At 39.8% G+C, this 143834-nt stretch overlaps 10 protein-coding genes across 19 annotated transcripts in view; 5 read left to right on the forward strand and 5 right to left on the reverse strand.

Moving 5' to 3' along the window:
- The first annotated feature begins 14877 nt into the window (after positions 1 to 14877).
- fam183a (family with sequence similarity 183 member A) lies at positions 14878 to 16296 on the forward strand. Its single transcript, XM_034147803.1, has 4 exons — positions 14878 to 15087; positions 15363 to 15422; positions 15566 to 15669; positions 15907 to 16296. The coding sequence occupies exons 1-4, from the start codon at positions 14961 to 14963 to the stop codon at positions 16000 to 16002; spliced, it is 387 nt and encodes a 128-aa protein (XP_034003694.1). The 5' UTR covers positions 14878 to 14960; the 3' UTR covers positions 16003 to 16296.
- ebna1bp2 (EBNA1 binding protein 2) lies at positions 16032 to 19615 on the reverse strand. The gene is made up of 9 exons (XM_034147802.1): positions 19388 to 19615; positions 18684 to 18767; positions 18273 to 18445; positions 17978 to 18101; positions 17759 to 17848; positions 17455 to 17530; positions 17166 to 17262; positions 16903 to 17077; positions 16032 to 16790 (listed from the first exon to the last, which is right to left on the reverse strand). Exons 1-9 carry the CDS (start codon positions 19481 to 19483, stop codon positions 16743 to 16745), a joined length of 963 nt encoding a protein of 320 aa, XP_034003693.1. The 5' UTR covers positions 19484 to 19615; the 3' UTR covers positions 16032 to 16742.
- A 6427-nt stretch (positions 19616 to 26042) lies between these two features.
- On the reverse strand, positions 26043 to 28770 carry LOC117496246 (homeodomain-interacting protein kinase 3-like). The gene is made up of 7 exons (XM_034147992.1): positions 28582 to 28770; positions 28294 to 28485; positions 27860 to 28041; positions 27560 to 27683; positions 26772 to 26950; positions 26394 to 26671; positions 26043 to 26158 (listed from the first exon to the last, which is right to left on the reverse strand). Exons 1-7 carry the CDS (start codon positions 28768 to 28770, stop codon positions 26043 to 26045), a joined length of 1260 nt encoding a protein of 419 aa, XP_034003883.1.
- A 12592-nt stretch (positions 28771 to 41362) lies between these two features.
- LOC117495075 (transmembrane protein 125) lies at positions 41363 to 56069 on the forward strand. Of its 2 annotated transcripts, XM_034146134.1 has the most exons (3): positions 41363 to 41721; positions 47448 to 48365; positions 53145 to 56069. In XM_034146134.1, exon 3 carries the CDS (start codon positions 53581 to 53583, stop codon positions 54277 to 54279), a length of 699 nt encoding a protein of 232 aa, XP_034002025.1. In that variant the 5' UTR covers positions 41363 to 41721; positions 47448 to 48365; positions 53145 to 53580; the 3' UTR covers positions 54280 to 56069. The 2 variants fall into 2 exon arrangements, with proteins under 2 accessions (XP_034002025.1, XP_034002026.1); XM_034146135.1 differs by lacking the exon at positions 47448 to 48365.
- A 2874-nt stretch (positions 56070 to 58943) lies between these two features.
- On the reverse strand, positions 58944 to 85091 carry ap1m3 (adaptor related protein complex 1 subunit mu 3). The gene is made up of 12 exons (XM_034146991.1): positions 84882 to 85091; positions 79250 to 79406; positions 78639 to 78706; positions 77939 to 78069; positions 74215 to 74362; positions 72256 to 72382; positions 68314 to 68456; positions 67295 to 67366; positions 66881 to 67039; positions 65610 to 65735; positions 65193 to 65268; positions 58944 to 60582 (listed from the first exon to the last, which is right to left on the reverse strand). Exons 1-12 carry the CDS (start codon positions 84921 to 84923, stop codon positions 60560 to 60562), a joined length of 1272 nt encoding a protein of 423 aa, XP_034002882.1. The 5' UTR covers positions 84924 to 85091; the 3' UTR covers positions 58944 to 60559.
- Positions 85092 to 85967: 876 nt separating this feature from the next.
- Positions 85968 to 92830, reverse strand: cunh1orf210 (chromosome unknown C1orf210 homolog). Of its 3 annotated transcripts, XM_034147501.1 has the most exons (5): positions 92653 to 92830; positions 90514 to 90667; positions 88174 to 88730; positions 87780 to 87965; positions 85968 to 87207 (listed from the first exon to the last, which is right to left on the reverse strand). In XM_034147501.1, the coding sequence occupies exons 3-5, from the start codon at positions 88229 to 88231 to the stop codon at positions 86999 to 87001; spliced, it is 453 nt and encodes a 150-aa protein (XP_034003392.1). In that variant the 5' UTR covers positions 88232 to 88730; positions 90514 to 90667; positions 92653 to 92830; the 3' UTR covers positions 85968 to 86998. The 3 variants fall into 3 exon arrangements, with proteins under 3 accessions (XP_034003392.1, XP_034003393.1, XP_034003391.1); XM_034147502.1 differs by lacking the exon at positions 90514 to 90667 and having other exon boundaries at positions 92661 to 92830; XM_034147500.1 differs by lacking the exon at positions 90514 to 90667.
- Positions 92831 to 95925: 3095 nt separating this feature from the next.
- Positions 95926 to 98236, forward strand: LOC117495110. Of its 2 annotated transcripts, none has more exons than XM_034146188.1 (2): positions 95926 to 97913; positions 98114 to 98236. In XM_034146188.1, the coding sequence occupies exon 1, from the start codon at positions 96152 to 96154 to the stop codon at positions 97529 to 97531; it is 1380 nt and encodes a 459-aa protein (XP_034002079.1). In that variant the 5' UTR covers positions 95926 to 96151; the 3' UTR covers positions 97532 to 97913; positions 98114 to 98236. The 2 variants fall into 2 exon arrangements, with proteins under 2 accessions (XP_034002079.1, XP_034002080.1); XM_034146189.1 differs by having other exon boundaries at positions 95926 to 97704.
- An 11918-nt stretch (positions 98237 to 110154) lies between these two features.
- Positions 110155 to 127760, forward strand: tie1 (tyrosine kinase with immunoglobulin-like and EGF-like domains 1). Of its 6 annotated transcripts, none has more exons than XM_034147506.1 (24): positions 110155 to 110450; positions 111533 to 111829; positions 111976 to 112086; positions 112259 to 112414; positions 113306 to 113437; positions 113946 to 114086; positions 114196 to 114324; positions 115049 to 115194; positions 115894 to 116038; positions 116126 to 116284; positions 116706 to 116846; positions 118050 to 118352; positions 118688 to 118978; positions 119396 to 119589; positions 119710 to 119856; positions 119967 to 120030; positions 120272 to 120406; positions 123147 to 123337; positions 123523 to 123636; positions 124209 to 124279; positions 125190 to 125230; positions 125336 to 125432; positions 125516 to 125615; positions 126778 to 127760. In XM_034147506.1, the coding sequence occupies exons 1-24, from the start codon at positions 110348 to 110350 to the stop codon at positions 126847 to 126849; spliced, it is 3480 nt and encodes a 1159-aa protein (XP_034003397.1). In that variant the 5' UTR covers positions 110155 to 110347; the 3' UTR covers positions 126850 to 127760. The 6 variants fall into 6 exon arrangements, with proteins under 6 accessions (XP_034003397.1, XP_034003399.1, XP_034003398.1 ...); XM_034147508.1 differs by having other exon boundaries at positions 120296 to 120406; XM_034147507.1 differs by having other exon boundaries at positions 119731 to 119856.
- A 1149-nt stretch (positions 127761 to 128909) lies between these two features.
- Positions 128910 to 140789, forward strand: mpl (MPL proto-oncogene, thrombopoietin receptor). Its single transcript, XM_034146405.1, has 12 exons — positions 128910 to 129123; positions 129360 to 129480; positions 130372 to 130541; positions 130821 to 130975; positions 131831 to 131975; positions 132097 to 132211; positions 132433 to 132593; positions 134009 to 134151; positions 138890 to 139049; positions 139188 to 139269; positions 139430 to 139517; positions 139844 to 140789. Exons 1-12 carry the CDS (start codon positions 129021 to 129023, stop codon positions 140270 to 140272), a joined length of 1872 nt encoding a protein of 623 aa, XP_034002296.1. The 5' UTR covers positions 128910 to 129020; the 3' UTR covers positions 140273 to 140789.
- Positions 140790 to 141436: 647 nt separating this feature from the next.
- Positions 141437 to 143834, reverse strand: part of ddah1 (dimethylarginine dimethylaminohydrolase 1) — a 69716-nt gene continuing 67318 nt past the window's right edge. The window contains exon 6 of the mRNA XM_034147468.1: positions 141437 to 143834. This exon is cut by the window's right edge and continues 119 nt beyond it. The gene's annotated coding sequence lies outside the window, so the exon portion shown is untranslated.

A 143834-nucleotide genomic window follows, 5' to 3' on the forward strand; every position in this document is an offset into this window, starting at 1 on the left:
GACTAGCTTGTGTTACAGAGCAAATATTTAGAGGAAAATATCCATCAGTGGCATAAGCGCAGAGTGGCTGCATAAGGTAGAAGGATATTTTGATTTTCAGCTTAATGGCAATATGAAAAAAGCTGTAGTATGTGTGCATTTTGTGTGTGTTGGGTTAGTGAATTAGTTGTATGTGTGTCGAAGGAAATAGAGACATAGTCTTGTGTGTGATCATTCAGGGGGAAAGAGTAATATTGACATGGAGCTGGCTGGTTCAAAAGAGCCTCTGTTTCCACACTGTTCCCTTTCTATTATTGTCTTACAGAGAAACGTTCTGCGTGTGTGTGTGTGTGTGTGTGTGTGTGTGTGTGTGTGTGTGTGTGTGTGTGTGTGTGTGTGTGTGTGTGTGTGTGTGTGTGTGTGTGTGTGTGTGTGTGTGTGCGAGTGTGTGAGAGTGTGTGTCAAGTGGAGGTTGTTGGTGTCGGCTGCAACCAGATCTCTGTGTCTGGCTGGTGAAGAGTGACAGTCAGCAGGATGAATTGGCAGGATGGACTTCTACCGGTCCAATCACTGGAAATAAACCACGGAGGAAGGATAGTAAAAGGAGAGCAAATGTGTTTTTATTTGTATGTGTTTTTATCTGTATTCACGCCGAGTATTCTAAACTCATTAGGCGCTTTCACACCGGAGTACTTTTCCCAGGAATAGTTCTGATAGTTCCTGGGATTTTGCGTTCACACCAAAAAGATCTGGAACTAGAACTTTTTTTCGGGAACCTTTTCACGCCTTTTCAGTCCCTGCTAGAGAGCAGGGACTTTCCTGGGGAGAAAAAGGTTCCAATTTCTGATTGGCTGGGCGAATTGCAAACCACGCCCCGTAAAACTCTGAAAAGTTTTTATGAAGCCGCCATTTTATTTGCTCGCATTAGCATTATTAGCATTAGCATTAGCCCAGCGCACCAACGGAGAGAGACTAACTTATGGCAACATAAAATAAGACATGGGAGCGGTGGAGGGATGAGGAGGTGTCGGCGCTTCTGGCGATTTACTCGGAAGGCTTCAGTAGAAGCTGCTGGGACTCCCAGTCCCCAACTCCGGGGACTTCCGGCCAGGGACTTCGGGAGGCAGTATACGCCGTAAAGTTGTTTGCGGCCTGCCAGTAAACCCAAAGCAGAAGAAGAAGAAGTGACATCAGCGGCTTCATTTCATGGATGTATAATAAGAACTGGATACATCGTCGGCGGCGGGGTCTCGTTCTTTCCTATGAGAGCTGCTCATTGGCGCATGAGGACAAAATGGCCCAACTTTTGAGAGAGCGAAACGTCACAGATTACTATCTATCTATAATCTATAATCTAGATTCGGCTTTTAGTGCATTTTACAACTTTAAGGACCTAATGATTATAATAAGGGCTATAAAATAGTTCATACTGGGTAGTTTATTTAGTTTAAAAAAAATTATCCGCTGATTTACAGACGTCTCTTTCCCCATGTTAGTCAATGGGAAAAAGTATTTCTGGGCCCAGTGTCGTCACGGACTGATACGGAAATTGTAGTACCGCCGTTTGGACACAACGAATATTTTCATCAGAGTCCGGCGCACTTCCTGGGGGCTTGCTTCATTTGCGTAATCCTCCCTCAGGGACTTATTCCGGTGTGAACATGAACTACTACATAGTTCCGGAACTAAAGATTTCCGGGGAACTAAGTTCCGGGAACTATTCGTGGGAAAAGCACTTGGTATGAAAGCGCATATTGGCCTGAGCTATGTATCCATCACTTGTTTCCAGACACTTATGGTGCATGAAAACATGTGTTTATCCCACTCTAAACCTCAAAAATATAAAATATAAAAATATTATAACATAATTCTCAGGTTTGTAATTTTTGCTTCCACAAAATAGTTGTCTATTTATTTTCTTAGTGTTGACTTATTAATCAACTCATCTTATGATTACTGATCATTTCAGAACCATCAGAGCAAGTTGAAGGCCCTGAAATGTTCCCTTCTCTGTGATCAAAGCATCAATACACAAGTAGTGTATAAAGAAAAGTGATACTTCACTGGCACGACTGCTGTTGTGGGTACACATGTGATCAGTTCAACATGAGGCCCATTATAAGACATAATGTGGCTGGAATGAGGCCCTCTGCACATAAACAGCCTTCACTGTTGTGCTGCTGCTCACTCATTCTGCCAGCCAGCACTTTATTTTCTGAGACATTACCATATTAGAGACACACATTAGCACCTGCACACACAAAGACACACATACCCTCACACACACACTCTCTGGCACATTATAACAGGAGAGCTGTAAAAGGATGGACTGTCGAGTCACTGCCAGGTGAAAAGTGTGATGATGGGTTGTTGGCAGCGGCTGCTGGAAGCGGACCAGCAATCCATGTAAAGCCATATAAGCCCCCCAGGTGTGGGTATACTGTTAGATCGTGTGTGTGTGTGTGTGTGTGTGTGAGAGGCTATATATTGGACATGCTCTCCATCTCTTTGCTGGAAAGTGCCAGTCAGCAGTTTAGGCTCCCTGGAAGAGCACAGGGGAACGCTTAACCAACACAATAGTGCTCCACCGCTTTTTTCACCTAACACACTGAAACACAGACACACAAACACATAGATGTTGCCGCCACACATTACTCAACTACACAGCAAATGGTAGCTAAACTAGTTTGCTGCTTAAGTCTATGTTTAATGGATCTGGACGTAGATGAGACAGTTTGTCATCTCTTTGCAGTTGTGCCAGCATATTGAAAGCCAGGAGTCGTGAGGAAAGGGCTGCTGCATCAATCTGGAAGGGCGTGTGAAGACGATAGAAGTGGAGCAATGACCCACCTACATGTTGATTCATAGACCAGCAGAGCTTTCTATCAATCAAGCTGAACTCTCTCACGGATCTGGGGTGCAAACACACAGTGTTTCAGAAAATCACTTTAAAGAGAAAATGCCACATTTCAAGAGGAAAAAAGCTCAAGAAAATACAAAAAAACACAATCACAAAATGCTTATTTATCATATTTTGTATATCATTGACACACAACAGAGCTTGTGACTCACTCAAATGCCATGAGAGCCAAACTGTTTTTCATTTATTTGTGTTGAATGCTCCAAAGAGAACTCGAGCATCTCTCTCCCAGCAAGTATGGCATGTTTCATCATTATTGATATAGCATTACCTTGACAATGTAAAAACATTGGAAAAATACAACCATTAAAGTTTTCTTTAGGGACTGTCAGCTAAAAAACAATTGGAATCCTCTTCTTGACTGTGCTATGGTTCAGCATGATGGACAAGCTTGATTTCGATAGGCTGCTACACGACTGACCTGCATTGTGAAGGGCTCCAAACACAACAGTTTTAATGAGCTGTCTGTCTGGGAGTCCATTTGGATTTAATAAGCTCATTAATCTCTATCTGCTCCAGGCACGACCAAATCAAAAAGCAATGTGGTTCCCATCTTTCACCTTACAGCCAGACTCCTATTGAACAATAGTTTAATTGAAGTCCAGTGAAGAAACTGTTTACTGTCTATGTTCATCCCTCATTCAGCCTCAAGGTTTTTTGGTTGAAATGTGTTTGAGACAGGTAATGTCTGAATGGTGGAATATGAAAGATGGGATAATAGAGATTGAGGCGGATCCTGAGAGATGAAGAGGAGGAGAAAAGATGAGAGGAATTACATCAGAGTTATTGCCAGCTTTTCTGGCTGATGTAATGGCTGAAAACTGAAGGTGATGACACCTTACCTTAACGTCTTTCAGAAGTCGTCTGATGGGAAGCAGCCGGTAAGCAGCAAACCATGATTAGTAAAACTGTGTCTGACAGTATCCTGGAAAAAGTATCCTGCCCCAATATATCATTTAATATTCCAAACACTGAAGAGGTGAGGCAAGCCTGTGAAAAACATTTCTGTTATTAATTGACATATCTCTTAACTCTTTTGATTTCACATTTCATGCTGCATCTCTCAATCCACTTTCAACAAACTTTTAGCATCTATCGTGAATTCTAAAGTGGTGGTAAATAGATCTCAAATATTTATCTCCATGGCAGAGAGAACCAGAACTTTCTTTGTCACAGACTTACATTAAAAAGACAGGGTTTTATTCTTAATTCTCCCAGTGACATGGTCAATACTAAGCCAGAATATCCTCAATATGTTTACAGATTGACTTGAAAAAGGCTTTATGATGTACATTTATTTACAACACAACAACATAAATATTGTTTTGAATCGGTTGCTCCACTTTGCAGCTTTACTCAATCAATGTTAAGGACACTATGTGTAGGTACGGACAACAAGAAGTACTCAACAGGCAATGTTTTGTGAGTGAGTGGGACCCATTCTTGCTTATATCTTGAGCCTACCCACATGCATGTATGAGCATGTGGCCAACGCAGTACACATTCCTGCCGATATGTTCACATCATTCCAATGATTGACAGTTAAGTGGCGGAAACGTGTGAAAACACAAAGCTATGCACCGGAAGAATTCTAGTGCAAAAGTGATGTAAAGAGTAAAGGTTACAAAACATTGACAACAAATACCTATACTAATGTACTAATGAGGAAGGAAATGCATCCAACTAACATTATTAGGCCTTTAAACCTTTAAATTAATTTGTTTGTAATACATCTCCAAATGGTAGCTTTGAAAAGTAAAAGCTGACAGTGAAGAAGCACATTGGTAAGTGCATGCCACTTGACAAAGTCGTAGCGTGTTAAATGTGTGTTAACGTTCAATTAAAATGTAGTTGAGTCAAATATCTTTAACATCTGAATCCATGGTCTCAGGTGTCAAGCCTCTCCCGGTTCCTAGCAAACACTGAACCAAAGCAGCAACCCGACCCCTCTTTTGTCGCTTGGGGTAAAGTGGTCGCCGTTGACAGATTTGACAGTTAGCTGGACTGTCAACATGAGAGGGAAAAGGCTGGAGCAGCAAAATGGTTCTACATTTCTCAAACTTACAATGTTTTACAAGCACATGTGTGTTGTAATAATTGAAGTAGAGATAATATTTTCACATTTAACACACCCAAGCAGAGATTGTCTCGAGATTCTGGTTGCAGTGAAGGGATTTTCTCTCATAATAACGTATCTTTCGTGACATGTGTCATTGGCATCTCATGTTTCTGATACATTTGAAACTTCCTTTAGTTTAGTGAGGTTGCCAGGTAATGTCACATTAACTCTTGTATGAGTCACTTCTTGCAAAAAGGTAGCACAAGGGAACTTAATCTCCTCTGTGACCTTAGCCATCATCCCACCTTATTATATCCTTGCTCATACACACCCAGTGATGGCCAACTACACTTTGAACCTTAAACTCCCTGCCAAGTTATGTACTGCCAGTTTCAGGTTTCCTAATTGATGGCTTGACGTATTTATCATCGCTGCATGTCATGGCTGGTTTGGAGTCTTTCACTGAATCCATGGTTGGAGTGATTAAGTGGCCCTCTTCCCTTTCAGTGTCTCAGATCAATGCCACATGAAAATCTCACGTATCTTAACAGCCGGCTTTCCAAGACTTGTACGGAAGAGTTTCTTGATTGATGAATGACAGGAGAAAAACTGTAGTGGATTATGAATAGATATGCATGTGTCTAATGGGCAAATGAGCCCATTACACACAGAGAACAATGTAAAATTTCAACAGCAATGAAATAAAATATTATTGTGAACTACAAGCATTCTCACACTATAGCGACGCTTTCTTTTGAGATCTTATTTCCGCTGACCTGAGACCCTTTCACTTGAGGGGAATGAATGACTGCCAAGCCGTGACAAAGCCAGATCTTTTTCCCAAACAAAGTGGCCACTTTGGCAAGGAATTTGACATGAGTGATAACCTCATTGCTTCTCCCAACAATCTTCCTATTCATGAGATCTGAGCCGTGGACACTTGGGTTTGTGTTATTAGCCTCACAGCTACAAAGGGTTAATGATGCAAACCAGTGAGGCAGTGAGTATCACAGAGAGGGAGTGAGCACTGCTAATCTGAAGGTTATGGCGCGTTTCCACTACACGGCCTCGCTCGGCCCCGCTCGGTATGGCTAGGCCTCGTTAGGACTGGCTCACTTTATGGCGCATTTCCATTACAGTTTAGGAACTGGGGTAGTATCTATAGTAACGCAGTGTAGGCGGAGCCGTGACGTCATCTTCAATGAGAACCCCAGAAAAACAACACAGCCGTTAGCTGTTAGCACTCAGAGCTCACAGCTCCTCATATCTGTTCAGAAACTAGACAAAAGTTAAACAAGTACAAACCACAGACTGCCTGTGTCATGGTGAATACAGTCGCTGCTTTATTTATGTCTGGATAGGCCGTTGTTGTGAGTGTGGACGGTCGGAGCATATACTGCGTTAGCTTAGCCAATCTCCATTTAGAAAACACGCATTTTAAAAGGTTTTTTGCCTGCCGTCTGTCTGCAGACTTGACAAAGCATTAATTCATGGTTTTTACTAACCGGTATCAGTATGTTGTTACTTCGGCATCATTTTGAAACGTGTATTACAATTAAATCACGGTCAAATATGTCCATCTTGTTGTAGTTGTAGCCCCCTTGCCAGCGATGCTCTCTCTAGTTTCAACCCAGTCTCACGGCATTTCGTGTTATTAGTCACGAAATTAATTTAATCTATTGATTCGTGTTCACCAACACTTTTTTTCGTGTCACACAGAACGATTTTAAATGCAATGTATTTCTATTGGTAGTATGTTTCGTGCCTGCAACACGTCTTTTTGTCCGGTCGGGTCTTGGAAGACCAGAAGCTGTGTGGTTCATAAAAACATGTTCTTACTCAATATCTTACCCTAAGCCTAACCCTATCCCTTTTATTTTAAATTGTATAATGTCTGAGTTTTTTTGCCGTCAGTGAGGAAAAGAAATGGGGCTCAGAGCCTCAGAATACTGAAATCTGTATTTTATGTCATCTTTTTTTCCTTCTGATTTGTTATTATTTGGTGCAGGCATGAAACATACTACCAATATAAATACATTGCTTCTAAAATCGTTCTGTGTCAGAACACTGAAATCTGTATTTTTTTAAATGTCTTTTTCCTTCTAATTTGTTATTATTTACATTGCTTTTAAAATCGTTCTGTGTGACACGAAAAAAATGGCGAAATCGTGTTGGTGAACACGAATCAATAGATTAATTTCGTGACTATAACACGAAATGCCGTGAGACTGTGTTGCTAGTTTAGCATACTCAGCCCGACTCAGCCTCGTTGTCTCTGGCCCTAGACCCACGATTTTATGAGGCCAGAAAAACTGTGAATTAGGACCCGCCGGCCGGTACTAGGCCAAGTGGAAACGCAACCAAAGACGGACCGCTGACGTCACAGCCCTCTTAAACCGTGCTCCGCGCTGTAGTGGAAACGCGCCATTAGAGGATGGAAGTTTGAAACAACAGGGTAACATTTTACATCATAAAGATTTCACCTAATCTGGTTCAGGCTTGTTATTGTATTTAAGTTCTTATACATTCATACTTTCTATTATTGGAATGTGACCAGAATATAACACCAATTCTGCAAATTCAAAATCTTGTTTTTCAGCAAATGTCAAGTTATAACAACACAAATGTGGTTGCACCAGCTAGCAACTATAAACCACTAGCTAGCTGATTTTCTAAATTGGGTCACACCTTTAAATTCAAGAAAAGTACTTGCTGGTAGAGACTTCCAAGTTGTTTATGGTACTTATCTTTACAGCAAATATTTTGCAAATGCTGGTATAACTTAGTTTTATTTTCTTATCTGCAAAGTGCACACATTGTTTTTTTATTCATGAATTTTTAGGAAGTACTTTTTTACAATTTAGAGTCTTCTATATTTCTCCAAAGAGAACTCGAGCATCTCTCTCCCAGCAAGTATGGCATGTTTCATCATTATTGATATAGCATTACCTTGACAATGTAAAAACATTGGAAAAATACAACCATTAAAATGTAGAGTCTTCTATATTTTCTTCGAGTACACAGTGACAGAGAGTGTGTGTATACCTGCTGTAAGTGTATATTGAGTGTGTGTTTGAGAGCATGCTTGAATAAAGCAATCCCAACAAATAACACAATCCAGTAACAACACACACACACACACACACACACACACACACACACACACACACACACACACACACACACACACACACACACACACAACACACACACACACACACACACACACACACACACACACACACACACACACACACACACGCACACGCACACACACACACACACACACACACGAGGCCACATCTGGTCAGAAATCCAAACAGTGGAATTGTTTTGATTTTTTGTAATGCATGAGTGTGTACTCAATGTGCATGTATGCAACCCTGCATGTGTTATGAACTCTTGGTGGTGTTATCGTCACCAGAAGGGCCAAACTCACAAATTACTGGGGTGATAAGTGAGGCATCGGGTTGAAGAGCAAAAACACAATTTCTTCAGCAAATCGATGGGGTCTGCAAACAATCTCTCCCATTAAAAAAAAAATCATGTTTCATCTAGTCTAACCTTGCACACTGCCTCTCTCTCACACTCAAACCCAGAGCTCTCCTGTCTTTCCACCACTTACCAAGCTAACGATGAGCTAATCACTATCTCATGCTAGCAGGCAAGGCAGAGAAAACCCATCAACCTGACACACTCACTTCAGGCCATTGTTGCTAATGAAGACAAGCTGCTGCGGTCAGAAGGCAAATATGAGGAAAACATTTATAATGAGACCCTTGAAGGTGTTCCTGGACACGCCTGAGTTTTTAGGTCACAGTGCTTCCTGGATATGGGTTTATATATTCGCCCTGAGCAGACGGAGGAGCATTTGGGCATTTTAAGCGGCACAGTTTAAGTTCATTTTAACCAGATTCATAATTATTCCTTGGCTGTGTAGCAAGCAATTATAAAGTTGAAGTAGTAAAACTAGATATGTAAACACAACTTTATAAACAATGGTGGCAGGGATGTGACTTCTCATTATTTATTACAGTGGACTTTTGTTTTATAATCCTATTACCGATCAGATTGAAGATAATCAAATAATCTGATTGGTACATTGACGTTATAACACCCGTTAACAATTAACTAAAAAATCGAATTAATGTGCATACAAAAAATCATTATCTTTGCATAAAAAGTCCCATTGCACACACAAGAGAGAGGCACAAATAGAATTGAACCTGAGCGCATGCTGAAAAATTGCAAGACAAGAGGGTTATTATGATAAGCTTTATCCCTTCCACTATGAATTTGATGAAAACATTTATTTTTCATTTTCTATTGGGAATTTCAAAATATATTACTTTGCCTGAGAAGAAATAGTGAATATAAAGCCTCACAGCCATGAAACATTTCCGGAATTGATTGTTCATGGCTTAAAAGGTCAACATTGTTAATTCTTCTCATATCATTTTCATACATTCTGTTTGACTACACTGTGGTAAAGCCATTACCACATAAGGTCTATCTTTATCTATACTGCAGTAATCTCTACTGTGCTCTGCCCTACCTAAGAAAGTCTCCTTCAGTGAGACACAACAGGAGATTACAGACAAGAGCAATGGTGACACAGAGCTGCCATCTGATGGGAAGACAGCTTTCCCACGACCACGATGTCTCCAGGGAGCCCCAGACACCTACAACACTATCAAAACAAACTGGAAAGCACAATTGTGTATGTGTGTTTGTACATGGGGTGCTGCTATCACCTGTTCTTTCCAGTGTACGGTGAATAGATAGGAAAGTTACACAGTAGGAGTGTGTGTGTATGTTATTGTGTGTGTTTTCATGTGTGTGCCCTTTTACTGCACATATGAGTTGTTTAAAAGAGAGAAGGATAAAAGTCCATAATCAGATAAGTAAACACCCACAGTCCCTCTGCTGGGGTCGGAGAAAAAAAAGCTGATAAAAAGCTGAGATAAATTATTATCACAGTACGTGAGGAGACAAAGGGCTGGGGTGGGATTGTATCTGCTGTTAGATTAGTGTTCGGGTTGACTGGCAGCCACAGACAGAGCAGACAAGGGGGTCCAGAGCCAAACCACAAACCCACTTTCTCACGGTCTTCGAGATCACAGTGCAGCATAATGTGCTCTCAAACACATGCTTCAAATCTTTATTGTCCGCTGAGAAACTTTAGCTTTCAATTAAGACTTTAGTGTGTTCATGACAAGTGTTTTTTCAATAAATGAAGTTGGCAAACATTCACAAATTGTAGGAATGGGGTTGGTGGGCAAAAGAGACAGGTTTCTGATATTGGGGGTGGATGTTTGCATCCTGTATGTGTTTAGGCTGAGGCAATTAGGTTAAGGTTTTAATTTTGGTTTATAGTTTGGGGTGGATTTAATATAGCAAAACTGTCTCAAAGCAGTGCTATTTCCATTCTTAATAGCATTTTGAAAACAACAACACTTGTACAATTAATTACATTGGTTACTAATTCAATTAGATTTTAGATAACAAATAATCAAATGTCTTGAGTACATGTTTAGTCTGTTTGTATAACTTTAAATGTGCTCAAATAAACAAATATAAAATATTTGCTACTTGGCAATACATGCAGAACTGTTTAGTATATCATACATATGTGGTGCTTATCTTCATTTTGAAGGTTACCATACCCCCCATAATTGGCCTATCACTGGTTATACTGGTGCATTTGAAATGAAGCAGCTCTTTAAAATTCCATCCTTGACCACCTTTGTGCATCAGAAAATCAATTTACATTTGTATTAAGTGGTACTTGATTGAAAATGGTACAGCTTTCTTTGAATCTCAGTCACAGTCCCTCAAAGCAAAGGTCAGCAGCTTCCAGAAAATAAGGGAAAAAAACTACAGAGGGATATTCAGCATACATTTTCACATCTTTGAAAAATATCAGTGGCTTTCATTAGCGATCATACGCATGTTGGAGTGGATTAGATGGAGGGTGACGGGGGAACGTGTGCACCTCTTGTTTTATGTTATAGTAATGGTAGAGAAAATGGCTGAATAATACATGACATAGTGCTTTAATTAGCAGGCAAAAGAGGGCACTTGGTAATTAAAACACAAGCATGTTAGGAAAGGTCAGAGGCTGGTGCTGGTACATATCTTAAAGGAAAGCAAGGGATATGTGATGGGTACATGTATGTAAAGGCACTCATGCTCATACTGATTTGTCATTCTTTGTATATTTCTGAAGAGATCTTCCTCTTCGTTACGGAGTGTGAATGTGAGATATGCGGATAATGGCTTTGATAGTGGGATCAAATAATATTTCTATAACATTATCTCATTACAGTTGCCTTCGCTCTTTGGTAATATTTTTATCTTGAAGGTGAGAAAATATTCAAACCCCCTTCCCTCTCATTTCAAATAATGCCATTGTGTTTACATAAAATATATTAGCAAAATGACACCAGTGGTAATGGGGTAAATGTCTTGGTCATTATTTGAGTACTTTTATTAACAGCAAATAAATCAACCACATAGGCTTAAGTTGTGGAATACTACGAAGTAAGATCAACAGAGCCAGAGTTTGTTTGATTTAGCTGGCTCGACAAAACCAAAATATTCAATCGAACATCGGAGTTAAAAGGTACCACAAAGGTGTGAAAGATATAGACAAGGGTACATTTCGAAATGACTAGGCCCTTGACGCCAATGACACTGACGCAAAATCCCTGAATTGTCCTTAAAGGTAGGGTAGGTAAGTTTGAGAAACCGGCTCGAGATTGCTAGAATTTGAAAATACACAACCGGAGAAAATCTGCCACTTCCTTACAGAGCCCCTCCTCCAACACACACAAACGCGCACATGACCAATGAGGGCACGAGGTAAGTTTGTGCACAGATGGAAGGCTGACAGGCAGGTAGGCCATCTAGTTATTTTAGCCGGGCCGGCTAAAATGATTGGTCGTACTTTTTACAGTATTACGGCTTCCACAGATGAAATATTTTTATGGATTTTTTGTCAAAGCACTTAAGATATTCATTGCTATCGGGATGTTAAGAGCATTCCATGGAATATAACAAAAAGTGTATCTCGAGCCGGTTTCTCAAACTTACCTACCCCACCTTTAAGTGGATTTAAGAATAACTTGAATTACAACAAAGATTGTTATTTAATCCATAGCCAAGAGTGTTGAGAGCAGTTAGCGGCGTTTTACCAGCATAAATAGCATATGTGCATGCTCACTTTATACGTATGGCCATACTAATCTGGACAAGCCTGATCTTGTCCAATCTTTGAATCTCAGCAGGGTCCAGTACTTCGATGGAAGACCTCGGAGGCCTCGGAATCGAATCCGATATAGGGATAGTGTTGAAATTGTATGTTTTATACCACTGTTTGTTTTCCATATTTAGTGTGTGAGTGACAGGAGTGAACACAAATGATTCTGTGGTCAAACTAGCGACAACAAAACAAGTGGCATGTCACTTAATCAAATCCTCAAGACAGAATACAGGATAATGCTTTCACAACACTTCCCCTCACACAAGACAGTCATTATGATTTTCTCAGCCACATTATAAGCAAACAAAATTCTCCCACTCAGGGGATGATGGTGATGGAGACTAGTTCCCTGCTGCAAACAAACATTTCTTGCTGTACAAATGTCTCCTAATTTCTGTAAGTATGTGTCTGAAGGGGGGATTGATAAATAGTTAGTGGAAAGTTTGTCTCATTGGATCAACTCACACACCACGTACAGTACCTTTCCTGGCATGTGGTTGACACTGGATTTTGAACAAACTCACAAACTGGCCTTTGACTGCACCTACCCTTAGGAACTGTAAAGCTGCCTTGATGATAACTCGGTCCGACACTGTGACAGGAGCCGGGGAACAAAGCTCAACACCCCAAGCCCTCCCATCTTCCCGTAATACATATTGCTCACTCCTCCTAGTACAGAAACACCACAGGGGACTTGCCACCCACCCACACAGAAATTACACAATCTTCCTCTCAAGTCCCTCCAGCTTTACAGTTATTACTTGTTTCAATTATATCTTTCACATAGGGCAAATAAAGCTTGATTTAGGTTATGAGATGGAAACCGAAAGCTGAATGTCTCAACCTATATTAAAGTGTCTAACTGTTAGAAGAAGCAAATACACAAAACCACACAAAGATAAAAACAAATGAGCGAATTTACTCGGGAAGAAAGGCTGCAGGAGGAGAAGAAGCGGAAAACCAAATGAAAGGGAAATTAAATGTGGGGAGACAAGTGGTAAAAGGCAGGGTTGTAACTGTGGCCTTGAAAGTATATCAGCGCGACCAACAGCAACCACTCAACCATAAGTACTATTTACAAGATGGGAAAGTACTGTTATTCATGTGTGATCCGTGACACCGCTGAGAGCAGGGGAAGTCAAGTGTAGTCCAAGACAATGTGAAGAAATGCCACTCTACTTGTGTACACACACTGCACGGCCACAAGGTCACTGGTCATCTTGGGTAGCTTAATACTTTCTTGAAAGTTTGTTTCTTGTAAGTGTGAAACGCTCACAGCTGTTAGGCCAGCACACACACATGAATACACTTGAGCAGGCTTGTGCACATGCAGGGAAAATATATGCATTTTTTAAATATTCTGACAGCAGAAAGCAAAAAAAAAACTAAAACCAAACTGTACTCCGGCTACATTTTCTCGCAGAACATATTCATTCATTCAGCGCTCTTCCACTACATTTTTATGGGTTTGTTACATGGTTTGTTAGCTTCAGGCAACTATCAACATGGTACAAATCAGCAGTCGTTTGAAGGAAAATCTGCTTTTTTTTCAGATGAATACATTTTTCTGAAGTCAGTGGGAAGACTGCAAAGCTCTGAGAGACTAAATGCCGTGGTTCTGGTCACACATTTAGGAACATGTTGGTTTCGTTTATATACTGTAAACTCTTGATCCAACACTGATTATATTCTCTATTTATATACCAAGTACAGTTAAACAATTAAATTAAAACCTACTTAGATACACACATTAAAGGAACATTGTCTTTGTGAGCATTGTTTCCTGTTTTTTTTACTTACGTTAATGATGTCGATGTCAGTCTGAAGAAATAAATGTACAATCACTTTCATACATCATAAATGTGTATATTATAAGATTTTGTGTAAAAGGTTTGTCTCTACTGCTTTGTTAGTTTCCACTTTGTTATGTAGCCGATTCACAGTGGTGGAAGAAGTATTCAAATCATTTACTCATTAACAGAGAATAATTTAATTGAGGCTTTGTAATTGATAGTCCTACATCTGCCGGTGTTGTGCCAAATTATGCACCCCCGTCATGAAATGCCCCCCTTAAAAATATGCTGACAAAGACTATGTAACATTTGTAAACATATATTTTGATTATTATATGACAAATATGTAAAATTAAACAATACATTTTAAAGCACGTGTATACAGACAGGACGTAACACCACTACCATCAAATACGGAGCGAAAAGTTGAACCACAAGAATCAAGACTATATGAGCTACCACTAAACAATTCACAGTCTGAAAATTACCATTAATAAAAACCCTGAACGTTTACTTTTCGTTTTAAACATCGTTTTAAGGTGTAAACGTGTCATTTAGAAATGCGCGTTCCCGTGACAAGGGGGGCATTTCATGACGGGGGTGCATAATTTGGCACAACACCGGAATTCAAATAATGCATTAATATGTACTACTTTAAAGTTGCAGCTGGTAGGAATAACCTATTGTTAATCTTAATCTGTGAAGTAACTAATGCTATCGAAAGAATTTGTTGGAGGGTAATGATGCCGTAAAAAGAAATATAAAGTAAACAATGACCAAACCTGAACGTGCTGCTCCACCGCGTGGTGGCCTCAGTTTACTGCAGCGCCAGGCTCTGTTTACAGTTGCTAGGTAACGAAATCATGTCCAAACTCCTTAACGTCGTTGAAAAACTCGTTTTCCCAGCTCTCGGTATCAGTTGCATTTTGTTGTAAATTCAAAACAATGGCAGGAAAGGAGAAACCGGTGCTGGATATAGTCCATCAAAACTCAATTCACGTTGAGACGATCCGGAAAGAGCAAAGATACCAGAAACTCCACACGGAGTTCAGCATCAACCCACACAGGACATGTAAGTACAAAAAGTTAAGTATGTCAGTCAATAGTTTATTTCCGTCTACCAATCCTACTTCTGATCTGAATGTGAAATAAGAAGATTAGTTAAAAAAAGAGAAATTACAAAGTGTCGTTAAAATGGTTATAGGCCTACTATTACTCATTGAGAATAAACATATTGGGCACTAAATTGTTACCATTATGCTTGTTGTCAACGTATCTGTTGTTAATTATAACTGAAGCCTGTATATTGCAAGGGAGATTGACTCTGTCTCATGTTTTTACATTTAGTACACGTCCTGCCAGACAAACCCATGTCAAGGAAACCAAAAGAAGTGATTGCAGAGAACAGTAAGTCTACATGGATAACTAAAAGGAAACTAAAAGTGTTCTGGATAAACAATATCATGTTCTTCCAAACAGGATAAAGAAGATATGAACTCAATCACTATGTGTTCATCTGGATACTGATTATGTACATTTATTTTTCCCAGCGGACTTCATCGATGCCTTCCACAAAGCTCACCAAGAACCCACCAAGAAGTATGCAATGCCACTGACGGAAAGTCATGAGATAGGGTGGCTGTCAGATCCACTGGTGAGTGAAAACATTGCTTTGATTTAAAATAATTATTAACCAACCTGCAGGACATCAGGGTGGCCTTGTGAGCGGAAGGCCTGCCCTCTTGAATTTAGAATCGGGTCTTCGTATGATCAAACGATGAAAGAACCCACAGAAACATGGCCATCCGTTTCCTGGCCTTATGTAACTAATTTAAATCTTTATCTCCAGATCTTAATCAAATTCTCATTCTGTCCATTATTTTTTCCCCAGATACCATCAACCCGCAATGACAGGAGATTCCATTTCTCCAGAATCAGCACAGACATCACCATACACCAGGAAAAGGCCCTGCGTGCATCAAATTAGACGAAGACAGAAAGAATAAAAATCTCTTACAATAAGAAACCTATGTTCCGACTTTATTTGTTTATAAACATACAGGTACCAGAGGCTACATTGTGTATTTCCATTTTAGCAAGCAAAGGGAAATCATTTGCAGGGATAACATTTGCACAGGTCTATTTGAAGCACCCTTGCACATCACATACTAATCATTATAATGAACAGGAAAGGGCAAAACGAACAGGCGCTCAATATATAAAATGTCATGTCACATGAAAGAATCAATGAGTCAAGAAGCTGAGTTAAAAAAAAAAAAAACAGAACACAACAAACTCCGAAGAGAGCACACACACTGTAAGTCAGACAGCGTCAAGGCTGGTGTACACACTGAGGTGTAATCACAGAAAGAGGATTAAATCATGCCAAAAGACAATTGGCCTTTAACAACCCTTAAGAAGAAAAGACATGTTCTCTTATTTTTTTTAACTCTTATGTAGTCCACTCTTGGGTTTACCATTTTGACAGTCATGTCCTTCAATTAGCTGCCTTAGCAATATGGCAGGATCTCTCTGTGTGGCATGAAGGGTCCTCCATATCAATCCAGACATGTTACGGAGGTGTGTTGTACTAAAAGCTTAGAATTAAAGTCCATGTTCTCCTAAAGTCTCATGATGTACGTGGAGGAGAGACTGGTGAGCAGGTGAGGGAAATCCTGCCTAGAAACAAGGTCCAAGTCCAGCCAATTGACCCGCCGCAGTCAGTTTTTACGAGCGAGACTTAGTCTGCTTGCGCACAGATTTGCCAGGGCGTTTCTGAAATCAGATTGAACAACATGTGAGCATCTCTACAGTTTGTCTCATTCTTTCTTTTGACAATATCTCAGCATTTATTAGATCAGTCAGCAGTGTTTGATGTGTGACTCACATTTTGTTTTCCTCCTTTGGCACCTTTCTTGGCCCCCTTGGCACCCTTTGCATTAGCGACTTTGGCGCGGAAACCAGAAACATCGTTGTGGCTCTCCTTGGTGTTCCACTTCTTTCCCTTCTTCTTGCCTCCAAAGCCAAACCTCTGGTCCTTGTACTTCCTCTTGGCATTGGGGCTGTCAAAATAACAGTAAAACATTTAGCTTTTTGTGAAGAAGAGTTACAAAATATAATGTTAATGGCAGCTAAAATGTTACACCTTACCCCTTCTTGTTGTCTTTTGCCACTTTGTTTTGGGCCTGAGAAGGCTCTTTAGGCTTCTTCTGGTCTCCGTCCAGGAAATCCAGTTTGTCGGTCATTCCTAGTAATTGGATGAAGAGAAATCTTAAACTCAAAACATTCTCACTTTTGAAAATTATGAAAGGGTAATTTTAAGAATCATCAATATTTAACGTCAGTTCCTTTTAAATCCAGTGCCCACAAAATGACATTCATTTTAATTTTTGTTTGTACAGTGAAACTTATGCAGGAACAAAACACTAAATAAACGTACCTTTCTGGAATTTCTTCACAGCAGTCATCATATCTCTCTTCTCTTTATGCCTCTTCTGAATCACTTCTACTTGGACCTGGCAGACAATCAAGATGTATGTTAATTCTCCACACCAAAAGAAGAAATGTGGCCTCTATTAGCCCCTTATGAAGACATTATGCCAGGCTAGCATCTGTATTGCATACTTTTTGTCAAAATTACAAACTAGTGTAAAAGCCAACCTTTAGGATACAAAAAAAGGCACTCAAAATGTATTAAAAAAGACTCCTAAGTGAAATAATATAATTAAAAAACATTGACCAACCTTTTTGCCAAACTTCCTTTGCTCTCTCAGTTTCTTTGCCTTCTCCGACTTCTCCAGTATCAACTGCTTTGAGATAAGCTTTTTCCTGATCTGGACAAAGGAACATAAAAACAAAATGAAATTAATCATGAGCTATGAAGTGGTTTCTGTTGCTTTAACTACATTTGTCACAACATGTCACCTTTATCATTCAAGTGTAGAATCTAAGAACTAGCTCACCTTCTGCATTTGCTGATCAGACTTGGCCATCTCTGCAAAATAATCGTCAGGCCTCTTGGTGGGTATGCCATGTTTGCTCAGGAGAGGCAACGCATCTAGTACTGTAGCCTGAGCTTGACGGTAGCTATAAAGTAACAAACACATATTTTTCATGAACGGGTTAAAAATGTAACATCTGTGGCAGTCAACATCAGAACTAGAGTGAATACATGAACTAAATGTCTAAAGAGTCACTAAAATACATCAAACCATTTACGAGTCTCAAACTTTCAACATATATTGCAGGGTCACTTACAATAACATCTCTCTCTGGAAATCATCATCTGGATTGACATCTCCACTCTTTACAGCTGGTTTTTTCCCTTCTGCTTTGTAAATAACGTCTTCAGCCGGCAGGTTGGTCATATCCAACCTCTCCGCCCAGGGGAGGTCTTTACAGAAGCCAGCGAGGCATTGTTTCAAACCCTCCTGCATCACAACATACACACAGGACAGAGTATTGGCAAATGTACAAGTAGGCTATGTTAAGTAACACTGTTAAGGCATTTCATTATTCAAACCGGCCTTTTTTACATGTTCACTATAGCATCACTAAAATCTGTCAAATTATATGTTTCTGTAGTTAGTAACTAACGTTCCATAGAAATACGCAAAAGCTGGAAAAACAATGCAAACATTTTAGGTTTGTTGTAATGTTTTTACTTACCACATTGTTGACATGCTTTTTGGCTTGATCCACCAAAACGTTCATCCCTGGTTTCAACCACCCCTTTGCAAAGGCTTCTTGAAGCTAAAGAAAAAAAAAAAAAATGTTATCAATCAAAGTTTATTTATATAGCCCAATATCACAAATGTTACATTTGTCTCAGTGGACTTCAGTTTGTACAGAATATCAGTATGACAATACGACACCCTCTGTCCTTAGACCCTCACATCGTACAAGGAAAGACTTCCAGAGAAACCCCCACATGACATCACATTATTATGAATATATACGTTTTTGTTTTTTTAAATAAACTGTTGTGCAATCAAACGTATTATTCTACATTATTAACATAAATGCCAATGTAATGTAAGATTATTTTCACATACAATGAATTTGGGGGGGAAAAGGTACTGCAAAAGTTTACATCCGTGAAACAATCAAATACAAATATGAAATAAAATGTGCAAAATAAATGAGTTTTTGATGAAAGAGTTGGATAAAGTTGCTCAGAAATGTACACATTTTGGACCAGGGAATGTGCAAAGTTTACATTAAGGTGTACACAATATGAACAAATTGTGACCGTTATCGTCTCAACTGCACGTAAATGATACAATATTTTTTGTATCATTTACGTTTCACTACAGTAAGTTAGTTGTACGGTTGTTAGCTTTAGCCCATGTTAGCATGTCAACAGTTCTTACCTCGCTGTCTGATAATTCACTGTTCTCATCCTCGGACTCCTGCCCGAGCAGAGACTCCTCATCTTCAGACTCCATAGTGCTGCTATCGATAATCATTAGATGACTATGTATGATTTAGCGGCCTTTAAACGCGAACAAACCTGCAGTAAATGAATGTGGATAATTCTCCTCACATGTACTGAGCGTTTCACGTGGGGAGGAAGTGACGCAGGGCAACGGCGTTGAGTGTTGTACCAACACAGTCCGCCGGTGGAAACGTTTTGTTAGATGGAAGGTTCCTACATGTGAAAATACAAATAAATAAATATAATACACAAGAATATTGGGCGTCAATGCTGCGAGCCTGCGATAATATGTTAAGAACGTTTTCATAGAAACGTCGTCATCGCATTACCTTTATATTTATAAAACTTCTCCTTTTACTCTTCGATATAATTTATTGATTTTATCAAAGAGTAAAATTGACATATTTCAAGTGCAAAACAGAGTTTCACGAAATGTTAAACATAAATGAAAGAAAATGAAATTACTTTGATTATGCAGGCTAATGTTTAAACACTCCACCTGGAGGTGCTGTGGTGCTCTTTTGAAGAGACAGAGTGACAGATGTAATAGACAAGGTATTTAGGTTCATAGCATATCTATACAGTATACTTTATGCTATTTTAAATCACAGGGATACATATCCTCTATAGAATTAGTTATTTATTAAAAAATGTCAATTTAAATGTTTTATAAATTAATAATAATTAAAATATTTAAATAATTAAACTTAGGCAATCATTTACATCAACCCTGATGACAATACATTTTAAACATTAGATGGCTCCAATTAGGAATAGGAGCAACCAAAAATGTGTCCAGTTGGCCAAGGGGAATATGCAGATCAAAGTCTAGAAAGAATATACTTTAAATCTTTGTGTGTTTGAAGTTACTAATGAAGCCTCATGAGTTTTACTTGCCACCTCATCTAGAAAGAAACTATTGACATCAGTTTGTCAAAGCTCTCCCCGCGGTCGATTACTGTCACTTTGACACTGCACGATAGAGAGAAATGTCTGCAGTGTTGGCCCATTTCACTGTAGATACAAGACAAGAGAAGCCGATGAAGGGTTCTACTTTGACTAATAGTCATTCATGCATACATCTACCTTTATTCCTTTTATCACAGACCTTACTGACCTTGACTTATTTTCCTATATGCTCTTAATGAATGCCATTAACCACTGAGAGACTGAAGGGATTTCAGGTGGTGTTTGCTTATTTAATTCATTTTCCTAAGTTCCATCTTTAACCAGCAAATGTATTATCTCCTCATAATTTTTCCACTACGCTTCATACACATTTAAATGTTTTTCAGATATGCAAAGGCTGTCAGCCCTAAATGTCCTAACTTGAAGTAAGTATAGTCCAATGCAGGTATATTAGTTTACACTGTAGCATGAGAAAGGAATCACGTTTACTAACATGCTGCATAAAGGAGGTTTGTATTCATCTTTTGTAGTCACATAGCAGTGGTGTTCGGAGGGCCTGCAGTTAGAGCCAGTGTGTGCACTTGCTGAATGCTAATGCTGCTGGCCAGTGACCATGAAAGTAACTTCTTACTCAAAATGTCACTTGAAAGAGATCTTCTCAAGTGGTCATGCAAGGATCTCAATCCTAAGCGCTGTATTAAGAGCTATCAACCATGACAGTGTTCATCTATCTACCGGACATATTACATTACATTATTATTGATTGTGGGGATAAGGCTAGAACAGCATAACCAATATGTTCTGACATTTATCGTGACATATCCTGTGACACAAGACAAAAACATGCATAGCAATGAAAAAATCCCTGTCCAAGAGGTCATTGGGGTTATCTGTATTTGTTATCTGCGTAAAGCCAGAGAACAGATATAAAAAGACCCTGGAGTGCAAGGAATCTGCAGGGCTTGATTTCAACCATGCACTACAGCAACCAATCATCAATAATATAATACTTCTAACAAGAAATATTAGAAGTCTGCTGCAGTCAGTGTCATAAGAGTAATTTCCGAGTTTGCCTTGTTCTTGTCATCTCTATTTTACTTGTCAGCAGTTTAATGAGAGAGATTGATGTACATAAATACAGACCCTGTCATTATTATTTTTCAATACTTTTTTGCCTGCGGCTCTTATATTTGCATCATTGACAGTTTGATTCATCCTCTCTTTCCGTGTGTTTTGATGTTGTTTCTTCAGAATCGCAGAGCACCTTGATCTCTAAGAGTGTGCAGCCACCCTAATGACAAGTTAATGTCTTTCTATATCTTCATTGCAAAGATTTAAAAGTATGCTTTTGATAGCCCTAATATTTGCAGTGAACATTAAAATGAGTTGCTTTTAATGAAAACAAAAACATGTAGGGTTTATAACATGACTTAAATGAAAGCAGAAGATGAAGTGATTTCTTTTTTTCAGAATTAATGTATAGGATTTGTTTGATAAACTGCCAAACTGAATTTATTTTTCCAAATTATGACATTAAATTTGTTAATTTAAACATGAAAATGTAATTAATCTTAGTGCCCTATGGAAACGTGTCTCTACAGGGTAGACAGGAGACTGGGGACTTCTATGATGAGTAGCATTTGAGTTGTCACCACTCTCTTTCAGTAGCTTATCCTCCTAGTCCTCAAAGCAGAAACTGAATGATCCCCCCCGAGAGTGACTTTCTTTCTATTCTTATGGAAATCAATATTTATGTTTTTGTACCACCCTCAATTCCTCCATTCACTGCGCGGTCAGATCCCCACTCTGAGACGTCTTCAAAAGGAAAAATACCATAATTTCCATTTCTGTCATCATAATCGCTTGAGCTAGACAGTAATGCAGTCCATTCATTTCACATCTCTGTCACTCTTTACTTCAGAGAGACAGGCCACTTCCTCACAGCAGATTGAAAACTAGTTGGATTCAATCTCTTCATTCTCCTCTGTTGGTGTTATTCTTACTGCTCGAGCATCGGACAAAAAATAACACAGTCATAAATGTCTGGGCCTAAGTTGAATGAGTGGTTTGGCTCGGGCACTTAATCAGCCTGAGGAGATTTGGTGATGTGTGTATCAACAATGGTCTGGATAAATGACTGGGAACACTATTTAAGGTCATTTTGAACCGATCTGTCTTGTCTTGAGTGGATGTTTATTCCCTCACCTTCCATCAAAACATCCCTGACTTGACTGCTGAAGAGCTGGACTATACCCATGCATCACTCTGTCCCTCACCAGTCATGCTGAGAGACAGAGCCATCCAATGTCCGCCTTCTCTGTGCACTGGTATTAGTGGGAGTAAAACCAGGACTCTTACCAGTTGTTTGTGTAAGTTTATAAGTATCTTTGCAAAATTATATTCCAGAATCCTATGATTGGCGTATTTTGGCACCCTAACCAGCTCTTCCAATAAGATTATACTCGTCTTGGCTGTTCATTTTCTGTTTTCCAAACCAACAAAATATAAAAAAACAGTCTCCTTGTTCTAAGGTTAGAGGAAATATGGTCTTCATTTTTAATTGCACATTTAGACATTGGGAGATTTGCAAGATCTATAAGATGCTGACTTTAGCTGTACAATTGCCAGAAATAGTCAATAAGTGGTCGAAAGGGGTATATTTAGTAAAACCAGCATTCAGGAACTCTTTCTAGGTATATCTAGTGCTCCTGCCAGTAAGTGATCAATAATAATGATTTACAAAAGATAGAAGAGGGGAAGTTAATGTTCTTGTCATACTCTCCTTATCTCTCTGACATGAAAACAGCATTGCTCCATCAACAACAAATGCTTCTTTTCACTCCACTTTTGGGTGAAAGCTAACAAGTAAGGTTTAAATATGTTGCTGCTGTTGCAGTTTTGTTTGATTAGCATGATTTATACTCCTATATAGTTCTGCTTCTAACCTCCCCTCTGATAACTTCTGCAAACAGTCCATAAATAGAAATACTGTCAGTAGAGTCCTTGAAAGAAATTGCTGTGAAGACAATTTTTGCTAAATTCTGGACACGTCTCTAACTACAATTTTGAGCAGTTAACTAATATGATGATTTTTTTATTCTCCAGCCTCTCATAAAGCACGTGTACATGCAGTGTGAAGTAAGGGCATGAAAAGCGATAAAGGGGTCAGGGCGGAAAAATCCTAAGAAGTGTAGTTCGGCAAACCCTTCTCATCCCATGCTGTTTTAACCTAAAATAACAATGTTCAGGCCTAGTAACAGTGAGATAAGAGAGGGTAGCAGACATGTCAGTAGTCTGTACACCAACTTTAAATGATTTTGACCATTCAAAGAAGGTCATTTATGCGTTGCCTTTAGCCAAATATCTAGAGACAGCATTTTCATTTATCAGGGGTTCTCCAGATGGTCTCCTTTTTGCCATTTGACAGATTCCCTGGCTGAAAATCAGTTTGCACTTTATAGAAAATCTATTAAAAGGGTTAATTGAAATTGAGAAATCTATTTATTAGCAACCAGCCACCAAGATTTGTAAACAGGAAGTGGTTTGTGCCTCTCGCTGAGTAATGCAATCTATTCCTCTCCCCATCCTCCACTCCCGTCCCTTCTCTGCTTCTCTCCTCTTGAGATGGAATTGTATTAACCACCGGCACAAGTTTTTTATGTAACATCTGAGTTTAAAAAGAGTGGCAACTTGCAAGACAACTGAAAAAGCATAGTGTTGTAAGAGAGTTAAGACATGTCACCTACTCACTCCTACTTAATGTCTAAAAAGAATTGAAAGGGCACTTTAAAATAAATAAGCAGAGTGGTGAGGTCTGGTAAGAGGTGTCTGTGAGGTACTGGGTGTCTTCTCATTGCATGCACATGGTTATCTCCTCTTCTGAAGGCAGACGTGATAAGAGATCCTTTAAATCAATAATGGAAATTTAACAAAAAGACGATCATGGTGCAAGCTGACCACAGCCACAAACAACATGTCCATACAAAAAGATCCACATTCTCTTGATAAGAAAACCAATAGTCTCTGTGGTTTGTTCAGATAACAAATGTCAAGGATCAGTAGCAGCCCCTAAAGGCTGAAACGTTTATTACACACATACAAGCTAGCATGCTAACTACTTTGCTGTTGCTTGGGAGGCTTCACTTCGGTTCTCCCACCTTTAATAAACAGGAACATACTGCACAGAAGGAATAGGTTCAATCATATTGTTTTGTCTTTCTAACGTTTCGTAGCTCTGTATTATTTAAACAGCATATTATAAGCCTGCAGCGGAAATCTGTGAATTATTAGTAGCCTATTTTTTAATGAAGAATCATAGTAAACAAATAAGTAAAAGATTACTATAGGAATCATTACATTTAGAGTTATCATAACATCTTGGTGGGGTTTTAAGGTAATCATTGTTTTCTAATTAATGTTAAAGAGTTATTTTAATATTTTACTTTACTTATAAGTAGGCTACCAGTCCTGCTTTGAAAACATTACTAATGATTGTTAGGTCTTATTAACATAATGTACTATAAGTATTGTTAAAGTTAGCATGAGCAGATGTGCATGCAGCTAACGTTGATTTTCTCTTGGTGTGTGCATACTATTTGACATAACTATCTACAATATTTCATGCAAAAGTAACTTGTGACTAAAGTTGTTAATCTAATTTATTAAATTAAAAACCTCTATGACAAGCCTCTGAGCCACGTATATCTCTCAGCCGTGCATGCAGTAACACACTATTTATAACTGACAGGATAATAGAATACATGGTATGTTTTCTCATTTGAGCATCACATGACACATGAGTATGTATAGACATCATGTGATTACAGTAAATACATGAGATCACTGCCTTCTACTCTTCATTTTACATTATGTACCACCAGCCACATGAGCTGCAGAATTAGTTGTTTACTAAAATAAACAGTGTTTGTGAGACTGTACTCTGCATTGTTTGTGTTTTCTTTCTCTTAGCCATGTTTTAAAAAAAAACGTTACCTACTTTGAGTTTAAACTTTACCAGTGCTCTAAACCCATAGTGCTATCTGTCATAAGAGTCCTGCCTTTTGCATCAGTTTCAAATGACTGTTAGTTTTAACCTGTTAAGCCCCGAGCCTGTTTTTCAGGTTTCAGGCTCGAAAATGACATGCCCAAAACAAATGACTACAAGTTCACTTCTAAAAGGGTTATATGAATAATTTCTTTTATCAAAGCAAGGTTACATCTGTGAGTTGGATGTAGAAGTGTCAGAATCAATATAGATTTTTCTCAGTCAGAGTAAATTCAGATGGAACATACTGTAGTAAAAAAAAGGTAAATTCTTACCTCCGCCAGTATTAAGCTGACAATTGCTGCTTTGTTCTATTTATTGTATTTTTAATTTATGCTGCTTGGGCAGACATGGTAAAATCAAGGTGAAAACTATTTTCTGTCACTTAAAACCTGCTTTGGGAAATATTTTTAGTTAACTATAAATCACTAATTTACATCGGGCATGTCTTAGGGAGTGTGATATAGGAGTAAAAAGTCAAAGGATTTCTAATAACCTCATCACTGCCAATGCGAAACATAAACATAACTTCATAAAGAAATGTATTGTATAAAAAAATGCATCAATATGTTTGCTCAATGCTTTATTTATTTAATGCATTGATGGTTTTTGTCATTGCAGATTCGGACTGGAGCGCTTAAGGTGAGAAGAAGTTCACTCTTCTTTTGCATCCAGACCTCTCTTCTGGACAGGTCTCCTCATCGGCCCTCTTCCTCTTTTTAGAGGGGACCTCTACTGTTTTGTTCAGTAGTTCTAATTAAAAAAAAAAGAGGGTGGTTTAGATTTTCTTAAAACTTATACTACTATCACCATGTCGGATAGGCCAACTAAATAACCCAGAAATACATTAATTAATGTCAAACATCTCCAAAAATCCATGAGCTATTCTCTGAATGGGTTTATGACATTTTCTGTTGTAAGCCATCATTTTATCATACAGAAGAAAATACTTAATAAATCCACAGTGTATTGCCATAGGGATGCTTACTGTTGACGCTGTCCTCCAGGTTCTCATTGAGGTTCACAGCCTTCCTCTTTTTTGCTGAGGAAGAGCACGGCTTTGCTTGATCCCTCTTTCGTTTGCGCAGCGGAGTCTTCTTTGTGGTTTTTCCACCAACCCTTTTCCTCATCTTCTCTGCTGTGTGTCCAGCAAAAGGGGTATGTTCATCGCTGCTCAGTCCACCACTTTCAGTTTGGCCGGCTGGGATGGCAGTGCTGCTGGAGGCCACCTCAAGGTCGTCATCCTCCTCATCATCAGAACTCTGACTAAAGCATGATTTAACACTGGAAGAAAAAAGAGTCATGCAACTTCATCTTTATATATCAACAGTGCGGAGATAATACAAAAATATATCCGAGAACTTACTGGGAGCAGCTTTTTGAGTCGCCAGAAAGGTGACTCATGGTGATGAATGCATGCTCGAGGATTTGGCTAGGTGTGATCCTATCAGCCGCGTCCACCATCAGCATCTTTGTCAACAAATTGAAAAAACTCTCGTGTTCACAGTCACACACTTTGGGGTTGTCTGAGAGTTTATCAGACTTCTTTGGGAGGATCAGAATGAAACAAATCGGTAAGAATGGGAGCTCTTTTAAAAAAATATATATATATATATTTAGAAAGCTATTCAAGAAATGTCTTTTAAAAGAGATATCCTACCTTGATGAGATCTCTCAGGTTGCAAATTGTCCGCGGGACTAATTCGACATTTCTCCCTTCAAGTGGGGTCTATAGACATGAAGTAGAGAGAGTAAGCTAATGTGGTTTGACTAAAGTGACACACAGAAACAAACACTTAAATAATAACACAATGTTACTTTAAATCTCCACACTGGGGGTTCCTCTTCTCTCATTGTTGCACAGAAAAACTCATGTGTGAACATTCCAGCATTGAGTAGATGGCTTGGTGGCTCACCAATACCAAGTATGATGTGCCTCAGCTATGGGAACAACACAAGGTTGCATTACACTTAAACTATTCTAAAGGCTTGAGAATTTCTCCCAAGGTTCAGGTACATACAAGTTAGCATATTCATCTTTGGTGATCAGGAAACGTAATTGTCAATGCAGTGGCTAATCGCTGTTGGCACCAAATGTACCAAGACATTATGGCTTGTGTTGACACTGCTTTTGTGTTTGAGTGTAAAACTTACCATGTCATATTGGTCACTCCCAGGGAACAGCACATTGCCGGTCAACATTTCCGCAGCAATGCAGCCAAGCGACCACACGTCAATGGCTCCATTGAACTCATTTCCCAGCAGGATCTCTGGAGATCTTAGAAACACAAGAGAAACACAAACACATGATTAGGAAGTCATCTCCTGCACACTGTCGACACTTCACTGTGAGTTTCTCAAATATGCAAGACTAGATTCACTCAAAACTCGAGACATAAGTGTGAAGTATTTAATTCATTTCATATCGTTTGTGATATCCTGTCAGTTACATACCTGTAATATAGGGTCTGCATGGTCTCCCCCGTATGCTGAGCAGAGTTGTTTACGGCCAGGCCAAAGTCAATTAATTTGACCTTGAGTGGCTGCCGAACATGGTCCACCATCATTATGTTTTCTGGCTTTAGATCACCATGTACGATATCAACCACATCCAGGAAATCCAGAGCAATAGCCAACTGAAATCAGGATTATTGGTCAAAATACAATGTAATACATTGTTAACTTAAAAAACTTTTTTTTAGAAACATGTTGTTTTCAAGAGGTTGCTATTTCAAAATCTTCATCACCTCTTACAATTTAAAAAGTTAGGTGAATTCGTAACGGTAATTGCAACTTACATGCATGTAAGCAAAACATTTGACCATCCAGCCACTGTTTTAAACACACACATTTTGGCTTTAAGTTGTAACTGTTTTACAAAAACAAACCTGTTGCACAATGGGCCGGATCTCCTTCAACTTCAGAGACATAGAGCTTCTCTTCTGAAGGAATTCATGCAGGTTGATGTCTAGCTTCTCAAATTCGATACAGTAATGCTCCTTGTATTGGAAGGAGTTGTTCCATACCACGATGTTAAAGAAGTGGGAGTTTAACAATTTCATTTGTTTAAGGATATCCTCCTGTGTAGGATGTAACAAAACGCTTTGATGAAGTGACAATGTATTTTTTATTATTTTTAAAAGTGATAAGATAAAAACATAATATGTGTCCCGCACCTCACTCTTTGCATCCTCAATGCTATGCCTGCTTCTGATGACTTTTATAGCCACATTTTCGTTGGTGGCAAACTTCCTGCACTGGGCGACCTCTCCAAAGCTGCCTCTCCCCAGTAAATACTGCACTTCGTAGGCTGAGGATTTGGAGTAGAGCATCGCTCCTTCCTCAACCTGAAAGTTGTCAGGCATGGTGCGAGATGCACCCTGATGATGATTTCTTACAACTGAAAGGATTGAAGGAAATTGGAGAAATTTAGATACACAAAATCCTGTTTCGCCTCTCAATTTAAAAACCTACAAATAATGCTAACTGTACTACTACCTGTCCTTAATTAAATATAGATAATTAAAGTAAACATATCAGAATAAAATCTTAAAATAAATAACATTAGAAATGCTAACAACTCACAGAACATAACAATTGTTAACCCTTTACTCCCACAATTATATTTTTCTTGCTTTTTCTAGATTTTTCCCATAATTCAGTACACAAATAAGTATATAATCTATATCTTATCTTTATTGTATCTCGTAATATACAGCTACAGCAACTGTTAGAGTAATATAAAAGCTGAAAAAAGTACATTGTGAGAAACAGGATTCAACTGATTCAAAATATCTCCTTATTGTGCCTTTTTTCATAGTTTCTTGTGTGCCTATGTCAAGTAGAGTTAATGCAATGTGAATATTATGTTTGAATTGCAACCAGATGTTGATTTTTCTCTGTGTTAACAAGTTATATTTGGAAAATCAAATCAACTTACCAGAAGTCCAAAGTGCACTGGCAGTGTATAATAACTGGTGCTGGACGGATGGGATTTGAATCTCAGGGTACGGTAAACAGTTGGTAACAAATTTGTTTAAGGTTGTCTTGTGAACAAGCTGAAAAGCAGGTGAAGAAGCCGAAAACAAGGTTGAAATGACCAGAAAGTACGATTAAGGAACCTTGGAATCTCCTCTCTGTTACAGTGTTCCATCATTCTGTTCCAACATTCTGTTCCATTGTAAAGTTCCATAATTTGTGTCGATGGAATGCAACCTTATTCAGCAACGAACAACTCTAATCAATGAATAAACTATTAGGTTTTTTATTGTATTGTATTGTTTTGGATGACAATCACTGAGTTGGCTCCAATGGAAGAAGTACACTTCAGTGAAAGTTGCAACAATTCAGTGTAAAAATACTTATCAACATATATTGAGTAAAAGTACCAACATGCAGAAGGACCCAATTCAGAATAATGTTTATTATTATATTATAATCACTGATGCACTAATGCGTTCATCACTATTGAACTATGGCAGCTGGTAGAGGTGGAGCGAATGTCATAAACTCTAGCATAAAATAAATTATGTAGCTTGATTCTTTTAACATCATATAAACAGGGATTCTGGTTGATGTAATCTATTAGAGTGATATATTTCTGGAGGAACCACTCATCACTAATGCTTCACTGTAGGTTATATGAGCTGTAACATACCCGCACAGAGTTAGAAATAATAGGCTTCATAAAGCTGCATAGTTTGCTTTCATGGGAGTGTTTGTCTCTGCAGCCAGTCAGGGTGTTATTCCCCCATATGGCCAGGTGTGCTATTGCCCAACCGAGGCATTTAATGTATCAGCACTTCTATGGTATGGGACTTTCTTTATTTGCTCCCCTCCCATCATCTCCTTTCTCCTTGTCGGATTGCGATTACAGTAAATTGTATGCTGCATTCTCGTATAGAAGTCTGAAGGACAGTCCTAAGGTAACACAAAATATACACACACAAAAAAGGGAACTTTTTTTATTTTAGAACCTTCATCAGGACAATTTAGATACACACAGAACACACACACACACACACACACACACACACACACACACACACACACACACACACACACACACACACACACACACACACACACACACACACACACACACACACACACACACACACACACACACACACACACACACAAAGGAAAACAGCTTTAAGAGTTCATGAGGAGAAGTGTGCTATTCACTTTAAAAACTTTCCCTCCTGACTTATATAAAGGTCTTGAGCCTCACTGTTTGGGCTTCGGATATACATTTACGAAAAAAATACAAATCCACAATTCTTTTTTTGTACATTTTGGCCTAAGCTTATACTACATTAACTATGAGATACGAACCATTAAGAGAACATTGAATCAATTATCTAGTGACAAATACGAGAAGTTTATCACAGGGAACCCCAGTCTTAGTATAGCTATATTAGCTTTCCCTAACATGATATTCCATTTTCACAATTCTTTATTCTGCTGTTAAAACCTTAAAGGGCATTCTTAATTCAGATATTTTCCCTATTCAATAAACTTTTAATGCATTGTTATGACACATACAGTAAATACATGAAACAACCTAAATGAATTGCTATGTTAACATGTTGGCCAACACACAAATCCTGTAGATATCTATAAGATAAAAGTATTGCATATGGGTGGAAAGTAGAATTGATGGAGGTGATTGCTGAGCTGCAACAATGGAGGTCATCCTTGTTTAAATTCACCGGTGTGGTGATTTTGGAGTTTGATTTAAAGAGGTCTCCTGGTGGACTCTAATTAAACGTTTAGAATCGCTTTCCTTCCCCGATTCCTCGTGTGTTCCTCCCCCCCTCCCTTGTTCTTCCACCTCTGCGTCCTCTATCCTGACACTGATTAGAAGCGAAGAGACAAATGAATCGGGGGGGGCGCTGGGTTGCCAGATTTCTCTGACGGAGGACATCCACAGAATTTTTAAAGGAAATGCAACGTCAACTTCCATCAGTGCTAGAGGGCCAGTGTCTGTGTGTGTTTGTGTGTGTGTGAGTCCAAGTATGGGCAGCAGCAGCGCAGGGCCCATGCATAATCACCTTATTATATCCCTGTGAATGAAATAGTGAATTGATCTGATTAGAGGTTGGATGAAAAGAGAAGGAGAGGGAGAGGCCTGGCATGTAGATCAGCTCCCTCTGAAAAAGCAGGGAAGAGAAGTGGAGGGAGGGAGGGGAGGACGAAGAGGGGGACAAGGGAGGAGGAAGGAGAATAGGTGGCTAAGGGAAAGGAAGGAAGAACAAGTTGAGCATAAGTAATGGAGGGTGAGGAGAATGGAGGCTAAAAGAGGAGACCAAATATTTTATAACAAGAAGATTAAAGATGACTATGAAAAGTACTGTATGAGAAAAAAGGAGCACAAATGAGGATAGAGAGAATTTTAGTTGTACTCAATATCATGCACGTTTTATTTATATTACATACCTCTGTTTAGTAGCTTTTTTCCAAATGTTTCACCCAGACAGCAAGACTGTTATGGAACTGTTATTGTCCATTTAATGAGCAATTCCAGGACTTCTTTGGACGCTTAAAAGGTTACATCACAAATGTAAACGATGTGTGATGCAATGAGATACTCAACTTTTAATGGTTAAGAAATGTCAAATACTCGAAAAGGACATTTGAGCAAATAAAATGTATTGAGAACAAAAATCATGTGATTTGTCTTTTCTGAACGACCTTGTTGTAGGTGCTATTATAGACCTACGCTAATAGCAATGTCTTGATACAATGAAAACTGAATGGCAGAGCTGGGAATATTATCTCCTGTCTTAATTTGTGTCCCTGTAATTGTTCAGCTCTAGACAATTCTGCGCCAGCAAGCAGTAGCTTTTCTACAATGAGGAACACTTGCTGTAACCTGGAAATGACCTGTTATTTTTCACCTGCTTAACATCTTAAGCCTGCCCTGTTTTCCCTCTGAAAACTCTGGATTCTCCACAGACGAGTGTGTGCGCACACCTACGACACACATCACCCAGTCAGCAATTCCCTGGGAGGCACGGCAGTAGATCATAATTAGAGCCAATCAAAAAGAAGCGTACAGCCTGTTACTTCCTACCAGACAGACAGTTAGTCCATCTGGCCATACTAAAGGTGCTCGGCTAACTCTCTCACAACAGCTAATAGATCTCTTTCATTTGCGGGGAATAACTTGAATGCATGTTCTGGCAGCATATTGTACACACACATGAGTTCTTTACACCACACTCATCCCAGGGTGTGTGTGTGACTTAAGGAAGCAACCAATAACATTGTCCTCTCATATCTCCCTTCTCTAATTCTTTTCATCCATCTACCTTTTTTAAGTCTATTCAATATCTATTTGCCTCTCTCTTTCTTTCGTCCGCTACCTGCCCTTCTCCATCCCATCTCGCCTCCCTTCAGTGTGACTCATTGCCCACTCATTTATCTCCCGTCTCCTTGTTTCTGATTAACACTCTGCAAATCAGTTTTTTTCCACCCTTGTGTGCCCTCTTACAACTTCTTGCTCCCCATTTTTGCTGTTGTTTAAAAAATGATGTAGACAATACTTCAATATTTGTATTGTTAAGGAGGAGGACCTAGTCCTGATCTGAATGGCCACAGGGATTTCAAAGCTCTTGAAAGCTCAAGTGTATTGGAACATTAATCTACAATCATATTTGTAATATTATGCTCCATATAAATGGCAGGCAGCAGTGCCAGCTGTGATGCTAATAAAGATCTGTTACCATGGACACCATCAGTGATGCCTACATCAATGCACACCCAACATGGTGTTGCATTAGACAAATGACCCTTAATAATGAGGAAAAATGTATCCCTATTTCGTTCTGATAACATTTAGTGAATAGAATAATGGTACAAAATGATGTCATCTTCTGCCTACAAGTCTTGAGTGTGCGCTTTTCGAGAGCTACTAGTCTTATGTTGTCCTTTTGTCACACTTCAAGGTATTGTGCTGACATGAGCTCGGTCCATGATGCAGTTCAGCAGCCTGAAGAAGGGCACTTAGGATTGAAAAGGGGCAACTGACAAAACGAAGGCTGAAAATACCAGAAGGTCCCTGAAGAAGAATCTAGACTCTAAAGAAAAAGAACCCTGAGACAAACAAGACCTTTTTTTATTAGAAAGTGCACAAAAAAGTTTCTGAATCTTAACTGGACACCTATGAACCATACAACACTGATGTACAGTAAAGCCATCATTTGCTTATCTAATGCACAAAAGGTTGGTTGAGGTTTCGGTTTGACGTTGACTTGCTTTGGGTTTCCCTTTTTCACAACAAATAATAGAATTAAAAAATATGATAATCATGGTGGCATCTCCCATCTCTCGGTTGTCAGATGAAAGTGCTTTAGCCGCAAGTCATCAGTTTTTGTTAAAAAGGACTGAGAAGAACTATCTCATCTCATCCCATCTCATCGGATCATCTCATCATCAATCACATTTGAATAAGCCTTTCTGAATCCTCCATAAAGTGTCTCCCTTGTTTGTGCTCAATGAGCCACAGTCTCATACATCACAGGAGGCAAGGTGACTGAGCTGCAGTCTGTGTCATGAATGATCACACTGCACACAAGACATGCAAAGAGAAGAGGAAACTAATGCATGCACAACTTTCCCGATTTTCTTTGCACCTTCCTTTTGTAAAACTTCCTCTTTTTTTGTTAAGCTTTGCCATGACAAAAACTTAAAGGGTAAAAGTGTGAACAATGAGTGCAAAGGAAAAGGAGATCTGACTTGAGGGGGGAGAAATGAGAAAAAATAACCAAAAAAAACCCGGAAAGGTTCAAATCGATTCTGGCATCAAGAAGTCCATTTAATCAAACTCCTCAAGCAATGCACCCGTGTTGGGCAGACTCCTTGCTCGATACACCTCATTAATATTGTTCCAAACTTTACCCATTTATCACAAGAGTTGTAGAAGTCTGAACCTCAGTAACAAAGCTCTATTCTGTCTGTCTTAACACAATGTGTGACAGTCTGGCATTTGCCCCTTCTTGGAAAGAGCAAGTCTATACAGTATATCATTAGCACCAGCGTGCTACCATACAGCAGACGGACAGAAATGTACATTATGTCTGTGGTTGCTGTGTGTTTGTGGTGGGGGGTCACTGATACTTTTGTTTGTTTTTTGTCCCAGATGCTGACTAGCGGATGATTAGACCAACAGTGAGGCTTTGTGTCTGAAAACTTAATTGGATGAAAAAATGCATTTGAATTTCTGTTTTGAATGTAAAGAGGAAGCATTTCTGTGAGTGTTTTTGTGTGTAAGAGAGATTTTGTACATTCACCACCCATTCATGAATAAAGATTTGCTTGTGTGCAGCAGCTGCTGTTCACATGCTCTGTTGTCAGATTGGTTTCTCTCTAATTATAATCCATTTGAACACCACTGCTCACATTTCAACTGGGTTTCATCTGATCACATCGTTGGATTTGCTTGCCGGTAGCTGTGTTACTAAAATTGAAGTGGTATTCATTCTCTTTCATGGCATATCAAAGCATTAGCATCTCTGTAGAAGGACAGACATGAGAGCATACAGTGTGGCAGTGTAACCGAAGATTATCCATTATGTATCAAGTTTTTTCATCTTAACTTTATTTTAAAATAAAATAAAGTATAAAATAGAAATATTAAATACCACAGACCAGATGGTTATATAAAGCATATTTAGAATTGCACTTGAATGCAAGCAACCAATTTGAAGTTGAATTGAATTCCTTTATCTTCATTGTACAGGTACAACAAATTAAAATAAAAACAATCCTGTCAGTGCATATCTACATATTATCAAGCAAAAATACAAAAAATTAAAATATATACATATGTATATATGTATCTATAAACTTCAAAGAAATATATATACGTCCATACAGTACATACATACGTTAAGGAGCAAAAGCACTATTCGGTTTGGTTATGACAAATTTGAGCTATTTGTAAGAAAAGTCGTGGTCATTAAAGAGTCCAAGAGTCCATTGAGTTAGTTTTGGAATCTAATGGCGACTCCTGGACACCTCCATGACCAGGAGTCAGGTTTTTCGATCACATGCAACTGACAGGGGAACCATGGGGCATATGGATATTCTGGAGAGACTTGAGGATGTAACAGCAGCACTAGAAATACATTTACAAAAGGTAAACAAATGTAAGAGGCTTTAATACAACCCCTAACATATGAAATAATGTATAAGCAATTTGTGCAATAATACTGTTGTCCCATTTTGCAATTCACATCTATGTGACAGGTAGCTTAGCTTTGATCCAGATGTGTTTAGCTTGGTCATCATCTTTAAATATATGATAATTACGAAGCCACTGTTATCCATTCTAAAATGTAACAACAAATGTGATTCATTTAGGAAGATTTTGTTCTACCTCAGAAATAAGGCAATCATACAGTAGATTATTGGCAAACACTCTGTCCAAACATTAGATAAAACAAAAACAAACTATTATTGATCAAAAGAGCTAATTTTGCAGCTGCTTTTGGGCAGGAAAAGTTTCTGCTGCCCTCATCATTGCTGATTGTTTGTATCATCCTGCCAACTTGGTGTATCTTCAATTTAAATGGAAATGAGACACTGGTCCTTATAGATCGAGGATCAGGTGCTTCATCAGCCTCTCTTCTCACTCTGTATGTGTGTGAGTGAGGGTGTGTGAATGCTCATTGTGGTCATACCTTTCATCTTTCAAAGAGCTTTTTAATTTAAGACTTGTTTTTTAATCTTATTTTTGGCCAATATTTGATGGGTGCTATATGTGTGTGTATTTTAAGTTGCTAGTATGTTAATATTGCTTTAACTTTATCACCTGAGCAGCTGAGGGTAATCGTGGTCACTTTATGTACCTTATATCAGAATCAGAATCAGAATACCTTACAGCAGAAAAAAGAGAAGACAGCTTAATGTTACATATGTTACATATGTTACATGCATTAAAAAGTACTAAGTTATGATATGATAAAAAATATAAAAAATATAATAATAATAAAAAAAAAGAAAAAAAGAAGTTAAATAAATTTCAAAATACACATTCTGTAACAGTTATATAGGAAGCAACACAGTTTTTTGTGGTCATTCTTATGTTTTTCCGTTATTATATTTTATGACCTTGTTCCTTTTCTTTCATGCAGTGCACCCAGTCTTTGCTGACACTTTTTAATCTTCCTATAAATACATTTTCAAACCCATATCGCATGGGGGTCATCATTTATGGTACCACTGTGTGTTGTAAATGCATCCAAATGCCACTACATTTTGTTGAAAAACTCTTTTGCCTCCAAATTAATACTTTTCCACAGCTGTTTGCCAGTGGCTCCACATGTAAGATACGTAACACTGTGATTACACTAAGGTTTGTAGGTGACGTGGCAACAGCAATATTTTTGAACCAGTAACTTAAAGGTAGGGTAGGTAAGTTTGAGAAACCGGCTCGAGATACACTTTTTGTTATATTCCATGGAATGCTCTTAACATCCCGATAGCAAAGAATATCTTAAGTGCTTTGACAAAAAATCCATAAAAAAATGTCATCTGTGGAAGCCGTAGTACTGTAAAAAGTACGACCAATCATTTTAGCCGGCCCGGCTAAAATAACTGGATGGCCTACCTGCCTGTCAGCCTTCCATCTGTGCACAAACTTATCTCGTGCCCTCATTGGTCATGTGCACGTTCGTGTGTGTTGGAGGAGGGGCTCTGTAAGGAAGTGGCAGATTTTCTCCGGTTGTGTATTTTCAAATTCTAGCGATCTCGAGCCGGTTTCTCAAACTTACCTACCCTACCTTTAACAGAAAAACATAGCACTCTTTAAAGCTGGCTAGAACAACAGCTTATAACTAAGTCAAGGTTGAGTTAAAAAAAGGCAGATTTATACCCAAAGATGTAGGTCAAGGTTGTGGTTGAGGTTAGACATGGTTGTGTGGTTTACTACATACCGTTTTGAGTTGAAGGTCGAATGGCATGTAATCTATAGCACAAAAAGTAATGTTTCCACATATTATATATGTTGCAAAGAATAGAAAAATATATTCACACATTTCAGTTGATTCAGTGACTATCAGAGAGTGGAGGTACAGGGACAATCTGTACATGTATCAGAGATGGTGTTCAGAAGTTGATCCATTCGTTTTGGGGTTGTATAAACCACCCCTCAAGCCCCTCAATTCCCCAAAATGTCAATCATTCAAATTTTAGGGTTAACATGTGGTTTAAGGTTCAGGTTAGAGCTAAGACCTTTAGTGGTTAGATTGTCACCATGGGAATGAATGTAAATCGATGCAATGTCCTTTAAGTGATGGAAGCAGGGTGTGTGTGTGTGTGTGTGTGTGTGTGTGTGTGTGTGTGTGTGTGTGTGTGTGTGTGTGTGTGTGTGTGTGTGTGTGTGTGTGTGTGTGTGTGTGTGTGTGTGTGTGTGTGAATCTGGGCATCTGTGCATTCATGTGTGTGAAATGAAGAGTTATTGAAGTGACTGTATTTATTCCTGCTTGCATCACTAACCGCTTCCATATTTCAGAGGCAATGTCCCAGGTCATCTCCCATCTTCACTTCTCCTCTCCCCTCCCAGCTTATCACCTAAACAAAGTTAAGATAAACCAGATTTCCTTACAGCATAGGACATCCCTTCAACTCTCTTAAAGATTACCATCTACTGAAACGTGACTATTTTTCGGGATTCAAATTCTTTGTTTACCATTGCATTTCAGGGAAAACATGTATGATTTCTCACAGCAGTGTCACCACCATTAACAGACTGCAGTACATCTGTTCACAAGAATACTCCCCTTTTCTCCCAGGTGGAGCATGAGATATAATAAACACAGATGGAGTTTTTCTGCCACAGGGAGCACCCGGAGAGAAACATGGTGGCTGTGAAGAGGAACATGATGAAAAACAAGTTGAGACTCACAGAATGTCAACCTCTTGGCACTGTGTAGGCTGCAGTGGAAAGCTCTTCTTGATATGCGAATGAAACAGTTGCAATAAAATGCACAGTTTCAATGCATTCAATTATTTAACAATTCACTGCTGTACATGTTCTCGTTTCTCGACTTCTAAGGAGTATTAATCATAAAGGTTTTAAGATACTGACAAGATTTGAATGAAGGTCATTCAAGGTTTTTTTCAAACAAACCAACACACACGCACACACACACACACACACACACACACACACACACACACACACACACACACACACACACACACACACACACACACGCACACAAACACACACACCAAGGCAAAGCATTGGAAAGAAAAGCAGTAATCATTATAATGTACCAAACTGATGATGAGTGTGTAGTCTGCCATTAGTTGCTGTGTGAAGCTCTCTTAAGAAAACATAACATGGATTTAGCTAATTAATTTTACTTTGAATAAAATACACTGCTGTGAAGATACATTAGTAACATTTTTCTTCCTCCTGATGTCTCTGCTGATGGCGGCCACTTTCATGTATTCATTGTTGATATTTAGTTTAGTTCTGTTGGTGGGCACATAATTCAACAGAATAAATATACGCTAATGCAACCAAATGATAGGCCATCTTTGTTTTTGTCAGTCACCCCCCACTACAGCCCTCTTTACCTCCCTGAGAGAGTCTGTTGGCTGTATTGACAGAAACACTGTGTTGTCCCTCAGCGGAGCTATAAGGGATAAATGCATCAGTCAGTGCCAGTTGTTGTGTATGCAACATTTTAATTATGGAAAAAACATGTTTTGGAACAACACATTTAAGAAATAGTTTAAGTTTACCTTAGTTTGCCTGACACTCCACAAGTTAGCACGAACTCATGCTTTGCTGATAAACCGGGATTGCATATGAGACAAGTCTGAGAGACTAAAGACAGAGGTATACTAAAAAATAACTTGTTCAAACTACTTTTTCACCAACTACGTCAGAAGGCCAAAATGTGTTATAGCTTTTCCAAACGGCCACACTGGAAGGCAGGTTAAAGGGCTGTTGAGGAGGTAGTGAAAGGGGTTTGCATGTTCATCTGAAAAGCAGTTCCGTTGGAGTATACAGCACCAGGGGGAGATGTCTGTTTTCACAAATGTTATACCTCACTGACCAATCTGTGTGGCTTTTTGCCAAAGTCAAGATAAATATAAATAAATAATTGGCCTGAACAACTTATCTTTCAAATATTTAATTTCACAGATACATTTCTTATATTTTCAAACATTGTTCCCTCCATCAAACACAGAACAAAAATCAGATAACATTTGGGGTCAAGCTCAGGATGGTTTAAATAGTATACTTGTATCTCAGCAAGGTTACAGCCTTATTTCCTTTTTTGGATAAAAATATATTTGGTTATTTAGTCTACTGTAAAGGTTTAGACATTTGAGACATAACATTTTATTTTTTAATTAGCCCAGTTATTGTGCACCTCCAAGTTACAGTACAACCAAACAAAATATAATCAATAACAGCCATTGTGTCAGAGAAGCCAGGATAAATGTGTTACGCCACAGGGGAGCTATCTATTTAAAGAAAGAATTAACTGTGAAGGCATTTATTCTCTAAAAGTTGAAATGGTATACAGTATGTGTCTGCTAGACTAATTGCAGTCTATACATCTGAAATACAAATAGAATCATGCAGAATTCTTTCTTCCAGCAGCTACAGTCCCAGCTTCACAGTCTCATGCACAACACAAAACAACTCCTGATCACTTCTTATTAGCTTTGGTCTATAAATAAGACTTATCTGTCTGCACATGCCACTCTGTGGTAACACCGCAATGTGCAAGTGACTAACTGCAAATGAAGCACTTGATCTAATTTTGGATCGTAGCCCATGGTGAGGATGAAAATATCAAACCTGCAGAAGGGGTGAGGAGGAAGCCTGCTGAGAGGTGGAGGACAGTTCTGAAAGAATCAACAGATGAAAGGAGGCATTTCTATCGAGAGATAGCTGCTTTTCTTTGTAAACATAATACATTTGGGTTATGGAAAGTTGGTCAGGCATTGGAAGCTATTTTAATGGCATCATCTACGGTAGGGTGTAAGGAAATTGTGCCAGGCATTTTCCACAATTTCTATTTTCTATTCCACTATTAACTGATTATTTGCTAAAACAATCAGGCGATAAATTAATAACAACAAATTAATTGCTAATTGCAGTGTCAAATACAGTCCAATAAAGCAATATGGTAAAAGCTCTTCAAAATAAGAATGAAATGGTAATGTTGAAGATATTATTATGGCATGATTAAAGTTGTCTTTAGAAAATAGTTTATAATTGGTATTTTATTTTTTAACAGTTCTTGTTAGTTTTGTTTGAAAAACAAAGGTTAAACACAAACAAAAAAAAGAAAGACATGCATATCAAAATTGGAGCCCAGTTGACAATAATAGCTACTTAAGTGCTCAGTAAATTCAGATTCTACAGAGCTCTGCAATGAGATGATTTGCTAAGATAGTTTCCAAGGTCAAGAGGTAACTTTCATGTTAAAGTGAGAAAAGTATAAATGCCTGTAAAGTGAGGAATAGCACAAAAAAACACACCACATGTATATTTCTTAACAATTGTGACCTTATGAATACCATGTGAATCAATCAATAATGGGTATAGGTGTTTTCACTGGATACTGGATGCAGGGCCGTCCCTCCCTACAGGCCGATCATGCAGGCTGCATGGGGCACATTTACCATTTACCTCACTGTATAAAAAAGTAACTGTGTTGATAATAATAATAAACAGGAATTATATTTGCAAAGTACTTTGTTTCCAAAACATTTTCTTTTACTCCTGTCGGTTGGGGGGGGGGGGGGGGGCTCATCTCACAATGTCGCTTGGGGCCCCAAGTTGGCCAGGGACGGCCCTGACTGGATGGGTTAAACTACGTCTGCTGTGTAAAAAAAGAAAACCCTGCAGCTCATCGGCTGATTTCACAATCACAGTGAGGCTTTTCTTTATCAGAGCTGTCACTGTCATGTGCTGCGGTTACCCACGGGGACCCACGTCGGTGCGGAGGTCGATCCACCGACGCTCTGCCCCCTCCCACAGGCGTCCCCTCCGCCGTGCGCGGCCACACCTGCATTGAACGGGGAAAGTCCGTCCGGCAGCGAGGCAAAGCGACTGGAAGGCTTCAGAGGAGCGGAGGCAGGAAGCACCTTACTGCTCCCATCGCATTACTCTGTCTGGACACTTTGATCCGAAAAGGTTGAAGCCATGAATTCATAAAATGATTAGTGGTAGCGAGACTTTGTGCAGGACGCGGGGTGGGAAATAAGGATTAAAAGAAGAAATAGACCGGCCAGACTCGGAACAGAAGAGACCGAGTGTGAGCAGCTGAGCGCAGGTAAGACAGGCTTCTGATCAATTAAATACGGACAGACAGGAATTGCCCCATTACAACTTTTTCTCACTAACCACCTTTTATGTTTGTTTCTTTATTTGTGCTTAAATGTATGTGTGGGTAGATTTTTTAGATGTAAATTATCTCGCCTACCTTAATTCCCACTGTAACAATAGATCGTATCACATTATATCATGTACAGTTATAAGCCTTTTGAAAGAATGTACGCAGCCTACTGTATATTTGACAATCGACAATGAATCTACTAAACTTATTATCATGTGCTGGCTGCATTAAAAATGTTATCAAACGTTACTGTGACATACTATCTTTTAAAACAATTGTATTACCAAGTATGTGATGGTTCCATTCTGTTGTTTTATATTCTATAATTATAGTCAAACGGAAACACATATTTTTCTTATTTTATAACAGATTTTCATTTATTTTCATTTCCTTTTATCAGTTTTCTTGTTAAGTTTTATTTGTACCTATGTTATACTCCATCAACTTCAAAGTCCTTCAAAGTTTCGAGATGAAAAGCACACTATGCTGTTTGTTAGGACTTGCTAAGGCTCAGACAATAAATAGGCAATTGATAATATTCTCAAACACAAAAGCCCTGTTTTACTCAGTGATCATTCACTGTGTAATATTCTTCGCTGCAACTGAATATTACATCCTTATAAAGTACTACATAAGCAGACACGACTGTCGAATGAATGTCATAACATATATTTTCTCAATTAATTTAATTGTGACTTCTAAGAGAGTGTTGTGAATGATAGGAATCATGGTGAAACTTGAAAGTAGTGAAGTAGCAATGCATCTGTTGGGCTATGCCGAACAAATGAGGAAGTAAAACGTGTTGACATTGTATTAAACCCTAACCTTTGCACCAGTGGCATTGCCCACAGTTGTCAAGTTCACATAATAATGTGTAGCACTGTAGAGGATCAATTCATAGGGTTTCTGCCATGATCTCTGAGGTCAGTTTTGCTGAACACATTCATAGACCATGGAGAGAGGAAGTGTTGTAGATTTTGTATCCAAGTTATTGCCATTGAAATGGATCAATATATGCTGTCCATGCATGACCTCCTGTGCCACTTTGCTCATATTGATTTGTTGTAATTAATCTAAAGACCATAGATGAATCATGACCAGGGGTATGCACTCATTCTATAGCTGCATGAAATTATGTTTACAGATCGTAAACTAATAGCAATTACAAGTAAGCTTTCAATTTGTGTTGGTTTTGTGTTTGGTGGACCATAAGATTTTGATCTTGACATATTACCACTCTAAAAATGAGAGTCCAATTCAGGATTGGTTTTTAAATACTTTTAAATCCTGCAATACTCTCCAGTTGTTGAGTACATACCATGGTTAACTCTTGTTTTGGCACATGTTCATACCATTAAGGCTTGTATTTTGGTAAATTATGTATTTGTATATTTACTGATGCCGTAGTTGTATTCATAACCACAAAATATAACTCTTCCTGCTTTCTTTAACATACTGACTAACATAATACTTGCTGAATAAGCCAATATTTTGACAAATATTATAATATGCTTCAGTATTAAATTAGGACTGTTTCATAACTAGAAAAAAAACCTTGATTTAGCTTTAAAAATAAGTCAGGCCCAACATGTGATACATTCTAATTTGAAAAGGCCCTGGAGTCAATACTGGATGAAAGAACAGGAGAAGAAAAACAAAGTTAGTTGGTGTGTGTTTGTAGATGACAGGGCAAAGTGGAGATGTTGTTTGAGCGCTCGGTTTAGGTGAAGTGTGTGTGTGTGTGTGTGTGTGTGTGTGTGTGTGTGTGTGTGTGTGTGTGTGTGTGTGTGTGTGTGTGTGTGTGTGTGTGTGTGTGTGTGTGTGTGTGTGTGTGTGTGTGTGTGTGTGTGTGTGTGTGTGATATGGATGCCAGACAGAATTTTAAATATCCCTGCGAGGCGTTTTGTTTCACTGTCAGCAAATTAAGAGTCCGGCATGTGGAGTGTTGTCAGTAGCAGCTGAACTGCGTGTCCACCTCTGTCCGTGCGCATACAATGTTTCCCCCTATAAGCATAATCAATTCAAATGAACCAATTCAATATCCTTACAGTTGCTGAAGGATACATAGACATTTGTGTGCATCTCTCTAAAAGTACTTATCATAACTTCAAGCTGTTTTGATCCAAATCATTAATTCACTTTGTGTGGCTTCTCTTTGCTGCTAAGTATGCTAACAGGCATTTAGAATGCTATGCTAATGTAAAGCAGGTATAATGTTGATAGTGATCAATATTTTAGCTAAACTTGTGAGCATGCTAACATTTACTACCTAGCAGGAGAACCAAGTGGCCTACAACTGAGGCTGATGTGATGGGAAAGTCTTGGTTTTGTAGATTGGGAAGACTTTTCCTTAGCCAGGACTAGTTACTAAGCTAAAATGTGAATTACTAAGGGGAGCCTGGTAGGCAGATTTTGTCCCCTTTGGACCCAGGCAAGCTAACTGTTTCCCCTGTTTCCAGTGTTTATGATAAGCTAAGCTTATTGGCCTGTCTCGACAAGAAAGTCCACAAAAAGTATTAAAATGTTTCCTCTAGGGAACCGGAACAGGGGATTAGCAAAGTCAGTAGGCATCATTCAGAACATGAATGACTATACAACATTTTAAGAAAAAATATCAAATCAGCAGTTTCTTAATCTAAGTCAAAGTCAAAGTCAACTTTATTGTCATTCTTCCAGTTAGTGTGTAGGCTACAGACAGAGAGATCGAAATACTGTTTCCCACAATCCCGAATATAAAAACAAATGTTTATAAAATATAAAAATATGTGTGCAAATATATATATATATATATATATATATATATATATATATATATATATATACACAGTCAAAGACACATTTTTTACATGTGCGCACATTAAGACCTAAAACACAACAATCAATACAAAATAACAGTCACTTCAATATTTTGAGAATGTACATAGTGCAGATTGTCCATAAGTCGGCTTCTTCTGCAGTGAAGAGACGTCACTTAGTCAACGAATAAGATAGACAGCCAGACATTGAGCCAGCCATCTCATTTATTACAATCATTATCGCTGCACAGCCAATATCAAATTAGAATATGCTGAATATCACCTCTGAACCCACAAGAGGAAGGAAGGTGGGTTAAAAAAACAAAGACTGAAGAAAAAGAGAAGAGAAGGCAGCCTCTTTCCCATCGTCAGCAGGAGTGAAGCAGAGGGGGACCAGCATGTTAATTGGTGATTTGATTAGGGTTTTAATATTGCAGCTGTGCACGTCAGAAGAGAGCAACTGGCTGCCCAGAGGTTCTTTTTAAATAATCAACTGTCAGTCCTTCGATGCAGGGACAGACACAGCTTAGTCGAAATGCAAAACATTCAGTTAATTTCCTCCAATTTTGCAAGCAATTTGAAGCCATTTTGATTTGGGCCCAGCACTTAAGAGCCCCATTTGCTCTTCCTCTATAAGGTGCTGTTTACACGAGAACGCAAACGGTTGTATCCGCTACTTTTCTCTTTCGTATAGCCCGTTCGTTCACACGAGGCCGTAACGGAAACGCGGAAAAGGACCCCGCAAACGATAACGGGTCCCAAGGTGGATAGATCTGCAAACGGAACGCTCTGGGGGGGCAAACGGCTCCGTGTGTACGCCCTATACGATCATTACCTGATAACGATGAAGCCATAGCCCCACCTCTCCCCACCTCTGCTGCTCACTGCTGTAGCATGGTCAGTAGCTACTGTCAGTAGCTACTGCTAGTGCTACTGCTACTGACCATGCTACAGATGTTAGTGCAAAAATATACAGCTCCTCTACCACAACCATCAGCAACAAGTGGACATGAAGAATTACATGAACCACCGGGGGGGCATAAACAGAAGGGCAACCATGGCAACCATGCTCGGGGGTTTTCTTCGCTGCTTTTGGTGTATTTTGGCAGAAGTACAGCACCACTTACAGGCCCGGCATATGTACTACAGCGTCTCCAGCGCTCCCGAGCGGTCTCGTGTGAACGGAAGACTTTTTTGATATCGTATTCGGTTCGTTTGCGTTTCGTATGCGTTTGCATTTGCGTGTAAATGGGGTCTAAAAGGGCTGAATTGTTCCCAGAACATGTGCTAAACACTGGGCTAGGCAACATCTTGTCAACAGCATTACTGATAGGAGGAAGCTCCATTTAAAAAGAGGGAAATGCCATATGCCATATTACATAACTGATTGAAAATGTTTTATTGCTGTGCACTTTTATGAATCATGTTTTTCACTATCTGGGCCTATATTGTTAATATGTGTTGTTTTATGTTGAGGGGAAACAATACTAAGGAATGTTACGAGTGGATTAATCGGCACATTTTTAATGCTGTTGATTAATGACCGGTAGAATGAGGAAATAATGACACCACAATCTCTGAGAGAAATATGGTTTGGTTTGCATGCCATAGGGGCTTTGAAATAGGCAGCAAGAGGGGATCTGTGGCAAAAACAAGTAATCCCCCTGACCCCATGCACACATCTCCCACTCCAGCGCCAAAACACCAGAGCAGACGGTGCAGAGATAAGAGGTTAGCCATAAAAATGAGCTTTGTGGGTGAGATAGGAGGAGGAGAGGAAAATGGTCGAACAAATAAGGAAGGTTTGGAAGGGTTTGAGATAAGAGAGGATCTGAGTGTAAACAGATGGAGATGTGTTTTTGTGGCTGAGGTGTCAGGGGTGCAGGTCATGCCGGTCGGGTTGATGCTGTGCCGCAAACCGAGAAATGAGCTTGATCAGAAAGGATGGAGTAAACCATCTGAGAGAAGCTAGAGCGTTTAAAGGGGGAATTGAAACGGGAATGGTCTGTTTAAATAAATGTCAATTACCGTTAAGGAACAAGAGTCTACAACCAAGCTGGTGACCATGCTAACTTGATCACAATGGCAATGCAGGTGCAGGTATACTGCTTGTCTTAGTAAACATTTTAGTTGAATGTGTTAGCATGCAAACATCTAGCTATTACCAGCAAAAAAACAACTATTGCTGATGGGAATGGAATTATTTTAAAGTACAGTATAAAGTATTTAATAATTGTAACCTATGGCACTTGCTGAGTCGAAGGATCACAAGATTGAGGTTAATTATCCCTTAGTGGTCCAAAAACTTCACTTAAAACCACGGTAGTGTTCAAAGACAAGTCAGGGAATCATCAGTCATTTTGCTACACCCTCTGTAGAATATATATTTCTTCACAAAATGTTGTACCAAGCAATAAGTATATGTTTACATTGTTTGGTTGAAACTTTGGTACCCTGGTGGGGCAAGATCTGTCAGCGAATCACAATAGTCAACAGAAAGTATACTCCGGATGTCTGCATAAAAATGTAATAGCAATCCATCCAATAGATTTTGAATGATACCACCATAGACCAAAGTGGTAGACAGACAAATATTGCCATTTCTAAAGCCATGCTGCCAAATCCAAGTGGCAATAGTCTTGATTGGGCATGCAATTGAGACAAGAAAATCTGTTTCGAGAGATCAAGCATTTTTGAAAATTGTACATAGTCATGTAGTTGCTGTCAGAGGGATATAGGCTGTTAATCATTGGCAGAACAAGGGAGGACTAAGTAGAAACACCCTGCTATGGTGAACAATAGGGCCGAGTTTACAGTGCAGTATGTGCAGCTGATGTGAAGGTCACTGTTTTTCTCTTTCTATCTTAGGTTTTCCATTGTGATCCTGACAGTGCAAGGACAGTGACACTGACTCGGCTATTGTCTCTTCATTGTTTCCGGACAGAGTGAGGCTCCCTGGTTGCCTTTGCTTTCCAATGTGACTGTAGAGAAGAAAGAAAGCTCAGCTTGTCTGAAAATTCTTATTCAGCATCAATTCCCTTTGCCAGCCATATTTGCAACCCCAAGAACAGCAGTGAAGTCTCAGCACAATCTCTACCCCCAAGCCATCCCTCCATCCTCAGCCCCGTCTACTCTAACCCCCTTATCCCTATCCCGGTCCCTCAGCCCGTTCCCTCTCTCCAAGACCGGCTTCAGCCTCAGCCTTTGCCCCGCTCAGAGTCCCAGATGACAGCTCAGAAACATCCGTTACCCTCCCGCTCCATACGAGCCTTCTTTCCTCTCCATCCAGCCCCTGTGGCGCTTGGCACCAATGCCCATCACATAGACAGATGGAGCCAACCCTGACCCCTCTCCTCGCCCGTGGGGACGCCAAGAGAATCAACGCCTGACTAGAGGAGAAGGGGTGTGTGTGAGTGCATGTGGGGTGAAACAGGAAGTATTGCTTTGTCACAACAGCAACACACCACCCAGTCTCCCGTTGACTCCCCTTCAGCCCAACTGGAGGCCTTCTGCTAAAAACACAAACAGCAGAAAATTCAGCAGCAGAACCAGAAGGACCTTGTCGCCAGCCCCCAAATTGTGCCTAACATATTTTTGCTTTGATTATTTGGCAGAGATGCAAAACATTGTTAACATTCTAAATCTTGCAAACATCATGTAAAAAAAGAAGAAACTACAAGAGTATTGAAAACGCTGAAGGAGGTCTTCTTCCCAGTCGAAAGTGTTTCTCAAGTTTCATTCTGGGCCCCACACTTCCTCCGGCCTCTGTCATCTGAATACAGTACGGTAAGAAAAGCTTCAAATTAGTGCAATTTTTACTGGTATATCAAAGCATTAGAGGGATACTTTGCCACTTATGGCGCTTTTCCACCGCAGGCCCCGCTCGGCTTAGTACGGTATGGCTTCGTTAGGCCTTGTTAGGCCAGGCTCACTTTATGCTGCGTTTCCATTACAGTTTAGGAACTGGGGTAGTATCTATAGTAACGCAGTGTAGGCGGAGCCGTGACGTCATCTTCAATGCGAAACACAAATCCAACATCAGCCGTTAGCTGTTAGCCCTCAGAGCTCACAGCTCCTCATATCTGTTCAGAAACTAGACAAAAGTTAAACAAGTACAAACCACAGACTGTCTGTGTCATGGCGAGTACAGTCGCTGGTTTATTTATGTCTGTATAGCCCGTTGTTGTGAGTGTGGACGGTCGGAGCATATACAACGTTAGCTTAGCCAAGCTCCATTCAGAAAACACGCATTTTAAAAGGTTTTTCGCCTGCCGTCTTGTCTGCAGACTTGTCAAAGCATTAATTCATGGTTCTTACTAACCGGTATCAGTATGTTGTTACTTCGACATCATTTTGAAACGTGTATTACAATTAAATCACGGTAAAATATGTTCATTTTGTTGTAGTTGCCAGCGATTCTCTCACTAGTTTAGCATACTCAGCCCGGTTGTTGGCCCGGAAAGAACCTCGATTTTGGAGAGCCAGAAAACTGTGAAAAAGTACCCGCTAGCCGGAACTACGCCAAGTGGAAACGCAACCAAAAACGGGCCGGGCACGGCACGGCACGCTTAAACCGCGCTCCGCGCTGTAGTGGAAATGCGCCATAAGAAAGACACTAAGAAGTAGAAGGCTTCCCCTAGAGCAGAAAGTAAAAACATGTGGGACTCCTGTTAGATCTTCAATTTCTCTGCATCCATCCCTTTATCTAAGCTTTAACATCGGGCATTACACCTCCCCTGACTGGTCCCATATTGACTATGTGTCATTCATTCTCTTGACTAAACATCCCACCTCAATCCTTGTAATGTTTCCAGAAAGCACGATTTTGGCTACTACATTTTCAGGGATTGTTGTTGCCATCTTCTAACCTAATCTGCTGACCAGTTTCCTCATTAGCATATAATGCCAGACTGACCATTTTTAAAAGAACCGCGCAATTATAAAAGGAGACAATAATGGTTGGTGAAATGAATTCTGCGGGCTGACATACGTAACAGAGGAGGGAATACCGGAGTCCCAATGCTTCTCAGGTAATTGGAGTGCAGTAATGTGCTTTTATACTCCAAAGCACAGCTCCTCTGGTGACCTTGTAGGCTTAAAACTCAGAAGAGGCAGAAACAGAAAGACGTCTGAGGTTTTCGATTGTCTATGGCATTTTTCATCATTAGTCTTAGTGCATTAGCATAACAGATAATGTTTTGACGGGCCTGTCTCCAGTCATTTTAGTTTCTGCTGCAGGGCTGAGTGTCCAGTATATACTTATCACGGCTGTCAATTAAAAAAAGACATTTAGCATTTTATTCAGATATAATGTCTATGTATAAAAAAACGTGTCAAAGAACTCCCTTACTCCCTAAATGGGCCAAATAAAAGGATGAAGTGGATCATCAGTAATGCTGTTTTTGATCTAATTTTTCTTTGTAACATTCGGATTAGAAACACATTGGTAGATCCATATTTTATGAATTTGTTTAAAATATTGTTGGATGCTAAGAAGTGAAGTTTCATTGTAAGACATAATGTAAAGGAGGGTTTTGGTGGACAACTGTAGGGGACTGACTGCAATAGTGTAGGTTAATTGAGAGATTTGTCTGTTAAAATATTATTTACAACTATAGGAGATCAACTCGAGACAGGCCGGGTTATGCTTATGATGTGTGGTGAATCGTATAGTGCTGTAAATAGGGAACAATATTTGAGAGCAGAGGCCTGTCGTAAGCCTCATCCATCTGCACAAGTTTTTTATTTTGCCAGACAACAACCAACTTCCTCTTTGTTCAAGCCCTCTTTTTCTCTTAGGTGTAAGGTGGCCTTTAGAGGCTTTAATTCCAGATATACAATCAATTCCTTGAAAATAATCAGTCAAGTGTAGTTTGGTAAATTGCTGGTACCTCTTTACCTGTTTACTTTAAAAGGAAGCCAGTGGAGAGTGAAGCAGTGAGTCTGTGTTTTTGTAAAGATACGTATTTATGAGGCCAATATGATACGACCGATATGACAGAGTCTAGAGGTCATAAAGGTGATATAAGAGGAGAGGAAGACACAGACCAGCAGCTTTGAGTGTGAGTAGCACAGCACGGATTAAGATATTCTCGCGTCGTTAACGGTTCAATTTCATTTTATGATCTTTGTTGCGTGCAATGCCTCTCACTCTATCACCTTGTTGTGTCCTCGCTTCACTTTACTTTGAGCTATCGAATGAGACAGACAATAATGTTTCATAAACTCTAACTGCATGAAGGGAGGGGATATCTTCAACTTTAATGAGATAGATAGAGGTGGAGTATCACATATACTGTTTTTGTCATCTCCACCTCAGATACAAACACATACAGACACACACCTCAATTACTGAGCTATTTCTATGGTGCTACCTGTCAGTGACACTGAGCCCAAACCAGCTGGGATTAATTAGGGATTCAACAAGCACACACATGCACGCACACACACATACACACGCACACACATACCCACACACATACACACACACAGCTTAATTTCTGTCTTTGTGAACTATTCACAAGCATGTCATAAGAAAATAAATATGCCTGCCAACACACACATGCACTTCAGCTTTTACTACTCATTAACAACGGTTCACTCTTGCCAAACGCACACGCACACACCCACACACACACACACACACACACACACACACACACACACACACACACACACACACACACACACACACACACACACACACACACACACACACACACACACACACACACACACACACACACACACACACACACACACACACACACACACACAGTCATCCATCAGATACAGGATGTGAAAAGCTTCCAGAGCAGCATGTCGCCAATAAGCACCCCTCCTCTCCTGCTGTAATTACCTCACTCCTCATTTCACACCTTGTGTATGCACCTCATATCTCCCTGTGTTGCGGTGTTGCTGCTCCGCCTCAGCACAAGGCAATATACCTGTCCACACTTATAAGAAATGTGATCTTGTATTTAGTGTATCATCTTTTTCCTAACAGGCTGATTACATCTGATATAATTTTTATTCTGTCACATCATATTTAGGGCTTTCTAAAGGTGCCAAAGGTAAACACAAAACCCAAAACAACAACAAGATATTCTAGTCTAAATGAGGGCTAATGTCTTGCTCGTTCGGATTGAGATATCCTTGTTTGTTGCAGAACAGTGTATGTGTTAACGTAATCCACGGCCGATGAGGACATGCTGTAAGTGCTGTCTGCCTGTGTTTGGCCGAGTGGGCTTGTGTCGCGCACTGGTGACTTTGATGGAAATAAAGCCGCTGACAGGTTTAAAAGACAAGCTGTCGCAAGCCATAACCTTGGGGAAGTTTGTTTGTTTGCGTGTGTGTGTGTGTGTGTGTGTGTGTGTGTGTGTGTGTGTGTGTGTGTGTGTGTGTGTGTGTGTGTGTGTGTGTGTGCGTGCGTGCGTGTGTGTGCGCATGTGTGTGTGTGTGTGTGTGTGTGTGTGTGTGTGTGTGTGTGTGTGTGTGTGTGTGTGTGTGGTGTGTGTGTGTGTGTGTGTGTGAGAGTGTGAGTTCTGGATATGTTCACATGATTGTGTTGTGGAAGTGTGATGATGTTACAAACTGCAGTAGAAACTAAATGTGCTTAGGTGAGGTAAATACTGATAGAACAGATGAGGGGAAATAGCATTGCATATATTAGAAAATGAGGAAATGGGCAGGTATAATGAGATATAAACATAAACAAACCAAAAAAGACGCCAGTGCAGATAATACACACAGCGGGGTGAAAATAACATGAACTGGAGAGTTCAAAAGGGAAGATTCATTGACTGAGCTATTGTGTGTGTGTGTGTGTGTGTGTGTGTGTGTGTGTGTGTGTGTGTGGGGGTGGGGGTGGGGGTGTGTGTGTGTGTGTGTGTGTGTGTGTGTGTGTGTGTGTGTGTGTGTGTGTGTGTCTGGGTGCGTGCATGTTTACATGCACGTAAATCGGCATTGTTTATTCTATCAGAAGCTGATGCTTGTTTTATCCAGCCACCTCTGGAGTTGAAACTCATTAGCATAGTGATAATGAGAAATTGAAAAGGTTGCCAGTGTCAGCACAGCACATTTTTTATACAGTCAAAACAGCAGGTATGGGTATTCAAAGAAACTGTGTGTGTGTCCATCTTTGGTTGATAAATATTTATCCACCACGTATTGCAAAGATACACAAACCATCCCCGTTGTGTGGTAAGATGATCTATTGCACCTTATGTGCTTTATATTAGTCTAAATTCATTCATTCGTCAACACAGCACATTAGGAACTTAAACTCTTCAACTTGCATATCAAGTCTCTCTATGTCTAACAATGGATCTCTGTGTACTTTGATGTAACTTAGATAGTTAAGCAACCCCTATCAGAAAAGTGTCCCATTGTACCTGAAATACACACTTTTCTCTTTCTCTGCAACAAACCAAAATTCATTTAGTAGAATAACAGCAGAGGCATGTCCCTACACTGCCTCTGATCAGCAATATCACTCTGAAAATATATGAAAAGTAAATGTACACTTTGCACAAACCTTGATACATATATATCTGTCTTCTTCAGGTGTCTTCTGCTAAGCTGGAAAATCAGATTGGAAGGTCTGTGGAAGTTTTGACTCTACCTTTGACATTGAAGCTGCAAAGGGGATTTGGATCCACCTCTGTAAGAATGAGCTACAAGGATTTACCTCCGCACAGGACCTGAACCCTAGAGGCCAGAAGGAATAAAACTACAATTCACTGAGCTCAGTGAAGTGTTTTGGGTTATAGTTGTTGTGCATATCATTAATTTCCTCTGCATATATCCCACCAACTCAAGACACTTCAGACATTCCGGATAATATTTGAATGCTGATTCTTTTTCCAGCTGGTCCTGACACACTGGTGATGGCTGTTGGTGAGTGAAATAGGGACTGAAGGTCTGAAGGCTATAATCAAGGGGATTCTATTGTACCCGTTGTGGTGGCGACCTTTTCTATCAGGCTGGGAGTGGCATCAAGATGCCTGAACTGGACAACTTTTCCCCCCTGAGGGGTCAGGGTGGCTCTGAATTGGAGCTAAATGGTCCAGCAGACCCACTTCGGATTCAGCACAGCATCCTGGACGAGCAGGTGGAGCTATGGTGGTTCAGAGATCCTGGGAAGTCTCTGCTCTGCTACTTCGTGGCTGTACTTCTAATCCTGGGGTGCGGGCTGGGAGGTGTCGGCCTTCTCTCTACCACTACCAGTGTCTCAAGCGAATGGCGGCTTGGCGCAGGCACGGCCCTCTGCTTACTCGCCCTAGGAGTGCTGCTCAAACAACTGCTCAGCTCGGCCGTGCAGGACATGAATTGCATCCGAAGCCGGCAGAGGATTAACATGCTGAAAAGTGGTGGTTTATCGGACCTCCTTGTGGTATCGATTACCGGGATGTCACTGTTAATTTGTGGAGGGGTTCTACTACACCTGGCCCTAGCTAATCACATGCCGAAGCCTGGTCAAGCTCTTAATGACATGTACATTTCTGGAGTAGTTTTGCTGGCTGGAGGGGGGGCTGCAGTTGTGGGTGTTGGAATATACTCTGTTGTGGTCATCCTGCTTGAGAGGACAAGGCATGGACGAAGGTTTGTGGACCAGGTCTTGAATATCTTCACTGTTTCTGGACACATGGACCGTCACGCTCGCAGGGAAACAAACTCGAGTCTGGCTAATCTCATATGAGACATAACCTCACGCTAAGACGATTTTGCCGCTTTTTCTCTTCTTATCAGAACATTTAGCACCAACTAAATCAGAGCAGACTTGCTCAAATATTACAAGACATCTAATCAAAACAAGATTCATCCCTTAGATGCTTCAGCTTTGTCACTAGCCAATAAGACTGTGTATGAGGCAATATAGGTTTTACTTTTTGATACATATTGGTAACAAGTTTGCAATAAGCAATCAAATCTCATTCACAGAGCCAGAGAAAGGGTTGAGGGATAACACACAGAATAATGACTGCATGGCTATGCTCGATGTGAAGCTGGAAATCTCCCAATTCAGATGATTTTTCTCAACTTGTGTTGAGGTTCACATTTAGATGTTTTGAGATATATTTATCATGTGAGTCTGACATTCTAAATCAGCAATGTATTCATGTTCTGTAAAAACTCAACTCACTTAGGACAAATGCCAAAATGTTGGAAAACATGGAAAATAAGTTTTAAAAACGTAAAAACAATCATTGATATTTGACGTGATATTTAGGGATATTCAGTCAAATGAAAAGCACATAAAAACACATTTAAGGGAGAATTGCTGGTTCACAAACAGAAAAGAAGTCTGTTGATGTTATTGTTATCTGGTTTGTTCAGCAGTCTGAAATTGAAAACGAAGGCATGTGGTGTGACTGTAGACTTCAATGTAATGGGTCATTTGGTTTGTATAAGCTTTTCTCCCCAAATGGTGTCCATACAAAAAGTTCTAAGACTACAAAGATAAAGCTAAGGACACTTTTTCAAAGTTGACTCAAGGGAATGGTTGAAGGTGCATATACAAATTGAACTAATGCACATTTAATATTCTGTATGCTATACATATGTATTTGTTCAAGACATTTTCTTTTGCACACACCCAAACACTACCACCTAAATTATTGTATGATAATAGATAACAGCAGCAGCTGAAAGCTAAAATAAAACTGGAATATTCAGAATGAGTGAGTATTTTTTATATATATATATATATATATATATAAAGAAATCTAAAATATATTTAAATATATAATTATTCTTTGTGACTTTGGCACCAACCAATTACTCCGATATATATAGGAAAATATTCAGCTGACAAATTTGAATTATCTGAGGATGGTGAATCTGTCAGTGAGGCTCAAGTTTAATTATCATTAGACATAATACATGCTTATTTGTCTGCCTGTAACCTACACAAGAACATGATTGTATTATAACTATATCACAGCACTTAAGAATGTATGGATTATTTATGTTTTTTGTATCAACAATGTAAAGTCTGGACTGTTAATCTTGCAGCACCTTGTTTTCCCCAAACTTGATTTAATCTATATTTTAAAAAAATGGACACTGAATCAAATTACTACTTTGAATGTAACATTGTTATTCATTGTGCTGAAGATATTCAGATTCACCAATATCTTGCTCCCATTTATCCTTTTTGGTAAACATCTTTAGCCATAAACCTCTCCCAGTGTACACCACCATAGCCATCACCAACGGGATGCCAAGAAAGCTTAAGATCACCTTTTTTCCTGAGAATGTTTTGGATACCCAATCAGATAGAAAGGGACAATAGCTTCTGGACTTCTATCAGAAACTGTACACATTGCCAATGTGTGTTGTATGGACAAGTAATGGCAGAGGCCCATAAAGACAGTGTGTCATTGTGAATGCTTATCATTTCAAAAAGAGATGTTTATGACAAATCGAGATTCACGCTGCAGAACACAAGCAGCGGACAGTCATTCATTAAAGGAGGAACTAAATGTATTTCCTGAGTCATTTCATTATTTATTTTTAAAAAGTGGCATTTTCGAAAGGTAAAGAGTATGAGGTCCATTCCAGACCCTGTCCAATAGGAACTTCAGGGCAGTTGTTCCAAGCCCTGGGTCAACGGATGCTCAAAAGAGTCTCTTGGGCACATGCCAAGGTCAAGGCAAGGTCAAAAGTAGCTAGTGAGCTAATTCATACAAGCTCCCTAGCAGCTAACTAGCTACAGTAGGCTTTTGTTTTCCTTTTGACTGTCCTGGGTGCATTCTAGGGCAAGTTTTAATGGACTTGAAATGAATAAGATGACATAAAAGTGTCCTAATGAATCTCTCCGGAGGCGTTTTTTTTCTAACAAATTAGTAAAATGGTATTAGAGTGCGAATCAGTCCGCTTCATCTTTTGTCGCGTTGTGGCTAAAGAAGTCCTTAGCACAGCTTTGAAATGTAAAAGTAACAGTAGTTTTAACCAGTTTTGACAAAGTTTGGAGGCCGTTTTTCTACCAATTTTGTGAAAATGTGACATAGGCCTACTTTCAGGAATGTGGGTCTCTGTAACAAGATGGTTGGGAAATCTAAATCAAGGGCAACATTTAGAAGAGAAACAGGGTCAGGGTCAGCAGCAACATTTGACATCAAGACATATTGGTACAGTATGTTTTTAATGAGGCATAATTCAGTTAATTTGAATTCTTGAAGCACTTAAGTGAAAGAAAGTGGTGCTCATTATTTCTATTTGGATCAATTTGCATTTTGCTCAAAGCACTTTTGGTTTACACATTTTTTTTTCATTTAATTATGAGGGTGCACTTGGGGATGAAAAAGGTCCTGCTAGCACTTTTGATGTAGTAGATATATTATTGGCTCAGGTAACTGGTCATTATAATTCCTCACAAAGCAGAAAAGGGTAAATAACTCTTGGGGGGGAAATTAGATCCATTTCATCCTTTTGGCCAGTGATATCATTTCAAGGCACTTGCAAAAGTTTGAACTGGGATGTCATTATTCTTCATTGTCTTTCACAAAATGATGTGCATTTACAGTATGCTGACATTGCTGCATTGTTTTCATTGAATCTTATTTGTGTCCAGTAGAGTTGAAACGTTCACTTTCAAAGCATAAAGGTCCCACTATTGAGAAATACGTGATAAATTAAGGTCATCTGTGTTTATAAAATGTTTATAAAGCCTTTGAGTCACTACTCACATCGCCTTCCTTAAGAACCTCAGTAAAAAGGTCCTGCATTGTGTGTGTGTGTGTGTGTGTGTGTGTGTGTGTGTGTGTGTGTGTGTGTGTCACACCTCTTTATCTGCCTTCACATGCGCACAGCAGAGTTCCCGTTAGAATATTTTTTTGCCGGTCAACATGTCCGTTAAAGTTGAAATCTTCCGGACAAAATTAGATAAGTGCCGGTTAAAGGTCTTCTTTGTTATTTATTGAGCTTTAAAACAAATTGATATGATTCGACATTAAACAAACTAATTATAGTAGATTAACTACATTATTCAAAAGTGTACAGTAATTTACAAAAACGCGGGAATAATAAACGGAGCGCTCTCTCCTTCTCCTGACAGCCCGTCAGTATCATGCAGCTCGCGGATCCAGTAATGAGTGACCCGACAGTAAAACTAAACATATCTATAACTAGTTTAGGTAGTTTGAGAGGTAATTAAAATAGCTACGTGTGATTTTCTAACCTGAAGTGTGTTTTGCTCTGCTCGCCGCTGCAGGGGATCATGCAGAGCTGCGTGTCGACTCGTCAGCAGCAGCCGATCTCTCTCTCCTGTCAGATTAGACTTTACTCGCATTTATGTCCATATCGATCAGATCTAGCTAGTTCTAGCTAATGATATGACTACCTGCTTGTTAAAAGACACCTAAACAATAAGCGTCGCTATGCAACCGGATGAGGCCACAAAGTATAGCGCAGCATTATGCATTTGTTTACATGCCCACCGGAACCCCGAGGCATTACCAACAGATCAACGCACAATCAACCCATACAGGACATCTCTTTCTCCACATTAAGTGTTAGACATTAGAATTGACAATTTTTGTCTGTCACATACTCTTTTGTCTGTCACATACTATTCTTGTCTGTCACATAAGTGGCGCAACTGATGCGGTATTGCGCTAAGGGAAAATTATTTTGACCGGACATTTTGACCGGAGAGATTTAGATTTGCCGGACTTCAGCATATTTTACCGGTCATTGTCCGGTAATTACCGGCTAACGGGAACTCTGGCGCACAGCCTATTGCCTTGAGACAAAAGGGGTCCCACAGTTAAACATTGTTGGAGTGACGACGGACAGCAAACTGGAGGCACAATGCACAAAGCAGCAGCCTGCAGGGCCTGGTGTGGACTAGCACCAATCTCTCTATAACACACACACCCACAGAAAAACGAAAAGATTCACACTGCTGTTTTACAACACACAAAAATCCTGTAATCCTTTCTTACATGAATCTGTCTTTTGACCCACAGTATAAGGTAGCAATGACAGGTTGTGTATCCAAGCATAACAGCAAGAAGAGGTGAGCAGAGCGCAGGGGGCGGCAGGGCAGAGAGGATTTAGAGATTTTTATGTCAGGCCAAGACAGGGAAAGTATTAGAAACAATTTAATCCAGAGCAAAATGTCTTCTGCTATGAAACGTTTTATATTATTTTCCAAGAGTATCTTCAGTATATGAAGTGTGATTAAAATGAGTACAAATATACCTGATGTTTTTCCATGTCAAAGCTGAGTTTAAGTTTAACCGACATTATTCTGCCATAGGTTTAGGCTTAGTAAATGTATAAACCTAAACAGTTATTGAACACAGTCAGATGTTCATTACAAAAGACTCCTCTTAAAAAAACCACAATATTCCAAAACAAGATAAAAAAACGTTTTATTTCCAAATATATCCCTTTGTTTCCCAATGACAAATAGTAGTTAGATAAATGAAAGTGAACACATTAAAACACACACTTATTGAGAATCCTCATTAGTTGCAGAAAAAATGTCCCCACAATAAAATTGAATGGTTGTAAAAGAAGGCTCTGTCACAGAGATGCAATAAATCCACACAGGACCCTTTTTGCTGTTTGCAGAGCAGCTGAACTGATGTGGTGCAATGCATGCATAACAGAGGGAGTGGATCACACCACACACCACTTTAAAAAAGTTGATGGGGCTGCAGAGGCCAACATACTGAATATATATTGGAGAAAAAAAAGGGTTGTGGAAAAACAATTCCCTCAACATGTAATCTATATTCTCAGATTCTGTAAAGAAGTCCCCGCAGGTTATTTTACCTTTGTTCTGCGCCTCCCCATCCCCTGCTTTGCCCTTCAAACAGTTTCCACAGGGGACTAACTAGTACAGTATAAACAACAGATAGAAGTATGACAGAACAATTCTGCACCATGCTCATTCCTTCAGTCCCTGCCTCAAAGCGGCAAGCTGATTGCGAGCACAAGGACAAGGTTACAGGCCCCATGAGAGCACGTTGATGGTATTGTGTTACTCTGCCAATGCCTCTGACAATATTGTGCCTTATTAATCATTGATCTGGTCGCTGGTGTTAGTTTCACTTCACTGGGGATTATGTTCACAGTGCTAAAGGTGATGATACATAGACTTTTTTTTAAGGCGATGAATATGTGATATTAAGGTTCCGGGAAAAGAATATGAATGAATGAATGAAAACTTTATTACAGACTCAGGGTCCAGATATGCCTCTGAGCGGGATGAAGATTAATAACAGAGTTATAATGCACTCCTGGACTATAAAGTAAGGACACAACACATGAAGGAGAATAACCCTTGCATTTAAAGAAGCATGGAAGAACCTTCTCTACAGAAAAACAATACAAATCTGGAAGGATGGCACACTTTAGATTTATAGACACGTGAAGTACTCTGTCCCTTTGAGAAATAAATTAACAATGAGTCATCATAGTTCCTGTATATTGGCTGTACACTATATTTTGGTTTTGGCTGTTATAAAAGCTACACATCTGAGTGGCCAAGGACAAGAAAAAAGATAACGCTCCAAATTGTATTTCTTTTATTATTATTTAAAATGTTCTCTCTCTGAGGATTTATTTTAGATTCCTCCACAAATTGTGCTCTAAATTAACCTTGAGGTATAGCCTATTAAAAGTGATGAATTGAGAGCTTGCCAGAACCAGACAGTGTCACAACGTTATCAGCTCATTATTCACATAATAAAACATTTAGCTGGAGTCCTGAGAAGCCCTTAGAAAAATCACAGGTCAGAGGTGATGCAACAGCATTTCCCGTCTCAGTTTTAAAAAAGTCTTATAGGAAGGGGTGATGTCTTGTTTCTGTGCAGGCTGGGGAACAGTTTCATGTGTCCTCCTGTGCTTGTCCTCTGCTGTCTATGGCAGACAGGGAGCCGGAGGAACAGAGAGAGGCGAGGAGAGGAGAGAGGAAGACAGACAGAGGGAGAAAATATCCATTCGTCTAGCAGCATCTGTGCCCTTTAGTTTGTCCGGAGCTGGTAATCTGCCAAGAAATGTAACAGCGGAGCATTAACACAGCTCTCATCTCCTCATCACTCCTGCACATCCCATCACTGCCAATATGAGCCCCATTAAATCTATAAACAAGATTTGCAAGAATAGTAACCGTAGTGGCAATGTACTAAATCACATTATCAATATTTACCACATTCCTTTCTAAGAGAGATAATGTGTTTAAAAACACATTTATTATAATGCATGTTCAAGGTTCAAGGCTTTTATTGGTCATACGAACATAGCTACAGTGTAGTTATGACGATGAAAATCTTAGGTCACATGGTACCTATATTTTAATATTCTGAGTTATTATGTTGCATATAGGTATCCAGGATTGACTAACCAGTGGCCAACAAAGTGGGCACCTTTGGTTCCAAATAGGGGACATTTTAATGCAGCAAGCAATCTATTGCTAATTCTTTGGTATCTGTAGTCATTTTCTCTTCCTAATTAATTTAAGCTGAATGTCGAAATTGATTGAAGGCTTATTCAGATCACTTGTTGCACACTCCCAAAAAACGATTGAGAGCAGCTTGCTGCATTTCCCATCTTTGCCAATCAGGATATTACAACGCTGTGTCTTTAGGGCTTAAGAGAGGCGGGGAATTGCAAACCCAGGGCAATCTGATCTTTCCTCGCCTTAATATCTTAATGCACATCCTACTTCAGCAGATCAATCAGCCACAAATGCTGGTCTTAAGACTATTTTAAAACTTTCTTTGTTGTCTTCACTTTTCTGATTGATGGTGAAGCCTTCTGAAACTAGCTAGAGTGAATATTAAAGAACACGTATAAAGATAGAATAGATGAGCTGCATCAAGGCAGAATTTGTCTTTGTTTATGATTGACTAATGATAACCAATAGGGCGCGCAGACTTTATTTGTCTATTGCTTTATCTTTATCGAAAACCCCTTCATACACATTTTTTCCTTATTATTAAAGAACACAACATGTAAAACATCAGCCTACTTGACAGTGTTGTCGCTTTAAATTAATAATTGAACACACACAAAAATCCAAAGTCAATGTGCTGCGGTAAGGTCATACATTTGTGTCAAGCAGCAGAACAGAGGTTTGTAGACATGCAAAAGCTGAAAACAACCTCTAGAGCCAGGCCTCAACATCCAACCTCAGTTTCTAAACTCAGCGATGTGTTTTTTGCTTTTTGTTAATAGGATCGAATCAGTCGTTCAGTAAGTTTGTAGAAAGTGTGGAGTCCTCTACAGCTGCATGTTTAAGTCCATTGTTTTAAAACAAGATGTTTCACAATCACATGTTTGGGTGTCTACATACTTTTGTCCAAGTACAGTAATGAAACATTACTGTCAGAAAATACTTCAAATTATGAGTAAATCCCCAATCCAAAAAGGGCATGTTAACCATAACATTTCACACGTTAATTACTTCTTAAGTTTATATTAAAATGTCAGGACATACTGTAAGAACCACATCAGCATGAGGGGCCACTGCCAGTATCAAAGATCAGCTGCAGTGAGACGCTGCCTGATCATATTCTGACCACTCACAGTCTGATGTTGGGAATTGTCCCTTACTGCTGTACAGTAGGACCACTAAATGCCTGTTCATCACTCATTAATACTTCAGCACAGTGAGTCTACAGTATCAGGGTTGTTTAATCAGTGTGAGTGTGTCCTCATGTAGTGCTGAGTGAAATGTGAGCAGCACTGTCTCATCCCCCCCCTTCCTCCCCATGTTGCTGATGGTAACAATAAGAGAAAGGTGATAGCGTTCTCTCCGACTTCCTCACTCTTCTTTCTCTCGCTTGAACTCATCTCCTGTCCTCCTCCTCCTTCCTTTGTCTCTCTGTCTGTCTCTTCTTTGCTGATGTTACAGCACGGAAATAGTAACCTTGGCATTTCCTGAGCGCCACCCTGGGAGCTTCCTGGCACTTTGTGGCATCATTCAACCTCCGGCAGCCTGCGACTCACACCAGACACATCCAGGTAATGGATATGATGGATGTTATAGAGGCAGGTTCATTTGACGGCCGTATGGTAGGTATGAAAGGTAAAAAAATTCTGGCAATGCTCCAGTGGAGTTGTCAGGATTCTATCTTAATTTCCATTTATCCCTTAATGAAACTAGTTCGATAGTAAGAAGGATGTGCCTGCAGTCCCATCAATAAACTGTATCTTCAATCTTGATCAGTCCCAATATGAATCATGTGTTTAAGAAACAGATGTAGCTAAACCATTTTTCAAGGTAAAATATCAAGTAAGAAGGGTAATACAATCCTTAAAGGTCCCCTATTATACAGTTTTTCATCAATATATTATAGGTCTCAGATATATACAAACCCCCCTGTACTACGAAGCCGGATTTTCGCTTAGCCGGCTGACTTCAGGGAAAACTCTGGCTTTCCGGTCCTACGACGCTGGTTCTCTTTTTAGCGGGCTAGATCTCCATGGTAACTTATGCTGAGCGGCTAACCTCCTCGGGAGGAGGTTAGGTTGCAGGCTAAGAGATCAACTCAGTGAAAGCACCGCCTGCTGACCAATCAGAGCTCCGTGTGCGGAGTTTAAAGCGATGAATTCATATTACAGGAGGAGAAAGGAAATACAGAAAAACTGCCGTTGCAGGAAAGACGGCCGGCCAAAATCAACTGACTGTGTGAACGTGAAAATTAATAGAATATCCCCTCCCATCTTCAGAGCAATCTGACTATTATAACATTAGCGTTAAGAAAGCTTACTTAAATATCTGCCACGACATAAGTAACCGGATCAGAGTAACATTAAGTACCGTCCGCGGCACTGTGAGTGCAGACGTCGATGTGTCCCATTATCATTCATATCATATCACATCATAATGTATCATATATTTCCTTATCTGAGTCAGCTTCTTGAGCCGTATCTGGCCGTGCAACACTCAGTGTCACATACTGTATGCAGAAGTATTATTTTAAGCAACACATTAAGTTGACGAAACACTCGAGTCAAATTCTCCTAATTAAAGTCAGATCCACTCGTGTCTTAGACGGGGCAGTGATTTCATAAACCTGTTAATGTACGCATTCAAACGCTTTTTCTTTTACCAGCTGTATTCACCTTGCAGGTGCAGCTATGTGGCTTTTATCCTGGATAAAGTGTTTAAGTCATGGATGTTTAAAGTTTAACTTCTTCATATTTGACTAATATTAAAGTTCACTTTTCATTCAGGAAGTATGACTCGCTGCGCTGTCAGTACGCTTCTCCGTGTTTGTGATTGGTCGAATGCTCCAAATACCACCCCTTTCATGTGAACGCGCACCTAACTAGATAGGACACGGCTGGCTTGAGCGATCCACTTGATAACCAGCGTCGTAGTACAGTTTAGCCAGAGCGCGTATGTTTTGGATTGGGCCAACCGGCTAACTCAAACATATCCAGGTTAGGAATATCCGGCTTCGTAGTACAGGCCTCTGGTGTAGGCGCCATAATGCTACTTAGCCCAAGTTCATTATTTGTATTATTATTATTTGTTTACGTCACTTTTATTTGTTTGTTGAGCACTTCCGGTAACTGTCACATGGGTGTGGTTTGTCTATTTAACTCACCTGTTTCATGTCGACTGCGGATGACAGAGGGTGAGCTTGTGCTGTCATTTTTTCTGTTGACCGTTTTGTCCATAGTTACTATGCTATGATTTTGTTTATTAAATATCCCAAAAACTATCTCGCTTCACTATGGACTTTCTCTTCGAAAACGCGTCACAGTTTATAGCCAAGTTTAGCCTCTCGGCGACTCAAACTTAACTGGGGATTGAGCCGCCACACTTGGGTTTGAAAGATGCAGAGGGGTTCATTCCCAGGGCAGCAACTGAATCTGCAGTTCTCGAGTGATAACTTTGCTAGAATAACTTTCTCTCTATCTCTGTTCAAATTAAAACGACTGAGAAATAAAGCATTTTACACCAGAAGCTAACAGGCATGTAAAGTTTCTCTCCTTAACATCCTGTGTGCTGTCATTCAAAGCCCCCCGGGGCCATGGCTCATGGTGATAGAGCCAGGTAATGGATATGATGGATGTTATACAGCTGGGTTCACTTTTAGGCCAAACACTGAATAGTAATGCAGAAAGACTGACACTGCTCTTTCAAGGAAGACGTCTTATTTAACCTCAGGTGACCTCTGATTTGCTAATGTGTTTGAAACTATCGTGCTTTAAACATGAAAAAAGGCAAAACAGCTAAACTGGAGAACATGAGACACGGTGTGGCGACTGGAAATTCCTTATTAACGTTAGGTGTAATAAATCGTATCTATATTTTTGTGATGGTATTCTTCCCTGTGAAAGTGCTTAGGTCAATATGTGTTGATGTACGTGCTCTTATCTGATGAAAGTTCCCTTATTAAGGAAATCTGATCGAAAAACACTCACACAGTCCAGATTAGGGAGAGTAGTTGTTTTTTAGTGTTAAACTCTTTATACATTTTCTCAGAGGATTTAGGCAACGGACTGCCAACTTTTCAGTGCCCCAATCCCAGACTTTGTGTTACCTTAGATATATAATAACCTCCCCACAGTCAGATATACAGATTCTAAATGTGTGTGGTTATTGAAAGTGTGAGAATATTTCAGTGTGTTTGTTCTCACCTCCACTTTGTGTGATGTAGCGCACCCATGGTAATGCATGGTAACCGCTCTTCTCTATAATCTTAAGGTAACGCACCTAGGCAACACACAAAGGTTAAATATAGTTATTTCACTTATTCACTCACAAACAACCACTAACATAGTGTTGTATGTTTTAATGAGTCTGTCCTTGCATATAATAATTATTAATGTGCATTAAAAACAGTTTATTTCTGAATATGGTTATTTTATTCTTAGAGACAAACTGAAGGACTAATATTTCTAAAATAGGTTAAGAAACATTGTGAAGTCAAAAAAGAAAATGTATTTATTGATGCAATTCACATTTTACAGAACTAAATAGTGAGCTACACGCTAATGTGGTTATTTTTTGAAAGAAATAATTGTGTAATCATGGATGTTAATAAAGGGACCCACCTGAATCCCAGACACGGTGAAATAAGGAATCTCAAAGTTAACTGTGATTGGTATCTTTGCCTCCAGCTCACCACTGTCCACACTGGGCAGCCCAAAGTGCGCACGCATCATATACTCCTTACCACCCTACATGTGCAAATACAGAGAACAAAAACACAAAGCTGTTATTGTATCTGGTCACACAGAGACAACAATTCGAGTGATACTGTTCAATAAGCCTTGCATATAAAATGGTTTTGTTTGAGGAGTCATTTCCTCTTCTACAACAAAACACACGTTATATTCATTGCAATGCGAGTCAACTTCCATGTCAATAAAAGGTGAATCAGTGGTCCATTTATGGGAATTAAGATAGATGCCAGACTTTTCCAGGATATAAGCACAAGAAACAGGTTAATCACCAGCCATTGTCAAATATTATTCAAGCCCTGACGCTGTTAGTTAAGGGTTTGGTTTGTTGCAAATCAGTCACCATACTGACTTTAAGGCATGGCATTTGGTTTAAAATCAAGGATTTATTACTAAATATGCAAGAATAAAAAGTTTTAGTCACAATTAAATCTAAGTTATATATTTTTTATCAGGTAGTATGGGTGTTGTCTTATTAATAGCTTTATTGAGAGTAACCTGGCAACAATAACAAACAACCCACAAGTTGCTATCACATGATGATCATGTTGATGTTGTTTGGGACATCATCTTTTTATAGCTGAGTGTTGCTCTCGTCGAACAATAAAAAGCTCAGATAAAAACAAATAAAGAAACTCTTTCTTGAAAATAAACAAAAGTGTTCTGGCAGAGAACTTTTCTTCTACTTGCCGTTATAAGGTTGCTGTGGAAACCTTATCTCTTTCCTACAGCTGATAAAAGAAATATTAATTGTTTGCATACTATTATAAATAATAAAATGAGAAATTGATGAAAGACAAATCATGATTATGAAATAGCTGAAGGCAATTGCAGTTATTTCTAAAAGCTCTATGTGCTCTCACAGGAAGTGAATGTGTGTGGCGGAGCTGAAGGCTGTCAGACTGTGGTTATGTGTTTCTTATCACAACAAGCCACTGCGTCACCTTTGTTTCTTAAAACCTCCATCAAACATTAGTTAAGTATGGTTCCCTGAGAGAATATACAGTTGTATAGTGTCCAAAGGTTGATAGAGACAGAAAAGAGCCACCCATGTGTATCAAACTGAGGCTTAAAATCAGATATTTGTCATAGTTAGTTTTGTTATATTTGTGTAAGTTGTGATATGTTGTTGGCACACTAACAGGGAAGGACTTGATGTTCCACTGCACCGCGTTCTTCTCGGGCACCCACTTGGCGCTGCCTGTGCTGGTCTTGAACTTGGGTGAGTCAGCATCACTGGGCACTGGCACCATAATGGACACATTGTTGGCAGTGGACCGGCTCTTGAACTGACCTCGAGCCTGTGGAAGGACACAGAGGACAGAGTTCAAATGTCATCTGAGATCTTTACAATAAAGAAATGGCGTCCAAATTCAGATCAATACCTAAATGATTATGCAAACTTGTTATTTTGGGTCTGTATGGCCGTCACTGCCTCAAACAGATGGTCAGAGGTAATCCACTTGAGAAGGGTGTGTCATAAATACTAAACAAGTTGCAGTGAAGTGGATAAGCTTTCGCCACTGTGTGTGTGTTTATGTGACACTCATCCTTACCTTCACCTTGATTTCCACACGGCTGTGAGAGAACTTCTCAATCACACTCTCAATCCATATGAGAGGCTTCACCTGTCAGAGGGAGAGAGTGGACAAGGTCAGAAGGGGAGAGCGCAGAGCTGAAGTGCATCACTACAACACACATCACCAGTGACACAGTTGACAGCAGAGAGAGAGAGAGAGAGAGAGAGAGAGAGAGAGAGAGAGAGAGAGAGAGAGAGAGAGAGAGAGAGAGAGAGAGAGAGAGAGAGAGAGATTGTGTTTTTACAAGGGAGACAAGAACTGCTGGCAGCGCCCCTTTAACATCCTCTGTTCATTAAACACCATGTCAGGAGGAGTGGAAATACTGAATCTTGCAACATAAAAACTGTCATTGTTACTAGGCATTAAAATGTGTTGCAGCCACAAAGATTCTTTCTTAGATATCTGTGGGACTAATAAAGGTATTCTGATTCTCTTTAGAAACTAATTAAAGTATATCTGATGTTGTATTGACACCCTGTGGACATAATCTTGAAGATATATGCATTTCTCTGGTTAGCTTCATTTCGGTTACATCATTTTGTTGACACAGCTTCTCATGATTCCCTGAGGTTTTATTTTCTATTATGCAGCTCTGACTCACCACAGTAATATGATCCAGGGTAGGCTTTGTTTTTGATAAAACTTTATATATAAGGCAATTTATTAATTTATAACAACAAACTATATCAGCAGTGACAGTAACATATAGACTATTTCAAATGTTTTACAGCTTACATCACTGAAAGTTAAATCAAAAACAAATAACAAAAATACAACTATATTTGTAACATTCAATAAGAAAAATGACATAATTGAGTTATATTTATATATTTGTTTACTTCAATATCTGTGATAAATATTATGATGGAAATATGACAAAAAAAGTCTACAAAATAATGAACTTTCTAGCTTGTGTCTGTGTACATGCCTTACTGCGAGACAAATTAGACGTGCGCTCTTACTGTGGCGTGTGTGTGTGTGTGTGTCCTACTCACCGTCGTGTTAAGGCGGTAGGACATGAGCTCGCTCTCGCCGTCGGGGGGGATGAAAGAGATGGTGCGGTCGTTCTCGAAGCGTGACAGACGGACACACTGATGAAACTTCACATCCTCCAGCTCCACTGTCTTACTCTTCTCTCCTGACACACACACACACACACCAGGACATACACAAAACAGATTGAGAGCCTTCCACGCAGTCTTAGGGGAAATCAAGGTCAGGGAAATGATGACAGACAAACATTCACACTGTCTTTCTCTCTCTCACAGCGCACTCAGTATGCTACCAAGTATGCCCTCTTCTTGTCCCCCACGTCAGCTGCTACACACAAACAACCTCCAACCTGCTGCCATGCCATCATCTTCTTCCCCACCGAACACTATTCTGCCTCACAAACACACCCACACAAACACAACAAAGTAAATAAACATTGTACTATCGGCGAGAAAATGACACTTCTGACAGCAACACACATCTCCCTAAGAGGCGTTTCTTCATTACCCTGCAAAGGAAAAAATTTGCTTTGTTGTCAAAAGCTTGTGATATATTGTTTGTGAAATAATTCCGCCTACTAAACTAATGCAGGGTTTATATGTTGGTCTCTTTCAGGAAACACGCCTACAGGGAAGTCTTTATGCTAATGAGACTGTTTTTCCCCACTACATCATTAGTAATCTGACTTTTTAAGTACAAAACCATTTGTCAATTGAGGTGTTTAAAACCAGACAAACACACATAGCCACATGGGGAGTTATTAGTCCTTTGTTTATTGAGGAAAAAATACTGTGTAAAGCAATAATTCCTAACACTTTGTTGCTGGATAAAGAATACATAGTTTAGACTACATCACCTTGGATCTGGGAAACTTGGATGGAAAAATAGATGAACGTTTCTGACATTTAATTGACCAAACAATGAGTTCAATAATAAAAAACATAATCGGCAGATTAATCCATTATTGGATTATGGAGTTACGAAGTTTGGATTACAATAAAAGATAGAAACAGCAACAATAAAAAAAGAGACAGAAAATTGTAAAAATTCCTGCAAATTATGCATTTTCCACAGGGTAATCACTCTTTTTACAAGAAAGTTCTGCAGTTAATTCCCTATTTTGATTAATTGAACAATTGATCAGTTTTTTAGTATCCTTATTATTATGCATTGAGTATAATATATGTCCCTGGTCATCAGTTTGCTCAATGAACATGATGTCCCTAAACACTGCACTATAGTACAGTTAAGAGTATGGCAGCTCTATAAACTTGATCTAACTTCAACTTTAGAAACTCCACAGGAGCACTAGAGAGCCCACAAAAAGCAGCACATTGTGTCGGCTGGTTCATTTTATCTGTAAAAATAAAAACAGGCTTTCCTAGACAATTTTTCTCGAGGGTGGAGCAAGAGTACAAACTGTGGCAAAAGGCAGTTTTGAGCGTAACCTCCTCAATGGTGGCATCTTCATTCTGCTGGAGAAAGCTGATGTTCTCCTCCTCTGTGGTTAATAGAGGGTGCTGAGTAGGAGAAAACTGCTGTAGTAACTGTGGGCCTTTGGGCCTTAAAGCAAATCCCCCATTCAACATCACACCTGCTCTGAATGCAACCCTGGACCAGCACTGTAGGGGACACGGTGTGTGTGTGTGTGTGTGTGTGTGTGTGTGTGTGTGTGTGTGTGTGTATTTCTTTATCTCCTTGTCTATTGTTCTCTTTCTTGAGAGAGTTGACGTGCAGTCGTGCACAGGTTTATGAATGTTTGTTTGCTAGCTGCACAATCCTCTATTGATTTTGCTTTTGTGCTAGCTTGCGAGTGTGTGTGTGACATTTCCTCATGTCAGAGAGGCGGCTGGGTGAGGTCAAAACACTCCTGAACAAGCAAAGCAGAGAAGCCCTTTAGAACGGTATCCGTATCTCTCCCTGTCTCTATTGCAGTTTGTTTTATGTCAGTAACGAACACAGAAACACGCAGGCTCGACTGCACGCAGAGTTATCAAAAAGACAAGAAACAAAGGTCATACGGTGCACTCTCTGTCACTGCGAGGACCTCAGGGGCCAGAAGAAGAGACAGGTGTGTGTGTGTGTGTGTGGTTGTGTACATCCCAGGTGGGGATTGAAGATGCAGCAGTGTCTCCTGTGGTTCACCTTTAAGGCTGCTCTTCCCTGTTTCTGTGCACAGCAGCAGACAGGAGGAATCTAATCTGTTTTCTGTCTGCTGTCTCTACTGAACTGTTTTTTTAATGGCATTTTGAAAATGTTTTCTGTTCCAAAACCTCTTACAGTGCTGGGATATTGCTGGAGGGGTCAAGAAAATACAGAGGAACTATAACACAAACGTCTTAGCATTTAACAGTGGAGGAAACAGGATATTAGGGGCGTGTCAATAAATAGGGAAATAAGGACAATAATTGGTCATAGCCTGATTCTCAGCACTTAAAAGAAAAAGCAAATAGTCGTCAAAACAAAACACTTATTCCTATGATATCAAACAAACACACCCCTGATAAGTCATTGATCTTAGAGACATGTGAGAAGGTGTGGAAACTCATGTACGTCAAATGATCGAATATTTTATATAAAAAGCCACATTGTCTCTACTGACTGAAGGCTTTTTGTGGGCTATGTAATTTCATGCACAAATGTATGCCAGTTCTTTCCGAGACAGATCTGGATTTCTGCCAGCAGAGGGCAGTGTTATATGACTTATAGTTTCTTTCATGATTTGGCTGCCTCCTGCTGGGATCAAATGTGCAGATCAGGCAAATGACTGCGAAATGATATGTAAAAAAGTGTAACTGCTGAGGATGAGAGGGCAGAACCCATTTTAATATCTGTATAAACATTCAGCAGGAGTGTGTGTTGCTGTAAGTGTGTTTGTTTGATCATTATCTGTGATAATTTTTACTCCGAGGATGTGTTTTTCCCAGACTCTGAAACACAGCGGGGGGATTGTGTGCTGCATATACAGGATATCCAAAGACCCTCACCTTTCATCTGCAGGGCTGTAGCCTGGGGGGGGGGGATTAACTGAGAGGCAAGGAGGCTAGACAGTGATGGAGCCTTTCCCCTTCAGTAGGGAGCGGTAGGGGGGAGGAAATGTAGGCAAAAGAGAGGGAGATGAGAGGGAGATGAGAGGGAGAAGGGGGAGAGAGTGCATGACCAGACAAGGGGAGATGTTGCAGTCGGAGACGTTATTGGAAAAAATTGGGAAAGTAGGAGCAGAGGGGGAGGGAAGATGAGGAAAGATGAAAGCTAAGCTGAGTGTGAGATTTTAAGGAGTGAGGGGTTTAGACAGAGAGAGGAGGTGAAAGTGGAAGTGTGAGTGTGAGTGTGAGGCTGAGTTCAAAGCAAGCGCTCATCCATCAACCAGGAGCATATTTACATTTCTTTTGGGCTTTTATCAGAATTCTAGCAGTAGGAACTGTATATTTAGAGTGAATTATTTTATTTAAATTACAATACAGCTGATAGTTTCAAGTTCTCCATCAAAAATGTCAAATCTTAAAAGCTTGAGATGAAAGAAAAACATTGAAGTATTCCTCTCGCATGTCACTGTCAGTATGTGAAATAATGTGTTGTGCAACAATACCATTTTACTAGAAGTCTAACTGGAAGGGAAGATGGATAAGGAGATAGACCCCGGTTTGGTGATGGAGACACAAACCACTAGACTACACTCAAACTATAAAAATTGCATTTTCCAGAAGCACGTGATTTGCATTATTGATTCACAATACACATACCCCAAGCAGTATGGCATGTAAGGTATTTTAATTTAAGATATGTTTATGTCTCTAAATTGTCCACACTATTCTCCCCAATTCTCCGCTTATATGTGCTGAATGTGATTGAAGTGACATGTACTGTTTATGTGACTCTAATACATGATCATTAGTGTTTCACTCAGATGTGTTTGACACTGAGCATGAGTCACTGTTACTTACTGCCTGTGATTTCAAACAGCACTTTGTCATTGAGGCCCAGTCTGAGTTCAGGCATCCCCGACAGGACCACGTTGAGCTTGATGGTGCCCACTATTTCACTCCGCAGCACATTGCCATTGGCGTTCACCTATAGTCAGAGGAGCAAAGAATCACGTTTAACGAGAAACGTATGAAATCACTCTTGAAGAATAGCATTCTGATCACTTTTATTAAGGCTATGATATCAGCTTTTAAGTCGAATCTCAGCAGAGCTCACCTTAAAGTACACAAGCTTTACTGTAAGACTTTAAGTTGCTATATTTAAATAACGATAAACAGATCAGTAGTGCTGAATAACCACAACGGCCACTGCTCAAAATTGAAACAAAACAAGCTGGATCTACCATGCACAATCTGTGGGACAAGAGTAAAGAGCTCTCAGTATGTAGTGTGAGAAATGTAAGCAAAACATCAAGATGAAGAACCTCTGAAAACATTTGTGTAAAGTCCCTGGTTACAGAACAGGAAGCTGCAGCTGCAGATTTGTAGAAGTGCCTTATCAGTTTCCTTTTGACTCATAAAAATGAGCAAATTTGTCCATGAGGTGTTGCTTCAAGGACATTTTAAGAGGAAAGTAATTTCTCTTCCTGTGGGTTTTCAAAGACAGCAGCGTGTCCATGTATACAAAACATTTCCACTTCTTAGCTGCACGATATCTGGGGCCCTTGTCCGTTCTTCTCAATAGGCTTATTAAAGTCTTAGAGCCACATTATCTCACGGATCAGTGGTTACTTTGTGTGAATCATAGCTGGTAGTAGAAGGTCAGAGAGATATAAATAAAACAATTATAAATAATTAGAAGAATATAATTACTCAACTTCTTATGAGTCAATTTTATTCATTGTTGGGAGGAGTCATAACATGGCAACAGTGACACACTTTGCCTTAAGGAAGCACTTCAATTCTAAACAGAACTGTTAAATAACCCATCATTTTGTATTTATCATCATTATGGGAGGATGATAGATAAAGCATATCAAACTGACATTGGAGTTAATACAGTAAGTGCATCAAAAGTATATATTAATATGTTCTGTTTGACTCCAGGTGGCCTTAGTTATTGTGTAAAAACTTGATCTGCAAACCAAAACATATATTTAATTAATAAACAATAGTTTTTTATTAAATTGTATAAATGATTGTATATTCTTTTTATTAATAGTAATATTATATTGTGAAATATATTGGATAGTATTTTGGATAGTATGACAATAAATTGTACATTATATCAATATCTGGAATGGCTGCTTTCTTTGTTGAGTCAGATGTGACTTACTGAGAGAAAACATTTGACATTCCGACCCTCTCCCTCTACTGCAATAGCATCCTCTACGGGTTACCCAACAAAATCACCAATAAACTCCAATATGTCCAGAACTCCGCCGCCAGCCTGCTCACCTCCACCCGCCGCCGAGACCATATCACTCCATAATAATCACCACATACAAAGCCCTCAACAACCTGGCCCCTCCCTATCTCTCTGACCTTCTCCATCCCCACTCGTTGCCTGAAGTCCAGATATGCAAACACCCTTAAGACCACCAGGACTAAGCTCCGGACCTGGGGTGACAGGGTCTTCTCTGCTGCTGCACCCTCCCTCTGGAACGCCCTCCCCAGCCGCATCAGACAGTCAACCGCCGCACCATCATTCAAACAAGCACTCAAAACCCACCTCTTCAGACTTGCCTTTCCCTGTTTAACCCCCTCACCCACACCATTACTCTGCCAGTTCACAATGCAGTTCACCATTTTTCTTTGTAATGTTTCCTATTCACTACATCGCATCTTTGTTTGTTTTGTTTATTGTTTTGTAAAGTGACTTTGGGTATCTAGAAAAGCGCTATATAAATTCACGGTATTATTATTATTATTATTATTATATGCAGGACATGTGGTTGAGAAAACAAAAATTGTCCTCACCAGTAGATTGACTGACTCAATGACATCCATGAAGACTTCGTTCTTCCTGTACTTGATGCCCTCTGACCGCCACGACACAGCGTTGGTGACGGTGGCAGGAGGTCGAGGAGCCCCGATCTCCAATTTATGACCCTGCTGGGTGATGTACCTTGAGGAGAGGAAGGCAGAAAGACCTTTATGATCATTTGTCAAACTGTTTAGTAATTAAGTGTGAAACACCTGAAATCCCACAAGGGCAAAGTCCTCATTAAGATGCCTCCGACACAGACAACATTTTAAGATAAGAAAATATCAAGAAACGGCTAAAGTGTTTAATAATACATTTGATTTCCTGATCTCCTTAGGAGTAACATAATAAATCCTATCAACAAAATAAGATTCTTATTCAGAAAAATAAACAGAATAATGTTTTGTAGTATTAACCCAATCTCTCGCTATAATATTGTGTTCTATTGTGTATTCATTGCACCTCATGATTAAAATAAATTAGCTATTCCAGTATAAATAAATTACAGAAGGTCGTTATTCATGTTTATTCATGGGTGTAATTGGAAAAGGGAGATTTACATAAACCTATTGTGACTGTAGCAAAAGATAAGACTTGCATGCATTTTTTACAGGATACTAAAACTTGTTGCTCATGTCTTGAATCACCAGAATGTAAAATAACCACCACTTAAAACTAATTTGATGATCCAAAGATTGGACCTATTAATTGATATTGACAAAAGAAAAGAGATTAATGCAGTTTAAAATAATCAATAATTATTGTAAGTGCTCTAGCCCAACTCTAGAAACATAAATCCGTTTCCTCTAATTATATATGAGAGTTATCAGCAAGAATATATTTTTTCTATCTGTTTTTCAATCCATCAATCCCTTCATCACTGCACAGCACTGCAGGCTGTCTCTTCATGCACAAGGTAGATGGCTAGTTTGTTTTAACAATGATCTTTCTGTGTCCAGGGAGACATGATGAACTGTCATGAGAATAGGATGCAGCTTAGAAAAACAACATGTGATCTGGCCTGTAATCAACACCTGCCCCCCTGCCACTGTTCACTCCTACTGTACACTGCACAGCACACTTCTAATTCATGCCATCCAATTTCCACTGGAATATAATGTCCAACACATTTTAGTGAAGTTTAAGTGATTATTTGGTTCATTTTTGTATTATGTACAACTTTTATTATATATTAAACCAATGATCTAATATCTGTTTGGCTAGGAAACTTACAGTATGGTGACAACACTGTTGTACAAACAAGAAGATTGTAACATTGCACAATTGTTTTTGTTTGAAAATAGCCAAAAGTCATACACATGATGGCCAAACGATTTGTACATTAACCTTTGAATTTCTTTTTTTACCATTTTGTCATCCAAATTCTGAATGTGTGATGTTGACCTGCACTTTAACCTTCTGTGAAAACGGTTAAAATACACAAGAGCAATAGATACATATCATGTGTGCTAACAATGCATGCATACATTTAATACTGTTGACACAAATAAAGAGACATCTATTTAAAGTGATCCAAACTGGATTCTCTCCCCTGACTTTTCAACCTTACTCCCATGTTCAGCTGTCCCCAATCATCTGACACCAACAATGTGGTTGAAATGGTGCCCTTGCTGAAATAGTGTTAAAGCAGACAGGGTACTAATCCTGGAATGACATTGTGCTTGTGATTCATATCATCAATGACACATGTGATGTCTCATGTGCATGGGTATGTATGCAGTCTTTTCTTTTTAAATAGAGCAACTGGAATGGTATCTGTGTTCCATATGCAGTTTCTAATTTAGGAGAGGCTGCACATAGTTAACACGCCGAACAACCAATGTTTTTATCCTGCTGCGGACTACTTTCCATACTGCACTGTGCATCTGGTAACACACATTGCAATTGTATAATATATCTGGTTCTTGGTACAACTGTTCAGAATATAAAAACTGATGTTTCGCTCAAATAACTAAACTGTTTCTCAGGATCCATTATCATTCATTTGGAGTTGTGTTTCTGCTGAAAAGATACATGTAAAATCCATATTCACACTGTTTTAGCTCAATTTTTGGTCCCTACCAACTACTGAAGTAAAATATCTCTTTAACTGCGCAATGCTTCAGTTTGTTCACCAGCTTGTTGCACATTTTAGTCTGCTGAGCAGGTAGTGTACAGCCATTCTTTAGAATTCCTGGTTTTCATTAATACGATGCTATGAGAGTTAAACAATGAGATGAAACTTGATGTTATCGTCTCCTAATGTTTCCAATGTCAACACCCAAAAAGTGCTTGATAAACATGTTTTAGATTGATTGACAGATTGAGGCAGTATGTTCTCCCTAGTTTTCTGTCCCAGTTCCTCCCACATACAGGGTGTCAAACCCATTTTGGTACTGTACACAGCAAAGAGCCAATAGATAAAAGGCGTTGACAAGTGGGCTTGAGGACGACTTATGGTTGTTTTTGTTGCTTCGCTGTTTGTTCTGTTTTGCCCTGATTCTCCCCCGAAATGCTAATGAAAGAATCTGGAAGCGGAGGTTGGCAGCAAACTGAAGCATTAGCATAACAACAGGAATCACAACAAACACACACACGCATGAAGATTCATACACACATGAACACATGCATCTCTGCACTCTCACTTACAGTCTCTTACATCCACCAACACACACAAACAAACACCAACACACACATATTTATACTTAGTAAGTGTTATAATGAAAGTGGAAAGAAAAGCATTTATTTGTGTTGGTTGGGTCATGAAAGGTTCAGACAACTGGAATAGCTTATAGACAGAGAATGACGGAGTGAGTGTGTGTGTGTGTGTGTGTGTGTGTGTGTGTGTGCGTGTGCGTGTGTGTGTGTGTGTGTGTGAAATGACAGTTGTGTGTTTCCTTGGAGAAGAGCAGGGCCTTTCTGTCTGAGAGTCTCGAGTGTGTCCAGCTGACAGTGTCATTGTGTCTGAGTGCCAATAGGAGCCTGGTAATTATCAGCCCTATTCAGACACTAAACACATATACACTGTGTACACACACACACACACACACACACCTCAGCCAAACCTTGGTGCACAAACAGCAAACTAACTAGCCCAATCACATTTAAGACATTAAAAGGGTAAAAGAATGTACAGTGAAATTGTGTGATTTCAAATATAATGTAACCATTGATTAGCAGCAAAGCGTATCATGTGTACACAAAACGAATGATACTGTGGTATTGTAAAGTAAATGTTCAGCATTCCAACAAAACATCACAGTGCACACTGCACTATGAACACATAACTTTTGTGTGTTTTAGTTACTTTGAGAATGAGAAACAACAAATAAAGCCAATGGCACAACATAATCATTATGTATTATTACTTACCTGTCTGTTGGTCACTTACAGTATCAAGTACAAAGCTGGTATCTTACTAAAAAATGCTCATGTTTTGTTCTTGATGGCTGGTACAGATACCACTTGAGCTAATGGTCACATTAAAATCAGACTGGAGTGCCTTAGTGCATTACAGCCTTTGAGAGTTTTAAACTTTGACCTTACACCCTCATGTGCAGATTTAATGTTACACTTCAAATGCCCAAACAGAGAGCCCAAACACATACTTGATAGTCAAGTTGAATGTAAATAATTAGGACCTTTTTCATGGTTAAGGAAAAACATTGGTACAGTAACTGATCCACTTTGTTTTTCACACATGTAATGTCTCCTTACTCTTGTAGGATCTTGCTGTCCGTTGTCTGAGGGAAACCAAAGTCCATCACTTCGTCCATCAGCTCGTACACCGTCACAAAGTTGTCACGAATACTCTCCTCCTCAAGCTCCTTAAAGTACTCCTTAAATACCTACAAAGACATACAGACAGACGTAGTTTGACACACACAGCATGTTATATTTTCTAGCCGATTATGTATTACATTACATTGCATTTAGCTGACGCTTTTATCCAAAGCGACTGTACATGTAGCTATAAAATAGGCAAGTAGTTTTGCTGTACTAACGTGCTTTTTTATTGGTTGTTAAAGTGTAGATTTATGCAAGCTGTTGGCTCAAGAAGCAAAAACCTGTCATAAGATGTTTTATACAAAGTAGCAGCATCGAAAAGATAAACTGTATGGGAAAACAGCCAATGAAATAAAAAGGGTAGTTGCACCTCATGTTGTCAGGGGATAATGACAAAAAACACCTTTCATGCTAGCCACAAATAAACATTAAAAAATGCGACAGGGAAGTGACCATATAGGGTCAAAATCGACGGTCCCAACATATCTTCTTTTGTTTTGTTGATAAAATTTGACTTAAACTTGTAGATTTTCTGTAATGTTCTACTTGTATGAGCTTATTCTCGTTCCACTATACCTCCTTTAAGCACAAGTAGCAAGTAGAAGACTTGGACTTATGCAAACAGACTCACCTGGATGATTTTATAAAGAAAGGTGTACACCAGAGCAGCGTTGGCATTCTTCTTCGTCATCGCCACCACTGGACAGACTGTTAAGAAACAACTATACATCTACAAGTGACAGTATTTGAGCTGAAAAACTAAATTGTATAAACTAGAAACTGTCGAGACGGAGACATGCAGTGAACATCTATTAGTGGGCTGAGGGTGGTTGTGAGATGAATGCAATGAAATAAATCCTAAAAGAATGCATCACAGTAGCAAGCAATTGAGAACATGGCCACAGGGATGTAAACCAGCTCACATGTCTAATGTAGTGCACTGGGAATACCACTTACTCACAACTGCAATATCATGCTGAATTAATAATGTGTAAGGAAATGTGACTGCCCAATCTTGCATTATGAGAGGATATATAGTGAATTACACATCACAGTGAATCAGTGTTAAAAAAAATTAACTGGCTGTGCGACATGAGATGAAAGAGAAGCTGAGAAGCCGCCTGCTGCTGAGATGTGAAGCTGGAGACAGCTAAGGGTAGAGGCCATTCAGCTCTGTGTGTTAAAGGCTGTACTGTACATCGCTGCTACATGTTATATTCAGACATGAACTCAGAAGGATACAGTAAAGGTTGCTGTGTTTGATCCACAGGAAGTGTGAGGAGCCATGGGTGACCATAGGTGTCATCTCCGCCTCCTCTTCTCTCTTCATCAGGATGGGCATAAAATGGTCGATCTCATTCATGTCCATGTTCCCCATGTAGTTACGGCAGATTAGCACCTGAAACCATAATGTTAAACACAATAAATGAAGTCAGAAGATATAATAGTTGAGCCTCAACACTGTCATTACATGTGCATAGGCATGTATATGAAACCTGAACACTCAAGCTTAAACATGCTTTAATAGCTACTGAATAACCTAAAGGATGGAGTTTGCACCATTTTCCAAACTATCTCGAAATGTAATGTTCAAACTGTGTGTCCAACTTTTGATCATGGATGATGAACGACCACCTTCTCAACTTGAAACAGAAGCCAAAGCCTTCTTTACGAAAACTCAAGAAACTTTCAGGTTTTAAAAGAGCGGTCAATAACAAATGTGTCACTACCTTACATTAGAAATGTGTCCACCAGCAGTATGACTATGAATTAGTTATTATTATTATTTATATTATTACTCAATCAAGATAAACATTGAAATGGCAGAAAATGTTAGTTTTTAGCCCTTCAAATATAGCAATGTTCTGCTTTTTAATTTAGAAGGCAAACAACTGTAAATGAGGCTAGCTAGCAAGTCAATGACCTGTGGACACGTCTATTATTGCAGCTTTTCCCCATACTAAAAACAGAGACTCCTACAGTAAGACTGAATGCAAACTGTTGTATGACTTGATAACCTTTGAATGGTTAAATGTCAATGCAAATTGCTGTATTAAAAACATCTTTCTTTGAATCTAAGAGCCTGATATTGTGACATTTATTGAACAAACAAACTCCATTTTAGTACACTAAAATAAACCCATTAGCCAAAGAACAACACATGTCCAAACACACAAAGATGACTCAGAACTGCCTAAATCTAAAGTGGTGTTCTTATCTTTATCTTAAATATCACAGAATTGCAAAAATATTCATGTATTTTCAAATGATTTTTTAAACATAACTATCTATTCACTTTATTGTATGAAACCCCTTATCTCCCTATCATAGTAACACATATGCACACAACACGCTGAGTCAGCAGTCCTGCTAGAGTCCAGACACAGTGAAATGAAGAAAGAATACAAAGCGTCTACGCTTGACTGATCTAGAGGACATGCACGCACGCAGACACAACTTCCCCCTTTTCTTTAATAGAGTCTGTTGCGCAGGGTCACACAGGAGCGCATACAACAAAGGCATGAGGAAATAAGAAATGAACAAAAAGGAAATGCCTGAAAGGTAAAGTAATCTGGGGGAGAATAAAGGATATGAACAGGCCACTGCTCGGCTTCTAAGAGAGGAGACAGAATCCGCAAAGCAAAAAGGTCAGAGGTCACCAGAGACAGAGAGTGAGGTATAAAGTATAATAACAAATCTTTGCATCAAAAGAAATTGCAATACTGACGACCCCTGCAAAGATATCCAGAGGTTCACTTTGTGGTTCTGGAAGTAAACTTTGATGGAAAAACTTTACAGAAAGAATGTTGGAGGCAACTGAAGAAAGGTTAGTCTTAACGGCAAATGCAGGATGAGATCAGAGGATTTACTTTAACAGCATTTCTAAATGCAGAATCCATACCTACAATGGATTTAAAGCTAGTGTGTTTCACATCGACAAGTTAAGAGTTCATGCTATTTCAGTGCTGAAACAACTATAAAAGTGACTCAATCAACTTAAAAATGAAAATAAATGAATAATCACATAATTATCAAAACAATACCTAGTATCTCATATGTGAGGATTAGCTGCCTTTAAGTTTTTGTTTTTTGGAAATGTAATGTCTGTGAGTTTAGGAAAGATTTGGGCAAAATAAGCAATTTTAACAATATTATCTTGACGGGTTTGTGAAAATGTGATGGCTTTTTTTGCATTTTTTTGGAATTATTAAAACAAAATGAGTAGTCCATTATTGTAAATCCCACTCATCCACAACCTACACAGACCCACACTGCACTTATGGAGAGTTAAAAGCAAACACTGCATAGATTCCGGCCTCCACATTGTGCAAAATGCTTAAAACTTTTGAATTATTTCTCGTTTTTTGTAAAATAAAAGGTTGATTTCTGCTTGAAGCAATACAGAAATTATTCACAGAATAACACTATCAATGTGTTTCACTAATCCTGTGAGATTAAATCAACACATTTCTAATGTAAGGTAGTGACACATTTGTTATTGACTGCCTTTCTGTAATTGAACATTGTTGTTAAATTGATGCTTGTTTGCCTTTTTTCTGAAAAACCACATTTTCTTTTTGAGAGCTATTTCAGTCAGCTGAATGCGGAGATAGCAGCATGTTGAAGGTTCCTCCTTTGACAATACAAACTGTTTGGGCCTTGAAACTGTGACAATGAAGTCTTTGCTACAAGACAATCACAATGATGGTTTAGAATAGTTATTTTGTTACCTTTAAGTTGTTAAGGTTATTTGAAAGTCAACATACCATTGTGATGTCACGTTGGTTTGAATGTGTGTCAGTTACACTTAGTTTGAAAAAGAAAAACATCAGATAGTGTTGAATATTCAGCAGAGACAGAGTACATCAAACAGAACACCTCACACAAACAGTTAGCATATTTCATGCCCCAAAGCAGAGTGCAGCTACTTCATAATCCAGGTCTCATTCAATTCTACTGTGAGAAGGCACAATAATGTCTGATAACAACATTTCTGGGAAGTTGTGATGGCATTTACAAATACTTGCTAAATCAATTCAATCACATTCCCATAAATACATGATTTATATTTGGCATGTTTCTTAAACAGGTTGAAATAACAATAGGTTAGCATAGATACAGCTTTAATATAAAACATATTCTAGCAAAAATAACAAATGTAAAGAGGTAGAAGGGAAATAGGACTCGTATATAGGATATAGGCAATGAAGATAGTTAAAAAGTAAAAGGATGTATAGGCTACTGATGATACCTTGTTTAAAATTGCATTTTCTACATCAATATCATACTGAGGTTTTCCATTTCCGATAAAACTGCGAGTCTATTTTTGTTGGTAACTGGAATGTTTATAAAAACAACAACAACAACATATTTTTCCTTAAAACAACTGGTGGCCTTAAAAGTCCCAGAGGGATACTCATTTCATGTATTTTTTTTATTGGGACACACAAGGCAATCAGTGACTTTTCAAAATGGGTGAAATCAATAGGAACCACTCGCTCTGACGTCTAAAGGCAAATAGCAACCTCACTGGAGTGTATCACTGAAAGGCAAACAGGAACACCAAGTCCTACAAATCTATTTTCAGGACGTTTGGAGAAAAATTGCAACACAAACCTTAAAGCATAACTCTATCACCACTGTGAGAGAAACCCCACAAAATGATAATTGTGATGATATTCTAGAGTGACGAGGCTGTTAAGTGTACAGCTCACTTGTAGATGAAATAATGGCACATTGAAGGCTGCAAAAAGGGCTAATGAATTGGTCCATTAATTGCAACCAGTTAACATTGTGCATGCTCACAGTGCTTCTTTTTCTGAACAGCTAGAGGTTTGTTGTTGCTTAAGACTAACAAGAGTCAACACACAGGCAAGCTGGCAGCTCTGGAAGGCACAGCGGTGCATTGAGCTCACAGCGATGATGTTAAATTGCTGTCTTTCAGTTGATAGTTATGTTTACCATGTTCATCATGCAAGCTTAGCATTTAAGCATGGTAATATTTACTTATAAACAGAGGGAACTAATAAGGCTGATTGAAATGCTATTAGTTTTGCAGGTATTCGGTCGTAAATCAAAGTATAGGACAATTTTAACATTTGGCCTTAGGGTGAAGCTCAAATACAAGTCAAAAGATCAGCAAGTCATGCGGATTTATCTGATGGGCATCAAAAATGTAGTTACAGAAAAATGTTATCTACAGTTGTTGTTGTTGTTGTTGTTGTTGAGATATTTCAGTCTGTACTAAAGTGGCAGCCACCTAAAAAATGAGGAGCAAAACTGACTGAAAATATAGATAACTCTCATACATTTACACTTTAATGTGGATGAATGTGCACTGTCACTGATCAAAAACTAAACACAAAATGGGAAACTATAGCAGCGGTAGCTCTTTTGGAAGCACTGTTGTAAAACCGTACACTTTTATGCTTCTAGCTAATTAAATGTGCTGCTATTTCAACCAAAACTTCAGTCCGAACAAATAATGCCATGCTGATTTCAATAGCGTGACATTTCAGTCTACACAGTGGGTCCCAGCAGCCAGCAGTGTGTGGTCTAGTGCCCAGGAGCTACAACTTGAGACATGAGGGTGGGGGGGAAAGGGCAGAGGCGGACACTGGCTTCTGTAGGAGCTGTGTGTTTTCAACTGTGTCTAGAAATGTGTGTACTGGAATGACATGTCTGTCTACTGCACTAGTTTTTGTTGTTATCCACGATGAGTTAAAACAGTTACAGAGGAGAAAGGACCCCCTCCTGGTCAGGAAAGAGGGGGGGGGGGAATAAAGGTGAATAGATTCTGAGTTGCCCCAGGGCAGAGACAGATAGATAGGGAAAGAACAAGCCTTTAATCTGTACAATAAGACATCCAGGCTATGAGGGACTGATCCTTGTTCTTGATGGGCATTGTCAAGCATATAAGACTTCTTCAGCAATTCCTTTTCTAGCCCTCAAATGAATTAACTCTGTGAGGTTCAGATATAAAAATGCATTAAAGTAAGAAGTAGTAATATTCTGTGTCCTCTTTTATTTATCCTATGCTAGAGTGCATGTACATAAAACTCCAAGGCATTAAGAGATTCATTAGACATGTATTTCATAAACAGTTTTTAGATACTGCTAGTGATTTGAGGATTACTTCATTAGTAAATAATAAAATAATCCTCAAATTATTGGTCAATAACTTTCCTAATTAATTGTTTGGGCTATAAAGGCCACACAATGGATAAATGTGCTCAAACAGTATCAATTTTAGGTTTTAAAAATTGCTTCCGGGTTGAATGACCAACAATTAAACAATATTCAGTTTACAATGATATTCAATCTAAAGCAATGATTAATCTACCAATCGATCAACTGCTAAATTGACTAGGATCATAACTTAAACTCTAGAAAATGAAGCATAGAAGTGCCTTAATGAGCTTCTACTAAATATCAACCTCATGTCCAGACCAGGTCCAGACACAAACACAACACTATCCTATTAAGTAAGGTAAGCCACATTGATTAGATAAGATATAAAAGAAAGAAAGACAGTTTTAAACTTTGAAATAGGACACAACACGTAGGCTACAATGAAGGCTGCATCGCTGCACAAGAACAAGCCCGTCTGAACACATAACACTGTTGAACGGGTTTGACCAGTTGAGCCTCTCTTCCGGACTGCTCTGTTTGGGTTCATACAGTCTCTGAGTTTAAGAATACCTAAGCAGGAAATAACAAATTAAGTATACAGGCATATAATGTACACAATGATGCAAATATCCTTACATTTCTGGACTTTTTTTATAAGCGTATTATACTCTTGTCTTGCAGCAGGTGCTTCCTTGACAACCCTAGTGTGAACTTCGCCTACAACAAGTCGCCACAAACTTACCTTTCCCTTCAGGTCGAGGATAAATATCGCCGACGCCGACATCTTGGTGGATAGAGAATAATCCTCGAGAACAGGAACTAGTCTAGATAATATGTAGGTCTACTGTAAGATATGGGTCACTTAAAGGGAGTAGTATTCGCTCCCATCATCCTGCTTCCTTCTCTCCTCCACTCCCTTCAGTCTGCGTTTCACTGCAACTCGCTGCTTTTCCGGAGCGGAGCGTCAAGCTACATGTAGTGACATAAATATAACTTCCGGCGTTAAGTGAGTTGTTTTTTCCTAAATTCACCCACTATGACCAGTACAGTTACTCAACCACTGTTTTTTCGTTGTTTTTGAAGTAGCCTATTTTATTTTAGGAATCCAATTTGATTATATATTTCCCCCATTAGCCACATTTACTGTACGGGGAGGGGCGTGGAGTAAATGTCCTTTTACTCAACATTTTTATTATTTCACAGCCATAGACAGTTTAGATACTGTAGATAGTAGGTTAAACGAAACACATGTTCAGTTTATAAAAAAAATACATTGTAATAAATTAAATTAATATAACTTAAAGAAGTAGGGAGGAAGTCAGCCAACCTTAACCTACTATTCAATGTAATTGTATGCAAAAGTAGGCCTCCTTTCATTTGTCTGTATCTTTAAAGTAACTCATACGAAATGAAATAGTGGAGTAAAAAAAAGTGTTTGTAGCAGTAGAATAAGTAACAAGTGAAGTTTGGGAAACAATTCTGAACTTTTATTTTGAAGGCAGGATAAGTCTTGTCCCGGTTTGGCGCGTGCTCGTCTCTGTGAGCTTGTGTTTCCTGGTAGCCTGACAGCCTCACACAGACCTGTCAGACCGCTCTCATCAGCTGCATGGGCTCAGAGGATCCTCAAACACCCCAGGCCAGGCCTCTTTGCACGACACAGTGTCAGGCTTAATCACTGCTGTTGACATCAGTGTTGTACAGTTTAAAAACAAAGGTGAGTGCGAAGATGTTAGTTTATAAGCGACAATCAAGTTCAAACGCTGGTGACACTAGTCCTCAGAAGTTTGGAGTCCAATTGTATGGATTCAAAAATTAGCCATTTAGACACTTCTAAGTTCTGACACTTTTTCTTTTTATTGAAGTCACACTGTCCAATACAATAAATAGCCTATACAGAGTGAATTCATTGATTTCATGCACATCCCCAGTCAGTAGCCCAACGTTTTCCATTCTAAATATAGAAGCCAAGGGGAGGGTAAGTCATTACTTGAAGGCCTAGGCTAATGCTTACTATAATTGAGCCGGCCTACATATTTGTCTAGCAGTACAGTAGTTGTACCTTTTGTGCAAACATTCAAACATCTGTAAAAGGCACGCTGTAGTCCTAAATAAGCAAACATAACAATTTACTTTGATGTTGTAACAAAAATAATTAAAAAATATATACATCTTGAAACTTTGTTATGAAGAACATATCATCACCTCAGACCATCCCAATGTCCTTGTGTTGCTACTCCGAGTGCTATGAAATATATAGTAGGCCTAGTAGTGAAATGGACAGTACAAAGTGAAATGTTCCAGTTCACATTCAGCACAACAGTTTTTTTGTTGCTTAAACCATACTTTGTCTTTCTTAACCTGTGCTATCAAATTAACAATCAATCAGTTAATCGAATCATTCAAAAACTGATACAAAGGTGATTGGTTTATGATCATAATTACAGAAGACCTATTTTTCAGTCCTTTCGTAGACAGCTTTGCTGTTTCATAATTTTCATTCCTTTCAATGTCACTTATAACAAAACTAAAAACATGCCTATAACAGCTATTGTTGTCAGTATCATGGCAGAAAGGCTTGGCATAAATGACATATTTATATTTGTATTGGGACTTTTATGGTTCCTTATATTAGGAATTGTCTAATAATGCCACAAAAAAGCATTTCACATCCATGCATTTTGTGCTTCCTTAAATTATAATGCTCTTAAACACTGGAATTTAAATTGTTATGCTTTCCTAACATTTTTTAAAACCCTTTTTGACTTTGACTATATGAATTTTACTCAGAAATAAAGAAAGGTGGGAGTGGAATTGTTTTTTCAGGGTTTATACAGCCGAGGAGATGCAGAGACAGACCTGCTAACCGATGGTAAATTCAATTTCATCCATCTCTTCTTCTGTGTCCTCCGTGTCCTCCATGTTCTCTGCAGCTCTTTCAGCCCTCGCTCTCTCACTGGCCGGGATGTAGTTGTCCTCGATGAAGCCGTCATCATCTTCCTCGCCCACAGGGGGGATGCAGTGGGGGTTAATGCCACGTCCTCCATGCATGGCAAATTCCACCTCCAGGCCTGGAAGCAGCAATAGAAGCACCAGAGTTGTACTGCATTACAATAATTTAAAGGTAAGTCTTATATAGATCACCTATTATGCAAAATTCACTTTTTCATGTCTTTTAAACATAAACATGTGTCCCGTCTGTGTTAAGAGATTCTGAAAGTTTCAGGAAAAAAGATTCACTCACTTTTTGTCCTACTAATAAACTGGTGCCATCTGAAGAAGTTTGATATTCTTCCAAATGAGCTGTTACTGATTGTTTTGGTTTTTGTTGCGCAAAAGCAGATATTGTGTCTTAAAATGTCAGTTTATCAACATTTCTTGCGGGAAAAAAGCATTGAAACTATGGCAATGAGCTGAAAGCCAGTGAAATGTACCATACGCTACGCTTAATCCAGACTTATTTGTGAAAGCGTTTATGAACTAGAAGGAAGTAAAACACAGGTGTTAAGGCTTTTGGATGGCTGTGTGTGCGGGATGCAAACAAGCTGCAGTGTATAATATAGCAGCATTTTACCTGCTGCACAAATAAAATTCAAGGTTTGTTAAATAAGGTACTGTATGTTTGATGCGTTAAAAAACAAACCTGACGGGTCACACTGACTGATGGTGTCCACCTCCCTCAGCCGTGTGTGCCTGTAGCTTGCCAGGTAACGCCGGACCACCTGGCATTTAGCCAGGAGGCCGATGAGAACGGAGATGGAGATGGCTGTGACCACAACGGCCACCAAGAACTCCCAGTTGTGAGATACATATGTACCTGCCAAAGTGGCTGCAAAAAACGAAAGTGAATCACATCCTTGTTTTGTGGAAAGCACCTAAATAACCACATTTCATCTCGGTCTCACCTAAGTTGGTGCAAATATTAATGCCTTCAATCATTCAATTTAACATTAACAACAGACAAGATGCCCTTACTTAAGTTCTATCAAAAAATGTATTATTTCAGTTTGTTATTGCAGTTGTGACTAAATTCTTACCATTTTGCGTTGCTGTTGGTGTGATTGTAGAGAGCACGGCATGTGATGATAGTTCCATCTGGCTTTTCTTTGTTTGTGCAGTTCTCCTAAGTTGCTCAATATGCTTTTTGTTGGATGCTCTTGCTTTGGGGCAGCATCCACTTTACCATGTAGCAATGGATCATGGGAGCATAACAAACATACGTCAGTCAAATATCATTTTTGTATGACCTGCTTATTAAGTGCCTCTTAACTGTAGCTGGAAAGGAGGTTTTAAGTCATTAAGCAACCTGGCAGGGAAGAGCTGCTTAATGTTGGGTGTTCTTCAGCAGGTACAAAATAAATGGTGTCTGATACAAATATTGCAGGGCAGGCATCTCCCCAGATGAGGGAGATAGTTGTCTGGAAGATTTCTGTTGACCAGGAGGAAGTTAAACTTTCAAAGCTCCACTAGGTGGCAAGGTTGAGTGACGGGGGACTCCTTGCTTCACTAACAAGTGAAAGGTATTGGCAGCATCATCCTCCTATGTTAGAGTTGAAATAGAACCCATGTCCCTTTGTTGCAGTCAAATTAGGCTCTAGAGAAATGTTGGAAGACAAAAGTGGATTAAATCAGTGTGGATAACACATATATTTCTACAAAGGCATCAGGCAAAAAAGAAACAAAACTATGAATATGAGTAAATTGCCAAGCCCCTTTATCCCGAGTGCCTTGTTGCTTTGAATTCGTTTTGGACTCTTTGTGCGAGCTAATGCATATTTTATGACTGAACTACACAAAGTGAACATGAAGAAACAAATGACCTAAATATTTCACTTATGAAAAGAGAGAGTGTCATCATAAAAAGGAGACACTGCTTGGTTCCTCTAAATCCAGAAGTCATAATTGAGGACAAGCTGTCAGGAGCTCAGGAGGATGTCATCCACAACAGGAAAAGTGTGTCGCAAACAGGAAGTCCCGCATACTGCAGGACCTTCCCCCGTATGCCTAGCTGACAAAAACACTGGTGAAATCACTAATCTGAGTGTGTGACTGTATGTATCCTTCACACTTCACTAGGAGACATATCTAATGATCCTCAAAAGACAACCGACATATAACATGTCCAACAAATACAGGACATGCAGATAGAAAATTACACTGAATATAACCAACATTAGGTTTTAAAGCAACATGTGACACTTTACGGAATAAAACTTTAGATGAGAAGCTTGAACCAGAAGCCCGATAAGTTTAGCTTAGCATAGTGGCAGGAAACATGGGAAAACAGCTTGCTCTGTCAAAAGATAACAACACACATTCTGCATCGTGTTTCTTAATGCATACAAAAAATCAAGTGCTGTTACTTTGCTGGTTGCATGGCAACGGTTCCTAGTCTTAAACAGCGCCCTCCATAACATTGCAATTTGTTATTTTCACACTGTTTTTTACTGAGTGATAGAACGAGATATTACATTAAAAAGTGATGGGTTTTAGCGGTTGATTTTGGAACATTAGGACAGATTTAGGCTAGCTGTAAAACCCTATTTACAGTCTTTGCTGATAGCTACGCGTCCCAGCTGCTTGCTGTATAACTCTATATTAAGTTACAGTACAGATCCCTGTTAATCTTCCCATGTTACTCCCTGCAAGAAAGTGAAAAAGTGCAAGTCAAATCGTGTCGAACTATATGCATTACACTGTAGCTTTATTTCAAAGAGAGAAGATCTTTGTATACAGCTATTTGCAATTTTGCCAGATATTTGCATGCATGAGCCTCTGTGTTGACTCTCTGTGTTTTTAGGGCAGCAAAGATGCAGTCAGACAAGTTCGGATCTTATCCATGCCACTAACTGCAGTTTGTGTTTCACATGCCTTGCTGGCACCTGTATGTTTGAGTTTTTTAACCTGGTGTTCATTTTAATATTGGCAAGGTCATGCTTTATAGGGTCCCACATACTGCAGGACCTTCCCCCGGTCATACTATATTTTTTCTGCCTCTTTTAATGCTTTAGATATTTTCGATCATCCCAGATGTTTTCCAAACAATCACAATCTAAAAGGCTTTGATTAGCTGTATTAATGATGATAAAAGCTCTATTTCTTCTTTCATTTTAAGGACTTTGTACATTTGATAAGCTGGTTTGCAATGAACAGAAACAAAGGGTCTTATGTTAATGCCAAAAGTTGTTAAAGGTATGGGATGTAAGCTCGGATTTATGTTCAAATAAATAAATACCACTCCAATGTCTGTACACTAAATATGAAGCTATAGGATAGGCTTTCCATTTAAAGCTCACTAATAAACACAATATTATTAACTAAGTAATTTAAAATCTACACTTCTACAATCTACTCTTTCTCCAAAATGTGGTTGTTACATGTGTTGAAGTCATGATTAAGATTTGTGTTGGCCTCTCTCTCCTTCTTGGCTCTGAAGTGATTTTTCACAGCAAGAGGGATCCGGCTGCTTAGCACCAGCCATTAGTCCTCTTCCCTTTCGTCTTCTACAGCCATTCTCTTCAGCAGTGTTGGCTGTAAACACACCATCAGGGCTGCCTTTATCTCTTCCTGTTCAGTCCTCACACAGGCAAAGCACAACCAAATATACACACCAAGCAGCACAGGACTGGGAGTTATGAGAGAGAAGCCTGGGAGCCAGAAATCTACGTGTGTCATTAGTGTGTGTGTGCTCTATGTGCTCCGCAGTGACTGTTTGTAGGTGAACATGCAAGTGTAAGAGGCTACATTTGCATCTTTGTCTGCATTAATCTGTGTTTAAATATCATTCTCAAAGCGAGGAGTCAATTTTTCTTAGTCATTCTTTGTTACAGTGCCCCAAATTGTGAGTTGTGTCATTTTAGACACTAATGATGGCCAGAGGGTGTGAAAAGTTCTTTCTGCTATCTAACTGAATAAAACATCAACATTAATCCCATTGTGGAGTGTGATCACATTCCTTTGAACATAACTAACTGTAAGCAATTCATGGGTTTAGAATTTGATAATGATGGTGCAGATGTCAACTTTGAACTACTTTATACAGTTTCATACTGAGCTATTTAAAACGTGCTTTTAAATTGTTCTATACGTTTGACTCCACTACATTTCTTAGACAGCTATAGTTGGGACCTTGTAGACCCTTTTCACATGTTAGATGCTTAAGTTGTTAGCATTGTCACAATAACTTATTTTTCCTGCAAACTACTAGTTTCACGGCCAAAGGGTCCAGTATTTAACCTAAAAAGTGCCAAATACACATTTGTAAAGCAGAACATTCTCTTTTGTTCTTTCCTATCCTAATAATCATCTTGTAACACATCAGATGTCTTGTGTTCTGCTGCAGGTGGCCAGAAACCTTAGCTAGTTAGCGCTCACTTGACTAAACTACCAAACTGTATTTACTTAGTTTGTAACAAAGAGCTTGACTTTAAAAGGAAGAAAAACTGCACACAAAAGTTTGGATTGATATAGCAAATCAGACAAATTCTACTAAGCACACACCTCTATCCCTGGCTAATATTATCATACATTTTCCTACACCAAAGAGACGTCCTTTCTGTTGACCCTGGCCCCAACAAACATGCAACAGGCCTCCCTCTTATCCCTTTGCCAAGATCTCTAGGCCTATTTCTGTCTTGCTTTGAAAATGTGTGGAGGAGTCTGGCTGTGCCATTGTTTGTCAACGATAATGGCAAAAGGTCTGATAGTGAGTTAAAAACCAGCTGGACGTTGTGTGAGTCCCAAACCATTTAAAGCATGATCATAACTCATGCGTTAAATCAGGGTCAGTGCCTGTGTAAAATATCTGAATAACATTTTAGCTATTGCTAATCTGTTTTCCGTTTCTAGTTAAATGTCCTAATAATTCAAGTGAAGTTCCCTCAAATGTTATGTTTGGTTTTTGCTCTTCACTCCTGTAATAATGGCAGCCAACAGAGAGACTTAGGGAAATAACAACTCAAATCCAGTAACGTTAAACTCACAAAACATCAAACTAAATGACCTGCATCATCACAAACAATGATATTTAATATTTAAAGATAGCCTTAGCTCCTTGCATTAAACAACTAACTGAAGATGCTAATGATGCCTTACTGTTTTGGGTGAAAACAGCAATTGGCTACCATGCAACAGGTGCAGGAACATGTTTGGCTACCCGGTCACTGAAATGAAAACACTGTGACGTTGACTATTCTGTATTGAGAAAGAATACACTTTTTTGAACTGAACTTTCACTGCAAAGACTTATAAAAGTCAAATTAATTTTACTGGCAATAATTCAGTCAATCAAAACATCTGAGAATGTATGATTTGGGAACTATTTTTGTATCCCTTGTTTTAGCACAATGGGACATTTTTGGTCCAATAATTAGAAATGATTTCATTATGAGTCTCACATGATAAGCTATTTATTAACAAGCAAGTCAAGATTGTCATGTGATCTTTACATAGTACAACACAGTCAGCAGACGGCACTGTCAAAGCTCCCACTCTTAGCTGTTGATTTACAATCTTACCTGTTCACCTGTCTGTGTAGTTTTCCTCGAGCTTCAGCGAGTTCACCTTGTGTCTCTCCGCTCTCACAGTACACATCAGCCTCTACTACATTTTGTTTTGCTTTGTATGTAAAATGGAGAGTGGGTGTGCAAAGGTTGACCAAGGTTTGCTCTGCAACTGCTTCCCAGAAGGACAAGTTAATGAGTTACTATGTAACTAAGGTGTGCTCCCTCCCGCCTACTTTGGCTCGCTCCGCCCAGTGGCACAGCAGACCTGGTCAGAGCCAGCGCTGTCACTCAGCAGAGCCAAACCAGGAAGAGATCAAAATCATTTAGGACAAATATTTCAAATATTTCACATGTTAACTACCATTGAAAAAGTGAGCAACCAGTAAAACCTGCTTGAGTGCAAACAGACATTGTGTAGACTGCTCCAGTGAATAATACAATAACCTTTATTATCAGCTTTTTGTAGCCTTCCCTTCTTGTAGTGTGTTTGAGTGTAGTTGAGTTAGTATGGCTGCTACGTGCCACGCCTTGTTGTGTTAATCTACAGTGTAAACCCTTCCCTCTGTCCTTTCCAGAGACGGGAGGAAATCAGACAAGATACAGTTTGTGGCGACAAGGAGTTTTGTTTGTTTAAGACGTACAGCCCAAGAGTAGAGAACAGATCTCTGGTGGCCCCGAAAGGAAAAGCGAGGTTACCCTGAAAACAATAGGGCCACTTCCTGGCCACTCTGCATCTTTACATCTCCCTCCTTTACTCTTCCTCCCTCCCTCCCTCCCTCCCTCTGCATGTTCCAGGATGCCTCACGCTGCATGTCTTGGGGCAGATGGCAGGGACGAGGAAGGGTTGGGACAGTAAAATGATAAGTCAGCATCAGCTGAAATGTTTCCCACGGCCACTTGGGCGGTTTGAATATTATAGTAATTCGATGCTTTATCTATGACTTTTCTTTAAAAATGCTCTGATCATTGATTTGATAATTGTGGGCAAGTTTGGTCATTCCAGCAGAGGTATAGATTTGTTTTGGGATGAGAACAAGTTAATGGGTTTGTTACTTTATCACCTATTATTTTGTTAGCAAAGACTTACTTATTTACAGACCGAGTTTATGCAAAGTTCATGAGGAAATATTTTGCTATTAAAATTCTAAATGCTCCACTATGTAAGATGTTACTGGGAGCACACTGTACTCTAAAGAATCAAAAGTAAAATATGGAAAGGTTCCCCATCTTATGGTAAAATGTACAGATAAGTAAAGTAATTGTACTAAAATAAGTAGCCTTAAATAAATACTTTGTATTAGGTGGGAACTTGTGCACAGGAAGATATTTAAGTTCAGATTTTCCTAAACGGTGAAGATGCAGCTTTGGGAAAAAAGTCAAATGAAACGTTTTGATATTAATGTCTTCAGTCGATTATATTGCTAAACATATAAAAAGGTCAAGGTCATTAGTGGTAGTGGTGAATATGTGTCTCAGATCCTTGATAAGATTTTTTCGAGGAGACCAGGGTCTTTCCCCACTCGTTCTACAATGGGATGTTTACTGTGTGTCCTCTGAGTGAAGTGGTGGGGGTCGCTTCTGAGGTCACGGCCCCTTCTGTGTGCAAGATGTGAAGGCCTTGCTAAGTCTTTTAGAAGCAGGGAAATAACAACACGTGTCACACTGTACATAACAATGGATAGTTGGTCTTAAGGAAAAGCTATGTGACAAACAAGCCTGCAACTGGTCAAGTATCACAAAGAGACAGCAGGCTACAATTATCACTTTTTCCTTCTTGCCTTTTAAAAAAAATCCTGCTGAACCATTGTGATGTGCAACCACCTTACTATACATTTTACAAGGTGACAGACACAAATTGTTCACATTTTTGTAAGTCCATATGTGGGCTCCATCTGGAAATATGATAATGTGAGTGAGGCTCCCCTGCACATCTGCTTTAAATCTGTAAATCTGGTAATGAAACAGCTGCAGATGTATTTAAATCCAAGATAACTCTCTTTTATTGTAATGAGTTGTAAATAAAATGTGATACTCTCTATTGAGGCTCTAATTTCATTAATCAAGGTGCCGTGTGTTATGTGGTCCTTCACATACAAAAACAACCATTTGTCTATTTTCCCTTCATTCCTTAACTCGCTTTGATGACCCAGTTTCAACAAAAAGGTAATTTACGTTTTAACAAATTGAATCTTATACAGTTTCCAATATATATGGGCTCATACATACATATACATTTGTTTGTCTTGAGCTCCTGCCACTTCTTGCAGGCGTAATACTACAGAAAGAGAAGAAATGGATACTATTCATATCAGTTTCTTTCTTTGGTGTTGGAGGAGTGTTTATTTTAAATGGTTTACTGTTCATGGTTGAAGGTGAAGTGAAACGTGCGTACCAAAGCATTCAGGTCCATTTCTAATGACCTGAATGCTTCCCTTTCGTGAAAAATGATTTATCCGAATGGCGTGTTAATCAGTAGTTTGAGTTACCTCACTGTTTGTTTTTGGATGTTATGGTTGTCTGAACACACTCTAACAGAGGCATAACAGTACAGTGACTGATACACTTGCTGTAGAAAAATGTCACAAGCACAGAAACACACCCTCTGTGGAAGTGTGAAGAACGAGCTGCATTAAAAATGTCAGCAGCTCACAGTGTACCTCTGCCTGGTTACTGCGGATCTGCTAACTTCCTGTCAAAGTCCATGAAAGATCCAAATGTGCATTTTTATAATCCCTCAATGCTGTGAAGGTATTTATGCTAACGATGAAAGTGCTACAGGATTCATAGTTGAGGAATTTGTGTTGGGTGGGTCTCATAATGACACTGGAGAAAGACTTACTACAACTTATTTTTCTGTTTTTACTTGCAGAAGAGATATGTACTGGCAACCTCCTCAGAACAGGTCCAGTCTTTGTGAAGAAAGGAATTACTAAATATTTAAAATGATACACACATTTTGCTCTTGGCTACTTGGTAAATCAGTAAATTGCGCAATTATCTTGTTTTTTTTATGGAACTATATCCAGCTGCTCAGTTAACACTGTAATAAAATATTCATATATTTGTAAGGGACTGAGAGGCAGAGTAGTGGGAGGCACCTACATTCCCAATAGGTGGCTCCACCCGCTGCCAATTAGCAGTATTGGGACCAGGTGTGGAGACCTCACACCTGGTGCTAATCACTCCCTCAAGGGAGACAAAGCACACAGAGTTGCTCAGTTGTGTGTGGCACATGGAGGGAGCAGGAGGCTCCCAGCGTGAGGAAACATTTTTGTAAAGCTGGTAAGTCGGTTAGCGGCCCGGCTACGTTAGCCTTTGTTTAGTTAAAGGTATTTTTGAGTTTGTTAGCAATAAAGCCTCTTTTTGGATTTGAACACTGCCTCTGTCGTGATTGCTGCACTACCACTTTTCTCTTTATCTGCCCTGTCCTGTTACACTGGTGGAGAATGCGGGCATAAAGACTCTATTGGTGGTGTTGCAGTCAGAACAATTTTTTTTTTACGTTTTCAAGATGGAGGATGTACTAAAGGAGTTGGTGCGTATTTCTACTGAGCAGCAGACTCTGCAACGGCAGATGATACAGGAGCAGCAGAAACAGAATGCACTTCTCCACATGGAGGTCCAAAAATGCCTTACAGCAGCCTCTCCTGTCCAGAGGGAAGCAACCATGCAGCCTAACCCAGGTCGATTCATCCCCAAAATGACAGAGAGTGATGAGATAGAGGCCTACTTAACGGCCTTTGAGCGCACAGCTGAAAGAGAGGGCTGGCCAAGGGACTCCTGGGCTGATCTGGTTGGACCGTTCCTCCTGGGCCCGGCACAGCAAGCTTACTTCGACCTCCCTCCGGACCAAGCAAAGGATTACGTCGTCTTGAAGAAGGAAATCCTGGCGAGGTATGGCTACAGCTTAGCAGCAAGAGCCCAGCGGTTCCATGAATGGAAATACAAGCCAGAGTTGTCAGCCAGGGCCCAGATGTATGACCTAGGCCGGGTAACCAGAGCCTGGCTGACATGCAACCCCGAAAAGTTAAGTGTTTTAGAGAGGATAATGATGGACAAATATATTCGGTCTCTGCCCTATGAGATCAAGAAAATGACAAGCCAGCAGAATCCAGCCGGTCTGGATGAGTTGGTTAACGTAGTGGAGAGCCACGTGGTCACAGCGGACCTGCTTAAGTCCACACGACCAGACACCGAGTGGGGCCGGAAAGTCAGTGGGGAAGCATCACGGACTAGACGGGCACGAGAACCGCGATGGGAACCAGAAGAGGTAAGGCGACGACAGTCCTACCTGCCAGAGGGCCAACCGCGTTGCTACCAGTGTGGGGAGACAGGCCATATTGCCCGGGACTGCCCAGGGAAGGATGAGCTAATGCCGACCGCCAACTCATCTGGTGCAAGGCCCTGCCACCTTCTTGACTCTTGCTGGGTACAGGAAAGCTCCCTGGCTCAAATGATACCAGTCAAAGTAAATGGAAAAGATGCAGAGGCGCTAGTGGACTCAGGAAGTGTGGTAACCCTCATTCAACCCCACCTCCTCGACCATTTGCCATCTGAAGAGACTGTGCCCGTCTCCTGTGTCCATGGGGACACTAAATTATACCCCACTTGCCTCATCCACCTTACCACAGTTAAAGGCAGCTGTGAGATGAAAGTGGGGGTGGTTCCTTCCCTACCAGTCCCAGTCTTGGTGGGGCGAGACTGCCCACTATACAAGCGCCTGCGGCACCAGAAGGAGGTGAGTCCCAAAAAGCACAAGCGTGCCAAAGGAAAACGAGAGAGGACAAACTGCCACCCAGGGTACTTCTCCTCAGCAGTTCCCCAACGTTGTGTGTGCTGTGCCGGAGGAGCAGAGAGGCAACCAATCTTCCAGTGCAGACGAGGCAAATGATAACCCTTTTGTTGCTTTCCCTGGAGACCTAAGCACAGGTCATGAGGAGGGGGAAGTCTCATTGCTTCCAAGTTTGAAGGGCCAGTTCGGGACCGCCCAGATGGAAGACCCCAATCTGTTGCATGCACGCAGCAATGTTACGGAAATAGAGGGAAAACCAGTTCCAGGAGTGGGTGAGCTTACATGTCCTCATTTCCTAATAAAAAATAATCTGTTATACTATGCCAAAGAGGTTGAAGGTCAGCGAAGAGACTTGTTGGTTGTCCCAAAACAATATGTGTCCACAGTGTTGCATCTGGCTCACAGCCATGTCCTAGGGGCCCACCTAGGGGTTGAGAAGACAAGGCAGCGGATTGGGAGCCGGTTCCACTGGCCAGGGGTGGTAAGGGCTATAGAGGATTATTGTCGCACCTGTGTTGAATGTCAAAAGATGAGTCCCAAGCCACACTTTAAAAGTCCCCTAATACCTCTACCGATAATCGATGTACCGTTTTCTCGCATTGCCATGGACTTAGTGGGGCCGCTGGTGAAGTCTGCCAGGGGACATCAGTATATTCTTGTGATCCTTGACTATGCAACCAGGTACCCGGAGGCCATTCCCTTGAGGAACATGACAACGAGAGTGATTGCACGGGAGCTGCTTCACCTGTTCAGTCGAGTTGGGATTCCTAAAGAGATGCTAACAGACCAAGGCACTCCCTTCATGTCCAAGATATTGAAGGATCTCTGCAGGCTCTTCAAGGTAAAGCAGCTTCGTACATCTGTCTACCATCCGCAGACAGACGGATTGGTAGAACGCTTTAACAAGACGTTGAAATCCATGTTAAAGAAGGTTGTTGACAAGGATGGTCGTAACTGGGACCAGCTTCTGCCCTATGTCCTGTTTTCAATCAGGGAAGTTCCACAGGCTTCAACCGGTTTCTCCCCCTTCGAGCTGCTGTATGGCCGACAGCCCAGAGGACTTCTCGACATCGCGAAGGAAGCCTGGGAGGAGCAACCAAGCCCCCATCGGAGCCTGATTGAGCATGTAGAGACGATGCAGACGCATATGAAAGATGTTTGGCCCATGGTCAGAGAGCACATGGCTCAAGCCCAAGAAGCCCAGAGAAAAGTGTATAACAGAGGTGCCCAACCACGTGAGTTCCTGCCCGGGGATAAAGTGCTTCTCCTGGTCCCCACCACAGAACACAGATTCCTGGCATCGTGGCAAGGTCCCTATGAAGTGACAGAGAAGGTGGGACCAGTCAACTACAAGGTACGCCAACCTGGCCGTCGCAAACCATCCCAAATATACCATGTTAACCTGTTAAAGAAATGGTATGCCCGAGAGGCACTGCTGTGTTCTTGTTCCCTGTTTGTATCCCCTTCTCCAGACCATGAGGTGGCCGAAGTTGAATACGGTCCAGGGCTATCCAAAGCTCAGTTACAGCAAACCAAGGAACTGGTTCAGCAGAGTTTGGATGTGTTCTCACTACGACCTGGACGCACAACGATGGTGGAACATCAAATCCACACAGAGCCTGGCCAAAAGGTAAAGATGCGACCCTACCGGGTGCCGGAGGCAAGACGGGCGGCCATTGAGCAAGAAGTGCAGAAAATGCTGGCTATGGGGGTGATTGAAGAATCTCACAGTGAGTGGACCAGCCCTGTCGTTCTGGTTCCTAAGCCAGACAAAACCAACAGGTTTTGTAATGATTTCAGAAAATTGAATGAAATCTCCAAGTTTGATGCGTATCCTATGCCCAGGATAGATGAGCTAATTGATCGGCTTGGGGAAGCCAGGTATATCAGCACTCTGGACTTGACGAAAGGGTATTGGCAGGTCCCACTTGAAGCTGCCTCAAGAGAGAAGACGGCCTTCGCCACCCCCACAGGGCTGTACCAGTACACTGTGCTTCCCTTCGGGCTTCATGGAGCACCAGCCACGTTCCAGAGACTGATGGACAAGGTTCTGAGGCCACATCGTGAGTATGCAGCTGCCTATTTGGATGACGTTGTTATCCACAGTGACTCATGGGATAGCCATCTCATAAGGCTTGCAGCAGTGCTGGAATCTCTCCGCAGGGCGGGCTTGACAGCTAATCCAAGAAAATGCAAGCTTGGACTAGAGGAAGCCGAATACCTGGGCTTCACCATTGGGCGGGGCAACGTTAGACCACAAGAAAGGAAGGTTCAGGCGATCCAGGACTGGCCACGGCCGTCAACAAAGAAACAGGTGAAAACATTCTTGGGTCTGACGTCCTATTATTGCCGTTTCATCCCAAACTTCTCCACAGTAGCCTCTCCCCTTACAGACCTGACCAGAGACTCACAGCCGCTAATGGTCAAGTGGACAGGAGAGGCTGAACACGCCTTTGAGGAACTTAAGAGGGCTCTCTGCGCACGGCCGGTGTTGGTGACCCCAGACTTCAGCCGGGGGATGATTGTGCAGACGGATGCGTCAGAGGTGGGCATAGGAGCAGTACTATCCCAGGAGGTTCACGGTGAGGAACACCCCGTCATGTACATCAGCCGGAAGCTGAACACAAGGGAACAACTGTATGCTACTGTGGAGAAAGAAGGCCTAGCAATAAAATGGGCGCTTGAGCGCCTCCGGTATTACCTCTTGGGACGTCACTTCACTCTGGTAACTGATCATGCCCCACTGATCTGGATGGCAAATAAAAAAGACACAAACGCTAAAGTAGGAAGGTGGTTTGTCTCACTACAGGAGTTTAACTTCTCTATCATCCACAGAGCCGGAGCCAAGCATGGGAATGCAGATGCCCTGTCCCGTAGAGATGCCCTGTGGACCATGGTCACCTCTCCTAGGCCAGAACTGAAGGGGGGGGTGTGTAAGGGACTGAGAGGCAGAGTAGTGGGAGGCACCTACATTCCCAATAGGTGGCTCCACCCGCTGCCAATTAGCAGTATTGGGACCAGGTGTGGAGACCTCACACCTGGTGCTAATCACTCCCTCAAGGGAGACAAAGCACACAGAGTTGCTCAGTTGTGTGTGGCACATGGAGGGAGCAGGAGGCTCCCAGCGTGAGGAAACATTTTTGTAAAGCTGGTAAGTCGGTTAGCGGCCCGGCTACGTTAGCCTTTGTTTAGTTAAAGGTATTTTTGAGTTTGTTAGCAATAAAGCCTCTTTTTGGATTTGAACACTGCCTCTGTCGTGATTGCTGCACTACCACTTTTCTCTTTATCTGCCCTGTCCTGTTACATATTAATAAAAGACAAAAGTATTCTATTGCAAAATAGGTCCTTGTAAAGATAAAAAAACTGTGTTTCCATCTCGAACACATGTAACCTGTTATGATTTGTTTCACATAACTAAAGAACCAATAATTTATTTTGAACTTTTTTTAAGCAACAGATACCTGTTCCTTTTCACCTTTAGCAGCACAGCCAAACAGTAAATAACTTACTTTAACAAAAGCATTTGCACAAAAATTCCCAATGGACGCACAAAGAATTTAGTATTAAGCTCCTTTGAGATTAAAACCAGTGTTTCCTACTAAAGCAGATGTGTAGTGAAATGTGGATTTCCCACAAAGTGGCAGAAACAGCACTGTTGCATGTAAAAAAATGTTTTAAACCAACTTCCTTAGCAGGGGTTGGTGAGTGGCATTAGCAGCCAAATGTGTACCTTTTACCTACTGCAAAACTGTGTGAGCATGTCCGTGTTTGAGCGTGTGTGTGTGTTGAGCAAACAGCTATCAGACAGGAGCCGAGACCCTCCACCTCCACCCCCGCTGTCACCTCCACAGGCCTTTTCCTGCCTGTAGGGTGATTCCTGCCCCTGCGCTCCGTCCACTTCCTTCACACACATATCAGCTTCCAGCAGCAGTACCTCTTCCTGAACCTGCCTCAAGTCCTCTGGACACTGTGCTCAGGCAACAACAGCCCATCCATCTCTCTCTGTATTTCTCTCACTCTCTCTCTTTCCTTTCTTCCCCTGCTTTCTTTAACTCACACTGGCAGTATTCCCTGGCTCCATGTAACATTTAAACATGTCATCTCAAATAATTTCCCCAGGTAACACATTGTTGGAGGCACATTTGCACAAAATCCCTGCTCTTACATTTTTCTGCCTTTCAGCACATCACTCCCAGGGTGTTATTCAACTTCTTAAAACGTCCTGTTATATTCCAGACATGTTGGCTGGATTCAGTACCCCTCCCTTTCCACCATTTCCTTGATATGCATGTGCCAATGGGACAGACTATTTCTGTAATTAGGACTATGCACTAACAAGCGAAATAATAGCTATGAAAAAACTGCTGATCTGTCCATAGCTTTAGACCGTGGCTAACAAAAAGAAAAAGTACACTATGAGTGTGCTGTGGTGCCAATATTTCCTTACATTCATTTGGCCACTTTTTCAAATACTGTTGAATTTTTGTCTGATATTATACTGTAAGAGCAATTTGTTTAACCTGAGCTGCTGCCAAAACTGTAACCCAAGCAGAGACAGATGGGCGGAAATGATGATTCTTACACAACCCCTAATTATTTTGGGAGCTGTATTTTACATGCAAAATGATCCAAAAGTGCTCAGGTTAATATGAAACATGTCATGCACCTTTATAAACAAGACAATTATTGCATATTTCTGCTGATCTGTACAATTTTACCTCAATCTACCCTCCTCCTATATTGCATAGTCTGCTGATAAAATCTGAAATCATGTTATCCTACATGATCATTTCCTGAAGGGAACCTTTACACATTACACCTACACTAGAGGTTGACCACATGCTGTTATGATTAGGGCTTCCTTAGGCTGATCCAGAGGCTGTGTGTGTGTGTGTGTGTAGTACATATACCTGCGAGGTCAGTAACCGGTAGAACGTCAACACCCATCAACATCCGTGACTACATGGAGTGTGGGTTTGGTGTCAGACTGGAGGGTCAGCCGGCTCCCCCCCCATTACCAGTGCCCCAGCCTCACCCTGGGAGGCAGAGGGGGGAGACAGAAGGCTGGCGTGGGGTCACTCTGTCTCAATTCAGGGCCATGTTTTTTTTCCAGTGTGGGACTGATGAATGGACAGGAAGAGCACGTTTAGGAACATGTTACTTCAGTTCTGTTACTATTGTGTCAGTTTATACGTGTGTTTAAGTGTGTGTTTAAAGTATACAAACATAAGACACAATCTTTACATTAACAGGAAACAGATGCATGCCAGATACAGGTAAACAGTAGTTATTGGATGGTGCAGTGATAAAGATTGCTGTATTGTCTAAAAATGGGGTCCACAATGTATCTGCTAACATACAATTGCAACACAGAAACATTTTAGTTTTGCTAGCTTCAAATAGCAGTGAATGTTTTTACATATTTTCAACTTGCCTTTTAAAGGTGGGGTAGGTAAGTTTGAGAAACCGGCTCGAGATACACTTTTTGTTATATTCCATGGAATGCTCTTAAGATCCCGATATCAATTAATATCTTAAGTGCTTTGACAAAAAATCCATAAAAAAATGTCATCTGTGGAAGCCGTAGTACTGTAAAAAGCAAGACCAATCATTTTAGCCGGCCCGGCTAAAATAACTGGATGGCCTACCTGCCTGTCAGCCTTCCATCTGTGCACAAACTTATCTCGTGCCCTCATTGGTCATGTGCGCGTTCGTGTGTGTTGGAGGAGGGGCTCTGTAAGGAAGTGGCAGATTTTTCCCGGTTCTGTATTTTTCAAATTCTAGCGCACTCGAGCTGGTTTCTCCAAAATTACCTACCCCACCTTTAAGTACCAACCTTTTTTTTGTTAGGACAGGTGGGTACAGTGTTCTCATTTTCCTATGCCTCATTACTTATTCCTTTGGTGGGTATGGTGACTGTTCAGCTGACATTCATGATGTAGGTTTTCGAAAAACGGATCGAGTCAAGGCATGCAATGTTTCTGACAAGTAAGATGAGAAACTATAACGGAGCGTCCACACAGCAGCGTTAAAAAAATCTTGGAACGCTTCTGCCCATTCACTTTGAATGGGGTGACGTCACTTTGCCTCACTTTTCGCCGAACTGCATTGTGGGCAGCAGAGCGGAGATTTTCAGGATTTTCAGGATTCAAAGTTGAGCAATGTTCAACTTTTGAAGCTGAGGTGGAAGCGTCAGCCAATCTTCCCGTGTATGCAAATCTGACAGTTCAAGCGCTAGCCAATCAAACCGCGTGTATGCTGGGAGTGACATACCGCAGTTCATTTCCTCATATTCCAAAAAATGGAGGAGAAATTAGCGGTAGGGAATCACCCGGTGCTTTATGACCAGTCCCTATTTACCTACCGGGATACAAACCGGAGGAGCCAGGCATGGAGGGAGGTGGCAGAGACAGTGGTAGGTTTTCGCCTGTTTGGGGAGTTTATATCCAGTTTACTTCGGGCTTTTTTGCTTCGTATGTCGGGGGCGGGAGATTCATGTGATTGGTTGTTGGTCGCGTTGCTCGCAAAAAATCCCCAAGCTTCAGATCCGCCCACCTCCAAGATTTTTTTAACGCTGCTGTGTGGACAACACTCAAGCAGGGCCGGCCCTTGGCACTGGCGAACTAGGCGGTCGCCTAGGGCGCCAGATCTGGAGGGGCGCTGCGTTGGGAGAAAAAAATTTATAATAAAAAAAAAAAAAATTGAAATTAATTTTTTCTTTTTTTTTATTCTGCCTAATTTTCTGCCCTTGATGACGTAATACATTTACATTAATAATTGAATAAAGTAAACACCCTTTGCACCCCGGGCCGGCAACATTTTGCATTTGCCCTGTACGATGGGCGCTGTAAGTGATGAAAGTGGGGGATGTTGACTTCTCAGGCGCCCGCAGCTCACATCCAAAGTGCGAGCGAGCCTCCGAGCGAGCAAGAGAGAGAGAGAGGGCACGCATCGGTACCGCGGATTGTTGTTGGATTGAGGCTGATAACTACAGCTCAGTGAGGTAAAGGACCCTGAGTGTTTAGATAGTTCACTTTAGTCTAAGTTATCTCAGTGGGTCTCAAACGGTTTGGTCACAATTTATGTAAACAAATATTTCCAAGGCACACCTTTATAATTATTAGGATAAATAACAACAGGTTTGAAATCATTTCAATGTATAGCCTACTATAGGACAGTAAACCAAAAATATTGTTTAAAACTGGAGATATTAAAAAATATGCATACTAGGTAAAATAAGATATAAATGAACAACAAAAATAAAATACGTTACATTTATTTGTTATTGGCTATGGGTTATTGGTTATGTTCACACACTTATTTGATTATTAAAATGTAAACCGATCTTTTTCATATGGGTGTTTTAGAGTTGTACCCCCTAGATCTAGTCTCTAGTAATTCTGCTCAAAGTGCACCAGATTGAAGCATTTTACTTTAAAATGTTAAAAAAAATCTTTCCGGGGGGCATATGAACATGTTTTAATTGGGGGGTGGACGTCACATCCTCTAGGGGGGTCGGGGGGACCCCCCTAGAGGATGTGACGTCCACCCCCCAATTAAAACATGTTCATACAATAATGAATACATTTGAAACCTTCTTTATGTATATAACCAACATGTCAACAGAGTTGGGTGTAACGCGTTACAAAGTAACCGACAAAAGTAATATTATTACAGTAACGCGTTACAAAGTAACGCGTTACTGTAATAATATTACTTTTGTCGGTAACGGAGTAGTGTAACGCGTTACTTTATAATTCAGTAATCACACTACAGTTACTAACATTGCCCCGACACGCGTTACTTCGTTACTTTTATAAAATCAGTCATAATCACACTGACAGACAAGAGGGGTTTCCGCCGCAGGCTTATATGTACGTAATCTGCGCGACTTGCACGTCCACATCTCCGCTCCATAAACATGGCTGAGTCAGCGATAACTTTCGAGGGGTGGAGGTATGCCCATTATTTTGAGTTTGTCCGAAGAATAGACAGGAATGTAACGGTGAGGTGCAAACTGTGTCCAGGCCAGAAGCTGTTATCCACTGCTGTAAACACCACGTCAAACCTAAACAAACACCTGCAAAGAACACATGCTAAGGTGAAGCTAATAGCTAAGGACCGGACCCCCGAACCCAGAGTGAGGATGTTGTGAGTCGCCGCCGCCGATTCCGAAGCTGCACAAATTAGAATTTGGAGGACCGGTAACCAAAGCAGAGATGGACAGGCTTGTAGCATCCTTCATAGTAGAGGTAATGTTGCCCATTTGCACAGTGGAATCACCATCGCATCGTTCAGAGATATACTGCGCAAAATACAGATAGCAGGAGACAGAGGACAGCCATAGTCAGAGCTATCTGGATCAGTCTTATGCGACAATGGAAACTGAACTAAAGAGAACATTTGAAACTTTAGCAGTCTGCGTGATCTGCCTGCAGGGAGGGGCTGGCCGGCCCTGCGAGTAAAGTAACGAGTAAAGTAACGAGTAAAGTAACAAGTTACTTTATGTAGAGAGTAACGAAGTAGTGTAATATATTACTTTTTTTTAAAGTAATATGTAATATGTAATATATTACTTTTTTTTAGTAACGACCCCATCTCTGCATGTCAATACGTTTCAGTTTTTGTAGTGTATTGGTCTTTTGTAGAGATTTTTCATTTATTCTTTATATATTCTATTGTGTATTGCTTGGAGGGGGGGCACTTGCCTAGGGCACCAAAATGTCTAGGGCCGGCCCTGCACTCAAGATTGCCTTAACCATTGACTCCCATTATATGTGAAACAGCTGAATAGACGCTGAGACACTGCAGATTGGTGTTAACAGCCCCGTCAAAGCCATGAACCCAATACCATTTGTGTTACAGTATAAAAAAAACTGAATTTCTTTTTATGGGATATATTATACACCTGGATACAGTATTGCAAACAGCTGTGCTGTTGACATTTTAACAATGATTTCAATCCTTGTTGAGACGTTTCACTTGAATCAAATGCCATTGTCACTAGAGAAAAAGTCAACATCATCTGGGCACCACAGATATTTTCCCCAAATGTTGTGGCAATCCATCTCTGTTGAGATGTTTCGGCCCACAGTGAAAGATGCAGAAATTGCAGTCCTTCGGTCTATGTTGCTAGTGTGGCAAAAACGGCATGTCCTGCATAACATATCTGTAAACATAACTTGATCGTTGCAGAGATCTGTATTAATGAATCCATATTCAGAATCTACCAGGAACAATGGGAACCACGTCTCACTGAGCTTTGTGGTATTAAATAGTGGCTGTAGAGAGAAATGCAGATCACTGGGCCAACTCCGGTTAAACATAACAGTACATTCCCTAGTACCTAGGGTGATAATATGAAGCTTTCATATGAGGTCACCATGAGGTGTTGGAAATCTCTTTCACATTACACATTCTCAGAACCTCAACAGACATAATACTGGAATTATCCAGGCTTTGGAGCACATTATCTTTGGGGAAATCCGTCTTTGAAAGACGGGGGTCTTTAAATTCTAGTAATAATGCTCACTCACATGCTTTATCTAAAAATCTGTCTTTGCGTCATTCATCATCTCATTCACTTTATCGCTCAAAAACAATTTTCTCTCAAACACACAAACACTCATATCACACTTTCAAGGAAACACTCACGCAAGATTTGTGTCTCTCTTGTTCTCCATAATTCTTGGAAAACCGCTTCTTTATCAGACAATGTGGGGTACATTTTGGATGGAGGTCAGGGGTTTTCATAAGTGCAGTTGGGGAGGAATCGAGGGGGGTGATTTAGGGGGCCTGAGAGGTGTGAGTGACACCCTTGCTCAGGCTCCCAGGGCCTAGCGGGATTAGTGCGTGTGGAGCCTGGCCAGTTCGCCACACAATGAGAGGAAATGGGAATGTAATACAAACTTTCTCACCAAGTCTCAGAGACCTCCCGCCTCTGTTGCCACTCTAATTTCCATACACCCCCAGCTTTGCCATCACCACCTCCCTTACAACCACAACAAAATGTCAGAAACAACTTTTACATGCCTGGGAGTGTGCTGTTTAATTTAGTTGACATTTCCCCACATTACTTTTCTTAATGAATGAGTTTGTTTAAAAAAAAGTGTTCTTACAAGGGGCAATGTGGACTGAGACAGGATCAATCTTTTTAAAATATCACAAAACATAGTGACATTTTAAGCATAGTCACACTCTCACTAATGAGATTGTGAAGATGATTAGAAAATCTGAACATATAGTTATGGACAGGGTTGACAATACCTTTCACAGATAACCGTTTGATTACGAAAACCCATTGTAACTAAGAACACCAGCTAGCATTATACACGTTATATATTATGTCATGCATTTATTACTGCCGGTTCAATAAGATGGAAGGATGCATATTGATCTTTAGAGTGTATGAGTAATTCAAAAGCAATCTCCACTCAATCTCAAGCTAAAGAAACTACACATCTCTTTTTCTTTGATTGTATGCAGCGTGCAATAGTTGAAGATGTGCATTGTATACTATTGTTATGCTTTGGGAAGCGATATTGTCTTTTTTATTTTACTTGGCAAGGGGACACACTGGGCCCTGTCTTTGTCTAGTACGGTAATAAAGCAAGCCGCGGTCCCTTTAATAACAAACACAGTTCATAATTACTATAGTGTAACAAAGACTTTTGGATACAATGGCTATTTGACTAATGTATCCAAAAGCACAGAGTGTCTCCACCCTGCATGTCCACCCCACCAAGATAATTTCCTCTACACACACACCCACACACGGGTCCCCCATGGATAGATCATATCAACACATGAAATGATAGCCAGTTACTTTACAAGGAACAAGATCTCTGTGAGATGATATACATGCTTGCAGAGATGCATACAAACTCACACGCACACTGATGGACACTGTGTGCACACTTACACATATGCATGCTCACAGATTGTCTCCAATGCATAATCACATATGCACACACACATGCTCATGCACAACTTTTTACACACTATCACACAAAAGCTCCCACCCTGGTTTCTTGCTGCTGACAGCCTTAATGCGGCCAGAGGCTGAAGCATCTGTGTTGACCCAGCCTAAGGTCTTTTCCCTTTTGGCTTCCTATAGAGGCTCCACCAAGCTGTGTCTGCAACACGCAGCACTTTTGAATCTTCTCTCTTTTTGCAAACCATCCTTTGCCTTTTCTCTTCCCTAAACTTTAATCAGTCTACATACAACAATCTGCAAGATTTTCTGCAATAACTATAACAAAATGAGTGCCAATAATTTAATTTAACAATAAAGTCTGTTGCAAATTGTTTTCTGTACAGCTTTATGCCATACAAACTGTACATGTACATTTATATAGTTACGTCTATCCTTGTCAGAGGGAGTTTTTGAAGTGTGTACCGAGGAAATATGGTAGTAAGTTGTTCTGGCTCCTGGGCTACACAGGTCACACTAACAGGTCAAAGGGACAATACAGATCTGAGCCAGGACTTTTTGTTGGCCAAGTTATCATGGAAACACTGCCTGAAGACAAAGCAACTCCAACCTGGGTGTAACCATTTCATTTTAATTTGATTTGAACCATTTTTTTTTTACAGTTTACGATATGTCGTTCATGCACCATTTGACTCTGCACTATAGAATTGACACTAAACTTTTTCAGATGTTGTCAAACTTTGCAAATATCGATATTATTTGATTTTTGACAATCCAGCATGCAATAGAATATTCCTTGCTGGCCAAAGCAAGCCATGAGCTCCTGAAATGGAAAACAGGATATCTTAAACAATAAGAAGTTGAGTGAACCTCAAGTCAATTGTCTGAAGCCGCAAGGAAATGTAAAATAAACATCAAATCAGCCCAATTGTTTTTCAGAGAAAATGAGAAAGGCGTTTGCAGTTGTTCCAAGCAAAAGTTTGAAAATGAGACAGTGCAGCACTTTTAAAAGATTGGGGCAGAAATGGCAGAACAGACACAACAAGCATATTGTTCATCATTTCCTGAGTCTGACTGATTAGAACAGTGAGGAAAGGGGGGGGGGGGTGAACATAGAAGCTGCAGGGATAGTAACTAACCCATTGAAGTGAGAGAACAAAGCTGTTGCATTTGGCAAAGCATGATACCAGCTGCTGCTGCATTTGGTGTTCTACTGTATGTTTACAGAGAAAATCAGAGCAGCAATAAATGCAATGTCAGCACCAGAAGACACATGGGGCATGCAGAGTGCAGGTCTTGGCCACACAGATGCATGTGAAGTATGGGGAGATACAAAGTAGTGTGTTGAGTATTCAATATGCAGCATGTATTATATTAGATGTTATCCATGTCATTATCCAAAAATGCATGTCATAACCTTTCTGACATGAACAAAATATTGATGCTTCAAATATTGTGACATAGGATGTGCAATATATTTCACATGGCACAGATCTAAAATATTATATAACAATCCAAACAAACACAATATAGACAATATAACATTGACCTAAGCTTGGCTTAAATAGAATAATAATGCCCCAGAAGATTGAAAGTATAACACAAACTATTATACCACTGCTAAAATAGTATATGTAATAAATAACAATTACCAATGGTATGCAAAGACAAGGGAGAGTGGTTGGCATTGTATTGGAACAAAAAGGAACTCATAAATACATTAATCGGATCGGGGAGGTCTGGAGCGCCAGCAGTCCTCCGCTGTCTGGTGACGCTCTTCCTTCCTCTCCCACCCAGAGAAAGCTGAGCTTTACTGAAGGAACAACTCTTAGTGAGGGACCGTGATGCCATCTCTGTAAGTTATACAGGACCGCTCTAGTCGTTAACAAGATATTTTACACCTGAACCGGAGCTCCGGGTGATTCGCCAAGTTATGCGTAAAATAGCGCACCACTCGTCGTGACGCAGCGTCACTGTATTAGATGTACAACTTTATCCTTAATAACGACAACTTTCTACACATGAGGATTATTAATACAACGAGGATTATGTTGGTGTTTTTATTTGGCTTTCTTGGTTTATCAGGTAAGTGGGAATTTATTTGTACACTGTTTGGTTAGCTCTAAAACGAAGCTAAATCGAAGTTGAATATTGAAGTTGGCTTTCATTTTCGGGAAATGTTATGTCTATTAAGAAATATACATGTTCCACCTCTATATACACTATTTGATTGCTACATTACTGTAAATACTTTATGTTATGTTAGTCAAAAATCCCGCAGGAATGTAGAGTGTGGATACCAAACCCCTTTGGGAAAACAGGAGCTCATCCATGTTTCCTGCCATTGTTCTGTGGATCTGGGGCTAAAATACCAGTAAGAACTAATGCTGGACGAACTAACAATACTGGGTTTGGCACTTAAAATAATTACATTCCTGGAAAAAATTTTATTTTTGGACCAACATTTTGTAGGGATGATGTTGTCAGTTTCTCAATCCTTATATCAGGTGTCAGTGTGTAAACTGTTGTTATTCCATGAGCCACTTGTGTTATGAAGATACTTTAAGAAATTAGGTAGTGTTCACATGGTCTACAGCACGGTTTGCTATATTCTGTGTAAAGTGTATGGAAAATGGTCGACATCATAATTTAATCCAGAAAAATAACTTTTGACGTATTGAAATAAAGTGCCGAATATGTGCAAAACTGATGTTTTCCATTGTGAGCTAACAAGATTATGTATCAGAATAAAATATTTTCTAGTAAGAACCTGCACCAAATAATGACGGTGAATAATGATGTCTGAAGAGTGAGAACTCAATAATGGGTTTTTTGAGTGTTGCAAAATTCCAAAACATCAGCAATAAAAATGTTCAAGACCATAAACTGAATATACGCCAATGCTGTTCTCGTGTGAATCAGATAATAAGAGATTTTATCATCATATGGATAAGCAACAGCCATATTTCTTGCTCCAAAAAAGGCGGATATACCGTTTTTAGTCTAAATCAACTGCAATGGGCAGAGATTCTGCCAAAATAAATACAAAACTTTACTGACTCAATAGGTTTTAATCATAGTAGTCTGATAATCAAGTCAAGCTCCTTAAAACTCATATAACTTAACTGTTGGTCACACTTTAACAAATGCATTGCCCTGTCTTGCAGATGCTGTGATAGACTTGACCATGATCTCCACAGCGGAGGTCACCAACGTCAGTCACTTCTCCATCTCCTGCATCAATGGAGAGCGCAGCCCTGCCCATGTTGAGCTGGACATCAAGAGGGACAACAAAATCCTTGTTTTCCCCAAAAAGCCACATTTTAGGGTGCATAAGCCGAAGAACAGGGAAGCGGTCGCCAGAGATTTCCGTGAGCTGGACCATATCGGTATCTTCTACTGTGAATCTACTCAGGATGTTCCCCCTCTTGAGACCGTCACGATGATCAATAACTTTGGCAGAGGTGGGTGGAGACTTCATACAAACAGCTTTTGGAGATTTTTTATTGATCAAAGCCAAACCAGCTCCAGATTATTTATGCTCTGAAGCATCCAGTTTTCTCTGTGTTTTACTTGGTAAATAACTGTGTGTATCTGTGTTCCTTTATAGCTAATTTTATCCCAACTCACCTTACACTGACTGCTAACAAAGGAGAGACAGTTCACCTCAGCATGCAGCTACTCGGCTCCCAAAAGAGAGATGTGACCTGGAAATACAACGGTAAGCCAGTTTACAAGTCAAGACAGATACACGAAGTTTAACATGCATTTAAGAGATGGTAGAATCACAGATTTTTGATTACATTTATGTTTTAATTATGAATAGAATATAACAGTACTTTTTAAGACATTGGAATTGTTGCCATTAATATTTTTTTCTTTCTTTCATGTAGGAAACTACTTTTATATGACTCACTGGAATGATATGATTAATCGCACAGCAGTACTCACTCTGGAGAACACAGGTTTTGTCAATCAAGGCATCTACAGCGCCAGCTATGTGGGGGACAGCCCTCTTCAGGGCGCCTGGATGCGACTCATTGTCAGAGGTTTGATCATAAATGCAATTAATCACCACAGAAATAGCGCATATGTATTACAAATAAACAAGATGGGTGAAACCACAGACATATTTGGGTTATACCTCATAATAAATTAATGAATTATAAAAAAGTCATTCCTGACACAAAGACTTGGAGAAATCACTGCTCTTGCCCAAGAAATAGTCGAGCACTAACATAAAAAAAAACCATTGCAGACATTGCTGATCCCACAATAAATGTTCGTTATGGATTAAACACATGATATTTAGTGAGCTCAAGAGGGGCTCTTAGGCAGATTTGTTTTCAACTTTGGACAGAGGCAAGTTAGCTGTGTCCCCTTTTTTCTAGTCTTTATGCTGAACTAAGCTAACCGGCTGTTGGCTCTAGCTTTTTTAAATAAGATAATACTGATGTGAGATTGTTATCCAAGTCTTGGAGGAAAAGCAGATAAGTACTTTTCCCAAATGACAAATTACACCTTTAAATCAACACCAGCCAAAAACAGTTGAATAATGGTCTTGATAGAATTTGAGCTTGAACATGCGTTCAAGTGTTTAAGTGAGACAGCCAGTGTGTGTTATATTTCCTGTAGCTCTGTATTGTAGAGACGTCAGCAGTCTCAACACCATCTCCACCCTCCACCTGCACTGCTCTGAGATTCCACAATTTCCTCTTTCAGCAGATGTAATAGTTTATATTTCTTTCTGAGAATGTTACAACATGATTTCATCCTAATACAATACAAATACACAAAAGAAAAAAAGAAGATTTATCATTGCTCTTTGGGGTTTAAAAGACTGAAAGCTGAAATGTTACATGGAGGTTCTGTAACATTTCCAAGGATGACATCATTTGTATAGACTTTGTGTAAGTAGTTTCAATATTGTTTCTCTTTAGACTGTACTAGTAAGAAGTGGGGTCCTTACTGTGACAAAGACTGTCCGGAGTGTCTCAACGGTGGAGTGTGTCACGATGTTGACGGAGACTGTATGTGCCCGCCAGGATTCATGGGGACCCGCTGTGAGACAGGTTTGTACATCCTCATAAGTATAGACATACACATTTGTTTATGTGTAAATTACATGATCATAATGACATCGCTAACATTATGATGGTTAGCAGGTGTTGTTGTTGTTAACTATGCTTACCTCCTAACTTTCATTTGCTAGCATGCCCCCTTTTGTTAATAAGTACAGCTGCACCTGATGGAAATGTCATTTTGTGGTCATAAACCAATGGTCACATCACAACAATAATATAAAAAACTATTCAAACACAGAGTGAAAATTAAAAATGGTCTTAGTTTGATTGCTGCCCCAATGGTTTCCTACCCATAGATACAATTATGTGTTGAGCTTTGAGTACAGTTCCTAAACTGTTTGTCCTTTTAGTATTGCAATCAAATACAACTATACAGTTAAAATGTTGATGACTTCATTGGCAGAGTGATGAATCTGTCCCGTGGGGTGTTTTGCAAGGCAGGTTGAGAAATGATTCAGAAACTTAAGGAATTTAAACCTTCTCTGATGGTTTGCAGCATGCAGAGAAGGAATGTTTGGCCGAAACTGCCAGGAGTCATGTGGCGCCGAGCTGAACTGCAAGGGGCTACGGTTCTGCCTACCCGACCCTTATGGCTGCTCCTGCGCCAGCGGCTGGTTTGAGAGCCGCTGTGAGAAAGGTGAGCACTGCGTCACTTAATTGCGTCCCTGTATTGTTAATTAAAATAATATGCATGTAAGTTATTTTACGTGTTTTCATTCCTTTGTGTGTTTTCTGTTTTCTGACAGCCTGCCTTGATGACATGTATGGACCAGACTGCAGCCTGAGCTGTAAATGCCAGAACGGAGGAGTTTGTAACCGTTTCAGTGGATGCCAGTGTCCGACAGGGTGGAGAGGACAGAACTGTGAGAAGTCTGGTAGGTATCGCCACATCCTATAAATCCCTCTTCTGCTCCATTCCTTCCTTTAGCTCTGCCTCCTCTGTGGAATGTAATAAACTGCATTCATAGTCTATATTTACTGTATGAATATCACTTATCATTTCTAATTATATTTAAATGTTTATCATCCTGCTCAACATATATCACCACCTTCTTCCTTATCAGGACAGCAAACATTGCACTATGTTACAAACCCAATTGCACACTCAAGGTTAATTAACATGTCGTTTCATTAAACTGTTTCACCAGACACCCTGACACGTGACGTCATTAGACGGACAGAACCCTAATAAAAGCAGGATTAAGCCAACTTGTCTACTGTAGTTACACTTGTTTATTAAATTGAATGTAATTCTTGAGCCTGGAACCAACCTGTTTCTTCTTTCTTACGTTTTGTAACCATTAATGGTTGACGTGTCTTTATCTTTGGGAGTCAAGAGTGCCCTACTTATTTTCCTTGAACAACAAATACAAATTAAAACATCATCTTTGGAGATATAGATGGAACTAAAAAAGATGTATAGGTAGTGCAGGCATGTGGTACAGCTACTGTATGGCTTTTTCTCTGGGAAAGGTTTTGAAATACACTGCTAAAAAGTTAGCAAAAGAAGTTCGTTTTCTTGCAGTGATCGATATAATTCCACTTTGTCATCCACGTTGTCTTTTTCTAAATCTCTGCTCCCTTCCTCTCAATGTTCAGACCGGGCTCCCCAGATTTTGGATTTGGATAATAACTTAGAGTGGAATCTGAACTCCAGCCCAAAGATATTCTGTTCAGCAACAGGCAACCCCCTGCCCAGCCACGACAGCATTGAGCTGCGAAAGTTGGACAGCACTGTGCTAAAGGTAAGCAAAAACATCTTTGCTTGCAACACCCCTGCCAAGATGAGTAGATACACATGTTGGATATATTTCAAGTCAAGGTAGAGATAAATACAAGGCCACACAGGGTGGAGGAGTTTGAGCCAATGGTGCCGTCATCTTATCATTATCAATTTCTTGCATTTTTTAATAATTTTGCATTACATTAGGGACAGCCATGTTAGCTGTTTCCTCATCTCTATGCTGAGGTAATCCTGGTTCTTAATAGCATAAGGGCAGAATTACTCTTCTCATCTAACATACAGCTAGAAAGCATATTAGCACATTACTAAACTTGCTCATAATTGTGAAATCAAATAAATAAAGCACTTCTGGGAACATTGTAATCAGCTTTATAAAAACGTTAAATCGTCCTGTGCCTTTAAGATTGAGCTCATGATTACAAGGTTGAGTCAAGCTTGGAGGAAGTCAACAACACAATGGACTGAGGAGATAAGGCTGTATCACTCCACAGTGCAGCAGTTGCCATGTGTTGCCCATAGGTGACATGTTCAAATCTTCTGTTATTCTTTCTGTGCCGTTTCCTTGATAATATAAACAATCTGATAAAGAATTGTACCAGCACTTCACACAGGAACAGAGGAAGTTCTCAGAGTGAGGACAGGAAATAGAAATGTGTTTTTTAACTTTCATTGATTGCATTTTGTTGTGCTTTGCTCTCAGGCCTCGAGCACTACCATGGACTCCAATAAGAGTACAGCCATGTTTGAGATCCCTCGCCTGAGTGCTCAACAAGGAGGATTGTGGGAATGCAGGGTGTCCACCAATGGGGGCCAGGACTCCAGCAAATTCAACCTCACCATTAAAGGTCAGTGTGAGAGGACAATATTTGTTTTTGTGACCTTTTCCTGTATGCAAACACTTCATAAGAGAATATTTTGCTGCGTCTACTCAGAGCCCCCTGTGCCCACTACTGCTCCCAAACTGTTGGAAAAAAGGAGTAAGCAGCTGCTGGTGATGCCGGTTGAATCCCACAGAGGAGACGGCCCCATTGTCTCCACTAGGCTCCTCTACAAGCCTGTAGAGAACGGAGACTCTTGGTCCTCCATCATAGGTAAGATATCATAGCAGTATGTCATTTAGTCAGCTGTTATCACATAAATCAGCATTATCAGAAGATATATTTCAATACATTTTCCACCTATTATAATGTATTAGCCACAGTTACAGCGTGAAACAAGTAATTGCCAGTATTTCCACTATTACTATGTGGAAATACTGGACAAAGCACATTAATGAAACCTATTTTTAAGAAACACTGAGTTGTGTTTCCTCTTATGCAATGCAGGTTAAGAGTGTGCATCATGTTGTACTGAGTCTTTGGCAATTGCCCCCTCTACAATTTGATTTTGTTTTACATGTATTTACTGTGTCTTTAATACTTATACATGTATTTCTAAAGACAACTGTTATACTCAAACTGTTTAACATCAAACCAAACCCTTCTGTAATTCCTTATGTCCACTTACTTTCAGTTTATAGTGACAAAGAGCCCATCACGCTAATGAACCTGGAGCCATCAACACGCTACCGTGTCCGCGTCCAGCTGAGTCGTCCTGGGGAAGGCGGAGAGGGGGCTCCGGGGCCAGAGGCCATCATGGAAACAGACTGTCCCGGTAAGACTCAAGGATAACTGGGACCACACACATACTGAACATAGTAGTATATCTGTCTGGAAATCTTGCCTGGGAACAAATGTCTATTATCTGTACCACATAACTTAAGCAAGCACAATTATCTCGTGTCTGGTTGGTCTAATAGTTTGCAGTGCACTGCTTTTCCCAGGCCTAATGGAGCCAGCTGTCTTTTCCCCAGTGAACACATAACTTAAGTAAGGGACAAATATAGAAAGATACCAGTGGACTGAAATGATCTCTGCGCACTTATCTGCAACAAAAAAAAAAACTAAAGGGACAAACCTTTGTCATCCAAAGATCACAAAGCGTATCACTCTCATTCAAGTGACAGAGTCAATTGATTTAATTCCTCAGTGATTGTGGTGTAGAGGGAGAGAACATACTGTATCGGAGTAAAACAAAATTAGGAAATACAAACAAAATGGCTTTTCTTTTGATTTGGACTATTTTTACTATTTGGCAATATGTGGATGTATTCATGTGTGAAATGGAACACATTGTATTGGTTACAAGGCAAGTTCATGTTGGTCTCCTGCACCACCACACTCTTTTTGTTATAGTGACTGGTACAAAGTCGTTTTCCAAATTATTTACATAACACATTTGCATTTAAAACAAAGAGATATCTTGTGATTTTGTTTAACATGAAAGTGATAGTACCCTTAGGTTTTGGGATGCGTTACTTTTTTACGTTTGTGTAATGCATTATAGGTGTATAGTGGACAACATTACTAACAATACACTCACAAATCAAGGGTTTTAAGTATGTATATTGACTGTTTTGAGTATGCTTTATCCTTTAACTTTCTTCATGTAAACTGTATACTTACTTTGAACTTGTATATCATTTGGATTTGGGGCATGGACATGCACAGATGCTCCAATCAAGCTGCATGTCTGTAGATTTGGTGAGGAAACCAGAGCAGCCTTAGAAAGCCCACATAAACTGTGGGGTTCATTTAGAAAGGGCCAGGGCCAATATTCAAAGCTAGTGTGAGCTAACAGTCCTAACGACTGTACAGCAGCCAAGGAATATAAACTAAGGTTACGGTCCAGTTCCCTTAAAAAAACCATTATCCATCCCTCAGCGGTCAATTTGACTGAACTGTGAGTGATGCAATGAGAGAAATTCACAATGAGCTGTTGGCCCCTCAGCTCATCCTGTGTTCTCTGTCACTGCAGAGCCCACAGTTCAACCTGAGATTGACATCAGCTCTATGGAAGGCCGCAATGCCACAATACGCTGGCGCCTGCCCCCCAACAATGGCATTAATGCCGGCACAGCCAGTGGCTTTTTAGTGCAGCTCTTCGGGCCTCCACCCTACAGTGAGAAACTACTGGAGGAGACCACCCTGCTCACTGTGCTGTCCACAAAGTTCCACAACCTGCAGTACCAGCAAGACTACACCGTGGTGGTGCGCCTCATCAACTGTGGCAGCCAGGGGCCGCCCTCCAAACCCTACCACTTCCGCATCAACAGCCAGGGTAACTAGAAACTCTGCTGTTAATAAGCTGCAAGGAAGGCTCCTTCGAAATGTTGCAGGATTTTCAATGCAGTAGGATTGTGCTTGATTTTTGCTTCATGACTCTCTCCCTGCGCACTTGAGGAAAAGTAAAGCAGCTGAAAGTTAAAGTTTAGGAACAATCCAGTTTAGTTTGCATTTAATGAGATCAACAAGATAGAAAAAGATAAACCCACATCTTTGTTATTAGCATTCCCAGAGCACCAAAGACTCCAACATGGGCAGTAAATATGTTTTAGAATATAGTTTTACATAATCACTGTTGATTTGCCTGACTTGGATATCCCTCTGTCTCAGGTCCATCATCACCACGCCATGTCCTGGCCCTCCCTCTGTCCATATCAGCCATCCAGGTGAGGTGGCAGCCTCCAGAAGATCCCAATGGAGGCATCATTAAATACATCATAGAATACCAGCCAGTAGGCCAGGGGAACCCTCACCCATGGGTGGACACAGACGATGGAAACAAGACCGCCAAAGATGTGACAGCTCTCAACGGCAGCACGCTCTACCAGTTCAGAGTGAGAGCTTTCTCCAAAGTGCCAGGAGAGTGGAGCAAGATTGTTAAGGCAATGACACAAGGGGGTGGTGAGTAGGAAGTCATTGATGCTACACGTGATCGACTTTCTTATTGTAAATAATTGGGGATCTAGATATGGAATGTCAAACCAGAAAAGTTCACAATACTACAGCAAAAACTATGATTTTTTCTATATTGAATAATCCAATATAATCACGTAAATCAAGGACTTTTTAAAGATTTTTGGAGAAAAGTTTATTTTCTCTTCAAGCTAAAAGTAACTCCCACTGGAAAATGTCTACACAATTCTAGTGTTGCCAACATTTTAGCTTTTCCCAGATGGTGAGACCACCCACCATGACAGAGATTTACTCAGGATAATAATATAAGCCTATTTATCTCAATCTCCCTACTTGGGGATTCTTTCCTTCTTCCATCATTCCCCTCTGTCTTCCCTTTCCATCTCTTCCCCTTTGCCAAAAAAGGTATTCAGAGTTTGATCCCAACCACGCAGGGTGTGGCCGGGAAGCCTGTTGGGGACAGCTACCAGCTGTTGGTGGCGGTGGTGGGCTCGGTGACCGTCACCTGTGTGACAATCCTGCTGGCACTGTTGGCTCTTTTCTTCATCCGCAAGACGATGCTCAACCGCCGGCGCACGTTCACCTACCAGTCTGGATCGGTAAGGGTCTGAATTTTTTGGGAAAGCATAGGGATTTCTCAGGTCCTTGTTGATGTCATCTGGCAAGACCTTTAATGAATGTGTATTTATTGCCAAGCTTAAGACAGTTTATACCCCCAGGGTGAAGAGACTATTCTACAGTTTAATTCAGGAACTCTGACCCTGACGCGGAGGCCCAAACCGACGCCAGAGCCCCTCACCTATCCAATCCTGGAGTGGGAGGACATCAAGTTTGAAGACGTCATTGGAGAGGGAAACTTTGGCCAGGTATTTAAGCGCTTACTGTATTTTCTGAATATGTTAAATGTTTGTCTTTTGGTGGATGTCCTTTATTCACTGGTTTAAATATTCATGCTAACAACCTTTCTCCAAACCAGGTCATCAAAGCCATGATCAAGAAGGATGGCAGCAAAATGAGTGCAGCGATCAAGATGCTAAAAGGTAACACTGGCACACACTGGCACACAGCAAATATGGTCCAGTGCAGGGAATTATTTGACTGATTCAATTACATTTGATACAACTTTATTGATCCACAAATGCAATTCGATTGTCGGCATGAGTAAAAACAGACCACAAAACAGACACATGCACAGGCAGAAAGTTACATGCAATGCAATATGAACATTTCATTTCTAAGGCACCGACTGAATCTGCTTTGCATGCACTTTATTTAATGAAGCTGCGCATGCTGATCTGCCTGCAGAGTTCGCCTCGGAGAATGACCACAGAGACTTTGCAGGGGAGCTGGAGGTGCTCTGTAAACTAGGCCAGCATCCCAACATCATCAACCTGATAGGAGCCTGCGAGAACAGAGGTGAGTGAGCGACACCTAGTGGCTGTCATGGATATTCATGAGTTTTCAATGTAAGGCTATGGAGGAAATATCCATGTCTTTGATTTGTATTACGGTTTTTGGCAGGGATAGGAGTTTGCAAGTCCTATAGTACAAATATGTATGTTGTTGGTTGGAAAACGAAGTAGGTTGCATAAATGTTAACTTACCTTACTTATCTTGTTTAAAGGCCTTTTAAAATATTTGCCATTTGGTAGACAACTGATAAGTTAGATGACGGTAAAATATAATTGGAAAAATGCATGTAGCAATAAAATATGTCTGCTGAATGTATTATGCACAGTTTCTACTATAGGTAATATGTTGCAGTGTAACTCACTTTGTATTATAAAACCAATAGAGCATTTACCTTAAATATTAGAACATATTTTTATCTTACTTTGCTTTGTCTTGGGGGTGTGTCTGAATCACACAGTCTTTATCAGCAGATAGATTTTGTTATTTACATGACATGGAGATGATTCAAAGTGACATCTTGACTGTACAGAGGTGTTATGTGGTCAAGTATAGCAAAGTGTATGTATAGATTGAATTCAAAGGATCTGAATGTATTTGCCAATACATTTGTATTTAAGTTTTGTGAGTTTTGACTTTTTAAAGGACTTATTGTTGCTGATATATTAGTCAGGATCCTTCAGACACAATTCTGACTATATTTCACCTCTATTTATCCTAATTTGTCTAATAGTACCCGTTTGCTTTACTGTAAGGGATCAGGTTGCCAGGACACCAGAATGTGTCCAAGCTAAACAATATTGCCAAAAGCATTTTGTAGATTTGTTTGATTTGCCAATGGGTCTCACAAACCTACTTGTCATGTATTTGTGTATGGGTATAAGGTATCCTTGACCCCAGTTCTTACTATGGAGTATCGGTTTTCCATAGCTACAGCCGATGGTTTATAGATTGAATAATTAAACTGCTTCTGTTTGATCAAGACTGATTACATATATATATATATATATATATATATATATATATATATATATATATATATATATATATATATATATATATATATATATATGAGAGAGAAAGGTTAGTTCACAAAGTACATCAGTGAGGACATTACAAAACCAAATCAGCTTTGAATAATAAATAACTGATTCAGTGTGTCTGCTCATCAGTGTTACTGTTAAGTAGAACCTGACTCTACAGAGTCTACTGTTTACATTTGTTGGTTTCAATAAGTGTCTTCTATTGTGAGGAAGACCGTGATACGAACACAAAATACATTTATACTGTAAAACCCAAACATCAACTAGAACACTAAACCTTATTATTATCTTTGAACAATCATGAACATAACTTTTTGGAGTTTAGATATCAGGTCCTTATTCTCCCTCCTGCAGTGTTGGTCTTTGGTGATTTAGCCGTTTGTTTCCTTCTTATAAATGTTTTGTTGTTTATTTATCATTAGGCAATTTGTAGATTTTGATAAGAAAAACATATTTTAAAGGTAAACATGTATATTACATTTATAATATGGAATGACACATTTTACAGGTCATTGTAAAATGGAGGAAAAGAGGAAGGAAGTAAGAGGGAAAGGAAGGAATGTTGTGGGAAAGCGGGGGGAGGAAAGCAGGCTGGAGATACATATGGGAAAATAAAGAAGGAAGACATGCTTTCAGGAAATATTTCTTTGACATGCAATGGACATATGTTCTTCATGTGCTGCTTCTTCATTTGCAGAAGCTATTCAAATACAATTTATTATTTTATTACAACAGGGAAAGTGGTTTGCAAATTCTGTATATATGGTGTTGTTTTATGCTGTTACATTTTCTCATCTTACAGAGATATTACAAAAAAATTACTATTAAGCTTTTAAATGATTATGTTTGTTCAGGGATTATACATCATTGAACTGTTGAACAGCAGGATAGGAGGAGTTAATGAATATAGAAGATATTTGACGGATACTTACATTATAGGAGGGAGACAAAACCAAAAACACACAAACAATACATTCTGATTGCATTGTATAGACCTTCATTGTTTTTTCTTATGGCATGGTTAGTGTTTTAATGTATATCAAACCCTAAGCCTGTTTAAAGAAGTTGGGAGGTTATGAAACATTAGTCACACAATTTGTCTGTTTTGTGGCTGTATGAAACACAGCATGTCCTGATTAACATCTTGTAGCTGAGAAGGAACATTATTGTATTATGTTCCAGTTCTTTGATCAGCCTTTTCAACGGCCCTTTATTCTTTCCTTCAACATATGGCATTAACTAATTGCGTTGGCACCATCACCCGTCCTGGTGAAATCAACATGAAACCCCTCCAACAAGTACTAATGTGCCCTGGAGGAACTTCTTTTTTGGCTGCCATCTATCAACAAAACCTTGACCATCTGGTGGATCTCTTGGAGATTTTCTGGTTGACCTCTTTCTGTGTCAAGACAGAAACGTTAAATACCAAACCCCTTAGCAGCTGGGTCTCTTCCCAGCACATAGTCTGCAAACAGCTTGTACACATGTATAATGATACGTTTACTAGCAGCAGCCTTAACTCTATTAACTGTGGATTTTCCTGTAATACGTTATGTACTACAAGGAGAGTTTACACCTCAAACCCACATCAAACAACATGAAAAAAGGACATTTATGGCACATTTGTTAAGGAATATTTCCATACAGTAGAGTAAACCACAGGGTAAACTCCTCTTGTTCATGTTACTCTGTTTTTCTTCCAGGTTATCTGTATATCGCCATTGAATATGCTCCCTATGGTAACCTGCTGGACTTCCTGAGGAAGAGTCGAGTGCTGGAGACGGATCCTGCCTTTGCCAAGGAGCACGGCACTGCGTCCACCCTCACCTCCCAGCAGCTGCTGCAGTTCTCTGTAGACGTTGCAACCGGGATGCACTACCTAAGTGACAAACAGGTACGAGGGGAAACATCTGGGTGGCTGCTTGTATATTCATTTCTGAAGATGAATACCTTTCTTTTACATATTTTGTGAGGTGTTTTCCCCGTGACAGTGGATGTTGACAAAGTAATTGAATCACTCAAATAAAAGGCATGATAATTAAATCATGGCTCTCCTGTACTCTACTCTCTTGCTTCTAGTTCATCCACAGGGATCTGGCAGCCAGGAATGTTCTTGTTGGGGACAGCCTTGTGGCGAAGATAGCAGATTTCGGCCTTTCCCGCGGAGAGGAAGTTTACGTTAAGAAGACAATGGTGAGTGGTTACAAAAATAAGCTTTTTTTCAGAAAATGTAAGACAATAACTTAAAGACTAATCAATTGCAAAGACAAAATGCAAGAGATATGTATAATTAGATATCTCCACATAATATACACCACAATGATTTATTTGGTCTGTCAGCCAATGTCTGCCACACAATGGTTAATACTTTATTAGTATACCATTGTGAAAAATACTTCAGTATTTCAACATAAAAATATATTTTAGAGATTGATAACTTACTGCTAATAAGATTCATTGCAAACTGAGAGTTATTCACTGGTTTTACATAACATGTTTGTATGTGTTGACATCAATTGAGAGAGCTACCAAAATGTGATATTACCTGTAGAGGGCAGTCATGAGTTAATGCTATCACCTGCACCATAGTGTGTGTTCTGGTACAGCAGGGTGCTACTTTGACCTAATATGGCATGGGCTTGTACTAATGATGTTCAACTTGTGGCACCACAGTAAAAAAAAAACAGCCATTATATAATAATCAAACCCAATCACAAGTTGATATGTCAACAAAGTTTGTCATAAATGTCTTGCTTGGATTTCAGGGGAGGCTGCCTGTACGCTGGATGGCCATTGAGTCTCTGAACTACAGCGTGTACACAACCAAGAGCGATGTGTGAGTATACAGTGCCAACCCATCTGTTTAACTAACAACCAAACTATTACAATCATTGCTATAGATGGAAATGCAAATTTGTACTGGAACTTTAATGCCTCTAATTGAAAACACAAGGGCAAAATGCAAAGAAATTCAGAGAGCTTTTGGAGCATGTTGAGTGACAAGGCAGGCTTCTGACATGGCCAACAAATCATTCCTCTGTTGAAATGATAACAGTGTGTTGTGTAAGTGATAAGCACTACCAGGAAGTCTTTGGTACACCTAAGCAGACAGGCTGAGACGTTGCTTTGTCAACTCGAGTCTATTTATACACAGCCGAGAACATGCTTGAAGGACAGCTAACGGAAGAAGTGTGAGGGCTGACTGTAGGGTCAGAGAGAGATGTAAACATTAATAAGAGAAATAAAGCGTAAAGGAGACATAAAGAAGAAGTCTGAGTCAAAGGGAGAAGATATACAACAAGGACAAAGAGCGAAACATCACTTGATCTGATTGTATGATAATACAACACAGCATTATGACATTTGAAACAAATGCAAGGAAGAAGCTTTATATTGTTGACACACACCATGTCATATTTATAAAATTATTCAAATGCTTACATTTTAGTTTTCCTTATTCAATGCATTGTAAAAGTAAAAACTATTTGGAGATGTTACTGTGCATGCTACAAAAGAATTTTCTAGCATCATACTGCATTACTAAAATATTCCATAATCTAATGTCTATATAAATAGCAGGCATGAACTGATGCTGGTTACATTTTAACCTTATCTCACATGTTATCGACAAAGGAAGTGCCATTAAGTCAATTATTATTTTTGGTTGTTACTAACAAAACCTTATATTTTCTTCACATGTGTTTTTTCAATTTTCAAATGTCCCTGTCTTTGCATTTCTCTCTCAGGTGGTCTTTTGGTGTACTCCTCTGGGAGATTGTAAGCTTAGGTATGTAAAACCTGTTGTCATGTGGTGTTAAAATGCTCGACCAACAATCACCATGAACAACACAAAAAGCATTTTCTCTCCTTCTTGTGTGTGTTTGTGGTTCAGGTGGCACACCATACTGTGGGATGACTTGCGCTGAGCTTTATGAAAAGCTGCCACAAGGCTTCAGGATGGAGAAACCCAAAAACTGTGACGATGAGGTGTAAGTGTTCAGCCTTTTGTGGTTATCTTTCTGTCTCTCTTTCTTCTGTTCTACCCTATTCACCAATGTCTCTCTGTGTGCAGCTATGAGCTGATGAAGCAGTGCTGGAGGGATCGGCCCTACGAGAGACCCCCCTTCGCCCAAGTGTCTGTCCAGCTCAACAGGATGCAGGAGGCCAGGAAGGTAAAGCTGCACTCACACAATGTCCGCAGGAAGGGAAGAATAGGAAAATGTCCTGTTGTGTTCAAACATCACACCAAGATGGCTAACCCGTTGCTAAAGCCACATCAGAAAACTAGAAATAAAATAGCTATTTTGTTCAAAATGTTACACATATGGTACATATATTGCTATTGGAATGTATTTACAGTGCACTAGTGTAACATTTCCTTTTGTATTGTTTCTAACCAAGTGCGTAATACAGTATCAAAGCAATATCAGAAATTCCCTTGATTCCCAAATTCTCTTAAATGTAATTACAGCTGATGCTTTTAACACCCAAGCATACAGTAACATAAATACTGCAGTTTCTCAAATGGCCTCTTGAGGCTGTCTCCAAAAGCATGCCAATGCCCGTACAACCCCATATTGAAATGCCCAACTTTACAGCCAAATGAACCTGGTACCGAAAAAAAAGGTTTTAGTCTCAATATCTAATTTCCCTACTAATAACAACTGTTCATTAAAGGTGGGGTAGGTAAGTTTGAGAAACCGGCTCGAGATACACTTTTTGTTATATTCCATGGAATGCTCTTAACATCCCGATAGCAATGAATATCTTAAGTGCTTTGACAAAAAATCCATAAAAAAATGTCATCTGTGGAAGCCGTAATACTGTAAAAAGTACGACCAATCATTTTAGCCGGCCCGGCTAAAATAACTGGATGGCCTACCTGCCTGTCAGCCTTCCATCTGTGCACAAACTTATCTCCTGCCCTCATTGGTCATGTGCGCGTATGTGTGTGTTGGAGGAGGGGCTCTGTAAGGAAGTGGCAGATTTTCTCCGGTTGTGTATTTTCAAATTCTAGCGATCTCGAGCCGGTTTCTCAAACTTACCTACCCCACCGTTAAGTGTGTTTTTGTATGTTATTCACCTGTTCAATTATAGTAAGGCTTTAACTTAATTGTAAATAAATTGAATAATAATTATTAAATGTAATCTTACACACCCACATTCAGCTTAACAATGGCTCTTCAGAAAAATATGGATGATGTCACAGAGTCTACGCCCATGTTTTGTACAGTCTATGATTAAAAAAACAGGTAGTGCCATCATTCCTTTAATGGCTTGACATTTTTACTATTTATGTTGTATCTTTAATGAAACGCTTCTATCTACTTCCAGGCATATGTGAACATGGCTCTCTTTGAAAACTTCACCTACGCTGGGATAGACGCCACAGCCGAGGAGGCCTGACTACCCGCCCCCCCAGGCCCTAGCATGCCACGTAGCTCCAGGAGGAAGTCCCGAGGATGGTCGCCGCGTTACTGCCATCACCCCGCCGCTCAACGTCGAGACAGGAGGCCCAAGCGCCCAATCAAAACCACCCAGTTATAGAAGGAGGACTGTGAAAGGACACTGTGTGGAGGTATCAGAGGCATTAGGAGATAAGGAGGAGTGTTGCTGGGCCTTGGATTGAGCGATGCGATTGCTACTAAACTTTCGGGAAATTCTGACCCCTGTTACTACATACAAGTCCTAGAAAAAAAGGCACAACATTGTACCTTTTGCTGATGCAAAAGTTTCAATGCTGGACATTTTTCTCTGACTGTTGAGGGGAAGCAGCACATAAGGAGCTACGTGCCTTGCTGAAACACCACAGGGTCTGTGGGGTGTTGAAACTGGACTTCATTTCTCCTCCATTGCTCTAAATGGAGAAAGGATTAATAGAACACAGACATATTCAAGTTCTCAGACTGTTAGAAAAACATGAAAGATGCATTCATTGTAGCACTTAAAAACAGCCTAATTTTAGCCATTTATGTCTTTTACTGTGTGCCTATCACTGCCATGTGAATGTAACCACTACTGTATATAGTTTGTCTCTTTTAAAGGTCACATATATGTATCATAGCCTTCCTATTCGAATGTAGTCAGAGATACAGAGTAAATGCAAACATTGTAGATGTGTTGCATTTAAAAGCTCCACAAAACAAGTAGTTGTTTGGGAAATGCTACTAATACAGGGTTTTCCTTGACCAATATGCAACATAACTAATGTAATGTTATATATCCAAATTATGAGAATGTACAGTTTGTTTTCATTAACTGGTCCCTTAAATAAAGGTTTTGCGTGGTGACTGGACTCATCACTACAAATAGTTGTACTATGTCCCAGTTTCCAGTTATAAAATGCGGTCACATTGAGTATTTGGACTCAGGCAAAGATTATTGTGTTTTTGTTGTTGTTGTTCCTGCCTGCTAAGTAGTGAGCGGGGTGGAAAACCACAGGCCAGGCTGCTGGGGGCCAAAGTGTCCTTGCTGAGTTCAGGAACACTGATCTGCCCTGCTGCTCTGAGCTGATCTGTCACTGGGTTTCCTCCACAAACCAACCGCAGGCACAGAGCTGTCTGTCAAACATGGTGTGAGTGGGCCAGCTTCCTGAGGACTCCCACACGAAGACCCGGCACCAGTGAGACCCCCATGTGACCTCAACACTTGGTTTCCTATTCCCTGATCTAGAATTATGAAAAGGCAAACATTATTTTGAAATTAATAATACATGTATCTGCTTTCTTTAGTATAAAGTGTTTTGGTTACAGAAACATTTCCAGGGAAAATTCCAATTCAATTTTCATATTTTTCCACTGCCCCAATTTGCCGAATATCAAAAGTGAAAATTATGTTTTCATGCTTCCAAGTTTAATTACATCTGAGTTGCTAAGTTGCTTGATCTAGCAATCATGTACCTAAAGATTTATCAAAGAATATCTAAGGCTTCTTCACCATATCTCTGTGAGAAATGTAGTGCAACCCGAATATGGAGAACAAAATGCCTAATATTGACTAAAAAGTATCATTACATTGGCATGTAATTTATACTGGGAATTATTCTGGTATAAAATAAGGGTAAGGTAGAGAGGGCGGGACGTTTGGTAATGTTGAGGTTTCTCCAGAGGTATTGGTTTTTATAATTGTCCACATTATCTGGTGGTTAACACCCAATCCTGTTGTGCAGTCCTGAGGAAGTTGCAGTTGTATACCCTTGGAATAAAACATGCATTTAATGTGTGCAGGTTTAATTAAAAATGGTTACTTAATATAAATTGATTAAGGAACACATTTTGCTGGGCTTGGTCAAATAATTTATTATCTGGTTTTAGATGTTTCTGTTTTCAGATTTTATCTCTTAAAGTGTGGAATATCTATCATTACAGTTAACAAACTGCTTTTTTTGTCGTTTACTTCCACTCTACAAAAAGCCAGCTTCCTGCTTCAGGCACAGCGCTCTTATCCAACCCCTCAACACTGTTAAACCCTGCCCAACACTAGCATGACCTACAGCACACACAATGCACATTCGCAAACATGTGTTGTGTTAGTTTAGGTGCCATGGTGGTTTAACATACATAATATCTCTATCTACCATGGATTTGCACTGCAGGTGGCGGATACTCCTCAGCCTTTGGATACAAGTGGGCTTTGTGCCTGGGCTACATTGTAAAACTGTCAATCATCTGTCAAGGGAAGGTAGGTGTAAGGATTACTCTTTTCAAAAATGAATTTCAAGTTGAATCAGTTTTAATTCAGTCCAATTAACAGCTTAAAAGTCTTAATTTGTCTGCTGCCACTGAAAAAATGTGATTTTACTTTGTGAAACAGAGCCCCAAAGGCCTTGGGGCAAGTCAAGACATGCCATCTTGTTTGATTGTGGAGTGCGTGCTTTATTCCATGCTCATGCATTATGTTTTCTATTTCTGGAGCAGATGTGTTGCTCTTAAAGGATGAGAAGGATCCTAAATGTTTCGCCCGGACTGAGCAGGATTTCACCTGCTTCTTTGAGACTGCAGACAACAGGACATATGATTTACTCTACACTGTTTACAGGTATGTTTTATAGACAGTACATTTATTGTGTTTTGTATGTTTAGTGAGTATAAGAGTCTCAAAAGATTTAAACAGTAGATACGTTTCCTTACATTTTCTCTGAATCATAAACTGGCTTCTTTACCCTGTGTTCTACAAAAGGTCTTGGGGAATTGTAATATTAAAGGTCCCATGTTTTGGCCATTTCTACTGATCATAATTCCATTGTTGAGGTCTACTAGAATAGTAGTTCCAAAATCACATTGGTTTTCTCATACAGCATCTCTGTATAGTATGTGTATTCACTCTGTCCTAAACGACTTGTTGGAGCTCCTGCCCCCCCCCCCCCTATGAGCCCACTGTGCTCTGATTGGTCAGCTCGCCCACTCTGTTCTGATTAGTCAACCACCGTTACAGCTGAACATCAGTGTTTATGTTTTACAATGGCGTTTGTTAGCAACCAGAAAATGACACCAGTAATGACAAACAGATGAGAATGCTGCGTGGGGTCTGGGTGCCGTGTTGGCGGGAAGTTGCGGCGCTCGCTGCTCCGCCCTTTGAGGCTCGAGGAGCGGACAGTGTGAGGTGGATTACTGGTGTCGTTTCCTGGTTGCTGCGTGTGGTCTGAGCTCCGAGCTCCGAGCTCAGGCTGAGTGAGTGAGTGTATGTGCGGAGCTCAGGCTGAGTGAGTGTGTGTGTGTGTGTGTGCAGATTGGTTCATTTGGACGTAGTGACGTCAACCTGCCCCCGGAAGCATATGATGGGACCTTTAAGTCAACCAAAACCTTTTACTTTAAATTACTTGTTTATTTTAGCATTTGTTGTGTCTATAATGTAACCCTTTTTCTTCCTTGATTGACTGATTAATATATACCACCTTTTCTATTGTGTCTGTCATTTGTTCTAATCTAGAGAGAAAAGATGTGAAATGTCTGTCCAAAAAATTGAAGTGGCAACTTTCCTGCACATCTGCTCATTTCCTGAATCGGATGTGTTGTCATTTGTGGAAACACACCTTGAAGTGGTGGAGCGCGACACCAATACCAGCCTCTACAGAAGAACTGTCTCCGTGGAGGACCACTGTAAGACGTTTCCTTTTGCAATACAATTCTTCTTAGGGGGAGGGAGAAAAGAGGAGATGGCTTGTTAGGTAACTGAAAACAGCCAATGAGTCAGCTGATCATAGGTATCCTCAGTTTCTTCAGGGGGTCCTTGGTCTTTGCTGAGACTTCCTGTCAATAAGTTAAACACAAAGACAGCAAGCCTAGTCTTCACCTGTTGGATAAATACAAGTGAAGTGTTTTTACTAAATTCTGTATTCTGATTAATTTACTTTTTCCCCATCACCTTCTTGCCTCTAGTCCTCCTGGATCCCCCCTTCAATGTGTCTTTACACCAAAATGGCCAAGCAGGACAGCTGCAGGTTTCATGGCGGACAAAGGTCTCAAAACACTTGAAAGATGACGTGATGTACAGGATTCGATACTCTTCCAAGGGGCTGGGAGTGATGATTAAGGTGGTACAAACAAGTCTTTCAATCAATCCATTATATCATTTTATCTCACACTTACTGAGTGTGAACATTAATACAGTTTATATATCATGTAAGTGTTGATATCCCCAGTATTCAGGTTAGTGTGATGTACTTTTGTTCATCACGGCAACTAAGACTTATTACAGAGCAATTTGAACAATGTCAACGTTGTTTTTTCAATAAACAACAAATACAATATTTAAAGTGGACCTATCATGCTATATTTGAATAATATAGTGTAGGACCATACCTATATAAGGCATATTTATACTTTTTTTTTTTCAAAATACCAAACAGATCATGCATTTTAGCCATGCCACATTTTGCTCAATTTGACATTTTTTAGCTCTGTTTTTGCAAGGGCAGATTCAGTGAGAACAGCACCACCTACAGGCCTGGCATATGTACTACAGCGTCTCCAGCGCTTTCGAACGGCAATGGCCGTGGCTGTCTCCTCCTGATTGGTGGAGTTGGCCCAATAGCCGTAGCGCCACTGTCCTGACGTCAGGACAGTGTTCAAATCTGGATCAGTTTTTATCAGATCCGTTGCAGCCCCTTTTTTAGAGATTTGGGTATGGAGGAAAATAGAGAGGGTTGTGTTTTCTGACACTTGGTGAGTTCCCTGGAACACTGGGGACACATATTCATGTATAAAAGACGTACAAAAGTGCATTTTGCATGATAGGTCCCCTTTAAATTGTAAAGTATGCTATAAAGGGTATTAAAAAGAAAAACTATAGTATGCCATAAAAATGTAAAACAAATAAGTAAAACAAATATAATAACAAAACAGCAATTTTTTTTTTTACATTTTGTAAAATGTCTGATTTTCTACAGGCAAAGGAGGGTGAAACACTGGACTCTCTGGTTCCAGGGGAGGAGCTTGATGTCCAGGTTGCTGTAAAATATGCTTTAAACCCAAATGCAGGACACTGGAGCAGCTGGTCCAACCTGGTGCGAGCTGTGGTTCCCCAAAGTGCAGGTGAGACTAGATGCGAACAAAGAGGGTGAAGCTGTTGTTATCCATAGCACAGCATCTCATCCTGTGAACGCTTCTGTCACAGGTGCAACACTTCAATAACACATTTTTTCTCTTGTTTCAGATGATATTTCACTAATGTGCTACACATCTGACCTGCAAAATATCACCTGCCAATGGAATGGGAGCAGATATGGTAAAGAGAAGGATTACAAGCTTTTCTACAAGATGGATATCAGGTACATACATTACATCGTTGAGTTTTAAAAGTCCTCATATGTGCATGCTAAAACATGTTTTATAGAAATATCACCTTGTTTTTTTATTACATCCTTCACAGTAAACAGCACACACATCACTTTCAGGGACATCGTTCTTTCAAATGTATTTCACTCTCTGTGCAGACCAAAACAAGTAGGCCTGCACATGTGGTCATCTGATTATATTATGACCCTTACAGTAAAGATCTGGTCTGGACCGAGTGTCTCGCAGATGGGGGCTTGACTGAAATGTGCCGTTTCCATGGAGACGAGTTCGGAGCAGTCAGGGTGAAGCTCTGCAGCTCTTCAGCTCGACTCAACAGGACCTTCTTTCCTCCAGAGTTCACCCTCAGAAACAGCAGTGAGGGATTTATTTTCCTCTTTATTCCACTTTGTTTCTTTTGGATAGGCAAATTGTTTTTTCTTTAACTCTCTTCATAAAACGTGAAAATATATCTGTGTAAATAATTCTTTAGAGGCGGAGGTTCATCAGAGGTAGATTTTCAGTGAACTGTGTAATACATAAACGAACCAGTCATTTTAAAACCGTTGCATGCTTAGTTAGTGGTCATATTGTATATATGCCTTTATCATACATGTGTAAAACCAGGTTCTCAAAATCAGATTTGCTTAAACAAATATTTCACAATAATCTTTTTTTATCAGACCTTTTAAAGGAGAGGTGTCATGCTTTTCCGGTTATTACCCGTCCCCTTGTGTGTTACGAAGGTTTTTATGCATGTAAACGGTCTGCAGAGTCAAAAACCCTCAAAGTACACCCTGTAGGGAGTAAAACTCTAACACAGAAAAGACCTCCCCAAAACGCCTCATTGGAGATTTATCATGTTCTTCCTGGGCATCGTGACGTCTGGATACCCAGTAGCCACGCCCAGAGCTATGACGCGATACGGTCATGCGGTACCCGGAACCAAATGGACCAATCCGTGGAGCCGTTACGTTACGTCCGCGGAGCCGTTACGTTAAGCCCCCGCTGATTGGTCCAAATTGACCAATCCACGGACTTCCTCACACACAGACAGCTCTGCTGATTTCTCCTCCCTGGCTGCAGGCTGATAACAGACAGTTGGGATCGCGGCAAAATTCTCTCTGCAGACCCATTCTCACAGCGTTTATCAACCTTTTTCTTACTCAATATCAAGCCACACTTATTGTTTTTACTTCGGCTGTGAGTTTGTGTGTGTTCAGGATGAGTTTGGCTGTGTTTCGCTGTGTATCCTAAACAAGGAAACAACACCTCCACGGAGCTCAGCGCGATTCACAACGTCCCGACCAATCAGAGCACACTGTGCTCACAGGGAGGGTGGGGGCTGGAGCTATTGGAGCTACAACTAGCCGTTAAAGGCAGAGAGAGAAATTCAGTGAATACACGTAGTTTACAGAGATGCTGTATGAGAAACCAATGTGAGTTTGGAAAATTGCACAATATAAATCTATTTTAGTATACCTCAACAATGGAATTATGATCAGTAGAAATGGCCATGACACCTCTCCTTTAAGTTCCTCACAAGTCATGAACATAGCCTTCTTAGCAAGTTATCCCAATAGCTCATCTAGTCCACTATAGGCTAGAAATACAGGTATCTGAGCTCTTTATCTGTATTACTTGCAGCAGACTGCATTTTCAGTCAAGTACGATAAGTTAAGTACAGTAGCTACTAGCTTTTACCACATTTCTTCTTCACCTTTTTACCTCATGCCTTTGAGAAAGTTTGGTCTTGTGATGTTATTTACTGACAAATTGTTTGTGCTTTTTAGTCAAATCATCCCCACCATGTCATCTGAGAGGAGCATCAGAGAAGGACAAGTTGTGCCTAAAATGGGAAACTCCTCTTCAGGCTCTGTCGGCCCACCTGCAGTATGAAGTGGGCTACCAGATGAGAGGGAGTGAAGCATGGATGGTAAGATGTGATTCACAGCCACACATGCTTTTCCTTTCTTATTCGATAATGGTTATTGTTTAATATGTTTAACCCTTTGATACACAACATGGGTCAAAAGTGACCCGAGGGAGTTTTAATTGTAAATATCTTTGCAAATTACTTTAACAATTCAAAATTCCAGGTATTCCTCAATTAACTTGTTTATGATCATCACAAATTATTACTTTCATTTTTCCTTTCTTAAATTTTGAATAAAAATCATTTTTGTATCACAAATTGAAAATGACCCGTGACAACATGGGTCGAAAATGAACCGTATTGATCTACAATGTTATTTCATGATGGGTAAGTGTTTCTTAGCTATATTTTTGGAAATCAATTTATTTAATCATTTAATATCTTGTTTTTGATCACCACACATCATTATTTTCATTCTCCATTTCTTAATTTAGGAACTAAGACTGTTTTTGTTTTTGTATTTCTACATCAAGTTTGCATACATGGGTCAAAAATGACCCATGTATGTAAGTGTGATAAAAATGAAACTAGAAATTGCATTTCCTGCAGAAAATGCGTGCAAATGCTGTAAACTGTGAACATTTGTTGCTGAATTTAGCTGAAAATGCAGAAAAAGCTGAATATTTTATTAGTTGAATGGTCTCTGTAGCTGCTTTTAGCTACAAAAACCAAGTAAGTGTGTTGCTGTAGTGCAGAAAAGTGAAATTATTTGAATCCAAATTGATACAGCTCAAATGCATTGCAATGACTTTGTTGAAAACTTGAAAGGGAAATGTTAAACTGGAAGAGTAGGAAAAATAGTGAAGAAGCTTAATATTTAAAAGAAAAGGTTTAAAAAAGGTATAAACAACAACATGTATAGCCTCAATGTCCTGAAATAGCTGAATAATGTAATAGTTGAATGGTTTCTGTAGCTGAAAGTAGGCTGAAGGAGTTAGATAGTAAATGTAAGTAGTAGTGAATGAATGTTTACAAACACCTGTGTGTGTAAGCCCAGAGATCAAAGGTTACCATGGTGACGACGTTATTAAACACCCGTGTACATGAGCCCAGAGATCAAAGGTTTCCATGGAGATGTGCAGTGAAAGGAGAGCCTTTCCATTGTTCTGAATGAGAGATAAACCTCTTGCATTTCTAACTTTTGTTGGAAAAAAAATAATACAAACCTCCAGTGTGTTTGTGTGCGTGTACCAGTCTGTCTGTGGGCGTGTCTGCTCTGATTAGATGATGTCACTCAGGTGTGTGGCCCCAATCTGCCCAGCAACACCATGGTAACCAACTGCAGAACTGAGTCCCATTAAGAATGCATTGAGGATTATATCTGACCATTTTGCCACCTGTTCAAAAACTATGGCTCCTATCAAAACATTAACAGACCGTGAGCATCAGGGAACCCCAATGAACTGATATATGTTTTTTTGGGGGTTTTGTGTGTAAAATGTGGAGATGGGAGCAGTTTGTTTAAAGTTTACTTCTCTCTGTTCTGAAGTAAGAACCGGACACATTTAACATGGGAGTCTATTGGGAGCTTTTGTCTCTTCATGCTCTCAAGAGGCATTTTGTATAATTTGTTTTCTTATTTGTTTTTACTTTTTTAACGTAGGACAGGTTTTCCTACATTTTTCATGAAAAATGATGTCCAAGGAGTGTAGGGTTTGGGAATTATGGCAGGTTTAAAACGTTTTTTTGGGCAAATTTCAAGCACTCTGTTTTGAGACAACACAGTCTCACGGCATTTCGTGTTATAGTCACGAAATTAATCTATTGATTCGTGTTCACCAACACGATTTCACAATTTTTTTCGTGTCACACAGAACGATTTTAAAAGCAATGTAAATAATAACAAATTAGAAGGAAAAAGACATTTAAAAAAATACAGATTTAAGTATTCTGACACAGAACGATTTTAGAAGCAATGTATTTATATTGGTAGTATGTTTCATGCCTGCACCAAATAATAACAAATTAGAAGGAAAAAAAGATGACATAAAATACAGATTTCAGTATTCTGAGGCTCTGAGCCCCATTTCTTTTCCTCACTGACGGCAAAAAAACTCAGACATTATACAATTTAAATAAAAGGGATAGGGTTAGGCTTAGGGTAAGATATTGAGTAAGAACATGTTTTTATGAACCACACAGCTTCTGGTCTTCCAAGACCCGACCGGACAAAAAGACGTGTTGCAGGCACGAAACATACTACCAATAGAAATACATTGCATTTAAAATCGTTCTGTGTGACACGAAAAAAAGGTGAAAATCGTGTTAGTGAACACGAATCAATAGATTAAATTAATTTCGTGACTAATAACACGAAATGCCGTGAGACTGGGTTGTTTGAGATCAAAGCACTCTAGACTTAACGAGCTGCTCAATACACACTAATGTTAAAATCTGAAGAAGGCCTCTTTACCAAGCTCCAAACTAAGTTAAATATCTCAAAAAGTGTAAAAGATATGAAAAATGTCTTGTGATCATTCTAAAGTTTGAATGAAGTCTCTAGCTGAAAGTATGTGGAAGGAGTAGCATTTGGCGCAAGGTGTAGGTAAAAGAGGATTTGAAGGTTCCTCCCATTGAGTTCCATGTTAACAAAAGAGTTTAAAAAGCTGAATATTTCAAAAAGTATAAAATATTTTGAAAAAGTTGAAAGTTTCCCATCATGTGCTGAAAAGGCTGAATAGTTTGATATTTGAATGGTTTCTGTAGCTGAAAGTATGCTGAAGTTATTGAGAGCCAAACTATTTGGTGAAATAAGGAGATGATTAAAGAATCTAAGAACTATAGTGTGAATGCTGTGGCACAGCATTCACACTAATAAAGACATACAACAATAATAATTTTGTTATAAATAATAATTTTAGCAGTGATTTGGACCAAACATGTATTCACTATGGAATTTGATAGGAAGCTTTTATTTGTAAACAATTGCAGTTAGGAACATGTTTACCGTGGACAACTTTTCACATGCCAAACTTGTCACAACTCAACAGGCTGCTTTTGCACGACTGATTCATGTAAGTCTTATTTTACACTTCTTTTACCTAAGGAGATATCTGATATCTTGTGAAAGATAACAGTACATCATATTTGAACATTACCTGACCTTGTCATCCATTACTAGTGAGGAAGAGACTTCATGTCTATGTCAAATTACACAGGAGGAACTGGACAAATGCTGCTGTATGATTATTATATACCGCAACATCACAATGGAAAACTTCTTCACCAGTATCCCTCTGGCTGAAAAGCTCCTTGAGAAGAACCTGACAATTGTGGGGACTCTTCGCCAGAACAAGCCGGACATACCGCCTGTCATGAAGCCATCCAAATTGAGGGAGACGCATAGCTCAGAATCTGGATTCAGTGGCAACATGACCATGGTGAGCTATGTGCCGAAAAAGGGGAAATGTGTTGTCCTCCTGAGCACCATGCATGATGACAGAGCAGTGGATGACAACAGTGTAAAGAAGAAACCAGAAGTGATCCGGTACTATAACAAAACAAAATCAGGAGTGGACACAATGGATCAGATGGTTCGCACCTACACATGCAAGCGGAAAACACAGAGGTGGACCATGGTGCTCTGGCACAATGTGCTCGATGTTGGACTCTGGAGCAGGAAATCAAATCAAATCAAGTTTTATTTATATAGCACATTTAAAAACGATTTTTGGTCGAGCCAAAGTGCTGAACATGTAATAAAAACACTTTACTACAATCACAATAGAACAGTAGAAACGTGTTCTGTGGAGTGACCAATCATGCTTCTCTATCTGGGAGTCTGATGGACCAGTCTGGGTTTGGCGAATGCCAGGAGAACGTTACCTGCCTGACTGCATTTTGCCAAATGTAAAGTTTGGCATACAGTGTATAAAGAGATGCATGGATGGCACGCCCCACCTCCAAAAGCACATTACAGGGGCAATGGAAAGATGTGGGCTAAAAAGACTAAACACACACACCACCCAGCCACATGTAATGTTTGGTCCAAATCACTGATAAAATAATTATTTATAACATAATTATTATTATAGTATGTTTTTTTTAATCATTTTTATCACACTTGCATACATGGGTCATTTTTGACCCATGTATGCAAACTTGTAGAAATACAAAAACCGTTATATTTCCTAAATTAAGAAAGCAAGAATGAAAATAATGATGTTTGGTGATCAAAAACAAGATATTAAATACTTGGAATATTAAATGATTAAATAAATTGATTTCCAAAAATATAGCTAAGAAACACTCAGCCATGTATGAAATAAAAAAAAAAGTCAATACGGGTAATTTTTTACCCATGTTGTCCCTTAGAAGGGGTTCTCATACAGTAGCTTGTGTATCAAAGGGTTAACTATACATACAGTTAATTAGGGCTACAGGTGGCTATGCTACAGCAGGTTATCGTTGCTGCCAGTTTCATTGCTCAAATAACCACCAGATGGCACCAGAGAAGGCATTATTCAATTATACATTCAGTGACGAATGCCGAGTGAAAAATTAGCAAAATGAGTCTGACCCATTGCATTAGTTTAAAAGAAAATGGAATGTGGAAAGACTTGATATGCAAAGAAAATGTTGTGCAGATAAAACAGTATTCAGGGAATGGAAAATAATTGCATTTAAAGGCAATATTGAAAGTTGCTAAATTGTGGGGGAATGCATAAGGAGCACATAATCACTAAGATTGTCATGTATGTTCTTAACATTAAAAGTGAAATCCACCTTCCTTTCACAGACGGTGTTCGTACAGGGTCCTGAGACCGGTGCATGTCTGGAGGTCCCGACAGGAAGTCAGTACAGTGTTAAGATCAGAGCTAAACCTAATGGGTTTATTTACTCAGGCCACTGGAGTGACTGGTCAGATGTGCTGACTGGTGAAACCCCTGCTGACGCAGGTAAGCTCATACTGAGACTGACAAAGATCTGAAACACATTTATTTGTAAAAATCACAACAAAATAGGAGTAGATTTTTAGTCTGTGTGTGTTGCTCTGATTAAATCAAACCCTAATGCTGTTTAAATCACATTTACAGGCACACTGCTCATTCTGTCTATCCCTGTCTCCCTGCTGATAATGGCCATCATTGTCATCTCCTTGTTTCCCACGTACCTCCGGTAGGACTGTTGTTCCTCATCTTTTAAGATTGAAATTAGATGAATTTTGAGGACTAATAATAATAATTTGAGACCAAAAAAATATTGATAATATTATGATGATTTTCACATTTCTTATCCTTTTCATTACATCTTTGCTCTATGTGTGTTTATACTGTAGTAAGCTCAAGCTGTATTTTTGGCCACCGGTGCCCAACCTTGATAAAGTCCTACAAGGTTTTCTGACAGACCTCGACAAACAGAGATGGGTAAGTTATCTACATTATTTAACATGCTGCATTTACCATTTGGTTACAAATGTATCTAAGCAACGTGTATGCAACATTGCATCACTTGAACATCAAATATTTTCCCCCAGTGAAACATGGTTTAGGTTCAATACTAATTTAGCCATAAAGATACAATATAAATATAGAGGTACATATAATATATCATTGTAATGACATGAATTGTGTTCATACCAGACTGTATATAAAGGTTCATACATTGAATAGGTGAAAAAATAAGTTTAAAATATAACATGAACATTGTGTCAGTGTTCCACGGTGTAAACATGTTGCTATTTGTGCTACAGAATCCACCAATAACAGCAAAGCAATGCTCTGAGGAAACCACGTCTTCTGTGCTGGAGATCATTTCTGAAGATGAGGGTTCAGTATTGGGGAAGCCCTCAGAGGGATGCACCCCGCTCCTGTCAGAGAGACACCTCTGCAGTGGAGGACAGATTGAAGGGACCGGAGTCTTCTCAGATTATGTGACTCTGAACAAAGACAGTATAATTATTTGCCCAAAAGGAAACAAGTATGTCCACGAGGAGGTTGGACCGAAAGACAGTCCAGGGATGAGTGATGAGCTCCTCTCAGTCAGTCTGACCGCGTGCTCAGGCAGTGACTTACTGAACCGTTCCTACCTTCCTCTGCCTCTGTCTGCAGACACACCCGACTGCAAGCTCACTGATGCAAGGGGGCCAGGCAACCTCTATACTAATATCCCCTGTAGCTAAATGTACAATTAAGGTTCTTTGTATCCACTTGTGTAGGTTAGATTTAAACCTTCGTATTGACATAAAAGCATAGCACTTATGGCTTCAAACTAGACCTTTTTACAAAATTCAACATTTCTATAATTGTTGAAGATATTTAAGCATATCATATTGTTTTTATATTTGTAATTGTACATAATACTGCTGTGTGTTTATATCCACTAGAGAGAACAGTAGATCCAGGATACACTCAGTGACTGTATTGTTTGGTATCTGTTAACATAATTACCATGTTTTACTTTTCTGGGGTTAGAATATCAAAAAAAGTAAAAGAAACAATGTATAGAGGGAAGTGGCATGAGGGATTGGGAATATAACATGATGTGAATGTTTTGAGTTTGAATTTTATGTTTAAACATTCATAGGAAAATATGAAATATGTAAAAAGAAATACTTTATTTTTTGTGATTGTACTTTTTTTTTAAATAAATTATCTGCATCTGGAAAATCTTTTTTTTCTGCAGATCTTATTAATTGATACAGTTTGTTTTATATTGATATATTCTATACATATTTATTGTAGATTCCTCTGAGTCCTATTTGAGGTTGGAGTGTTTGCTTGTAAAAGACAAAACAAGCCTTTAGTTCATTATGCATTACATTATATCTTGAGGGTTTGTATTACAGGCAATAGTTTTTTTGCATTTTCTGTGAAGGCACTTAACGTAACGTAAATGTCAAACTAAAACATAGGAGACACATGGACATTTTAACTGATTTGAGCAGCTTGCTAGACAGCAGCTTGTCTTGCTTACTATCAAACAGCAACTGAACTGTCTTGAGCTTAGATACATACCCTATTTCTGTCTGTCTTACAATTTAGGTGTCACTAGGTGGTAGCAGAGATCAGCGGGCAGAGATGGGTTGCCTCTGGGTTGTCATAGCCAGTCCTTACTGAGACAATGCTAGGTTATTCTACACAACACAACAATTAGAAAACAGTTAGATTTTAATTTTTTTTAAATTTATACCAACCTTCCTACCCTCCTTGAGCTTTATTTGTGTTAAGATAATGTCAAAACCATAAACAAAATATGAATTGAAATTACATTTGTAACCATGACATGACAGATTAGTTAACCTTCATAACTGGGGCCTGAACAATAGAACAAAACACAACACAGGTGAATGCTAGATGATTTATTACATGAAGTAGACGAAAAGCTAATTTTACGATGATTCAAACAATTTTACTCACAACTTGTATGAAATCCAAGAGCCCTCAGTTGGAATAAGAGCAACCACAACAACATGACTACTGTAGTGAGTGAGGGGATTAGTAAGAGGATAAATAAACCTTCAACAAAGTCAGCACACATTTTCAGCCACAGTTACTCACAGACCTGCCAGCCAAGAGCCAAACATGTATTAAATGTTCTGAATCAGCGCCGATAGGAACATCTCATTCTGCCACAGAGCTGCACAACCAACGAGTGATTGGAGCAATGTGAGATAAAATCCAATGGTTGACTAATCAGGTAGCCTAATGATGTATTTGTTAAATTTGACAGGGACAACACATGTAGCCATACATTGCATTGCAATGTACTGTATATAGGACTCCATGTGCAGATCTTGTCCCTGGTTAGGCTTTTAATGACTGGTCTGGCCTTATGGAGTAACTGCGTGAGAATCACAACTGGATGCTCTGCAACTATTCTATCACCTCGCATCCAGCCAGCTGCCTTCTGTAAAATATACTACTCGTGTCACACTTTAACAGCAGGCCATCACATCTACAGCGTTCGCCAAACTGTATGATATCATGGCCATAAATTAGCCCGCATTGTCTATGAGGCAATAGCAGAGGAGCGGAGAGAGCGATTGTTTAGAGTTAGGCAGAAAGACAGGGAAAAGTTTAAGAGTCAGTGTTTACTGGTGAACAAGCCTCTCCTCCCAACAGGAATTCTTTCCATGTTTCATCACTGCCCACTTGCCCAAACGCCAACGTCTACAGAGGGAGGTTGAATCACCTCCTGATGTCATTTCCTCAACTTTCACTTACAATCACATTGAGAAAAAACATGGTTTTACATTTACAGTATATAGTACAGTATTCAAGATGTCAAATCTACAGGCTTCAAATGGGGATTCAGCAACAACAGTGATAAGGCCACCAAAACAGAACTCATTAACATCCTTAAGACTCATGTTTGCACCTACCATTGTGGAGACATATGGAAACACACCAAGCTGTTGGCTTGTTCTGCATGCCAAGTGCAAAACTCTCACACTGCAGTCACATTTGGTGCTATTGGATTTAGTGTAATAGACATCAGTTTCACAGCATGCTCCCTTTCAGTTTTCGAGTAAAAACCGCCAGACGGGGAACAAAAAGAATCAGTGTAATCAATAACAGGCAGAACTAATGGAGTGAGAAAACTACAGTGCCTTCACAATCATTCAGCAGGAGAGACATTGTGTGTTTCATACAGACTTTAAATGTACATTTAGAGAAGCAGGGGTGTTGTGCTGGAATAAATGAAAGCTAGGGTTTTATAATGAAGACATTCATTTCCCACACAGGCGGCTTCTCTCTCTCGTCTGTAGGGTTGGCACAGAATCTGAACATTTGCATCCCCACATGAATCTAAACAAAGGCTCATTAGGAGGGATGCCAAAACGCTCTGAAAATGGTACAGGTGGTCCTTAGAATAAATGAACAGGCTACTGGTCGCTAGCTGGTGGAAAGGCATGAAAAAGGTGACAAAGATGCAAACCCCCAATGAAGTATGTTCAACAGGAGGTTTATCTGTCAGTTGTTAGTCAAAGGCCTGCATTGCAACTCAACTAAAAGTATTCAATGTGGCAACTAAAACATTTTATCAAACGGATCCATCTGGTTTTATTGGTCCAGTGCTATATACTGTAGATCTCTTAAGGTGTTCAAAATTAAACAGTGTAAACAAGTATTGGTTTGCAGGTTTCAGAGGGGCTTAATGTGGCACATGGTCTACCCCTCGGATCTGGGATCTGATCATTTAGTATCTCATAAAGATTATATTATTATTTTTGTGCATTTATCCTTTTATCATAGTGATAGTGGAGAGACAGATGAGACGCTTGTAGGACAATAGTGCCAATGTGGTATGTGCCATGACCACTCAGCTACTGGGTCATCCTGAACCAAATGTTTATAATTTGTAGACTTTTTGGAGTAAACACGATCAAAAAACATATATAGCTTAACATGGGGAAAATATATTACCCATTATCAAACCTCCCAATTCGTTTTCTTGGATTGCATTGAGCTTTAATTAGAAAAATGTAAAACTAAAAAAATCTTATTCAAGATTTTAATAATAATGATTCTAATGTAATATACTATTTCTACAAGAGACAACATTAACCAAATGTGTTTCAAGTAAACTGATCTATTCACAATTTTGTTGAATTAAATGTTAGTTTTTTTTGCCTATCCTTCCTCTGAGTACCAAAATAGATTAGCTAAACCTCGGGATCCTTAGTGATGTGATACAGGCTCCACTTGGGTACCATGCACTCAGAGACCCCCTGCTGAGCG

Source organism: Trematomus bernacchii, unplaced genomic scaffold (genome assembly GCF_902827165.1).
Source record: "Trematomus bernacchii unplaced genomic scaffold, fTreBer1.1, whole genome shotgun sequence".
Classification (NCBI taxonomy): Eukaryota; Metazoa; Chordata; class Actinopteri; order Perciformes; family Nototheniidae; genus Trematomus; species Trematomus bernacchii.

Excerpts from the sequence above, each read along its gene's own strand:
- fam183a (XM_034147803.1), top strand. The coding sequence starts at position 14,961 with ATGGCAGGAAAGGAGAAACCGGTGCTGGATATAGTCCATCAAAACTCA. Across the intron at positions 15,088-15,362 it reads CATCAACCCACACAGGACAT|TACACGTCCTGCCAGACAAA; the intron begins GTAAGTACAAAA and ends TTTTACATTTAG. Across the intron at positions 15,423-15,565 it reads AGAAGTGATTGCAGAGAACA|CGGACTTCATCGATGCCTTC; the intron begins GTAAGTCTACAT and ends TATTTTTCCCAG.
- ebna1bp2 (XM_034147802.1), bottom strand. The coding sequence starts at position 19,483 with ATGATTATCGATAGCAGCACTATGGAGTCTGAAGATGAGGAGTCTCTG. Across the intron at positions 18,102-18,272 it reads TTCCAGAGAGAGATGTTATT|CTACCGTCAAGCTCAGGCTA; the intron begins GTAAGTGACCCT and ends GTTACTTTATAG. Across the intron at positions 17,531-17,758 it reads AAAGGAAGTTTGGCAAAAAG|GTCCAAGTAGAAGTGATTCA; the intron begins GTTGGTCAATGT and ends ATTGTCTGCCAG.
- LOC117496246 (XM_034147992.1), bottom strand. The coding sequence starts at position 28,770 with ATGCCTGACAACTTTCAGGTTGAGGAAGGAGCGATGCTCTACTCCAAA. Across the intron at positions 27,684-27,859 it reads ATGCAGACCCTATATTACAG|ATCTCCAGAGATCCTGCTGG; the intron begins GTATGTAACTGA and ends TGTGTTTCTAAG. Across the intron at positions 26,159-26,393 it reads CCTGGAGGACAGCGTCAACA|AACTACTGAACAAAACAGTA; the intron begins GTAAGCATCCCT and ends TTTTTTAATTAG.
- LOC117495075 (XM_034146134.1), top strand. The coding sequence starts at position 53,581 with ATGCCTGAACTGGACAACTTTTCCCCCCTGAGGGGTCAGGGTGGCTCT.
- ap1m3 (XM_034146991.1), bottom strand. The coding sequence starts at position 84,923 with ATGTCGGCGTCGGCGATATTTATCCTCGACCTGAAGGGAAAG. Across the intron at positions 78,707-79,249 it reads CAAACACAGCAACCTTTACT|TGGTGGCGATGACGAAGAAG; the intron begins GTATCCTTCTGA and ends CAGTCTGTCCAG. Across the intron at positions 72,383-74,214 it reads TTGAGTCAGTCAATCTACTG|GTGAACGCCAATGGCAATGT; the intron begins GTGAGGACAATT and ends CTCTGACTATAG.
- cunh1orf210 (XM_034147502.1), bottom strand. The coding sequence starts at position 88,231 with ATGGAACTATCATCACATGCCGTGCTCTCTACAATCACACCAACAGCA. Across the intron at positions 87,966-88,173 it reads ACCAACAGCAACGCAAAATG|CCACTTTGGCAGGTACATAT; the intron begins GTAAGAATTTAG and ends CGTTTTTTGCAG. Across the intron at positions 87,208-87,779 it reads CAGTCAGTGTGACCCGTCAG|GCCTGGAGGTGGAATTTGCC; the intron begins GTTTGTTTTTTA and ends TGCTGCTTCCAG.
- LOC117495110 (XM_034146188.1), top strand. The coding sequence starts at position 96,152 with ATGGAGGATGTACTAAAGGAGTTGGTGCGTATTTCTACTGAGCAGCAG.
- tie1 (XM_034147506.1), top strand. The coding sequence starts at position 110,348 with ATGTACAACTTTATCCTTAATAACGACAACTTTCTACACATGAGGATT. Across the intron at positions 113,438-113,945 it reads GGGGACCCGCTGTGAGACAG|CATGCAGAGAAGGAATGTTT; the intron begins GTTTGTACATCC and ends GATGGTTTGCAG. Across the intron at positions 116,847-118,049 it reads CATGGAAACAGACTGTCCCG|AGCCCACAGTTCAACCTGAG; the intron begins GTAAGACTCAAG and ends CTGTCACTGCAG.
- mpl (XM_034146405.1), top strand. The coding sequence starts at position 129,021 with ATGGATTTGCACTGCAGGTGGCGGATACTCCTCAGCCTTTGGATACAA. Across the intron at positions 129,481-130,371 it reads TTACTCTACACTGTTTACAG|AGAGAAAAGATGTGAAATGT; the intron begins GTATGTTTTATA and ends GTTCTAATCTAG. Across the intron at positions 130,542-130,820 it reads TGTCTCCGTGGAGGACCACT|TCCTCCTGGATCCCCCCTTC; the intron begins GTAAGACGTTTC and ends TCTTGCCTCTAG.